Source organism: Oreochromis aureus, linkage group 5 (assembly GCF_013358895.1).
Source record: "Oreochromis aureus strain Israel breed Guangdong linkage group 5, ZZ_aureus, whole genome shotgun sequence".
Taxonomy (NCBI): domain Eukaryota; kingdom Metazoa; phylum Chordata; class Actinopteri; order Cichliformes; family Cichlidae; genus Oreochromis; species Oreochromis aureus.
This window is the reverse complement of record NC_052946.1, coordinates 6,602,724-6,746,902: the sequence shown is the minus strand read 5'-3', so window position 1 is coordinate 6,746,902 and position 144,179 is coordinate 6,602,724. Positions and strand designations below refer to the sequence as shown.

Here is a 144,179-nt window from a genome sequence, read left to right as displayed (position 1 = left end):
TAAGGACAAGCCTGAAATATGTGTCCCAGTCTCTATCAAAAGTTACAGCTGTCTCTATGGACTTGGTGAAAATCGCCTTTTTTCCAAGAGCGAGATTACATGCATTTGAATGAGTTCTTCACTAAACACATTATGGGTTTTACTTTTGTGAATAACTTGAAAATCTTAGCTCAAACAGCTGCAAAACCTATTTCCCAGCATGGAAATGTTGAATTTATATGGCCAAGCCTGAAACAGGTGTGTCCCGGAGTCTCCTATCAAAAGTTACAGCTGTCTTTATGGACTTGGTGAAAATCGCCTTTATTTCGGGTAGAGACAGTGCGTCGCTTGAAACACATTATGGGTTTTCATTTCAGAATAACTTGAAAACCCTTAGCTCAAACAGCTGCAAAACCTATTTCTGGCAGCATGGAAATGCGTTGAATTCTATAAGGCCAAGCCTGAAACATAGTGTCCGAGTCTCCTATCAAAAGTTACAGCTGTCTTTGATGGAAACGTTGGTGAAAATCGCATATTATTTCGGTGAATAACGAAAATCAGTCAAGCGCCGGTAAAATTATCTCCAGCATGAAACACATTATGGGCTTTTCATTTTGTGAATTAACTTGAAAATCTTAGTCAAGGCAGCTTCGCTTAAAACACATATTTCCCCATTTGTGATGGAAAATGTTGAATCATTCCCCCAGCATGAAGGACCCCAAGCTGTTTGAAATATGTGTGTCCGAGTCTCCTATCAAAAGTTAAGTAGCTGTCTTTATGGACTTGGTGAAAATCGCTTTATTTCCCGGAGACAGCGCGCTTCGCCTGAAACACATTTTTATGGGTTTTCATTTTGTGAATAACTTGAAAATCTTAGCTCAAACAGCTGCAAAACCTATTTCTGCAGCATGGAAATGCTGAATTTTATATGCGCCAAGCCTCTGAAATATGTGTGTCCGAGTCTCCTATCAAAAGTTACAGCTGTCTTTATGGACTTGGTGAAAATCGCCTTTATTTCATGAGATATAGCGCTTCGCCTGAAACACATTATGGGTTTTCATTTTGTGAATAACTTGAAAATCTTAGCTCAAAATAGCTGCAAAATTTATTTCCCCAGCATGGAAATGCTGAATCTATAAGGCCAATCTCTGAGTTATGTGTGTCCGAGTCTCCTATCAAAAGTTACAGCTGTCTTTATGGACTCCCAGAAAATCGCTTTATTTCGCGCGAGACAGTGCGCTTTCTTCTGAAACACATTACAGTGGGTTTTCATTTTGTGAATAACTTGAAAATCTTAGCTCAAACAGCCAGTAAAACTCTATTTCCCCAGCATGGAATGTTGAATTCTATAAGGCCAAGCCTGAAATATGTGTCCTGAGTCTCCTATCAAAAGTTACAGCTGTCTTTATGGACTTGGTGAAAATCGCCTTATTTCGGGCGTAGACAGTGCTTTTCGCTATTAGCATGCCTGAAACACACATTATGGTTTTCATTTTTTGTGAATAACTTGAAAATCTTAGCTCAAACAGTTGCAAAACTTATTTCAGCATGGAAAATGTTGAATTTCTATAAGCGCCAAGCTCTGAAATATGTGTCCGAGTCTCCTATCAAAAGTTACAGCTGTCTTCATGGACTTGGTGAAAATCGCCTTTATTTCGGCGAGAGACAGTGCTTCGCTTCTGAAACACATTATGGGTTTTCATTTTGTGAATAACTTGAAAATCTTAGCTCAAACAGCTGTGTAAAATTCCTATTTCAGCATGGAAATGTTGAATTTATAGGCCAAGCCTGAAATATGTGTCCGAAGTCTCCTATCAAAAGTTACAGCTGTCTTTATGGACTTGGTGAAAATCGCCTTTTATTTCGGGCGAGACATGTGCACACATGCTTTCTGGCCTGAAACACATTATGGGTTTTCATTTTGTGAATAACTTGAAAATTAGCTCAAACAGTTGCAAAACCTATTTCCCCCAGCATGGAAATGCTGAATCTACAAGGCCATGCTTGAAATATGTGTCCCGAGTCTCCCATCAAAAGTTACAGCTGTCTTTATGGACTTGTGAAAATCGCTTTATTTCGGCGAGACAGCAGTGCTTTCGCCTGAAACACATTATGGGTTTTCATTTTGTGAATAACTTGAAAATCTTAGCTCAAACAGCTGCAAAACTCTATTTCCCCAGCATGGAAATGTTGAATTCTATAAGGCCAAGCCTGAAATATGTGTCCCGAGTCTCCTATCAAAAGTTACAGCTGTCTTTATGGACTTGGTGAAAATCGCTTTATTTGAGCGAGACAGCTTTCTCGCTATTACGCATTTGAATGGAGTTCGCTTGAAACACATTATGGGTTTTCATTTTGTGAATAACTTGAAAAATCTTAGCTCAAACAGCTGCAAAACCTATTTCAGCATGGAAATGCTGAATTTATAAGGCTGCCTGAAATATGTGTGTCCGGAGTCTCCTATCAAAAAGTTACAGCTGTTTTTATGGACTTGGTGAAAATCGCCTTATTTCGGTGAGACACTGGCAAGTCAGCTTGAAACACATTATGGGTTTTCATTTTGTGAATAACTTGAAAATCTTAGCTCAAACAGCTGTAAAACTTATTTCCCCAGCATGGAAATGTTGAATTTATAAGGCCAAGCCCGAAATATGTGTGTGTCTGAGTCTCCTATCAAAAGTTATAGCTGTCTTATGGACTTGGTGAAATCGCCTTATTTCCAAGTAGAGACAGCAAAGTCACTGAAACACATTATGGGTTTTCATATTTTGTGAATAACTTGAAAATCTTAGCTCAAACAGCTGCAAAACTATTTCAGCATGGAAAATGTTGAATTCCTATAAGGCCAGAAGCCTGAAATAATATGTGTGTCCGAGTCTCCTATCAAAAAGTTACAGCTGTCTTTATGGACTTGGTGAAAATCGCCTTTTATTTCGTATAGACGCGCTTCTCGACACGCGATTTGAATGGGAGAGTTCTCTGAAACACATTATGGGTTTTCATTTGTGAATAACTTGAAAATCTTAGTTCTCAAACAGCTGCAAAACTTATTTCTCAGCATGGAATGCTGAATTTATAAGGCCAAGCCTGAAATATGTGTCCGAGTCTCCTATCAAAAGTTACAGCTGTCTTTATGGACTTGGTGAAAATCGCCTTTATTTCGGCTAGACAGTACAAGCTTCGCTATTACATGCATTGAATGGAGTTCTCGCTGAAACATTATTATATGGCTTTCATTTTGTGAATAACTGAAAATCTTAGCTCAAACAGCTGCAAAACCTATTTCCCCAGCATGGAAATGTTGAATTTATGGATACAAGCCTGAAATATGTGTCCGAGTTCCTATCAAAAGTTAAGTAATGTCTTTTATGGATTCTGGTGAAAATCGCCATTTCATGACAGATAGGCGCTTTCTCGCTTGAAACACATTATGGGTTTTCATTTTGTGAATAATCTTGAAAATCTTAGCTCAAAATAGCTGTAAAATCCTATTTCCCCAGCATGGAAATGTTGAATTTATAAGGCCAAGCCTGAAACATGTGTCCGGTCTCCTATCAAAAGTTACAGCTGTCTTATGGACTTGGTGAAAATCGCCTTTTGCTTCGGCGAGACAGTGCTTTCTCATCCTGAAACACATTATGGGTTTTCATTTTGTGAATAACTTGAAAAATCTTAGCTCAAACAGCTGCAAACCTATTTCCCAGCAGCATGGAAATGCTGAATTTATAAGGCCAAGCCTGAAACACATGTCCGAGTCTCCTATCAAAAGTTACAGCTGTCTTTATGGACTTGGTGAAAATCGCTTTATTTCGATGTAGACAGTGCGCTATTACGCTGCCTGAAACACATTATGGGTTTTCATTTTGTGAATAACTTGAAAAATCTTAGCTCAAACAGCTGCAAAACCTATTTCCCCAGCATGAATGCTGAATTTATAAGGCTGGCTTCAAACATGTGTGTCCGAGTCTCCTATCAAAAAGTTACAGCTGTCTTTTATGGACTTGGTGAAAATCGCTTCTTTATTTCGTGAGACAGTGCCGCTTTACATTTACTTGAATGGGAGTTCGCCTGAAACACATTATGGGTTTTCATTTTGTGAATAACTTGAAAATCTTAGCTCAAACAGCTGCAAAACCTATTTCCCGAGCATGGAATGCTGTTGAATTTATAAGGCCAAGCCTGAAATATGTGTGTCCGTAGTCCTCCTATCAAAAGTTACAGCTGTCTTTATGGACTTGGTGAAAAATCGCCTTTATTTCGCTTAGACAGCGCTTTCGACATGCATTTGAATGCGTTCTCGCCTGAAACACATTATGGGTTTTCATTTGTGAATAACTTGAAAATCTTAGCTCAAACAGCTGCAAAACTCTATTTCCCAGCATGGAAATGTTGAATTTATAAGGCCAAGCCTGAAATATGTGTACGTCCGTAGTCTCCTATCAAAAGTTACAGCTGTCTTTATGGACTTGGTGAAAATCGCTTTACTGCTTTTGAGACAGTGCGCTTTCACTTGAAACACATTATGGGTTTTCATTTTAGAATAACTTGAAAATCTAGCTCAAAACAGCTGCAAAACTTATTTCGCCAGCATGGAATGCGTTGAATTCTATAAGGCCAAGCTCTGAAATATGTGTGTCCGAGTCTCCTATCAAAAGTTACAGCTGTCTTTATGGACTTGGTGAAAATCGCTTTATTTCGGCGTAGACAGTGCGCTTTACTCGCCTGAAACACATTATGGGTTTTCATTTTGTGAATAACTTGAAAATCTTAGCTCAAACAGCTGTAAAATCTCTATTTCAGCATGGAAATGCTGAATTCTATAAGGACAAGCCTGAAAACATGTGTGTCCGAGTCTCCTATCAAAAGTTACAGCTGTCTTTATGGACTTGGTGAAAATCGCCTTTATTTCATGAGACAAAAAGCAAGTCGCTTGAAACACATTATGGGTTTTCATTTTGTGAATAACTTGAAAATCTTAGCTCAAACAGCTGCAAAATCTATTTCCCCAGCATGGAAAATGTTGAATTCTATAAGGCCAAGCCTGAAATATGTGTCCGAGTTCCTATCAAAAGTTACATTGTCTTTATGGACTTGGTGAAAATCGCTTTATTTCGTGGAGATAGCAAGCAAGCCATTTGAAACACATTATGGGTTTTCATTTTGTGAATAACTTGAAAATCTTAGCTCAAACAGCTGCAAAACCTATTTCCCCAGCATGGAAATGTTGAATTTATAAGGCTGCCTGAAATATGTGTGTCCGAAGTCTCCTATCATAAGTTACAGCTGTCTTTGGTGACTTGGTGAAATCGCTTTATTTCGTGTGAGACAGTGCGTCTCATTGAAACATATTATGGGTTTTCATTTTGTGAATAACTTGAAAATCTTAGTCAAACAGCTGTAAAATTTATTTCCCCAGCATGGAAATGCTGAATTTATAAGGCCAAGCCTGAAATATGTGTGTCCGAGTCTCCTATCAAAAAGTTACAGCTGTCTTTATGGACTTGGTGAAAATCGCTTTATTTCGCGAGACAGCAAGCGCTATTACATGCATTTGAATGGAGTTCTCATTTCGAAACACATTATGGGTTTTCATTTTGTGAATAACTTGAAAATCTTAGCTCAAACAGCTGCAAAAACCTATTTCCCCAGCATGGAAATGCTGAATTCTATAAGGCTAAGCTCGAAATATGTGTGTGTCCGAGTCTCCTATCAAAAAGTTACAGCTGTCTTATGGACTTGGCAGAAAATCGCTTTATTTCGCAGTGCGTTTCTCGACATGCATTTGAATGGAGTTCTCGCCTGAAACACATTATGGGTTTTCATTTTAGAATAACTTGAAAATCTTAGCTCAAACAGCTGCAAAACTCTATTTCCCCAGCATGGAAATGTTGAATTTATAAGGCAAGCCTCGAAATATAGTGTGGGGTCCGAGTCTCCTATCAAAAGTTACAGCTGTCTTATGGACTTGGTGAAAATCGCCTTTATTTCGTGAGGTAGACAGTGCGCTTCTCATTTGAAACACATTATGGGTTTTCATTTTGTGAATAACTTGAAAATCTTAGCTCAAACAGCTGTAACCTATTTCCTCAGCATGGAATGTTGAATTTATAAGGCCAAGCCTCGAAATATGTGTGTCCGAGTTCCCATCAAAAGTTACAGCTGTCTTTATGGACTTGGTGAAAATCGCCTTATTTCGGTGTGAGAGACAGTGTTTCTCGCCTGAAACACATTATGGGTTTTCATTTTGTGAATAACTTTGAAAATCTTAGTTCAAACAGCTGCAAAACCTATTTCAGCATGGAAATGCTGAATTTATAAGGCCAAGCCTGAACATGTGTGTGTCCGAGTCTCCCATCAAAAAGTTACAGCTGTCTTTATGGACTTGGTGAAAATCGCTTTATTTCGCTATAGACAGTGCTTTCGCTATTACATGTATCGTGAATGGAGTCACATTACATTATGGGTTTTCATTTAGTAGAATAAATTGAAAATTCTTAGCTCAAACAGCTGCAAAACCTATTTCCCCAGCATGGAAATGTTGAATTTATAAGGCCAAGCCTGAAATATGTGTAACCTAGTCTCCTATCAAAAAGTTACAGCTGTCTTAGTGGACTTGGTGAAAATCACTTTATTTCGCTTTGAGACAGCAAGGCGCTTGAAACACATTATGGGTTTTCATTTTGTGAATAACTTGAAAATCTTAGCTCAAACAGCTGCAAACTTATTTTCCCCAGCATGGAAATGTTGAATTTATAAGGCTGCCTGAAATATGTGTCCGAGTCTCCTATCAAAAGTTACAGCTGTCTTTATGGACTTGGTGAAAATCGCTTTACTTCGGCGAGACAGCATGCTTCTCGCCTGAAACACATTATGGTTTTCATTTGTGAATAACTTGAAAATCTTAGCTCAAACAGCTGCAAAATCCTATTTCCCCAGCATGGAAATGCTGAATTTATAAGGCCAAGCTTCAAATATGTGTGTGTGTCCGGTAGTCTCCTCATCAAAAGTTACAGCTGTCTTATGGACTTGGTGAAATCGCCTTTATTTCGGCAGATGCAGTGCGCTATTACATGCTTTGAAACACATTATGGGTTTTCATTTTGTGAATAACTTGAAAATCTTTAGCTCAAACAGCTGCAAACCTATTTCCCCAGCATGGAAATGTTGAATTTTATACACAAGCCTGAAATATGTGTCCCCGAGTCTCCTATCAAAAGTTACAGCTGTCTTTATGGACTTGGTGAAAATTTCGCGAGAAAAGGCTTTCCGTATTATATGCATTTGAATGAGTTCGCCTGAAACACATTATGGGTTTCATTTTGTGCATAACTTGAAAATCTTAGCTCAAAACAGCTGCAAACTTATTTCAGCATGGAAATGTTAAATTTATACGCCTGTTATTTCGAAACATGTGTCCCGAGTCTCCTATCAAAAGTTACAGCTGTCTTTATGGACTTGGTGAAAATCGCCTTTATTTCAAGCAGTAGACAGTGCGCTTTCGCCTGAAACACATTATGGGTTTTCATTTTGTGAATAACTTGAAAATCTTAGCTCAAACAGCTGCAAATCTTATTTCCTCAGCATGGAAATGTTGAATTCTATAAGGCCAAGCCTGAAATATGTGTGTCCGAGTTCCTATCAAAAGTTACAGCTGTCTTTATGGACTTGGTGAAAATCGCTTTATTTCGGCGTAGACAGTGCGCTTCGCCTGAAACACATTATGGGTTTTCATTTTGTGAATAACTTGAAAATCTTAGCTCAAACAGCTGCAAAATCTATTTCCCCAGCATGGAAATGCTGAATTTATAAGGCCAAGCCTGAAATATGTGTGTCCGAGTCTCCCTATCAAAAGTTACAGCTGTCTTTATGGACTTGGTGAAAATCGCCTTTATTTCTCAAGCGAGACAGTGCGTCACATTACATGCATTTGAATGGAGTTCTCGCCTGGAAACACATTATGGGTTCTCATTTTGTGAATAATTTGAAAATCTTAGCTCAAATAGCTGCAAAAACTTATTTCCCCAGCATGGAAATGTTGAATTTCTATAAGGCCAAGCCTGAAATATGTGTGTCCGGAGTCTCCTATCAAAAGTTACAGCTGTCTTTTTATGGACTTGGTGAAAATCGCTTTATTTCGCTAGACAGTGGCAAGTCACTTGAAACACAATATGGGTTTTCATTTTGTGGAATAACTTGAAAATCTTTAGCTCAAACAGTTGCAAAACCTATTTCCCAGCATGAAAATGTTGAATTTATATAAGGCCAAGCCTGAAATATGTGTGTCCTAGTCTCCTATCAAAAGTTACAGCCGTCTTTATGGACTTGGTGAAAATCGCTTTATTTCGGGCGAGACAGTGCGCTACTCATGGTCATACTGAAACACATTATGTTTTTTCATTTGTGAATAACTTGAAAATCTTAGCTCAAACAGTTGCAAAATCCTATTTCCCCAGCATGGAAATGCTGAATTTACAAGGCCAAGCCTGAAATATGTGTCCTAGTTCCCATCAAAAGTTACAGCTGTCTTTATGGACTTGGTGAAAATCGCCTTTATTTCGGCGAGACAAGTGCTTTCGCCTGAAACACATTATGGGTTTTCATTTTGTGAATAACTCGAAATCTTAGCTCAAAACAGCTGCAAAATCTATTTCCAGCATGGAAATGCTGAATTTATAAGGCCAAGCCTGAAATATGTGTGTCCGAGTTCCTATCAAAAAGTTACAGCTGTCTTTATGGACTTGGTGAAAATCGCTTTATTTCATGTGAGACAGTAAGTGCTTTCGCTATTCATTGGAAACACATTATGGGTTTTATTTTGTGAATAACTTGAAAATCTTTAGCTCAAATAGCTGCAACCTATTTCCAAAGCATGGAAATGTTGAATTTATAAGGCCAAGCCTGAAATATGTGTGTCTGAGTCTCCTATCAACAAGTTACAGCTGGGTCTTTATGGACTTGGTGAACGCTTTTATTTCGAGGAGAGACAGTGCTTTCATTGAAACACATTATGGTTTTCATTTTTGTGAATACTTGAAAATCTTAGCTCAAACAGCTGCAAAACCCATTTCCCCAGCATGAAATGCTGAATTTATAAGGCAAGCCTTGAAATATGTGTGTCCGAGTTCTATCAAAAGTTGTTACAGCTGTCTCTATGGACTTAGTGAAATCGCCTTTATTTCGGCGAGACAGCAAGCTTCTCACTTGAAACACACATGGGTTTTCATTGCAGTGAATAACTTGAAAATCTTAGCTCAAACAGCTGCAAAACCTATTTCCCAAGCATGGAAATGCTGAATTTATAAGGCCAAGCCTGAAATATATGTGTCTGAGTTCCTATCAAAAGTTACAGCTGTCTTTATGGACTCTAGTGAAAACCCCTTATTTTATGCTAGACAGTGCGCTTCTCATTATTACATGAAACATTGAAACACATTATGGGTTTTCATTTTGTGAATAATTTGAAAATCTTAGCTCAAACAGCTGCAAAATCTATTTCCTGTGCATGGAAATGTTGAATTTATAAGGCCAAGCCTGAAAATATGTGTGTCCGAGTCTCCTATCAAAAGTTACAGCTGTCTTTATGGACTTGGTGAAAATCGCCTATTTTCGCCATGAGACAGTGCATTTGAATGGAGTTCTACCTGAAACACATTATGGGTTTTCATTTTGTGAATAACTTGAAAATCTTAGCTCAAACAGCTGCAAAATCCCATTTCCCCAGCATGAAATGCTGAATTTATAAGGCCAAGCCTGAAATATGTGTGTGTCCCAGTCTCCTATCAAAAGTTACAGCTGTCTTTATGGACTTGGTGAAAATCGCTTTATTTCGGGCGAGACAGTGCGTTTCTCGCCTGAAACACATTATGGGTTTTCATTTCAGGAATAATTTGAAAATCTTAGCTCAAAACAGCTGCAAAACTCTATTTCCCCAGCATGGAAAATGTTGAATTCTATAAGGCCAAGCCTGAAATATGTGTGTCCGAGTCTCCTATCAAAAGTTACAGCTGTCTTTATGGACTTGGTGAAAATCGCTTTATTTCGGCGAAGAATAGTGCTTTCTCGCCTGAAACACATTATCGCCTGAAACAGTACAGTGGGTTTTCATTTTGTGAATAACTTGAAAATCTTAGCTCAAACAGCTGCAAAATCTCTATTTCCCAGCATGGAAATGCTGAATTTATAAGTGCCAAGCCTGAAATATGTGTGTCCGAGTCTCCTATCAAAAGCTAGCAGCTGTCTTTTATGGACTTGGTGAAAATTTCTATTTCGGTGGAGAGACAGCAAGCCGCCTGAAACACATTAAGGGTTTTCATTTTAGAATAACTTGAAAATCTTAGCTCAAACAGCTGCAAAACCTATTTCCCAGCATGGAAATGTTGAATTCTATAAGGCCAAGCCTGAAATATGTGTCCGAGTCTCGTATCAAAAGTTACAGCTGTCTTATGGACTTGGTGAAATCGCCTTTATTTCGTGGAGACAGTATGCTTTCTCGCGCTTGAAACACATTATGGGTTTTCATTTTGTGAATAACTTGAAAATCTTAGCTCAAACAGCTGCAAAATCCTATTTCCCCAGCATGGAAATGTTGAATTTATAAGGGCTGCCTCAAGCTATGTGTGTCCGAGTTCCCATCAAAAGTTGGCAGCTGTCTTTATGGACTTGGCAGAAAATCGCTTTATATTTCGCTTTCGCTATTACATGCATGCGAATGGAGTTCTCGCCTGAAACACATTATGGGTTTTCATTTTGTGAATAACTTGAAAATCTTAGCTCAAACAGCTGCAAAAACCTATTTCCCCAGCATGGAAATGTTAATTCTATAAGCGCTGCCTGAAATATGTGTGTCCTAGTCTCCTATCGCGTTGTTACAGCTGTCTTTATGGACTTGGTGAAAATCGCTTTATTTCGCGAGACAAAGCGCTTTCGCCATTACGCATCTGAAACACACCTTATGGGTTTTCATTTTGTGAATAACTTGAAAAATCTTAGCTCAAAACAGCTGCAAATCCCATTTCCCCAGCATGGAAATGCTGAATTTATAAGGCCAAGCCTGAAATATGTGTGTCCGAGTCTCCTATCAAAAGTTACAGCTGTCTTTATGGACTTGGTGAAAATCGCTTTATTTCGCGAGACAGCAAGCGCTTTCTCGCTTGAAACACATTATGGGTTTTCATTTCTTTGTGAATAACTTGAAAATCTTAGCTCAAACAGCTGCAAAATCCTATTTCCCCAGCATGGAATGCTGAATTCTATAAGGCTGCTTCGAAATATGTGTGTGTCCGAGTCTCCTATCAAAAGTTACAGCTGTCTTTATGGACTTGGTGAAAATCGCCTTATTTCGGCGAGACAGTGCTTTCTCGCCTGAAACACATTATGGGTTTTCATTTTGTGAATAACTTGAAAATCTAGCTCTTAAACAGCTGCAAAATCCTATTTCCCCAGCATGGAAATGTTGAATTTATAAGAAGCCAAGCCTGAAATATGTGTGTCCCGAGTCTCCTATCAAAAGTTACAGCTGTCTTCAGCAGAATTGGTGAAAAATCGCCTTTATTTCGCTAGACAGTGACAGTGCGGAGTTTCGCCTGAAACACATTATGGGTTTTCATTTTGTGAATAATTTGAAAATCTTAGCTCAAACAGCTGCAAAACCTATTTCCCCAGCATGGAAATGCTGAATTTATAAGGCCAAGCCTGAAATATGTGTGTCCCAGTCTCCTATCAAAAGTTACAGCTGTCTTATGGACTTGGTGAAAATCGCTTTATTTCGGGAGACAAAGCGCTTTCTCGGGCCTGAAACACATTATGGGTTTTCATTTTTGTGAATAATTTGAAAATCTTAGCTCAAACAGCTGCAAACTCTATTTCAGCATGGAAATGTTGAATCTATAAGGCCAAGCCTGAAATATGTGTGTCCGAGTCTCCTATCAAAAGTTACAGCTGTCTTTTATGGACTTGGTGAAAATCGCTTTATTTCAAGCGTAGACAGTACATTCACATACCTTGCCTGAAACACATTATGGGTTTTCATTTTGTGAATAACTTGAAAATCTTAGCTCAAACAGCTGCAAACCTATTTCCCTAGCATGGAAAATGCTGAATTTATAAGGCCAAGCCTGAAATATGTGTGTCCGAGTCTCCTATCAAAAGTTAGCAGCTGTCTTTATGGACTTGGTGAAAATCAGCTTTATTTCGCGAGACAGTGCTTTCGCTTTCATGCATTTGCCTGAAACACATTATGGTTTTCATTTTGTGAATAACTTGAAAACTCTTAGCTCAAATAGCTGCAAAACCTCATTTCCTGCAGCATGAAAATGTTGAATCTCTATACTGCCTGAAATATGTGTGTCCGAGTTCCTATCAAAAGTTACAGCTGTCTTTATGGACTTGGTGAAACTCGCCTTTATTTCGGGCGTAGACAGTGCTTTCTACTGAAACACATTATGGGTTTTCATTTTGTGAATAACTTGAAAATCTTAGCTCAAACAGCTGCAAAACTATTTCCCCAGCATGGAAATGCTGAATTTATAAGGCCAAGCCTGAAATATATGTATGTCCGAGTCTCCTATCAAAAGTTACAGCTGTCTTCTATGGACTTGGTGAAAATCGCTTTTCATTTCGGCGTAGACAGCTACATTTCGGAATGAGCCTGAAACACATTATGGGTTTTCATTTAGTGAATAACTTGAAAATCTGAGCTCAAACAGCTGCAAAACCTATTTCCCCAGCATGGAAATGCTGAATTCTATAAGGCCAAGCCTGAAATATGTGTGTCCTAGCCTCCTATCAAAAGTTACAGCTGTCTTTATGGACTTGGTGAAAATCACTTATTTCGCGAGACAGTGCGCTTCTCGCTATTACATGCATTTGAATGGAGTTCTCGCCTGAAACATATTATGGGTTTTCATTTTGTGAATAACTTGAAAATCTTAGCTCAAACAGCTGCAAAACTTCATTTCAGCATGGAAATGTTGAATTTATAAGGCCAAGCCTGAAATATGTGTGTCCGAGTCTCCTATCAAAAGTTACAGCTGTCTTATGGACTTGGTGAAAATCAGTTTTATTTCGCTTTTGTATAGTGAGATGACATGTGCTGAGTTCTCGCCTGAAACACATTATGGGTTTTTCATTTTGTGAATAACTTGAAAATCTTAGCTCAAACAGCTGCAAAACCTATTTCCCAGCATGGAAATGCTGAATTTATACGGCCAAGCCTGAAATATGCGTACGTCCTGAGGCTCCCCATCAAAAGTTACAGCTGTCTTTTATGGACTTGGTGAAAATCGCTTATTTCAAGCTTAGACAGTGCGCTTCGCCTGAAACACATTATGGGTTTCTCATTTTGTGAATAACTTGAAAAATCTTAGCTCAAACAGCTGCAAAACTTATTTCCCAGCATGGAAATGTTGAATTTATAAGGCCAAGCTCTGAAATATGTGTGTCCGAGTCTCCTCATCAAAAGTTACAGCTGTTTTATGGACTTGGTGAAAATCGCTTTATTTCGTGCGATAAAGCGCTTCTCGCTATTACATGCATTTGAATGGAGTTCTCGCTTGAAACACATTATGGGTTTTCATTTTGTTAATAACTTGAAATCTTAGTCAAACAGCTGTAAAACCTATTTCCCCAGCATGGAAATGTTGAACTTCTATAAGGCTAAGCCTGAAATATGTGTGTCTGAGTCTCCTATCAAAAAGTTACAGCTGTCTTCTATGGACTCTGGTGAAAATCGCTTTATTTCGGGCGTAGACAGTGCTTTCGCCTGAAACACATTATGGGTTTTCATTTTGTGAATAACTTGAAAATCTTAGCTCAAACAGCTGCAAACCTATTTCCCCAGCATGGAAATGCTGAATTCTATAAGGCCAAGCCTGAAATATGTGTCCCGAGTTTCTCATCAAAAGTTACAGCTGTCTTTATGGACTTGGTGAAAATCGCTTTATTTCGGGAGACAGTGCTTTCTCGCTGAAATACATTATGGGTTTTCATTTGTGAATAACTTGAAAATTCTTAGCTCAAACAGCTGCAAACCTGTTTCCCAGCATGGAAATGCTGAATTTATAAGGCCAAACCTGAAATATGTGTGTCCGAGTCTCCTATCAAAAAGTTACAGCTGTCTTTATGGACTTGGTGAAATCGCCTTATTTCCAGAGACAGCCGCGCTTTATATGCGCTTTGAGTTCTCACGAAACACATTATGGGTTTTCATTTCGGTGAATAACTTGAAAATCTTAGCTCAAACAGCTGTAAACCTATTTCCCCAGCATGGAAATGCTTGAATTTATAAGACCAAGCCTGAAATATGTGTGTCCGGAGTTCTATCAAAAGTTACAGCTGTCTTCATGGATTTGGTGATAATCGCTTTATTTCGGCGAGACAGTGCCGCTATTACATGCATTTGAATGGAGTTCTCATTGAAACACATTATGGGTTTTCATTTTGTGAATAACTTGAAAATCTTAGCTCAAACAGCTGCAAAACCTATTTCCCCAGCATGGAAATGCTGAATTTATAAGGCTGCTTCGAAATGTGTGTCCGAGTCTGCTATCAAAAGTTACAGCTGTCTTTATGGACTTGGTGAAAATCGCTTTATTTCGCGAGACAGTATTTCTCGCCATTACATGCATTTGAATGCTTTCTCGCCTGAAACACATTATGGGTTTTCATTTTGTGAATAACTTGAAAATCTTAGCTCAAACAGCTGCAAAATTCTATTTCCCCAGCATGGAAATGTTGAATTTATAAGGCCAAGTTTGAAATATGTGTCCGAAGCTCCTATCAAAAGTTACAGCTGTCTTGTATGGACTTGGTGAAAATCGCTTTATTTCGGTGAGACAGTGCGTTTCTCGCCTGAAACACACATTATGGGTTTTCATTTTGTGAATAACTTGAAAATCTTAGCTCAAACAGCTGCAAAACTGATTTCCCCAGCATGGAATGCTTGAATTTATAAGGCCAAGCCTGAAATATGTGTGTCCTAGTCTCCTATCAAAAGTTACAGCTGTCTTATGGATTTGGCAGAAAATCGCTTTATTTCAGAGACAGGCGAGACATGCGCTTTGAATGGAGTTCTCTGAAACACATTATGGGTTTTCATTTTTGTGAATAACTTTGAAATCTTAGCTCAAACAGCTGCAAAACCTATTTCCCAGCATGGAAATGCTGAATTTATAAGGCCAAGCCTGAAATATGTGTGTCCAGTCTCCTATCAAAAGTTACAGCTGTCTTTATGGACTTGGTGAAAATCGCTTTATTTCGGCGAGACAGCGCTTTCGCCATTGAACACACATGGAGTTCTCGCCAGTCACATTCATTTTGTGAATAACTTGAAAATCTTCTTAGCTCAAACAGCTGCAAAACCTATTTCCCAGCATGGAAATGTTGAACTTATAAGGCCAAGCCTGAAATATGTGTGTCCGAGTCTCCTATCAAAAGTTACAGCTGTCTTTATGGACTTGGTGAAAATCGCTTTATTTCGCGGCGAGACATGCATTTGCGTTCTCGCCTGAAACACATTATGGGTTTTCATTTTGTGAATAACTTGAAAATCTTAGCTCAAACAGCTGCAAAACCTATTTCCCCAGCATGGAAAATGTTGAATTCTATAAGGCTGGCCTGAAATATGTGTGTGTCCGAGTCTCCTATCAAAAGTTACAGCTGTCTTTATGGACTTGGTGAAAATCGCTTTATTTCGGCGAGACAGTGCTTCTCGCCTCTGAAACACATTATGGGTTTTCATTTTGTGAATAACTTGAAAATCTTAGCTCAAACAGCTGCAAAACCTATTTCCCAGCATGGAAATGCTGAATTGTATATGCCAAGCCTGAAATATGTGTGTCCCAGTCTCCTATCAAAAGTTACAGCTGTCTTTTATGGACTTGGTGAAAATCGCTTTATTTCGCGAGACAGTGCTGCTTTCGCCTGAAACACATTATGGGTTTTCATTTTGTAATAACTTGAAAATCTTAGCTCAAACAGCTGTAAACTCTATTTCCCCCAGCATGGAAATGCTGAATTCTATAAGGCCAAGCCTGAAACATGTGTGTCCGAGTCTCCTATCAAAAGTTACAGCTGTCTTTATGGACTTGGTGAAAATCGCTTTATTTCGTGTGAGACACTGCGTTTCGCCTGAAACACATTATGGGTTTTCATTTTGTGAATAACTTGAAAAATCTTAGCTCAAACAGCTGCAAATCCTATTTCCCCAGCATGGAAATGTTGAATTCTATAAGGCCAAGCCTGAAATATGTGTCTGAGTCTCTATCAAAAGTTACAGCTGTCTTATGGGACTTGGTGAAAATCGCTTTATTTTCAAGCGAGACAGTGCGCTTCGCTATTACGCCTGAAACACATTATGGGTTTTCATTTTGTGAATAACTTGAAAATCTTAGCTCAAACAGCTGCAAAATCCTATTTCCCAGCATGGAAAATGCTGAATTCTATAAGGCCAAGTTTGAAATATGTGTGTCCGAGTCTCCTATCAAAAGTTACAGCTGTCTTTCATGGATTGGTGAAAATCGCTTTTATTTCAAGCGAGAGACAAGCGCCCGCTATTACATGCATTTGAATGGAGTTCTCCTTGAAACACATTATGGGTTTTCATTTTGTGAATAACTTGAAAATCTTAGCTCAAACAGCTGCAAAACCTATTTCCCCAGCATGGAAATGTTGAATTTATAAGGCCAAGCCTGAAATATGTGTGTCCGAGTCTCATATCAAAAGTTACAGCTGTCTTTATGGACTTGTGAAAATCGCTTTATTTCGCGAGTAGACATGCTTCCGCCTGAAACACATTATGGGTTTTCATTTGTGAATAACTTGAAAATCTTAGCTCAAACAGCTGCAAAACCTATTTCCCCAGCATGGAAATGTTGAATTTATAAGGCCAAGCCTGAAATATGTGTGTCCAGTCTCCTATCAAAAGTTACAGCTGTCTTTATGGACTTGGTGAAAATCGGCTTTATTTTGCTTAAACAGTGCGCTTTCGCCTGAAACACATTATGGGTTTTCATTTTGTGAATAACTTGAAAATCTTAGCTCAAACAGCTGCAAAACCTATTTCCCCAGCATGGAAATGTTGAATTCTATAAGGCCAAGCCTGAAATATGTGTGTCCGAGTCTCCCATCAAAAGTTACAGCTGTCTTTATGGACTTATTGAAAATCGCTTCGCTTCAAGCGAGACAGTGCGTTTCTGAAACACATTATGGGTTTTCATTTTGTGAATAACTTGAAAATCTTAGCTCAAACAGCTGCAAAACCTATTTCAGCATGGAAATGCTGAATTCTATAAGTCCAAGCCTGAAATATGTGTGTCCTAGTCTCCTATCAAAAGTTACAGCTGTCTTTATGGACTTGGTGAAATCGCTTTATTTCAAGTAGACAGTGCTTTCGCTATTACATGCATTTGAATGGAGTTCTCGCTGAAACACATTATGGGTTTTCATTTTGTGAATAATTTGAAAATCTTAGCTCAAACAGCTGCAAATCCTATTCCCCCAGCATGGAAATGCTGAATTTATAAGGCCAAGCCTGAAATATGTGTGTCCGAGTCTCCTATCAAAAGTTACAGCTGTCTTTATGGACTTGGTGAAATCGCCTTTTTATTTCGGGCGAGACAGGCAAGCGCTGTCTCAATGCCGAATGAAACACATTATGGGTTTTCATTTTGTGAATAACTTGAAAATCTTAGCTCAAACAGCTGTAAACCTATTTCCCCAGCATGGAAATGTTGAATTTATAAGGCCAAGCCTGAAAATATGTGTGTCCTAGTCTCCTATCAAAAGTTACAGCTGTCTTCATGGACTTGGTGAAAATCGCTTATTTTCGGCGAAGACAGTGCGCTTTCGCTATTACATGCATTTGAATGGAGTTCTCATTGAAACACATTATGGGTTTTCATTTTGTGAATAACTTGAAAATCTTAGCTCAAACAGCTGTAAACCTATTTCAGCATGGAAAATGCTGAATTTATAAGGCCAAGCCTGAAATATGTGTGTCCGAGTCTCCTATCAAAAGTTACAGCTGTCTTTATGGACTTGGTGAAAATCGCCTTTATTTCGGTGAGACAGTGCGCTTCGCCTGAAACACATTATGGGTTTTCATTTTGTGAATAACTTGAAAATCTTAGCTCAAACAGCTGCAAAACCTATTTCCCCCAGCATGGAAATGTTGAATTCTATAAGGCCAAGCCTGAAATATGTGTGTCCGAGTCTCCTATCAAAAGTTACAGCTGTCTTTATGGACTTGGTGAAAATCGCCTTTTTCGGGCGAGATCAGCGCTTCTCGCCTGAAACACATTATGGCTTTCATTTTGTGAATAACTTGAAAAATCTTAGTCAAACAGCTGCAAACTCTATTTCCCAGCATGGAAATGTTGAATTCTATAAGGCCAAGCCTGAAATATGTGTGTCCGAGTCTCCTATCAAAAGTTACAGCTGTCTTTATGGACTTGGTGAAAATCGCCTTTATTTCCGCGAGACAGTGCTTTCTCGCCTGAAACACATTATGGGTTTTCATTTTGTGAATAACTTGAAAATCTTAGCTCAAACAGCTGCAAAACCTATTTCCCCAGCATGGAAATGCTGACCCTATAAGGCCAAGCCTGAAATATGTGTGTCCGAGTCTCCTATCAAAAGTTACAGCTGTCTTTATGGACTTGGTGAAAATCGCCTTATTTCGGGCGAGACAGTGCTGCCGCCTGAAACACATTATGGGTTTTCATTTTGTGAATAACTTGAAAATCTTAGCTCAAACAGCTGCAAAATCCTATTTCCCTAGCATGGAAATGCTGAATTTATAAGGCTGCCTGAAATATGTGTGTCCGGAGTCTCCCATCAAAAGTTACAGCTGTCTTTATGGACTTGGTGAAAATCGCTTTATTTCCGCATGAGACAGCGCGCTTTCGCCTCATTGAAACACATTATGGGTTTTCATTTTGTGAATAACTTGAAAATCTTAGCTCAAACAGCTGCAAAACCTATTTCCCACCATGGAAATGCTGAATTTATAAGGCCAAGCCTGAAATATGTGTGTCCGAGTCTCCTATCAAAAGTTACAGCTGTCTTTATGGACTTGGTGAAAATCGCCTTTATTTCGGCGAGACAGTGCGCTTTCGCTTGAACGACACATTATGGGTTTTCATTTTGTGAATAACTTGAAAATCTTAGCTCAAACAGCTGCAAAACCTATTCCCCAGCATGGAAATGCTGAATTTATAAGGCCAAGCCTGAAATATGTGTGTCCGAGTCTCCTATCAAAAGTTACAGCTGTCTTCATGGACTTGGTGAAAATCGCCTTTTTCCTCAGCTGCAGACAGTGCGTTTTCGCTATTACATGCATTTGAATGGAGTTCTCGCTTGAAACACATTATGGGTTTTCATTTTGTGAATAACTTGAAAATCTTAGCTCAAACAGCTTCAAAACCTATTTCCCCAGCATGGAAATGCTGAATTCTATAAGGCCAAGCCTGAAATATGTGTGTCCGAGTCTCCTATCAAAAGTTAGCAGCTGTCTTTATGGACTTGGTGAAAATCGCTTTATTTCGGTGTAGACAGTGCTTTCTCGCCTGAAACACATTATGGGTTTTCATTTTGTGAATAACTTGAAAATCTTAGCTCAAACAGCTGCAAAACCTATTCCCCAGCATGGAAATGCTGAATTTATAAGGCCAAGCCTGAAATATGTGTGTCCAGTCTCCTATCAAAAGTTACAGCTGTCTTTTATGGACTTGGTGAAAATCGCCTTTATTTCGGGCGAGACAGTGCGCGCCTGAAACACATTATGGGTTTTCATTTTGTGAATAACTTGAAAATCTTAGCTCAAACAGCTGTAAACCTATTTCCCCAGCATGGAAATGTTGAATTCTATAAGGCCAAGCCTGAAATATGTGTCCGAGTCTCCAATCAAAAGTTACAGCTGTCTTTATGGACTTGGTGAAAATCGCCTTATTTCGGCGAGACAGTGCGCCGCCTGAAAACACATTATGGGTTTTCATTTTGTGAATAACTTGAAAATCTTAGCTCAAACAGCTGCAAAACCTATTTCCCCAGCATGGAAATGTTGAATTTATAAGGCCAAGCCTGAAATATGTGTGTCCGAGTCTCCTATCAAAAGTTACAGCTGTCTTTATGGACTTGGTGAAAATCGCTTTATTTCCGCTGAGACAGACATTGCATTTTGTATTTCAGAAAATCTTAGCTCGCCTGAAACATTCCCCCAGCATATGGGTTTCCGTATTATGTGTCCGAAGTCTTTGTGAATAACTTGAAAATCTTAGTCAAACAGCTTGTAAAACCTATTTCCCCAGCATGGAAATGTTGAATTTATAAGGCTGTTTGAAATATGTGTGTCCCAGTCTCCTATCAAAAGTTACAGCTGTCTTTATGGACTTCCAGGAAAATCGCTTTATTTCAAGTAGACAGCGCGCTTTCTCGCCTGAAACACACATTATGGGTTTTCATTTTGTGAATAACCCAGTTGAAAATCTTAGCTCAAACAGCTGCAAAACCTATTTCCCCAGCATGGAAATGTTGAATTTATAAGGCCAAGCCTGAAATATGTGTGTCCGAAGTCTCCTATCAAAAGTTACAGCTGTCTTTTATATGGACTTGTGAAAAAGTCGCCATTCTATTTCTTGGCGAGACAGTGCTTTCGCCTGAAACACATTATGGGTTTTCATTTTGTGAATAACTTGAAAATCTTAGCTCAAAACAGCTGCAAAACCTATTTCCCCAGCATGGAAATGTTGAATTTATAAGGCTGCTCGCTGAAATATGTGTGTCCGAGTCTCCTATCAAAAGTTACAGCTGTCTTTATGGACTTGGTGGAAATCGCCTTTATTTCGGCGAGACAGTGCATTTCACCTGAAACACATTATGGGTTTTCATTTTGTGAATAACTTGAAAATCTTAGCTCAAACAGCTGCAAACCTATTTCCTTAGCATGGAAATGTTGAATTTATATGGCCAAGCTTGAAATATGTGTGTCCCAGTCTCCTATCAAAAGTTACAGCTGTCTTATGGACTTGGTGAAAATCACCTTTTATTTCGCGAGACAGTGCTCGCTTTCACTTGAAACACATTATGGGTTTTCATTTTGTGAATAACTTGAAAAATCTTAGCTCAAACAGCTGCAAACCTATTTCCCCAGCATGGAAATGTTGAATTCTATAAGGCCAAGCCTGAAATATGTGTGTCCGAATTTCCTATCAAAAGTTACAGCTGTCTTTATGGACTTGGTGAAAATCGCTTTATTTCGCTGAGACAGTACATGCCTCGCCTGAAACACATTATGGGTTTTCATTTTGTGAATAACTTGAAAAATCTTAGCTCAAACAGCTGCAAACCCTATTTCCCCAGCATGGAAAATGTTGAATTCCTATAAGGCCAAGCCTGAAATATGTGTGTCCGAGTCTCCTATCAAAAAGTTACAGCTGTCTTTATGGACTTGGTGAAAATCGCTTTATTTCGGGCGAGACAGTGCGTCATTTCTACTCTAAAACACATTATGGGTTTTCATTTTGTGAATAACTTGAAAATCTTAGCTCAAACAGCTTCAAACCTATTTCCCCCAGCATGGAAATGTTGAATTCTATAAGGCCAAGCCTGAAATATATGTGTCCGAGTCTCCTATCAAAAGTTACAGCTGTCTTTATGGACTTGGTGAAAATCGCTTTATTTCGCCATGAGACAGTGCGTTTCTCGCTTGAAACACATTATGGGTTTTCATTTTGTGAATAACTTGAAAATCTTAGCTCAAACAGCTGCAAAACCTATTTCCCCAGCATGGAAATGTTGAATTTATAAGGAATGTTGAATTTATACAAGCCTGAAATATGTGTGTCCCGAGTCTCCTATCAAAAGTTACAGCTGTCTTTATGGACTTGGTGAAATCGCCTTATTTCGGCGAGACAGTGCGTTTCTCGCCTGAAACACATTATGGGTTTTCATTTTGTGAATAACTTGAAAATCTTTAGCTCAAACAGCTGCAAAATCCTATTTCCCAGCATGGAAATGTTGAATTTATAAGGCCAAGCCTGAAATATGTGTGTCCGAGTCTCCTATCAAAAGTTACAGCTGTCTTTATGGACTTGGTGAAAATCGCCTTTATTTCAAGCGAGACAGCGCTTTCTCGCCTGAAACACATTATGGGTTTTCATTTTAGTGAATAACTTGAAAATTCTTAGCTCAAACAGCTGCAACCTATTTCCCAGCATGGAAATGTTGAATTTATAAGGCCAAACCTGAAATATGTGTGTCCCGAGTCTCCTATCAAAAGTTACAGCTGTCTTTATGGACTTGGTGAAAATCGCTTTATTTCTCATGCGAGATAGTGCGTGCTTCTCGCCTGAAACACATTATGGGTTTTCATTTTGTGAATAACTTGAAAATCTTAGCTCAAACAGCTGCAAAACCTATTTCCCCAGCATGGAAATGTTGAATTTATAAGGCCAAGCCTGAAATATGTGTGTCCGAGTCTCCTATCAAAAGTTACAGCTGTCTTTATGGACTTGGTGAAATCGCTTTATTTCGGGCGAGACAGTGCGCTTTCGCCTGAAACACATTATGGGTTTTCATTTTGTGAATAACTTGAAAATCTTAGCTCAAACAGCTGCAAAACCTATTTCCCTGTAGCATGGAAATGTTGAATTTATAAGGCCAAGCCTGAAATATGTGTGTCCGAGTCTCCTATCAAAAGTTACAGCTGTCTTTATGGACTTGGTGAAAATCGCTTTATTTCGGCGGAGGACACCGCTTTCTCGCCTGAAACACATTATGGGTTTTCATTTTGTGAATAACTTGAAAATCTTAGCTCAAACAGCTGCAAAACCTATTTCCCCAGCATGGAAATGTTGAATTTATAAGGCCAAGCCTGAAATATGTGTGTCCGAGTCTCCTATCAAAAGTTACAGCTGTCTTTATGGACTTGGTGAAAATCGCCTTTATTTCCCACGAGACAGTGCGTTTCTGCTGTTACACTGAAACACATTATGGGTTTTCATTTTGTGAATAACTTGAAAATCTTAGCTCAAACAGCTGCAAAACCTATTTCCCAGCATGGAAATGTTGAATTCTATAAGGCCAAGCCTGAAATATGTGTGTCCGAGTCTCCTATCAAAAGTTACAGCTGTCTTTATGGACTTGGTGAAAATCGCTTTTATTTCAAGTGCGAGACAGCAAGCTTCGCCTGAAACACATTATGGGTTTTCATTTTGTGAATAACTTGAAAATCTTAGCTCAAACAGCTGCAAAACCTATTTCCCCAGCATGGAAATGTTGAATTTATAAGGCCAAGCCTGAAATATGTGTGTCCGAGTCTCCTATCAAAAGTTACAGCTGTCTTTATGGACTTGGTGAAATCGCTTTATTTCCACAGAGACAGCAAGTGCTTCTCGCCTGAAACACATTATGGGTTTTCATTTTGTGAATAACTTGAAAATCTTAGCTCAAACAGCTGCAAAATCCTATTTCCCCAGCATGGAAATGTTGAATTCTATAAGGCCAAGCCTGAAATATGTGTGTCCGAGTCTCCTATCAAAAGTTACAGCTGTCTTTATGGACTTGGTGAAAATCGCTTTATTTCAGCTGTCTTTATGGAGACAGTGCTTTCTCGCCTGAAACACATTATGGGTTTTCATTTTGTGAATAACTTGAAAATCTTAGCTCAAACAGCTGCAAACCTATTTCCCCAGCATGGAAATGTTGAATTTATAAGGCCAAGCCTGAAATATGTGTGTCCGAGTCTCCTATCAAAAGTTACAGCTGTCTTTATGGACTTGGTGAAAATCGCCTTTATTTCAAGCGAGACAGTTTCGCGCTTCGCCTGAAACACATTATGGGTTTTCATTTTGTGAATAACTTGAAAATCTTAGCTCAAACAGTTGCAAAACCTATTTCCCAGCATGGAAATGTTGAATTCTATAAGGCCAAGCCTGAAATATGTGTGTGTCCGAGTCTCCCATCAAAAGTTACAGCTGTCTTTATGGACTCTGGTGAAAATCGCCTTATTTCGGCGAGACAGTGCGCTTTCTCGCCTGAAACACATTATGGGTTTTCATTTTGTGAATAACTTGAAAATCTTAGCTCAAACAGCTGCAAAACCTATTTCCCCAGCATGGAAATGCTGAATTTATAAGGCCAAGCCTGAAATATGTGTGTCCTAGTCTCCTATCAAAAGTTACAGCTGTCTTTATGGACTTGGTGAAAATCGCTTTATTTCGCGAGACAGTGCTTTTCTCGCTATTACATGCATTTGAATGGAGTTCTCATTGAAACACATTATGGGTTTTCATTTTGTGAATAACTTGAAAATCTTAGCTCAAACAGCTGCAAACCTATTTCCCAGCATGGAAATGTTGAATTTATAAGGCCAAGCCTGAAATATGTGTGTCCGAGTCTCCTATCAAAAGTTACAGCTGTCTTTATGGACTTGGTGAAAATCGCCTTTATTTCGGCGCGAGACAGTGCTTTCTCGCTCGCCTGAAACACATTATGGGTTTTCATTTTGTGAATAACTTGAAAATCTTAGCTCAAACAGCTGCAAAACCTATTTCAGCATGGAATGTTGAATTTATAAGGCCAAGCCTGAAATATGTGTCCGAGTCTCCTATCAAAAGTTACAGCTGTCTTTATGGACTTGGTGAAAATCGCTTTATTTCGGCGCAGACAGTGAGACAGCATTTGAATGGAGTTCTCGCTGAAACACATTATGGGTTTTCATTTTGTGAATAACTTGAAAATCTTAGCTCAAACAGCTGCAAACCTATTTCCCAGCATGGAAATGCTGAATTTATAAGGCCAAGCCTGAAATATGTGTGTCCGAGTCTCCTATCAAAAGTTACAGCTGTCTTTATGGACTTGGTGAAAATCGCTTTATTTCGGGGTGAGACAGTGCGTTTCTCGCATTTGAATGGAGTTCTGAAACACATTATGGGTTTTCATTTTGTGAATAACTTGAAAATCTTAGCTCAAACAGCTGCAAAACCTATTTCCCCCAGCATGGAATGTTGAATTTATAAGGCCAAGCCTGAAATATGTGTGTCCCGAGTTCCTATCAAAAGTTACAGCTGTCTTATGGACTTGGTGAAAATCGCTTTATTTCGGCAGAGACAGCTGCGCTTTCGCCTGAAACACATTATGGGTTTTCATTTTGTGAATAACTTGAAAATCTTAGCTCAAACAGCTGCAAAACCTATTTCCCCAGCATGGAAATGTTGAATTTATAAGGCCAAGCCTGAAATATGTGTGTCCGAGTCTCCTATCAAAAGTTACAGCTGTCTTTATGGACTTGGTGAAAATCGCTTTATTTCGGGCGAGACAGTGCGCTTCTCGCCTGAAACACATTATGGGTTTTCATTTTGTGAATAACTTGAAAATCTTAGCTCAAACAGCTGCAAAACCTATTTCCCCAGCATGGAAATGTTGAATTTATAAGGCCAAGCCTGAAATATGTGTCCGAGTCTCCTATCAAAAGTTACAGCTGTCTTTATGGACTTGGTGAAAATCGCCTTATTTCGGGCGTAGACAGTGCGCTTTCTCGCCTGAAACACATTATGGGTTTTCATTTTGTGAATAACTTGAAAATCTTAGCTCAAACAGCTGCAAAACCTATTTCCCCAGCATGGAAATGCTGAATTTATAAGGCCAAGCCTGAAATATGTGTGTCCGAGTCTCCTATCAAAAGTTACAGCTGTCTTTATGGACTTGGTGAAAATCGCTTTATTTCGACAGTGCTTTTCGCTACATGCATTTGAAATGGAGTTCTCGCCTGAAACACATTATGGGTTTTCATTTTGTGAATAACTTGAAAATCTTAGCTCAAACAGCTGCAAAACCTATTTCAGCATGGAAATGCTGAATTTATAAGGCCAAGCCTGAAATATGTGTGTCCCGAGTCTCCTATCAAAAGTTACAGCTGTCTTTATGGACTTGGTGAAAATCGCTTTATTTCGGGCGAGACAGTGACTATTACGTGCATTTGGTTGGAGTTCGCCTGAAACACATTATGGGTTTTCATTTTGTGAATAACTTGAAAATCTTAGCTCAAAACAGCTGCAAAACCTATTTCCCCAGCATGGAAATGTTGAATTTATAAGGCCAAGCCTGAAATATGTGTGTCCGAGTCTCCTATCAAAAGTTACAGCTGTCTTTATGGACTCTGGTGAAAATCGCTTTATTTCGGGCGAGACAGTGTATGCTTTCGCTATTACATGCATTTGAATGGAGTTCTCCTGAAACACATTATGGGTTTTCATTTTGTGAATAACTTGAAAATCTTAGCTCAAACAGCTGCAAAACCTATTTCCCCAGCATGGAAATGTTGAATTTATAAGGCCAAGCCTGAAATATGTGTGTCCGAGTCTCCTATCAAAAGTTACAGCTGTCTTTATGGACTTGGTGAAAATCGCTTTATTTCGGCGAGACAGTGCGCTTCGCTATTACATGCATTTGAATGGAGTTTCTCGCCTGAAACACATTATGGGTTTTCATTTTGTGAATAACTTGAAAATCTTAGCTCAAACAGCTGCAAAACCTATTTCCCCAGCATGGAAATGTTGAATTTATAAGGCCAAGCCTGAAATATGTGTGTCCGAGTCTCCTATCAAAAGTTACAGCTGTCTTTATGGACTTGGTGAAATCGCTTTATTTCGGGAGACAGTGCGCCGCCTGAAACACATTATGGGTTTTCATTTTGTGAATAACTTGAAAATCTTAGCTCAAACAGCTGCAAAACCTATTTCCCCAGCATGGAAATGTTGAATTTATAAGGCCAAGCCTGAAATATGTGTGTCCGAGTCTCCTATCAAAAGTTACAGCTGTCTTTATGGACTTGGTGAAAATCACTTTATTTCTCAAGCGAGACAGTGCGCTTTCTCGCCTGAAACACATTATGGGTTTTCATTTTGTGAATAACTTGAAAATCTTAGCTCAAACAGCTGCAAAACCTATTTCAGCATGGAAATGTTGAATTTATAAGGCCAAGCCTGAAATATGTGTGTCCGAGTCTCCTATCAAAAGTTACAGCTGTCTTTATGGACTTGGTGAAAATCGCTTTATTTCGGTGAGACAGTGCGTTTCTCGCCTGAAACACATTATGGGTTTTCATTTTGTGAATAACTTGAAAATCTTAGCTCAAACAGCTGCAAAATCCTATTTCCCCAGCATGGAAATGTTGAATTCTATAAGGCCAAGCCTGAAATATGTGTCCGAGTCTCCTATCAAAAGTTACAGCTGTCTTTATGGACTTGGTGAAAATCGCTTATTTCAGCGAGACAGTGCGCTTTCTCGCTATTACGCCTGAAACACATTATGGGTTTTCATTTTGTGAATAACTTGAAAATCTTAGCTCAAACAGCTGCAAAATCCTATTTCCCCAGCATGGAAATGTTGAATTTATAAGGCCAAGCCTGAAATATGTGTGTCCGAGTCTCCTATCAAAAGTTACAGCTGTCTTTATGGACTTGGTGAAAATCGCTTTATTTCGGGCGAGACAGTGCGCATTTCTCGCCTGAAACACATTATGGGTTTTCATTTTGTGAATAACTTGAAAATCTTAGCTCAAACAGCTGTAAAACCTATTTCCCAGCATGGAAATGTTGAATTCTATAAGGCCAAGCCTGAAATATGTGTGTCCGAGTCTCCTATCAAAAGTTACAGCTGTCTTTATGGACTTGGTGAAAATCGCTTTATTTCTCTGGCGAGACAGTGCGCTCTCGCCTGAAACACATTATGGGTTTTCATTTTGTGAATAACTTGAAAATCTTAGCTCAAACAGCTGCAAAACTGATTTCCCAGCATGGAAATGTTGAATTTATAAGGCCAAGCCTGAAATATGTGTGTCCGAGTCTCCTATCAAAAGTTACAGCTGTCTTTATGGACTTGGTGAAAATCGCTTTATTTCTCGTGCGTTTCTCGAGACAGTGCATTTGAATCGCCTGAAACACATTATGGGTTTTCATTTTGTGAATAACTTGAAAATCTTAGCTCAAACAGCTGCAAAACCTATTTCAGCATGGAAATGTTGAATTCTATAAGGCCAAGCCTGAAATATGTGTGTCCGAGTCTCCTATCAAAAGTTACAGCTGTCTTTATGGACTTGGTGAAAATCGCCTTTCGCTATTTCATGCAGACAATGGAGCTCTCGCCTGAAACACATTATGGGTTTTCATTTTGTGAATAACTTGAAAATCTTAGCTCAAACAGCTGCAAAATCCTATTTCCCCAGCATGGAAATGCTGAATTTATAAGGCCAAGCCTGAAATATGTGTGTCCGAGTCTCCTATCAAAAGTTACAGCTGTCTTTATGGACTTGGTGAAAATCGCTTTCGCTATTTCGCGAGACAGTGCTTTCTCGCCTGAAACACATTATGGGTTTTCATTTTGTGAATAACTTGAAAATCTTAGCTCAAACAGCTGCAAAACCTATTTCCCCAGCATGGAAATGTTGAATTTATAAGGCCAAGCCTGAAATATGTGTGTCCGAGTCTCCTATCAAAAGTTACAGCTGTCTTTATGGACTTGGTGAAAATCGCTTTATTTCACATGGAGATGCGAGGCCACAGTGCTTTCTCGCCTGAAACACATTATGGGTTTTCATTTTGTGAATAACTTGAAAATCTTAGCTCAAACAGCTGCAAAACCTATTTCCCCAGCATGGAAATGCTGAATTTATAAGGCCAAGCCTGAAATATGTGTGTCCGAGTCTCCTATCAAAAGTTACAGCTGTCTTTATGGACTTGGTGAAAATCGCTTTATTTCGCGAGACAGTGCCGCCTGAAACACATTATGGGTTTTCATTTTGTGAATAACTTGAAAATCTTAGCTCAAACAGCTGCAAACCTATTTCCCCAGCATGGAAATGCTGAATTTATAAGGCCAAGCCTGAAATATGTGTGTCCGAGTCTCCTATCAAAAGTTACAGCTGTCTTTATGGACTTGGTGAAAATCGCTTTATTTCTGCGAGACACTGCGCTTTCGCCTGAAACACATTATGGGTTTTCATTTTGTGAATAACTTGAAAATCTTAGCTCAAACAGCTGCAAAACCTATTTCCCCAGCATGGAAATGCTGAATTTATAAGGCCAAGCCTGAAATATGTGTGTCCGAGTCTCCTATCAAAAGTTACAGCTGTCTTTATGGACTTGGTGAAAATCGCCTTTATTTCAAGCGAGACAGTGCGCTTCGCCTGAAACACATTATGGGTTTTCATTTTGTGAATAACTTGAAAATCTTAGCTCAAACAGCTGCAAAATCCTATTTCCCCAGCATGGAAATGTTGAATTTATAAGGCCAAGCCTGAAATATGTGTGTCCGAGTCTCCTATCAAAAGTTACAGCTGTCTTCATGGACTTGGTGAAAATCGCCTTATTTCGGCGCGAGACATTGCATGCATTTGAATGGAGTTCTGAAACACATTATGGGTTTTCATTTTGTGAATAACTTGAAAATCTTAGCTCAAACAGCTGCAAAACCTATTTCCCAGCATGGAAATGCTGAATTTATAAGGCCAAGCCTGAAATATGTGTGTCCGAGTCTCCTATCAAAAGTTACAGCTGTCTTTATGGACTTGGTGAAAATCGCTTTATTTCGGCGAGACAGTGCGCTTTCTCGCCTGAAACACATTATGGGTTTTCATTTTGTGAATAACTTGAAAATCTTAGCTCAAACAGCTGCAAAACCTATTTCCCCAGCATGGAAATGTTGAATTTATAAGGCCAAGCCTGAAATATGTGTGTCCGAGTCTCCTATCAAAAGTTACAGCTGTCTTTTATGGACTTGGTGAAAATCGCCTTTATTTCGGCGAGACAGTGCGTTTCTCGCCTGAAACACATTATGGGTTTTCATTTTGTGAATAACTTGAAAATCTTAGCTCAAACAGCTGCAAAACCTATTTCCCCAGCATGGAATGCTGAATTTATAAGGCCAAGCCTGAAATATGTGTGTCCGAGTCTCCTATCAAAAGTTACAGCTGTCTTTATGGACTTGGTGAAAATCGCCTTTATTTCTGCGAGACAGTGCGTTTCTCGCCTGAAACACATTATGGGTTTTCATTTTGTGAATAACTTGAAAATCTTAGCTCAAACAGCTGCAAAACCTATTTCCCCAGCATGGAAATGTTGAATTTATAAGGCCAAGCTTGAAATATGTGTGTCCGAGTCTCCTATCAAAAGTTACAGCTGTCTTTATGGACTTGGTGAAAATCGCTTTATTTCAAGCGAGACACTAATGCAAGTGCTTCTCGCCTGAAACACATTATGGGTTTTCATTTTGTGAATAACTTGAAAATCTTAGCTCAAACAGCTGCAAAACCTATTTCCCCAGCATGGAAATGCTGAATTTATAAGGCCAAGCCTGAAATATGTGTGTCCGAGTCTCCTATCAAAAGTTACAGCTGTCTTTATGGACTTGGTGAAAATCGCTTTATTTCAAGGCGAGACAGTGCTTTCTCGCCTGAAACACATTATGGGTTTTCATTTTGTGAATAACTTGAAAATCTTAGCTCAAACAGCTGCAAAACCTATTTCCCCAGCATGGAAATGCTGAATTTATAAGGCCAAGCCTGAAATATGTGTGTCCGAGTCTCCTATCAAAAGTTACAGCTGTCTTTATGGACTTGGTGAAAATCGCTTTATTTCGGGCGAGACAGTGCGCGCTTTACATGCATTTGAATGGAGTTCTCGACTGAAACACATTATGGGTTTTCATTTTGTGAATAACTTGAAAATCTTAGCTCAAACAGCTGCAAAACCTATTTCCCCAGCATGGAAATGCTGAATTTATAAGGCCAAGCCTGAAATATGTGTGTCCGAGTCTCCTATCAAAAGTTACAGCTGTCTTTATGGACTTGGTGAAAATCGCTTATTTCGGCGAGACAGTGCTTTCGCTATTACATGCATTTGAATGGAGTTCTCCTGAAACACATTATGGGTTTTCATTTTGTGAATAACTTGAAAATCTTAGCTCAAACAGCTGCAAACCTATTTCCCCAGCATGGAAATGTTGAATTCTATAAGGCCAAGCCTGAAATATGTGTGTCCGAGTCTCCTATCAAAAGTTACAGCTGTCTTTATGGACTTGGTGAAAATCGCTTTATTTCAGCGAGACAGTGCGCTTTCGCTATTACATGCATTTGAATGAGTTCTCTGAAACACATTATGGGTTTTCATTTGTGAATAACTTGAAAATCTTAGCTCAAACAGCTGCAAAACCTATTTCCCCAGCATGGAAATGTTGAATTTATAAGGCCAAGCCTGAAATATGTGTGTCCGAGTCTCCTATCAAAAGTTACAGCTGTCTTTATGGACTTGGTGAAAATCGCTTTATTTCATGCGAGACAGTGCTTTCTCGCTATTACATGCATTTGAATTGAGTTCTCGCCTGAAACACATTATGGGTTTTCATTTTGTGAATAACTTGAAAATCTTAGCTCAAACAGCTGCAAAACCTATTTCCCCAGCATGGAAATGTTGAATTTATAAGGCCAAGCCTGAAATATGTGTGTCCGAGTCTGCTATCAAAAGTTACAGCTGTCTTTATGGACTTGGTGAAAATCGCCTTTATTTCGCGAGACAGTGCTTTCGCTATTACACATTTGAATGGAGTTCTCGCCTGAAACACATTATGGGTTTTCATTTTGTGAATAACTTGAAAATCTTAGCTCAAACAGCTGCAAAACCTATTTCCCCAGCATGGAAATGTTGAATTTATAAGGCCAAGCCTGAAATATGTGTGTCCGAGTCTCCTATCAAAAGTTACAGCTGTCTTTATGGACTTGGTGAAAATCGCTTTATTTCAGCGAGACAGTATTACATGCTTGAATCGCCTGAAACACATTATGGGTTTTCATTTTGTGAATAACTTGAAAATCTTAGCTCAAACAGCTGCAAAACCTATTTCCCCAGCATGGAAATGCTGAATTTATAAGGCCAAGCCTGAAATATGTGTGTCCGAGTCTCCTATCAAAAGTTACAGCTGTCTTTATGGACTTGGTGAAAATCGCCTTTATTTCGCGAGACAGTGCATTTCGCTTTTACATGCATTTGAAAGGAGTTCTCGACTGAAACACATTATGGGTTTTCATTTTGTGAATAACTTGAAAATCTTAGCTCAAACAGCTGCAAAACCTATTTCCCCAGCATGGAAATGCTGAATTCTATAAGGCCAATCCTGAAATATGTGTGTCCGAGTCTCCTATCAAAAGTTACAGCTGTCTTTATGGACTTGGTGAAAATCGCTTTATTTCAGCGTAGACAGTGAGTTTCGCGCTATTACATGCATTTGATTGGAGTTCTCATTGAAACACATTATGGGTTTTCATTTTGTGAATAACTTGAAAATCTTAGCTCAAACAGCTGCAAAACCTATTTCCCCAGCATGGAAATGTTGAATTTATAAGGCCAAGCCTGAAATATGTGTGTCCGAGTCTCCTATCAAAAGTTACAGCTGTCTTTATGGACTTGGTGAAAATCGCTTTATTTCGACAGTGCGTAGACAGTGCGTTCTCGCCTGAAACACATTATGGGTTTTCATTTTGTGAATAACTTGAAAATCTTAGCTCAAACAGCTGCAAAACCTATTTCCCCAGCATGGAAATGTTGAATTTATAAGGCCAAGCCTGAAATATGTGTGTCCGAGTCTCCTATCAAAAGTTACAGCTGTCTTTATGGACTTGGTGAAAATCGCCTTTATTTCGCGAGACAGTGCGTTTCGCTATTACATGCATTTGAATGGAGTTCTCGCTGAAACACATTATGGGTTTTCATTTTGTGAATAACTTGAAAATCTTAGCTCAAACAGCTGCAAAACCTATTTCCCCAGCATGGAAATGTTGAATTTATAAGGCTGCCTGAAATATGTGTGTCCGAGTCTCCTATCAAAAGTTACAGCTGTCTTTATGGACTTGGTGAAAATCGCTTTATTTCGGCGAGACAGTGCATGCATTTGAATTGAGTTCTCGCCTGAAACACATTATGGGTTTTCATTTTGTGAATAACTTGAAAATCTTAGCTCAAACAGCTGCAAAACCTATTTCCCCAGCATGGAAATGCTGAATTCTATAAGGCCAAGCCTGAAATATGTGTGTCCGAGTCTCCTATCAAAAGTTACAGCTGTCTTTATGGACTTGGTGAAAATCGCCTTTATTTCGGCGAGACAGACAGTGCTTTCTCGCCTGAAACACATTATGGGTTTTCATTTTGTGAATAACTTGAAAATCTTAGCTCAAACAGCTGCAAAACCTATTTCCCAGCATGGAAATGTTGAATTCTATAAGGCCAAGCCTGAAATATGTGTGTCCGAGTCTCCTATCAAAAGTTACAGCTGTCTTTATGGACTTGGTGAAAATCGCCTTTATTTCGGCGAGACAGTGCAGTTCGTCATATTACATGCATTTGAAAGGAGTTCTCGCCTGAAACACATTATGGGTTTTCATTTTGTGAATAACTTGAAAATCTTAGCTCAAACAGCTGCAAAACCTATTTCCCAGCATGGAAATGTTGAATTCTATAAGGCCAAGCCTGAAATATGTGTGTCCGAGTCTCCTATCAAAAGTTACAGCTGTCTTTATGGACTTGGTGAAAATCGCCTTTATTTCGCGAGACAGTGCGTTCTCGCCTGAAACACATTATGGGTTTTCATTTTGTGAATAACTTGAAAATCTTAGCTCAAACAGCTGCAAAACCTATTTCCCAGCATGGAAATGTTGAATTTATAAGGCCAAGCCTGAAATATGTGTGTCCGAGTCTCCTATCAAAAGTTACAGCTGTCTTTATGGACTTGGTGAAAATCGCTTTATTTCGGCGAGACAGTGCGCTTTCTCGCCTGAAACACATTATGGGTTTTCATTTTGTGAATAACTTGAAAATCTTAGCTCAAACAGCTGCAAAACCTATTTCCCCAGCATGGAAATGTTGAATTTATAAGGCCAAGCCTGAAATATGTGTGTCCGAGTCTCCTATCAAAAGTTACAGCTGTCTTTATGGACTTGGTGAAAATCGCGCTTTATTTCGCTATTACATGCATTTGAATGGAGTTCTCCTTGAAACACATTATGGGTTTTCATTTTGTGAATAACTTGAAAATCTTAGCTCAAACAGCTGCAAAACCTATTTCCCCAGCATGGAAATGTTGAATTCTATAAGGCCAAGCCTGAAATATGTGTGTCCGAGTCTCCTATCAAAAGTTACAGCTGTCTTTATGGACTTGGTGAAAATCGCCTTATTTCGGCGAGACAGTGCGTTTCTCGCTATTACATGCATTTGAATGGAGTTCTCGCCTGAAACACATTATGGGTTTTCATTTTGTGAATAACTTGAAAATCTTAGCTCAAACAGCTGCAAAACCTATTTCCCCAGCATGGAAATGTTGAATTTATAAGGCCAAGCCTGAAATATGTGTCCGAGTCTCCTATCAAAAGTTACAGCTGTCTTTATGGACTTGGTGAAAATCGCTTTATTTCGGTGAGACAGTGCGTTTCTCGCCTGAAACACATTATGGGTTTTCATTTTGTGAATAACTTGAAAATCTTAGCTCAAACAGCTGCAAAACTGATTTCAGCATGGAAATGCTGAATTTATAAGGCCAAGCCTGAAATATGTGTGTCCGAGTCTCCTATCAAAAGTTACAGCTGTCTTTATGGACTTGGTGAAAATCGCTTTATTTCGCGAGACAGTGCTTTACGCACTCGCCTGAAACACATTATGGGTTTTCATTTTGTGAATAACTTGAAAATCTTAGCTCAAACAGCTGCAAAACCTATTTCCCCAGCATGGAAATGTTGAATTTATAAGGCCAAGCCTGAAATATGTGTGTCCGAGTCTCCTATCAAAAGTTACAGCTGTCTTTATGGACTTGGTGAAAATCGCTTTATTTCGGCGAGACAGTGCGCTTCTTCGCTATTACGCCTTTGAAACACATTATGGGTTTTCATTTTGTGAATAACTTGAAAATCTTAGCTCAAACAGCTGCAAAACCTATTTCCCAGCATGGAAATGTTGAATTTATAAGGCCAAGCCTGAAATATGTGTGTCCGAGTCTCCTATCAAAAGTTACAGCTGTCTTTATGGACTTGGTGAAAATCGCTTTATTTCGGCGAGACAGTGCAGCCGCCTGAAACACATTATGGGTTTTCATTTTGTGAATAACTTGAAAATCTTAGCTCAAACAGCTGCAAAACCTATTTCCCCAGCATGGAAATGCTGAATTCTATAAGGCCAAGCCTGAAATATGTGTGTCCGAGTCTCCTATCAAAAGTTACAGCTGTCTTTATGGACTTGGTGAAAATCGCTTTATTTCGGCGAGACAGTGCGCTTTCTCGCCTGAAACACATTATGGGTTTTCATTTTGTGAATAACTTGAAAATCTTAGCTCAAACAGCTGCAAAACCTATTTCCCAGCATGGAAATGCTGAATTCTATAAGGCCAAACCTGAAATATGTGTGTCCCGAGTCTCCTATCAAAAGTTACAGCTGTCTTTATGGACTTGGTGAAAATCGCCTTTATTTCGCGAGACAGTGCGTTTCTCGCTATTACATGCATTTGATTGGAGTTCTCGCCTGAAACACATTATGGGTTTTCATTTTGTGAATAACTTGAAAATCTTAGCTCAAACAGCTGCAAAACCTATTTCCCCAGCATGGAAATGCTGAATTTATAAGGCCAAGCCTGAAATATGTGTGTCCGAGTCTCCTATCAAAAGTTACAGCTGTCTTTATGGACTTGGTGAAAATCGCTTTATTTCAGTGCGAGACAGTGCGTTCTCGCCTGAAACACATTATGGGTTTTCATTTTGTGAATAACTTGAAAATCTTAGCTCAAACAGCTGCAAAACCTATTTCCCCAGCATGGAAATGTTGAATTCTATAAGGCCAAGCCTGAAATATGTGTGTCCGAGTCTCCTATCAAAAGTTACAGCTGTCTTTATGGACTTGGTGATAATCGCCTTATTTCGGCGAGACAGTGCGCTTCAAAATTACATGCATTTGAATGGAGTTTCGCCTGAAACACATTATGGGTTTTCATTTTGTGAATAACTTGAAAATCTTAGCTCAAACAGCTGCAAACCTATTTCAGCATGGAAATGCTGAATTCTATAAGGCCAAGCCTGAAATATGTGTGTCCGAGTCTCCTATCAAAAGTTACAGCTGTCTTTATGGACTTGGTGAAAATCGCTTTATTTCGGCGAGACAGTGCTTCGCTTTTACATGCATTTGAAAGTTCACATTGAAACACATTATGGGTTTTCATTTTGTGAATAACTTGAAAATCTTAGCTCAAACAGCTGCAAAACCTATTTCCCCAGCATGGAAATGTTGAATTTATAAGGCCAAGCCTGAAATATGTGTGTCCGAGTCTCCTATCAAAAGTTACAGCTGTCTTTATGGACTTGGTGAAAATCGCCTTTATTTCGGCGAGTGCGTTTCTCGGCTAGACAGTGCTTTCTCGCCTGAAACACATTATGGGTTTTCATTTTGTGAATAACTTGAAAATCTTAGCTCAAACAGCTGCAAAACCTATTTCCCCAGCATGGAAATGTTGAATTTATAAGGCCAAGCCTGAAATATGTGTGTCCGAGTCTCCTATCAAAAGTTACAGCTGTCTTTATGGACTTGGTGAAAATCGCTTTATTTCGGCGAGACAGTGCGCCGCTTTCTCGCCTGAAACACATTATGGGTTTTCATTTTGTGAATAACTTGAAAATCTTAGCTCAAACAGCTGTCAAACCTATTTCCCCAGCATGGAAATGTTGAATTTATAAGGCCAAGCCTGAAATATATGTGTGTCCGAGTCTCCTATCAAAAGTTACAGCTGTCTTTATGGACTTGGTGAAAATCGCTTTATTTCGGGCGAGACAGTGCGTTTCGCTATTACATGCATTTGAATGCCTGAAACACATTATGGGTTTTCATTTTGTGAATAACTTGAAAATCTTAGCTCAAACAGCTGCAAAACCTATTTCCCCAGCATGGAAATGTTGAATTCTATAAGGCCAAGCCTGAAATATGTGTGTCCGAGTCTCCTATCAAAAGTTACAGCTGTCTTTATGGACTTGGTGAAAATCGCCTTATTTCGGCGAGACAGTGCGTTTTCGCCTGAAACACATTATGGGTTTTCATTTTGTGAATAACTTGAAAAATCTTAGCTCAAACAGCTGCAAACCTATTTCCCCAGCATGGAAATGTTGAATTGTATAAGGCCAAGCCTGAAATATGTGTGTCCGAGTCTCCTATCAAAAGTTACAGCTGTCTTTATGGACTTGGTGAAATCGCCTTATTTCGGCGAGACAGACATGCGCTTGAATGGAGTTCTCCTGAAACACATTATGGGTTTTCATTTTGTGAATAACTTGAAAATCTTAGCTCAAACAGCTGCAAAACCTATTTCCCCAGCATGGAAATGTTGAATTTATAAGGCCAAGCCTGAAATATGTGTGTCCGAGTCTCCTATCAAAAGTTACAGCTGTCTTTATGGACTTGGTGAAAATCGCTTTATTTCGCGAGACAGTGCGTTTCCTGAAACACATTATGGGTTTTCATTTTGTGAATAACTTGAAAATCTTAGCTCAAACAGCTGCAAAACCTATTTCCCCAGCATGGAAATGCTGAATTTATAAGGCCAAGCCTGAAATATGTGTGTCCGAGTCTCCTATCAAAAGTTACAGCTGTCTTTATGGACTTGGTGAAAATCGCTTTATTTCGGACAGACAGTGCTTTCGCCTGAAACACATTATGGGTTTTCATTTTGTGAATAACTTGAAAATCTTAGCTCAAACAGCTGCAAAACCTATTTCCCCAGCATGGAAATGTTGAATTTATAAGGCCAAGCCTGAAATATGTGTGTCCGAGTCTCCTATCAAAAGTTACAGCTGTCTTTATGGACTTGGTGAAAATCGCCTTATTTCGGCGAGACAGTGCTTTCTCGCTATTACATGCATTTGAATGGAGTTCTCGCTGAAACACATTATGGGTTTTCATTTTGTGAATAACTTGAAAATCTTAGCTCAAACAGCTGCAAAACCTATTTCCCCAGCATGGAAATGCTGAATTCTATAAGGCCAAGCCTGAAATATGTGTGTCCGAGTCTCCTATCAAAAGTTACAGCTGTCTTTATGGACTTGGTGAAAATCGCTTTATTTCGGCGAGACAGACAGCGCTTTCGCCTGAAACACATTATGGGTTTTCATTTTGTGAATAACTTGAAAATCTTAGCTCAAACAGCTGCAAAACCTATTTTCCCAGCATGGAAATGCTGAATTTATAAGGCCAAGCCTGAAATATGTGTGTCCGAGTCTCCTATCAAAAGTTACAGCTGTCTTTATGGACTTGGTGAAAATCGCCTTTATTTCGGCGAGACAGTGCGTTTCTCGCCTGAAACACATTATGGGTTTTCATTTTGTGAATAACTTGAAAATCTTAGCTCAAACAGCTGCAAAACCTATTTCCCCAGCATGGAAATGTTGAATTTATAAGGCCAAGCCTGAAATATGTGTGTCCGAGTCTCCTATCAAAAGTTACAGCTGTCTTTATGGACTTGGTGAAAATCGCTTTATTTCGCGAGACAGTGCGTGCTTTCGCCTGAAACACATTATGGGTTTTCATTTTGTGAATAACTTGAAAATCTTAGCTCAAACAGCTGCAAAACCTATTTCCCCAGCATGGAAATGCTGAATTTATAAGGCCAAGCCTGAAATATGTGTGTCCGAGTCTCCTATCAAAAGTTACAGCTGTCTTTATGGACTTGGTGAAAATCGCTTTATTTCGGCGAGACAGTCGCGAGACACTGCGCTTCTCGCCTGAAACACATTATGGGTTTTCATTTTGTGAATAACTTGAAAATCTTAGCTCAAACAGCTGCAAAACCTATTTCCCCAGCATGGAAATGTTGAATTTATAAGGCCAAGCCTGAAATATGTGTGTCCGAGTCTCCTATCAAAAGTTACAGCTGTCTTTATGGACTTGGTGAAAATCGCTTTATTTCGGCGAGAGACAGTGCTTTCGCCTGAAACACATTATGGGTTTTCATTTTGTGAATAACTTGAAAATCTTAGCTCAAACAGCTGCAAAACCTATTTCCCCAGCATGGAAATGTTGAATTTATAAGGCCAAGCCTGAAATATGTGTGTCCAAGTCTCCTATCAAAAGTTACAGCTGTCTTTATGGACTTGGTGAAAATCGCTTTATTTCGGCGAGACAGTGCTCACATTATGGGTTACAGCTGAAAATCTTAGCTCAAACAGCTGCAAAACCTATTTCCCCAGCATGGAAATGTTGAATTTATAAGCCAAGCCTGAAATTTGTGTCCGAGACCTATCAAAAGTTACAGCTGTCTTTATGGACTTGGTGAAAATCGCTTATTTCTGCGAGACAGGAGTTCTTACGCCTGAAACACATTATGGGTTTTCATTTTGTGAATAACTTGAAAATCTTAGCTCAAACAGCTGCAAAACTATTTCCCAGCATGGAAATGCTGAATTTATAAGGCCAAGCCTGAAATATGTGTGTCCGAGTCTCTATCAAAAGTTACAGCTGTCTTTATGGACTTGGTGAAAATCGCCTTTATTTCGGCGAGACAGTGCGTTTTCGCCTGAAACACATTATGGGTTTTCATTTTGTGAATAACTTGAAAATCTTAGCTCAAACAGCTGCAAAACCTATTTCCCAGCATGGAAATGTTGAATTTAAAGGCCAAGCCTGAAATATGTGTCCGATTCCTATCAAAAGTTACAGCTGTCTTTATGCCTTGAAATATGTGACAGTGCGCTTCCACATAGTCTCCATTTGTGAATAACTTGAAAATCTTAGTTACAGCTGCAAAATCTATTTATGGAAATGGTGAATTCTATCGCCTTATGTGTGTCCGTCCGAGTCTCCTATCAAAAGTTACAGCTGTCTTTATGGACAGGTGAAAATCGCTTTATTTCTCGCCTGAAACACATTATGGGTTTTCATTTTGTGAATAACTTGAAAATCTTAGCTCAAACAGCTGCAAAACCTATTTCCCCAGCATGGAAATGTTGAATTCTATAAGGCCAAGCCTGAAATATGTGTGTCCGAGTCTCCTATCAAAAGTTACAGCTGTCTTTATGGACTTGGTGAAAATCGCTTTATTTCGCGTGCGAGACAGAGACATTTGAATGCGCTTCTCGCCTGAAACACATTATGGGTTTTCATTTTGTGAATAACTTGAAAATCTTAGCTCAAACAGCTGCAAAACCTATTCCCCAGCATGGAAATGTTGAATTTATAAGGCCAAGCCTGAAATATGTGTGTCCGAGTCTCCTATCAAAAGTTACAGCTGTCTTTATGGACTTGGTGAAAATCGCTTTATTTCTCGCGAGACACTGCGCTTCTCGCCTGAAACACATTATGGGTTTTCATTTTGTGAATAAGTTGAAAATCTTAGCTCAAACAGCTGCAAAACCTATTTCCCCAGCATGGAAATGTTGAATTCTATAAGGCCAAGCCTGAAATATGTCCGAGTCTCCTATCCGAGTTCTCCTATCAAAAGTTACAGCTGTCTTGAAACACATTATGGACTTTTGGAATAACTTGAAAATCGCTCAAACAGCTATTTCCCCAGCATGGAAATGTTGAATTTATAAGACAGCCTGAAATATGTGTGTCCGAGTCTCTCGCAGCTGTCTTTAACAAAATCATTATGGGTTTTCATTTTATGTGAATAACTTGAAAATCTTAGCTCAAACAGCTGCAAAACCTATTTCCCCAGCATGGATATGCTGAATTTATAAGGCCAAGCATGAAATATGTGTGTCCGAGTCTCCTATCAAAAGTTACAGCTGTCTTTATGGACTTGGTGAAAATCGCTTATTTCGGCGAGACAGTGCGTTTCGCTTACACATGCATTTGAATGGAGTTCTCGACTGAAACACATTATGGGTTTTCATTTTGTGAATAACTTGAAAATCTTAGCTCAAACAGCTGCAAAACCTATTTCCCCAGCATGGAAATGCTGAATTCTATAAGGCCAAGCCTGAAATATGTGTGTCCGAGTCTCCTATCAAAAGTTACAGCTGTCTTTATGGACTTGGTGAAAATCGCCTTATTTCAGCGAGACAGTGCGTTTCGCTATTACATGCATTTGAATGGAGTTCTCGCTGAAACACATTATGGGTTTTCATTTTGTGAATAACTTGAAAATCTTAGCTCAAACAGCTGCAAAACCTATTTCCCCAGCATGGAAATGCTGAATTCTATAAGGCCAAGCCTGAAATATGTGTGTCCGAGTCTCCTATCAAAAGTTACAGCTGTCTTTATGGACTTGGTGAAAATCGCCTTATTTCGCGAGACAGTGCAGTTTCGCTATTACATGCATTTGAATGGAGTTCTCGCCTGAAACACATTATGGGTTTTCATTTTGTGAATAACTTGAAAATCTTAGCTCAAACAGCTGCAAAACCTATTTCCCCAGCATGGAAATGCTGAATTTATAAGGCCAATCCTGAAATATGTGTGTCCGAGTCTCCTATCAAAAGTTACAGCTGTCTTTATGGACTTGGTGAAAATCGCCTTATTTCGGCGAGACAGTGCATTTCTCGCTTTTACATGCATTTGAAAGGAGTTCTCGACTGAAACACATTATGGGTTTTCATTTTGTGAATAACTTGAAAATCTTAGCTCAAACAGCTGCAAAACCTATTTCCCCAGCATGGAAATGCTGAATTCTATAAGGCCAATCCTGAAATATGTGTGTCCGAGTCTCCTATCAAAAGTTACAGCTGTCTTTATGGACTTGGTGAAAATCGCCTTATTTCAGCGAGACAGTGAGTTTCTCGCTATTACATGCATTTGATTGGAGTTCTCGCCTGAAACACATTATGGGTTTTCATTTTGTGAATAACTTGAAAATCTTAGCTCAAACAGCTGCAAAACCTATTTCCCCAGCATGGAAATGCTGAATTCTATAAGGCCAAGCCTGAAATATGTGTGTCCGAGTCTCCTATCAAAAGTTACAGCTGTCTTTATGGACTTGGTGAAAATCGCCTTATTTCGGCGAGACAGTGCGTTTCTCGCCTGAAACACATTATGGGTTTTCATTTTGTGAATAACTTGAAAATCTTAGCTCAAACAGCTGCAAAACCTATTTCCCCAGCATGGAAATGTTGAATTCTATAAGGCCAAGCCTGAAATATGTGTGTCCGAGTCTCCTATCAAAAGTTACAGCTGTCTTTATGGACTTGGTGAAAATCGCTTTATTTCGCGAGAGACAGTGCGCTTCTCGCTATTACATGCATTTGAATGGAGTTCTCGCTGAAACACATTATGGGTTTTCATTTTGTGAATAACTTGAAAATCTTAGCTCAAACAGCTGCAAAACCTATTTCCCCAGCATGGAAATGTTGAATTTATAAGGCCAAGCCTGAAATATGTGTGTCCGAGTCTCCTATCAAAAGTTACAGCTGTCTTTATGGACTTGGTGAAAATCGCTTTATTTCGCGAGACAGTGCTTTCTCGCCTGAAACACATTATGGGTTTTCATTTTGTGAATAACTTTAAAATCTTAGCTCAAACAGCTGCAAAACCTATTTCCCAGCATGGAAATGTTGAATTTATAAGGCCAAGCCTGAAATATGTGTGTCCGAGTCTCCTATCAAAAGTTACAGCTGTCTTTATGGACTTGGTGAAAATCGCCTTATTTCGCGAGACAGTGCTTTCGCCTGAAACACATTATGGGTTTTCATTTTGTGAATAACTTGAAAATCTTAGCTCAAACAGCTGCAAAACCTATTTCCCCAGCATGGAAATGCTGAATTCTATAAGGCCAAGCCTGAAATATGTGTGTCCGAGTCTCCTATCAAAAGTTACAGCTGTCTTTATGGACTTGGTGAAAATCGCCTTTTCGGGCGAGACAGTGCGTTCTCGCCTGAAACACATTATGGGTTTTCATTTTGTGAATAACTTGAAAATCTTAGCTCAAACAGCTGCAAAACCTATTTCCCCAGCATGGAAATGTTGAATTCTATAAGGCCAAGCCTGAAATATGTGTGTCCGAGTCTCCTATCAAAAGTTACAGCTGTCTTTATGGACTTGGTGAAAATCGCCTTATTTCGCGTAGAGACAGTGCGCTTTCTCGCCTGAAACACATTATGGGTTTTCATTTTGTGAATAACTTGAAAATCTTAGCTCAAACAGCTGCAAAACCTATTTCCCCAGCATGGAAATGCTGAATTCTATAAGGCCAAGCCTGAAATATGTGTGTCCGAGTCTCCTATCAAAAGTTACAGCTGTCTTTATGGACTTGGTGAAAATCGCCTTATTTCGGCGAGACAGTGCATTTCTCGCCTGAAACACATTATGGGTTTTCATTTTGTGAATAACTTGAAAATCTTAGCTCAAACAGCTGCAAAACCTATTTCCCCAGCATGGAAATGTTGAATTTATAAGGCCAAGCCTGAAATATGTGTGTCCGAGTCTCCTATCAAAAGTTACAGCTGTCTTTATGGACTTGGTGAAAATCGCCTTTATTTCGGCAAGACAGTGCGTTTCTTTATGGACGCCTGAAACACATTATGGGTTTTCATTTTGTGAATAACTTGAAAATCTTAGCTCAAACAGCTGCAAAACCTATTTCCCCAGCATGGAAATGCTGAATTCTATAAGGCCAAGCCTGAAATATGTGTGTCCGAGTCTCCTATCAAAAGTTACAGCTGTCTTTATGGACTTGGTGAAAATCGCCTTTATTTCGGGCGAGACAGTGCGTTTCTCGCCTGAAACACATTATGGGTTTTCATTTTGTGAATAACTTGAAAATCTTAGCTCAAACAGCTGCAAAACCTATTTCCCCAGCATGGAAATGCTGAATCTATAAGGCCAAGCCTGAAATATGTGTGTCCGAGTCTCCTATCAAAAGTTACAGCTGTCTTTATGGACTTGGTGAAAATCGCCTTATTTCGGCGAGACAGTGCATTTCTCGCCTGAAACACATTATGGGTTTTCATTTTGTGAATAACTTGAAAATCTTAGCTCAAACAGCTGCAAAACCTATTTCCCCAGCATGGAAATGCTGAATTCTATAAGGCCAATCCTGAAATATGTGTGTCCGAGTTTCCTATCAAAAGTTACAGCTGTCTTTATGGACTTGGTGAAAATCGCCTTTATTTCAAGCGAGACAGTGCGCTTTCTCGCCTGAAACACATTATGGGTTTTCATTTTGTGAATAACTTGAAACTCTTAGCTCAAACAGCTACAAAACCTATTTCCCCAGCATGGAAATGCTGAATTCTATAAGGCCAAGCCTGAAATATGTGTGTCCGAGTCTGCTATCAAAAGTTACAGCTGTCTTTATGGACTTGGTGAAAATCGCCTTATTTCGGCGAGAGACAGTGCGTTTTCGCTATTACATGCATTTGAATGGAGTTCTCGCCTGAAACACATTATGGGTTTTCATTTTGTGAATAACTTGAAAATCTTAGCTCAAACAGCTGCAAAACCTATTTCCCCAGCATGGAAATGCTGAATTCTATAAGGCCAAGCCTGAAATATGTGTGTCCGAGTCTCCTATCAAAAGTTACAGCTGTCTTTATGGACTTGGTGAAAATCGCCTTATTTCGGCGAGACAGTGCGTTTCTCGCCTGAAACACATTATGGGTTTTCATTTTGTGAATAACTTGAAAATCTTAGCTCAAACAGCTGCAAAACCTATTTCCCCAGCATGGAAATGCTGAATTCTATAAGGCCAAGCCTGAAATATGTGTGTCCGAGTCTGCTATCAAAAGTTACAGCTGTCTTTATGGACTTGGTGAAAATCGCCTTATTTCGGCGAGACAGTGCGTTCGCTATTACATGCATTTGAATGGAGTTCTCGCCTGAAACACATTATGGGTTTTCATTTTGTGAATAACTTGAAAATCTTAGCTCAAACAGCTGCAAAACCTATTTCCCCAGCATGGAAATGCTGAATTCTATAAGGCCAAGCCTGAAATATGTGTGTCCGAGTTTCCTATCAAAAGTTACAGCTGTCTTTATGGACTTGGTGAAAATCGCCTTTATTTCGGCGAGACAGTGCGCTTTCTCGCCTGAAACACATTATGGGTTTTCATTTTGTGAATAACTTGAAACTCTTAGCTCAAACAGCTGCAAAACCTATTTCCCCAGCATGGAAATGTTGAATTTATAAGGCCAAGCCTGAAATATGTGTGTCCGAGTCTGCTATCAAAAGTTACAGCTGTCTTTATGGACTTGGTGAAAATCGCCTTTATTTCGGCGAGACAGTGCGTTCTCGCTATTACATGCATTTGAATGGAGTTCTCGCCTGAAACACATTATGGGTTTTCATTTTGTGAATAACTTGAAAATCTTAGCTCAAACAGCTGCAAAACCTATTTCCCCAGCATGGAAATGTTGAATTCTATAAGGCCAAGCCTGAAATATGTGTGTCCGAGTCTCCTATCAAAAGTTACAGCTGTCTTCATGGACTTGGTGAAAATCGCTTTATTTCGCGAGACAGTGCGTTCTCGCTATTACATGCATTTGAATGGAGTTCTCGCCTGAAACACATTATGGGTTTTCATTTTGTGAATAAGTTGAAAATCTTAGCTCAAACAGCTGCAAAACCTATTTCCCCAGCATGGAAATGTTGAATTCTATAAGGCCAAGCCTGAAATATGTGTGTCCGAGTCTCCTATCAAAAGTTACAGCTGTCTTTATGGACTTGGTGAAAATCGCCTAATTTCGGCGAGACAGTGCGTTTCGCTATTACATGCATTTGAATGGAGTTCTCGCTGAAACACATTATGGGTTTTCATTTTGTGAATAACTTGAAAATCTTAGCTCAAACAGCTGCAAAACCTATTTCCCCAGCATGGAAATGTTGAATTTATAAGGCCAAGCCTGAAATATGTGTGTCCGAGTCTGCTATCAAAACTTACAGCTGTCTTTATGGACTTGATGAAAATCGCTTTATTTCGGCGAGACAGTGCGCTTTCGCTATTACATGCATTTGAATGGAGTTCTCGCCTGAAACACATTATGGGTTTTCATTTTGTGAATAACTTGAAAATCTTAGCTCAAACAGCTGCAAAACCTATTTCCCCAGCATGGAAATGTTGAATTCTATAAGGCCAAGCCTGAAATATGTGTGTCCGAGTCTCCTATCAAAAGTTACAGCTGTCTTTATGGACTTGGTGAAAATCGCCTTATTTCGGCGAGACAGTGCGCTTTCTCGCCTGAAACACATTATGGGTTTTCATTTTGTGAATAACTTGAAAATCTTAGCTCAATCAGCTGCAAAACCTATTTCCCCAGCATGGAAATGCTGAATTTATAAGGCCAAGCCTGAAATATGTGTGTCCGAGTCTCCTATCAAAAGTTACAGCTGTCTTTATGGACTTGGTGAAAATCGCTTTATTTCGGCGAGACAGTGCGTTTCTCGCCTGAAACACATTATGGGTTTTCATTTTGTGAATAACTTGAAAATCTTAGCTCAAACAGCTGCAAAACCTATTTCCCCAGCATGGAAATGCTGAATTCTATAAGGCCAAGCCTGAAATATGTGTGTCCGAGTCTCCTATCAAAAGTTACAGCTGTCTTCATGGACTTGGTGAAAATCGCCTTATTTCGGCGAGACAGTGCGTTTCTCGCTATTACATGCATTTGAATGGAGTTCTCGCCCAAAACAAAGTACACGTTTTCATTTTGTGAATAAGTTGAAAATCTTAGCTCAAACAGCTGCAAAACCTATTTCCCCAGCATGGAAATGCTGAATTCTATAAGGCCAAGCCTGAAATATGCGTGTCCGAGTCTCCTATCAAAAGTTACAGCTGTCTTTATGGACTTGGTGAAAATCGCCTTATTTCGGTGAGACAGTGCATTTCTCGCCTGAAACACATTATGGGTTTTCATTTTGTGAATAACTTGAAAATCTTAGCTCAAACAGCTGCAAAACCTATTTCCCCAGCATGGAAATGCTGAATTCTATAAGGCCAAGCATGAAATATGTGTGTCCGAGTCTCCTATCAAAAGTTACAGCTGTCTTTATGGACTTGGTGAAAATCGCCTTATTTCGGCGAGACAGTGCGTTTCTCGCTTTTACATGCATTTGAATGGAGTTCTCGACTGAAACACATTATGGGTTTTCATTTTGTGAATAACTTGAAAATCTTAGCTCAAACAGCTGCAAAACCTATTTCCCCAGCATGGAAATGCTGAATTCTATAAGGCCAAGCCTGAAATATGTGTGTCCGAGTCTCCTATCAAAAGTTACAGCTGTCTTTATGGACTTGGTGAAAATCGCCTTATTTCGGCGAGACAGTGCATTTCTCGCCTGAAACACATTATGGGTTTTCATTTTGTGAATAACTTGAAAATCTTAGCTCAAACAGCTGCAAAACCTATTTCCCCAGCATGGAAATGCTGAATTCTATAAGGCCAAGCCTGAAATATGTGTGTCCGAGTCTCCTATCAAAAGTTACAGCTGTCTTTATGGACTTGGTGAAAATCGCCTTATTTCAGCGAGACAGTGCGTTTCTCGCTATTACATGCATTTGAATGGAGTTCTCGCCTGAAACACATTATGGGTTTTCATTTTGTGAATAACTTTAAAATTTTAGCTCAAACAGCTGCAAAACCTATTTCCCCAGCATGGAAATGCTGAATTCTATAAGGCCAAGCCTGAAATATGTGTGTCCGAGTCTGCTATCAAAAGTTACAGCTGTCTTTATGGACTTGGTGAAAATCGCCTTATTTTGGCGAGACAGTGCGTTTCTCGCCTGAAACACATTATGGGTTTTCATTTTGTGAATAACTTGAAAATCTTAGCTCAAACAGCTGCAAAACCTATTTCCCCAGCATGGAAATGCTGAATTCTATAAGGCCAAGCCTGAAATATGTGTGTCCGAGTCTCCTATCAAAAGTTACAGCTGTCTTTATGGACTTGGTGAAAATCGCCTTATTTCAGCGAGACAGTGCGCTTCGCTATTACATGCATTTGAATGGAGTTCTCGCCTGAAACACATTATGGGTTTTCATTTTGTGAATAACTTTAAAATTTTAGCTCAAACAGCTGCAAAACCTATTTCCCCAGCATGGAAATGCTGAATTCTATAAGGCCAAGCCTGAAATATGTGTGTCCGAGTTTCCTATCAAAAGTTACAGCTGTCTTTATGGACTTGGTGAAAATCGCCTTTATTTCGGCGAGACAGTGCGTTCTCGCCTGAAACACATTATGGGTTTTCATTTTGTGAATAACTTGAAAATCTTAGCTCAAACAGCTGCAAAACCTATTTCCCCAGCATGGAAATGCTGAATTCTATAAGGCCAAGCCTGAAATATGTGCGTCCGAGTCTTCTATCAAAAGTTACAGCTGTCTTTATGGACTTGGTGAAAATCGCTTTATTTCGGCGAGACAGTGCGTTTCTCCATGCATTTGAATGGAGTTCTCGCCTGAAACACATTATGGGTTTTCATTTTGTGAATAACTTGAAAATCTTAGCTCAAAGAGCTGCAAAACCTATTTCCCCAGCATGGAAATGCTGAATTCTATAAGGCCAAGCCTGAAATATGTGTGTCCGAGTCTCCTATCAAAAGTTACAGCTGTCTTTATGGACTTGGTGAAAATCGCCTTATTTCGGCGAGACAGTGCGTTTCTCGCTATTACATGCATTTGAATGGAGTTCTCGCCTGAAACACATTATGGGTTTTCATTTTGTGAATAACTTGAAAATCTTAGCTCAAACAGCTGCAAAACCTATTTCCCCAGCATGGAAATGCTGAATTCTATAAGGCCAAGCCTGAAATATGTGTGTCCGAGTCTCCTATCAAAAAGTTACAGCTGTCTTTATGGACTTGGTGAAAATCGCTTTATTTCGCGAGACAGTGCATTTCTCGCCTGAAACACATTATGGGTTTTCATTTTGTGAATAACTTGAAAATCTTAGCTCAAACAGCTGCAAAACCTATTTCCCCAGCATGGAAATGCTGAATTTATAAGGCCAAGCCTGAAATATGTGCGTCCGAGTCTTCTATCAAAAGTTACAGCTGTCTTTATGGACTTGGTGAAAATCGCTTTATTTCGGCGAGACAGTGCGTTTCTCCATGCATTTGAATGGAGTTCTCGCCTGAAACACATTATGGGTTTTCATTTTGTGAATAACTTGAAAATCTTAGCTCAAACAGCTGCAAAACCTATTTCCCCAGCATGGAAATGCTGAATTCTATAAGGCCAAGCCTGAAATATGTGTGTCCCGAGTTTCCTATCAAAAGTTACAGCTGTCTTTATGGACTTGGTGAAAATCGCCTTATTTCGGCGAGACAGTGCGCGTTCTCGCCTGAAACACATTATGGGTTTTCATTTTGTGAATAACTTGAAAATCTTAGCTCAAACAGCTGCAAAACCTATTTCCCCAGCATGGAAATGTTGAATTTATAAGGCCAAGCCTGAAATATGTGTGTCCGAGTCTGCTATCAAAAGTTACAGCTGTCTTTATGGACTTGGTGAAAATCGCCTTATTTCGGCGAGACAGTGCGTTCTCGCTATTACATGCATTTGAATGGAGTTCTCGCCTGAAACACATTATGGGTTTTCATTTTGTGAATAACTTGAAAATCTTAGCTCAAACAGCTGCAAAACCTATTTCGCCAGCATGGAAATGTTGAATTCTATAAGGCCAAGCCTGAAATATGTGTGTCCGAGTCTCCTATCAAAAGTTACAGCTGTCTTTATGGACTTGGTGAAAATCGCTTTATTTCTGCGAGACAGTGCGTTTCTCGCCTGAAACACATTATGGGTTTTCATTTTGTGAATAACTTGAAAATCTTAGCTCAAACAGCTGCAAAACCTATTTCCCCAGCATGGAAATGCTGAATTCTATAAGGCCAAGCCTGAAATATGTGTGTCCGAGTCTCCTATCAAAAGTTACAGCTGTCTTCATGGACTTGGTGAAAATCGCCTTTATTTCGGCGAGACAGTGCGTTTCTCGCTATTACATGCATTTGAATGGAGTTCTCGCCTGAAACACATTATGGGTTTTCATTTTGTGAATAACTTGAAAATCTTAGCTCAAACAGCTGCAAAACCTATTTCCCCAGCATGGAAATGTTGAATTCTATAAGGCCAAGCCTGAAATATGTGTGTCCGAGTCTCCTATCAAAAGTTACAGCTGTCTTTATGGACTTGGTGAAAATCGCCTTAATTTCGGCGCGAGACAGTGCGTTTCTCGCTATTACATGCATTTGAATGGAGTTCTCGCCTGAAACACATTATGGGTTTTCATTTTGTGAATAACTTGAAAATCTTAGCTCAAACAGCTGCAAAACCTATTTCCCCAGCATGGAAATGTTGAATTTATAAGGCCAAGCCTGAAATATGCGTGTCCCGAGTCTGCTATCAAAACTTACAGCTGTCTTTATGGACTTGATGAAAATCGCCTTATTTCGGCGAGACAGTGCGTTCTCGCTATTACATGCATTTGAATGGAGTTCTCGCCTGAAACACATTATGGGTTTTCATTTTGTGAATAACTTGAAAATCTTAGCTCAAACAGCTGCAAAACCTATTTCCCCAGCATGGAAATGCTGAATTCTATAAGGCCAAGCCTGAAATATGTGTGTCCGAGTCTCCTATCAAAAGTTACAGCTGTCTTTATGGACTTGGTGAAAATCGCCTTATTTCGGCGAGACAGTGCGTTTCGCTATTACATGCATTTGAATGGAGTTCTCGCCTGAAACACATTATGGGTTTTCATTTTGTGAATAACTTGAAAATCTTAGCTCAAACAGCTGCAAAACCTATTTCCCCAGCATGGAAATGCTGAATTCTATAAGGCCAAGCCTGAAATATGCGTGTCCGAGTCTCCTATCAAAAGTTACAGCTGTCTTTATGGACTTGGTGAAAATCGCCTTATTTCGGCGAGACAGTGCGCTTCTCGCCTGAAACACATTATGGGTTTTCATTTTGTGAATAACTTGAAAATCTTAGCTCAAACAGCTGCAAAACCTATTTCCCCAGCATGGAAATGCTGAATTTATATGGCCAAGCCAGAAATATGTGTGTCCGAGTCTCCTATCATAAGTTACAGCTGTCTTTATGGACTTGGTGAAAATCGCCTAATTTCGGTGCGAGACAGTGCGTTTCTCGCCTGAAACACATTATGGGTTTTCATTTTGTGAATAACTTGAAAATCTTAGCTCAAACAGCTGCAAAACCTATTTCCCCAGCATGGAAATGCTGAATTCTATAAGGCCAAGCCTGAAATATGTGTGTCCGAGTCTCCTATCAAAAGTTACAGCTGTCTTCATGGACTTGGTGAAAATCGCCTTTATTTCGGCGAGACAGTGCGTTCTCGCTATTACATGCATTTGAATGGAGTTCTCGCCTGAAACACATTATGGGTTTTCATTTTGTGAATAACTTGAAAATCTTAGCTCAAACAGCTGCAAAACTATTCCCCAGCATGGAAATGCTGAATTCTATAAGGCCAAGCCTGAAATATGTGTGTCCGAGTCTCCTATCAAAAGTTACAGCTGTCTTTATGGACTTGGTGAAAATCGCTTTATTTCGCGAGACAGTGCGTTTCGCTATTACATGCATTTGAATGGAGTTCTCGCTGAAACACATTATGGGTTTTCATTTTGTGAATAACTTGAAAATCTTAGCTCAAACAGCTGCAAAACCTATTTCCCCAGCATGGAAATGCTGAATTCTATAAAGCCAAGCCTGAAATATGTGTGTCCGAGTCTGCTATCAAAAGTTACAGCTGTCTTTATGGACTTGGTGAAAATCGCCTTATTTCGGCGAGACAGTGCGCTTCTCGCCTGAAACACATTATGGGTTTTCATTTTGTGAATAACTTGAAAATCTTAGCTCAAACAGCTGCAAAACCTATTTCCCCAGCATGGAAATGCTGAATTCTATAAGGCCAAGCCTGAAATATGTGTGTCCGAGTCTCCTATCAAAAGTTACAGCTGTCTTTATGGACTTGGTGAAAATCGCCTTATTTCCATGAGACAGTGCGTCGCCTGAAACACATTATGGGTTTTCATTTTGTGAATAACTTGAAAATCTTAGCTCAAACAGCTGCAAAACCTATTTCCCCAGCATGGAAATGTTGAATTCTATAAGGCCAAGCCTGAAATATGTGTGTCCGAGTCTCCTATCAAAAGTTACAGCTGTCTTTATGGACTTGGTGAAAATCGCCTTATTTTGGCGAGACAGTGCGTTTTCTCGCCTGAAACACATTATGGGTTTTCATTTTGTGAATAACTTGAAAATCTTAGCTCAAACAGCTGCAAAACCTATTTCCCCAGCATGGAAATGCTGAATTCTATAAGGCCAAGCCTGAAATATGTGTGTCCGAGTCTCCTATCAAAAGTTACAGCTGTCTTTATGGACTTGGTGAAAATCGCCTTATTTCGCGAGACAGTGCGTTTCGCTATTACATGCATTTGAATGGAGTTCTCGCCTGAAACACATTATGGGTTTTCATTTTGTGAATAACTTGAAAATCTTAGCTCAAACAGCTGCAAAACCTATTTCCCCAGCATGGAAATGCTGAATTCTATAAGGCCAAGCCTGAAATATGTGTGTCCGAGTCTCCTATCAAAAGTTACACCTGTCTTTATGGACTTGGTGAAAATCGCCTTATTTCGGCGAGAAAGTGCGTTTCTCGCCTGAAACACATTATGGGTTTTCATTTTGTGAATAACTTGAAAATCTTAGCTCAAACAGCTGCAAAACCTATTTCCCCAGCATGGAAATGCTGAATTCTATAAGGCCAAGCCTGAAATATGTGTGTCCGAGTCTCCTATCAAAAGTTACAGCTGTCTTCATGGACTTGGTGAAAATCGCCTTATTTCGGCGAGACAGTGCGCTTTCTCTATTACATGCATTTGAATGGAGTTCTCGCCTGAAACACATTATGGGTTTTCATTTTGTGAATAACTTGAAAATCTTAGCTCAAACAGCTGCAAAACCTATTTCCCCAGCATGGAAATGCTGAATTCTATAAGGCCAAGCCTGAAATATGTGTGTCCGAGTCTCCTATCAAAAGTTACAGCTGTCTTTATGGACTTGGTGAAAATCGCCTTATTTCGGCGAGAAAGTGCGTTTCTCGCCTGAAACACATTATGGGTTTTCATTTTGTGAATAACTTGAAAATCTTAGCTCAAACAGCTGCAAAACCTATTTCCCCAGCATGGAAATGTTGAATTTATAAGGCCAAGCCTGAAATATGTGTGTCCGAGTCTCCTATCAAAAGTTACAGCTGTCTTTATGGACTTGGTGAAAATCGCTTTATTTCGGTGAGACAGTGCATTTCTCGCCTGAAACACATTATGGGTTTTTCATTTTGTGAATAACTTGAAAATCTTAGCTCAAACAGCTGCAAAACCTATTTCCCCAGCATGGAAATGCTGAATTCTATAAGGCCAAGCCTGAAATATGTGTGTCCCGAGTCTCCTATCAAAAGTTACAGCTGTCTTTATGGACTTGGTGAAAATCGCTTTATTTCAGCGAGACAGTGCGTTTCGCTATTACATGCATTTGAATGGAGTTCTCGCCTGAAACACATTATGGGTTTTCATTTTGTGAATAACTTTAAAATTTTAGCTCAAACAGCTGCAAAACCTATTTCCCCAGCATGGAAATGTTGAATTTATAAGGCCAAGCCTGAAATATGTGTGTCTGAGTCTCCTATCAAAAGTTACAGCTGTCTTTATGGACTTGGTGAAAATCGCTTTATTTTGGCGAGACAGTGCGTTTCTCGCCTGAAACACATTATGGGTTTTCATTTTGTGAATAACTTGAAAATCTTAGCTCAAACAGCTGCAAAACCTATTTCCCCAGCATGGAAATGCTTGAATTCTATAAGGCCAAGCCTGAAATATGTGTGTCCGAGTCTGCTATCAAAAGTTACAGCTGTCTTTATGGACTTGGTGAAAATCGCCTTATTTCGGCGAGACAGTGCGTTCTCGCTATTACATGCATTTGAATGGAGTTCTCGCCTGAAACACATTATGGGTTTTCATTTTGTGAATAACTTGAAAATCTTAGCTCAAACAGCTGCAAAATCTATTTCCCCAGCATGGAAATGCTGAATTCTATAAGGCCAAGCCTGAAATATGCGTGTCAGAGTTTCCTATCAAAAGTTACAGCTGTCTTTATGGACTTGGTGAAAATCGCCTTATTTCGGCGAGACAGTGCGTTTCTCGCCTGAAACACATTATGGGTTTTCATTTTGTGAATAACTTGAAAATCTTAGCTCAAACAGCTGCAAAACCTGTTTCCCCAGCATGGAAATGCTGAATTCTATAAGGCCAAGCCTGAAATATGCGTGTCCGAGTCTCCTATCAAAAGTTACAGCTGTCTTTATGGACTTGGTGAAAATCGCCTTATTTCGGCGAGACAGTGCGTTCTCGCCTGAAACACATTATGGGTTTTCATTTTGTGAATAACTTGAAAATCTTAGCTCAAACAGCTGCAAAACCTATTTCCCCAGCATGGAAATGTTGAATTCTATGAGGCCAAGCCTGAAATATGTGTGTCCGAGTCTCCTATCATAAGTTACAGCTGTCTTTATGGACTTGGTGAAAATCGCCTTATTTCGGCGAGACAGTGCGTTCTCGCCTGAAACACATTATGGGTTTTCATTTTGTGAATAACTTGAAAATCTTAGCTCAAACAGCTGCAAAACCTATTTCCCCAGCATGGAAATGCTGAATTCTATAAGGCCAAGCCTGAAATATGTGTGTCCGAGTCTCCTATCAAAAGTTACAGCTGTCTTCATGGACTTGGTGAAAATCGCTTTATTTCGGCGAGACAGTGCGTTCTCGCTATTACATGCATTTGAATGGAGTTCTCGCCTGAAACACATTATGGGTTTTCATTTTGTGAATAACTTGAAAATCTTAGCTCAAACAGCTGCAAAACCTATTTCCCCAGCATGGAAATGTTGAATTCTATAAGGCCAAGCCTGAAATATGTGTGTCCGAGTCTGCTATCAAAAGTTACAGCTGTCTTTATGGACTTGGTGAAAATCGCTTTATTTCGGCGAGACAGTGCGCTTTCGCTATTACATGCATTTGAATGGAGTTCTCGCCTGAAACACATTATGGGTTTTCATTTTGTGAATAACTTGAAAATCTTAGCTCAAACAGCTGCAAAACCTATTTCCCCAGCATGGAAATGTTGAATTCTATAAGGCCAAGCCTGAAATATGTGTGTCCGAGTCTGCTATCAAAAGTTACAGCTGTCTTTATGGACTTGGTGAAAATCGCCTTATTTCGGCGAGACAGTGCGCGTTCTCGCCTGAAACACATTATGGGTTTTCATTTTGTGAATAACTTGAAAATCTTAGCTCAAACAGCTGCAAAACCTATTTCCCCAGCATGGAAATGCTGAATTCTATAAGGCCAAGCCTGAAATATGTGTGTCCGAGTCTCCTATCAAAAGTTACAGCTGTCTTTATGGACTTGGTGAAAATCGCCTTTATTTCAGCGAGACAGTGCGTTTCGCCTGAAACACATTATGGGTTTTCATTTTGTGAATAACTTGAAAATCTTAGCTCAAACAGCTGCAAAACCTATTTCCCCAGCATGGAAATGCTGAATTCTATAAGGCCAAGCCTGAAATATGTGTGTCCGAGTCTCCTATCAAAAGTTACAGCTGTCTTTATGGACTTGGTGAAAATCGCCTTATTTCGGCGAGACAGTGCGTTTCGCCTGAAACACATTATGGGTTTTCATTTTGTGAATAACTTGAAAATCTTAGCTCAAACAGCTGCAAAACCTATTTCCCCAGCATGGAAATGCTGAATTCTATAAGGCCAAACCTGAAATATGTGTGTCCGAGTCTCCTATCAAAAGTTACAGCTGTCTTTATGGACTTGGTGAAAATCGCCTTATTTCGGTGAGAGTGTGCTTTCGCTATTACATGCATTTGAATGGAGTTCTCGCCTGAAACACATTATGGGTTTTCATTTTGTGAATAACTTGAAAATCTTAGCTCAAACAGCTGCAAAACCTATTTCCCCAGCATGGAAATGTTGAATTCTATAAGGCCAAGCCTGAAATATGTGTGTCCGAGTCTCCTATCAAAAGTTACAGCTGTCTTTATGGACTTGGTGAAAATCGCTTTATTTCGGCGAGACAGTGCGTTCGCTATTACATGCATTTGAATGGAGTTCTCGCCTGAAACACATTATGGGTTTTCATTTTGTGAATAACTTGAAAATCTTAGCTCAAACAGCTGCAAAACCTATTTCCCCAGCATGGAAATGTTGAATTCTATAAGGCCAAGCCTGAAATATGTGTGTCCGAGTCTGCTATCAAAAGTTACAGCTGTCTTTATTGACTTGGTGAAAATCGCTTTATTTTGGCGAGACAGTGCGTTCTCGCTATTACATGCATTTGAATGGAGTTCTCGCCTGAAACACATTATGGGTTTTCATTTTGTGAATAACTTGAAAATCTTAGCTCAAACAGCTGCAAAACCTATTTCCCCAGCATGGAAATGCTGAATTCTATAAAGGCCAAGCCTGAAATATGTGTGTCCGAGTCTCCTATCAAAAGTTACAGCTGTCTTTATGGACTTGGTGAAAATCGCCTTATTTCCATGAGACAGTGCGTTTCGCCTGAAACACATTATGGGTTTTCATTTTGTGAATAACTTGAAAATCTTAGCTCAAACAGCTGCAAAACCTATTTCCCCAGCATGGAAATGTTGAATTCTATAAGGCCAAGCCTGAAATATGTGTGTCCGAGTCTCCTATCAAAAGTTACAGCTGTCTTTATGGACTTGGTGAAAATCGCCTTATTTTAGACAGTGCGAGACAGTGCGTGCTTCTCGCCTGAAACACATTATGGGTTTTCATTTTGTGAATAACTTGAAAATCTTAGCTCAAACAGCTGCAAAACCTATTTCCCCAGCATGGAAATGCTGAATTCTATAAGGCCAAGCCTGAAATATGTGTGTCCGAGTCTCCTATCAAAAGTTACAGCTGTCTTCATGGACTTGGTGAAAATCGCTTTATTTCGGCGAGACAGTGCGTTTTCGCTATTACATGCATTTGAATGGAGTTCTCGCCTGAAACACATTATGGGTTTTCATTTTGTGAATAACTTGAAAATCTTAGCTCAAACAGCTGCAAAACCTATTTCCCCAGCATGGAAATGTTGAATTTATAAGGCCAAGCCTGAAATATGTGTGTCCGAGTCTCCTATCAAAAGTTACAGCTGTCTTTATGGACTTGGTGAAAATCGCCTTATTTCGGCGAGACAGTGCGCTTTCGCCTGAAACACATTATGGGTTTTCATTTTGTGAATAACTTGAAAATCTTAGCTCAAACAGCTGCAAAACCTATTTCCCCAGCATGGAAATGCTGAATTCTATAAGGCCAAGCCTGAAATATGTGTGTCCGAGTCTCCTATCAAAAGTTACAGCTGTCTTTATGGACTTGGTGAAAATCGCCTTATTTCGGCGAGACAGTGCGTTTCTCGCTATTACATGCATTTGAATGGAGTTCTCGCCTGAAACACATTATGGGTTTTCATTTTGTGAATAACTTGAAAATCTTAGCTCAAACAGCTGCAAAACCTATTTCCCCAGCATGGAAATGCTGAATTCTATAAGGCCAAGCCTGAAATATGTGTGTCCGAGTCTCCTATCAAAAGTTACAGCTGTCTTTATGGACTTGGTGAAAATCACCTTATTTCAGCGAGACAGTGCGTTTCGCTATTACATTCATTTGAATGGAGTTCTCGCATTACACATTATGGGTTTTCATTTTGTGAATAACTTGAAAATCTTAGCTCAAACAGCTGCAAAACCTATTTCCCCAGCATGGAAATGCTGAATTCTATAAGGCCAAACCTGAAATATGTGTGTCCGAGTCTCCTATCAAAAGTTACAGCTGTCTTTATGGACTTGGTGAAAATCGCCTTATTTCGGCGAGACAGTGCGTTTCTCGCCTGAAACACATTATGGGTTTTCATTTTGTGAATAACTTGAAAATCTTAGCTCAAACAGCTGCAAAACCTATTTCCCCAGCATGGAAATGCTGAATTCTATAAGGCCAAGCCTGAAATATGTGTGTCCGAGTCTCCTATCAAAAGTTACAGCTGTCTTTATGGACTTGGTGAAAATCGCCTTATTTCGGCGAGACAGTGCGTTTCTCGTCTGAAACACATTATGGGTTTTCATTTTGTGAATAACTTGAAAATCTTAGCTCAAACAGCTGCAAAACCTATTTCCCCAGCATGGAAATGCTGAATTCTATAAGGCCAAGCCTGAAATGTGTGTGTCCGAGACTTCGATCAAAAGTTACAGCTGTCTTTATGGACTTGGTGAAAATCGCCTTATTTCGGCGAGACAGTGCGTTTCTCGCCTGAAACACATTATGGGTTTTCATTTTGTTAATAACTTGAAAATCTTAGCTCAAACAGCTGCAAAATCTATTTCATCAGCACGGGGATGCTGAATTCTATATGGCAAAGCCATAATTGCGTGTGTTTGTGTTTCTATCAAAAGTTAGAGTTCTCTTTTTGAAGTTGTTGCAAAACGCTTTATTTCACCAAGTTAATGCGGTTCTCGCTGTTACATGCATTTGAATGGAGTTCTCGCCCAAAACAAAGTACACGTTTTCATTTTGTGAATAACTTGAAAATCTTAGCTCAAACAGCTGCAAAACCTATTTCCCCAGCATAGAAATGCTGAATTCTATAAGGCAAATCCATAAGTAGGTGTCTCCGAGTCTTCTATCAGAAGTTAGAGCTCTCTTTATGAAGTTAAAGCAAAACGCTTCATTTCAACAAGTTAATGCGTTTCTCGCTATTACATGCATTTGAATGGAGTTCTCGCCTGAAACAAAGTGTAGGTTTTCATTTTGTGAATAACTTGAAAATCTTAGCTCAAACAGCTGCAAAACCTGTTTCCCCAGCACAGGGATGCTGAATTCTATAAGGCAAAGCCATAATTGCGTGTGTCTGAGTCTTCTATCAAAAGTTACAGCTCTCTTCATGAAGTTGTAGCAAAACGCTGTCTTTCACCAAGTTAATGCGTTTCTCGCTATTACTCGCATTTGAATGGAGTTCTTGCCCAAAACAAAGTATAGGTTTTCATTTTGTGAATAACTTGAAAATCTTTGCTCAAACAGCTGCAAAACCTATTTCCCCAGCACGGGGATGCTGAATTCTATAAGACAAAGCCATAATTGCGTGTGTCTGAGTCTTCTATCAAAAGTTAGAGCTCTCTTCATGAAGTTGTAGCAAAACGCTTTATTTCACCAACTAAATGCGTTTCTCGCTATTACATGAATTTGAATGGAGTTCTCGCCTGAAACAAAGCACAGGTATGCTGTATTGTATAAGGCAAAGCTATAGAAATGTGTCTGCTGGCTTAAGACATCTTACATCAGCAGGGCTGTGGTGCTTGCTGAGACCATTCACATTACACCAAGGCCAGTGCTTCCTGTGAGGCAATCTTCATAGCACCAGGGCCTGTGCTGCTACCTGATACCATCCACATTTCACCAGGACCTTTCCTTCAGCCTGAGGCCATCTGATATTAATCCAGGGCCAGTGCATCCTTGAAGGCCATATTCACCATCTCATGGCATGTGTTCTGGCAGAGGCCATCCACATTACACCAGGGCTTGTGGTGCTGGAAGAGGCCATATTCATTAAGCAAGTGCCTGTGGTGCTGGCTGATGCCATTCACATTTCACCAGGGCCTGTGCTGCTGACTGAAGCCATCCACATTAAACCAAGGCCAGTGCTTCTGGCTTAGGCCGTCCACATTACAACAGGGCCAGTGCTTCCTGTGAAGCCCCCTACACCACACCAGGGCCTTTGCTGCTGGCTGATACCATCCACATTACAGCAGGGCCAATGCTTTCTGTGAGGCCATCTTGACCACATCAGGGCCTGTGCTTCTGGCTGAAGCCATCCACATTACACCTGCGCCTGTGCTTCTGGCTGAGGCTATCTTCACCACACCAGGGCCTGTGCTTCTGGGTGAGGCTATCTTCAGCACACCAGGGCCTGTGTTGCTGGATGAGTCCAACTAACTTTCACCAGGGCCTGTGTTCCTAGCTGATACCGTCCACATTACACCAGGGCCTTTTCTTCTGGCTGAGGCCATCTTCTCCACACCAGGGCTTCTGCTTCTGGCTGAGGCCATCTTCACCACACCAGGAGCTGTGCTGCTGCCTGATGCCATCCACATTTACCCATGGTGTGTGATTCTGGCTTAGGCCAACTACATGTCACCAGGGTCTGTGCTGCTGACTGAGGACAACTAGATTTCGCCAGGGTCCGTGCTGCTGGCTGAAGCCATCCACATTACATGAGCGCCTTTGCTTCTGGCGTAGGAAGTCTTTACCACAACAAGGCCTGTGGTGCTGGCTGAAGCCATCCACATTACACCAGGGCCAGTGCTTCCTGTGAGGCCATCTGCACGATACCAGGGTCAATGCTTCTGGCTGAGTCCAACCACATTTCACCAAGGTCTGTGTTGCTGGCTGAAGCCAACTTCATTTCACCAGGGCCTGTGCTGCTGGATGAAGCCATCCACATTTCACACTGGCATGTGTTGCTTGCTGAGGCCAACTAGATTACACCATGGCATATGTTGCTGGCTGATACCATCCACATTACACCAGGCCTGTGCTGCTGGCTAATGCCATCTTCACCACAGCAGGTCCTGTGCTGCTGGATGAGGCCTTCCACATTACACCAAGGGCAGTGCTTCCTGTGAGGCAATCTTCACAGCACCAGTGCCTGTGCTGCTACCTGTTACCACCCACATTACACCTGGGCCAGTGCTTACTGTGAGGCCGTCTTGACCACACCAGGTCTTGTTGTGCTGGCTGATGCCATCCACATTTCACCAGGACCTCTCCTTCAGGCTGAGGCCATCCGATATGAAGCCACGGCCAGTGCATCCTTTAAGGCCATATTCACCATACCACGGCCTGTGTTCTGGCAGAGGCCGTCCACATTACACCAGGGCTTGTGGTGCTGGAAGAGGCCATATTCATCAAGCAAGGGCCTGTAGTGCTGGCTGATTCCATCCACATTACACCAGGGCCAAAGTTTCCTGTGAGGCCATCTTCACCACACCAGGGCCTGTGGTGCTGGCTGATGACATGCACGTTTCACCATGACCTGTGTTGTAGGCTGATGCCAACCACATTACACCAGGGCCAGTGCTTTCTGTTAAGCCATCTGTACGATAACAGGTTCAGTGCTTTTGGTTGAGTCCAACCACTTTACACCAGGGGTTGTGTTGCTGGCTGAGGCCGTCTTCACCACACAAAGGCCAGTTGTGTTGGCTGAGGCCATCCAAATTATATTAGGGCCAGTGATTCCTCTGAGGCGATCTTCACCAGAACATGGCCTGTGCTTCTGGCTGTGGCCAACTACATTTCATCAGGGCATTTTCTGCTTGCTGAGGTGCACCACATTACACCAGCGCCTGTGTTGCTTGCTGAAGCCATCCACATCACACCAGGGTCTGTGTTGCTGGCTGAGTCCAACTACATTTCACCAAGGCCTGTGTTCCTAGCTGATGCCGTCCACATTACACGAGGGCCTTTGCTTCTGCCTGAGGCCATCTTCACCACACCAGGGCTTCTGTTTCTGGCTTAGGCCGTCTTCACCACACCAGGAGCTGTGCTGCTTCCTGAGGCCAACTAGATTTCACGAGAGCCAGTGTTGCTGGCTGAGGCCAACTACATTTCACCAGGGCCTGTGTTCCTAGCTGATGCTGTCCACATTACACCAGGGCATTTGCATCTGGCTGAGGCCATCTTCACCACACCAGGGCGTCTGCTTCTAGATGAGGCCATCTTCACCACACCAGGGCCTATTCTGCTGCCTGATGCCATCCATATTTACCCATGGCATGTGATTCTGGCTTAGGCCAACTACATGTCACCAGGGCCTGTGCTGCTGACTGAGGCCAACTAGATTTCACCAGGACCTGTGCTGCTGGCTGAAGCCATCCACATTAGACCAGCGCCTGTGTTTTTGGCTTAGGAAATCTTCACCACACCAGGGCCTGTGGTTTTAGCTGATTCCATCAACATTTCACCAAGGCCTGTGTTGCTGGCTGAGTCCAACTACATTTCACCAGGGCCTATGTTCCTCGCTGATGCCGTCCACATTACACGAGGGCCTTTGCTTCTGTCTGAGGCCATCTTCACCCCACCAGGGCTTCTGTTTCTGGCTTAGACCATCTTCACCACACCAGGAGCTGTGCTGCTTCCTGATGCCATCCACATTTACCAATGGCATGTGATGCTTGCTCAGGCCAACTACATGTCACCAGGGCCTGTGCTGCTGGCTGAAGCCATCCACATTACACCAGCGCCTGTGTTTTTGGCGTAAGAAATCTTCACCACAACATGGCTTGTGCTGTTGGCTCAGGCCAACTACATTTCATCAGGGCATTTTCTGCTTGTTGAGGTGCACCACATTACACCAGGGCCTGTGTTCCTTGCTGAAGCCATCCACATCACACCAGGGCCTGTGCTTCCGGGTGTGGCCATCTTCACCACGTCAGGGACTGTGCTGCTGGCTGATGCCTTCCACATTTCACCAGGGCATGAGTTTCTGGCTGATACCATCCACATTACACCAGGGCCTCTGTTGCTGGGTGAGGCCATCAACATTACACCCGGGCCAGTACTTCCTGTGAGGCCATCTTCACCACACCAGAGCCTCTGCTTCTGGCTGAGGCCATCTTCAGCACACAAGGGCCTGTGTTGCTGGCTGAGTCCAACTACATTTCACCAGGCCCTGTTTTCCTAGCTGATGCCGTCCACATTACACGAGGGCATTTGCGTCTTCCTGAAGCCATCTTCACCACAACATGGCTTGTGCTGCTGGCTCAGGCCAACTACATTTCACAAGGGCATTTTCTGCTTGCTGAGGCGCACTTGAGGAAGTATGTAGGCGGCCCAGCTCGTAAAACATTGGAAGGAACTTTCTATAGAAATGACAGCGACGCTTATAAGGATGCGTGGAACAAACTGGATAACAGATATGGCCAAACCTTTATCATACAGAAAGCCTTCAGAGATAAGCTCACAGATTGGCCAAAGATCCAACCTAGAGATGCAGAAGGATTAAGAGACTTCTCAGATTTCTTAAACGCATGCCAAGATGCAATGACACATGTGAAGAGCCTTGAAATACTGAACGACTGTGAAGAGAATAAGAAGCTAATCCTCAAACTACCAGAGTGGATAGCATCTCACTGGAACAGGAAGGTTACTGAAGCCTTAAAGGGCAATAAGGAATTTCCCAGTTTTAAGGACTTCGCCGCATTTATAGCGACAGAGGCAGAGATTGCTTGCAATCCGATCACCTCAGCTTATGCCCTCCGCAGCTCTGAGTCGAGCACTGCAAAACAAGGCAGCAGAGAACCTAAGAGGAACAAGGCAAGCGTTCTAAACACACAGACTGAGGCCGACACCGAGAGGCTCAAGCCAGTTAAAGGAAAGGATAAGCCTCCTTGTGCCTTCTGTCAAAATAATCAGCACAGACTACATGGATGTCCCAAGTTTATTGCTAAAACTCTGGAGGAGCGTCGACATTTTGTCAGAGAACATAAGCTCTGCTATGGCTGCACCAAACCTGGACATAGTGCAAAAGACTGTCGACATCGACACTCATGCAACACGTGCAAAGGTAAACATCCCACTTGTTTACACGATGACAACTATGTAAAGAAGGAAAGGGTCCTGCCACAGGAAACCGCTATCCTGAGCAACGCCGGCCAAACGGAGGCTGCTGCAACTTCAATGTCAGTGATTACTGGACAGCCAACTAACACATCAATGATTGTGCCTGTGTGGGTGTCAAAAAAGGATGCAGGAACTGAGAAACTGGTTTACGCTCTGCTGGACACACAAAGCGACACAACATTTGTTGAGCAGGAACTGAGTGATGCACTAAAGGCAGATTCCTGTCCAGTTAAGCTGAAGTTAACAACTATGATCGGACGTGACGTGATCGTGAAGAGCCAAAGAGTCTCAGGGCTTTGTGTTCGGGGTTATCGCTCTTCCCTCCTCATCAACCTTCCTCCTGCTTATACCAAGGATTGCATACCGGTAAACAGAGCCCATATCCCAACAAGCGAGACAGCTAAAAGGTGGAATCATCTCTCCAAGGTCATAGAAGAGATTCCACCTCTACAGGACTGTGAGGTTGGTTTATTGATAGGCTATAACTGTGCACGAGCAATGGCACCAAGAGACGTCATAACGGGAGGAGACGATGACCCTTACGCAATTCGTACCGACTTAGGATGGAGCATAGTTGGTGGTGCGTCGACATGCCCCGACACTTCAAGTACGGCGGGACAGTGCTTCCGAGTTGCAGTCAGGGAGCTCCCACCAGTCACCCCGGCAGATGCCATTCGCATTCTAGAGTCTGACTTTAAGGATGCTAAGGAAGACGGCAAACCAGTGTCTCAGGAGGACATCCTGTTCCTGGACAAACTCAAGAACCACATCAGAAAGAACAGTCTAGGTCACTACGAGATGCCGCTACCCTTTAAGGAGAGACCTACCTTACCTGACAACAAACAGCTTGCAGTCATGCGCCTGAGCCATCTAAAGAGGAAGCTCTTAAAGGATAAAGGGTACAAAGAACAGTATGTCAAGTTCATGGAGGAGGTCATAGAAAAGGGTGATGCAGAGGAAGTCCACGATGATGGTAAAGAGGGCGAAAAATGGTACATACCTCATCATGGTGTATTCCACGACAAGAAGCCAGGCAAACTGCGCGTGGTGTTTGACTGCTCTGCCAAGTACCAGGGAACCAGTCTGAATGATCATCTGCTCACTGGTCCTGACCTGATGAACAATCTCAACGGCGTACTCCTTCGCTTCCGGTTGCACTCCACTGCATTGATGTGCGACATAGAGAAAAAGTTTCACCAATTTCATGTGAGGAAGTCGGATCAGGATTACCTGCGTTTCCTTTGGTGGAAGAAAGGAGATCTCGGTGCACAACCGCAAGAATACCGTATGAGGGTGCATATCTTTGGCGCAGCCTCATCACCTGGTTGTGCGAACTACGGATTGAAGCATTTGGCTACAGAAAATAAAGACCTATACCCATTAGGCTCTCAGTTCATTCTGAGAAATTTCTATGTCGACGATGGAGTCACAAGCACAGACAGCTCAGAGAAGGCTATCAAGTTAGCAGAAGAAGCCAGAAGACTTTGTGCCCTGGGTGGTCTTAGGCTCCACAAGTTTGTGTCCAACGACAAAGCTGTCCTGGAAAGCATACCAGCAACTGAACGTGCATCAGACATTAAAGACCTCAACCTTGCCTTTGATAACTTACCTTCAGAGAGAGCATTGGGTATCCAATGGCACGTCGAATCAGACTGCCTGAAGATCAGCACCAACCTTAAGGAACAGCCTGCAACGCGCCGAGGCATATTGTCCATTGTTGCATCCCTGTACGATCCCTTGGGTCTCATAGCCCCTTTTTTGCTCATTGGAAAGGAAGTGCTGCAGCAGATGTGCTGCCATGGAACAGGTTGGGACGACCCTTTAACCAACGAACTTCGCCCACGGTGGGAGAAATGGAAAAACGACCTCAACAACTTGGAGAGGATAAATATACCCCGAAGTTACGCCCCGGCAGATTTCGGAAGGGTTATCAAACGTGAGTTACATCACTTCTCCACTACTGGCTATGGACAGTGTTCATATCTGAGGCTTAGCAATGAAGAAGGAGACATCCACTGTGCACTAGTCATGGCCAAGTCTCGTGTTGCCCCAACAAAGGTCACCACGATCCCAAGATTAGAGTTGACGGCTGCAGTCATCTCTGTGAAAACCAGCAATGTTTTGAAGGAAGAACTTGGATATGCGGACATTGAAGAGCATTTTTGGACCGATTCCAAGGTTGTACTAGGGTACATCAATAACGAGGCTCGACGTTTTCACACATTCGTAGCCAACCGTATCCAGAAGATTCATCTCTACACGAATCAAAGGCAGTGGAGATACGTCCCTACCGACCAGAATCCTGCGGATCGTGCTTCTAGAGGTTGTTTCGTCAATGAGCTAATATCATCGAACTGGTTTACCGGCCCTGCATTTCTATGGGAAAAGGGAGTTGACCTCTCAGAAGAGGTGGCTCCGGAACTGTCAGTCGGAGATCCAGAAGTTAAGGAAACACGGACTCTAAACACGGAAACTGTAGAACAAGATTCTCTTACTTATCGGCTGACAAAGTTCTCGTCCTGGACTCGCGCCATCTGTGCAGTGGCTCGCATTCTTCGAAGGATTAACAAGGATAAGTCAATTGGCCTCTCTACAGTGCATGAAAGAGAAGAAGCAGAGCGCCTCATCATCAAAGATCAGCAGAGACAAACATACTCGGAGGAAGTGCGGCTATTGAAGAAAGGTTGTCAGCTGCCACCTCATAACAAGCTGCATCACCTCAACCCCTTCTTGGACAACAATGGTGTGATTAAGGTGGGAGGTCGACTCCGTGATTCAAACCTTCCTCTCTCAGTCAAACACCCTACCATCATTCCAAAGGAACATCATGTTACAAGGATGATCATAGCATACTGTCATGAAGAAGTCAAGCATCAAGGCAAGGGGATGACTCTCAGTGCAATTAGGACAAGAGGTTACTGGATACCAGGAATTGGTAGGACGGTTGCATCCTATCTTCGCCAATGTGTAGTTTGTCGGAAGCTTCGGAGACGGACAGAAGAACAGAAAATGGCCGATCTCCCTCCAGAGCGAGTAAATCCATCTCCACCTTTTACCTACTGTGGAATGGATTGCTTTGGACCCTTCTATAGCAAGCAAGGACGTAGTGTGCGAAAACGATATGGTCTCCTTTTCACCTGCTTCTCCTCTAGAGCCATCCATATTGAAATGCTGGGGGACCTATCTACAGACTCATTCATAATTGGGCTGCGCTGCTTCATTGCTATACGTGGAGCCGTGCGCCAGATCAAATCTGACCAAGGCAGTAACTTCCTAGGAGCCAAGAATGAACTGCAGGTAGCCCTCACGGAATTAGATGGTGATAAACTGACGAACTTCCTTTCTAAGAAGCAGTGTGACTTCATCCTAAATGCTCCTGGTTCAAGTCATGTTGGTGGAGTGTGGGAGCGTCAAATTAGAACAGTCAGGAGTGTTCTCAACGCAACCCTTGGTCTCTCACCTGAAACCTACCTGATGCTTCCTCCGAGCATTCTTCTATGAAGCAATGACGATAGTTAACAGTCGTCCTCTCACTATTGAAAACCTACATGATCCCAACAGTCTTGAGCCACTGACACCAAACCACTTACTTACCCTGAAGTCTACCATGGCCCTTCCTCCCCCCGGCAAGTTCATAAGAGAAGATATGTATGCGAGAAAGAGATGGCGCCACGTACAATATTTGGCCGAGCAGTTCTGGAGCCGTTGGCGGAAAGAGTACTTGGCCAACATTGCCTTTAGACAACGCTGGCACACCCCAAAGAGAAACCTGCAGATCGGGGATATAGTCATAATGAAGGATGAAGACTTGCCCAGAAATGAATGGAGGTTGGGAAGAGTCGTAGAGACTACAATGGACAGAGATGGACTGGTTAGGAGAGTGAAGCTATGTCTAGGTGACAGGAAACTTGGCAAAAATGGTGAACGTCTTACTAAACGGTCAGTGCTCGAACGGCCAGTTCAAAAACTAGTCTTATTGTTGGAAAATGACTAGTTCATTCCTTGCATACTATGCTCCTGTTGTTTGGTCATTATTTGTATTATGAAATCATTTGTGTTCTCTCTTCCTATGGTTATGGAGTTATGATGTTTGGAACACTAATGATTTGGTGGGAGTGTAAATGACCCAGATTATTTATCTTATTGATATTTTTCAAACACTTAAATCCCTGAACAAATTATACCTTATAATATAGATTAGACTCTTATTTTGAAATTCGGAACGGGCAACTTCCGGGAAGGAAGATCGTACTGCTACTGCTTGCTGCAGAAAAGGTTAATGAGAAAGTTATCGTTTCCCATCCATCTTTAAATTAGCATCTAGCTGGAAGGCGAACAGGTATGTTTGTGTATTTTACTTGTTGTTAACATTTCGGACAATTTGTAAATTTATTACTTGATTGTTAACAAGTTTATGAGTGATCTAGCAGGCTGATGCTAGCACCTCTTGTGCCTTTTCTGTGAATTAATTAGCATAAGGGAAACGTGGTTATATCAAGTGAATGTTTATTTTGTTTTATGTTATGATTACAGCTCTTACGATGTTTCTATGGTAACTTGTGAATAAATGGGTTGGAATACCCCACCATGGTCCATCCGTAATGATCATTGAGTGCATCGTCTGAATAAAGTCCGCCTGGAATGCTACAACATCTTCACCACACCAGGGCTTCTGCTTCTGGCTGAAGACATCTTCACCACACCAGGGCTTCTGCTTCTGGCTTAGGCCATCTTCACCACACCAGGAGCTGTGCTGCTTCCTGATGCCATCCACATTTACCCATGGCATGTGATTCTGGCTTAGGCCAAATACATGTCACCAGGGCCTGTGCTGCTGACTGAGGCCAACTAGATTTCACCAGGGCCTGTGCTGCTGGCTGAAGCCATCCACATTACACCAGCGCCTGTGTTTTTGGCGTAGGAAATCTTCACCACACACACGACACAAGAAATATAATCAGAAATCTGATAGTGAAGACGAATAAAAGATCTCGACTTAGCTTTCCTAATAATAACACAGAAAAACAAAAATGTACATGTGTAAGTGGAGATTATTTATACACTTATTCACAAAAAAGATTAAATTTGTTCATTTTTCATTCAACAGTTCACTAAACTCTGTTTGATTTGCTCAGCAGTCTTGGCTACATAAAGAATGCACAATAAAGCAACACTGGAGAAACCAATAGACATTTTCAATTCTTCTCTTATATATGTGCTCATTTTATTTTTACCTATAAACTGAAGCACAAGCGTAAAGAAACATAGACATTTGAATCTGTCTGAATGTAAAGATCATATCTCTCAGTCTCTTTTCTTCTTGAGTTACTAACAAAAAAATGTATTGTTTTGCTGTAATTACACTGTAACATTACTTCTTCATTGTGAATTTCAGCCTCCTTTTTCACATTTCTGCTGTTATTCTTATGCAATCAGACTGTCACAGCTTTCATGTTCCTCATTTGTTACCAGCTAGAGTTGGTATTAATTAATTAGGTTGGTTCTCAGGAAGATATGATGTTAAATCCTTTCCTCCCTGCTTTATATTTTGCTGTATATTTAGTATACAGCACCACCTTCTGAACGAAAAGGGATTGTTACAACAACGAATCCAGAAAAAAAAATCCTAAGACAATAGAGGGAATATCCTTGTTAGAACCGGCCGATTTATTTATGCCCTCTTTAATGGATATTTGTTTTTGTTCTAGGGAGAACACAGGAAAAAAAGATTCTATGGGCTCAAATATTTATGACCACAATCATAAATATATCGGATCAGTATCATCGATACCACTCTGAATTTTACTTGGTATGGAATCGGAAAGGAAATCAGTGGCATGCACATCACTAGAAACAACGGTCTGGAAAGAACTTACGAGTTCTCGTGGTCTCGCGGGATTTCCCAGCGTTGCCTAGCGACATGACTCTCAATCGGTTCCGCGAGGGCTTCTCTGGCTTTCTAAAGTATTAATGTTTTTGGAAGTGTTTGTTATACGCGGAGACACTCTTCAGTTTTCCAGTCTCCTGGCATATTATTATTTTTTTTAAGTGACATCTAAAAATGTCTTTTGTAGTTGCTCAGTCCCATTTCATTTTCGGTGTACGGACTGGTGTGAGGAACAATTTGTGTTTCTTTGACGAGCAAACCGTCGTCTTCCCCAGCGGAAACAGCTGCGTGTGTTTCGACACTGTCCAAAGATGGCAGCGGTTCATTTCAGGTTCGGTCATTTTTAGATGTCTAAGTCATAGCTGACTAACTTAGGAATTTCTACCCTGGTGATGCTCTTGACATATAATACAAGCACGAAAGTTTTTTTTTTTTTTTTTTAGTATTTAACAGCATTTATTTCTGTTGGTGTCGTCTCTCCAGGCTCAGAGAGAAGTCAGGGAATGCGTGCTATGACCATCAGCTCCAACAGACGTTACCTGGCAGTGTCAGATTATGGGGAGAGGGCCACCGTCACTGTGTTTGACCTGCAGCATGAGCAGGGCAGAAAGAGAAAAGTTCTGAGTGCAGGAGACATGTCTGTTCAAGAGTTTATCTGCATTGCTTTCTCTCCTGATTCCAAGTACCTGATAGGCCTGACAGAGGGCCCTGAGTGGATGCTGATCCTCTGGCTTTGGGAGAAACACAAACTCCTGGCAACACTGAAGACAACAAACACAAATAATCCTGTCACCCAGGTGAGTCATCTGTGCTGCATCAGTGAAGCTTGTATAAATGCAGGCATACACATGCTGAACACGTTATTATTATAGTAACTGTTTCTCATCAGGTCAGCTTCAACCCTTACAACAATACACAGCTCTGTGTGAGTGGAACCGGTGTTTTCAAGCTGTTCCGCTACTCAGAGGGGGCCCTGAAACAGAGCAGTGTTGCAAAGGTTGAGTCCATCAATTTCCTGTGCCACACCTGGATGTCAGAGCACAGGGTGATTGCTGGCACAGACACTGGCAGGCTGCTGGTGTTTGAGTCTGGAGACCTGCGAAGAGAGATCAGCATGACTTCTGTGCAGGGCCAGTCTGCCAGGTGAGAAAGCTGGACCACATTAACTGGCGCTATTTTACATGAAGCAGCCTCTGTGGCTCACCTCCACCCCATGCTGTTCCTTCCATTTTTGACCCAATCAGGGTCAAGTCCATAATCATAATGGTAAATAATCTGACCTCAAAACCAACTAATTTTATTGAATTCTGTCAGTTGTACCCAAAAAATATCTAGCATAGAGCTTTTCATGGCTACCAAAAGCACCTGCTAATCTGGGCAGCTGGGCAAATATAAATGCCCCAAACTATTATTATATATTTTTTACTTGCAAATGATGTATTTAAAAATGAAAATTTGTAATATGGAAATATGCCTCTTGAAAATATGTAGGAAAAGTTCAAAGAAGATGTTTCAAAGCCTGATATTGCCTTGATATGATGTTAATGATGAGTCTTTGCAAACTTTCAGCCATGATTGTGTCTGATTCCTTGTGTCTAACTTCATTGTTGTCCAACAAATACACACCAGTGGAATTAAATAAAGACTGGAAATGTCTGAGCAGCTAGTATCACTCATAACATGTGGCAATGATTAAAAAAAGTAGTGGAAAAATTGGCAGATATGTTGAAACATGGAATGGAAATGCGTATACCAAATGATAACCAGTGATGTTCTTACTTATAACCGCTTCCCTCTGCACAGGCAGGTGGAGGTAAAGAAGATCAAAGATGCTAATGTGGATGAAGGTCCCTCTGTCCCTTCCATCACAGCAATCCTGTCCTACTCCAAAGGCTTTGCATGCTCTAGGGGTCCTGGCACCGTTTTTCTGTTTGAGCAGACAGATGAGAGTGGTTACAGAAAGACCAGGGAGATTAAGGTAAATGTTCAAGCTTTATTTCAGAAAAGGTGGAAAGTGTAGTCTTTGTGTGTACATGGATATGTTTGTGTCAGATCCCTCTAGATGCATACTGCAGTGGTGTGACCTTGGCAGAATACCAGCAGATTGACACCATATGCTTCAGTCCAGCAGAGGAGACTTTGGCCATCAGCACAAACCGAGGACAGCTGTACAGTGTCAGCCTGTCCTCTGTGGACATGAACAAGGTGTTTTACAGTTACACCTACCAGCATCACCAGTGATGGGGTTCATCATTTGTATAAGTGAAATTACTGCTTCAACTGTCCTAGCTGGTATTTTATTTTCTTCCACATGCCCCCATCAATTCAGATTATGTGGAGCTATTTACTACATCCATTCTTACACTGACCTCTTCTGTACTTGGAACATTACTATAGTCGCTGGTCGGCAGCCAGAAATACATATGTATTATTTTGCTGTTTTACTTTTTCTTTTATGTATGATCTCACTTCCTCTTCTTTTTTTTGGTGGACCAATTGTGCTCATTTCCAGTTGGATATTTTTAACAGTCTTTGTATGCAGTAGCAAAGAAAACAGTAGCGAAGTCTTGTTGAATGAAAAGAAAAAGGTCAGTCCAAGAAACATGGAAGAGAGTTCAAATAATCCAGCAAAAAAATAATTTTGTCTTTATTTGCAGCTCTGTATTTTTATTCACAGACTTTGTTAGAGTAGTTGTCTTATACTGGGCCTCGGTACACCCCCTCAGTTCATTTTTTATCTGAAACAAGCTGTTTTAGCTTCTCTGTCTTTAAGTTAGTTCTCTAAGGTAACCTTTTTACAGATATTCCCTCTCTTTGACATCATCTAGAGTAGTTGTGGCCCACATGAGGTCAGTGGTAGATTAGGATTTAAATGCAAAGACACTGCACTCTTTGATAAACTCCCCATCAGAATTGAGTTGAGATTATAGGCTGAACTCAATTCTCATGCAGCATGGCTCTCCACAACAGTGCCAGTTTCTCATGTGACCCCTTGGAAAGTTAATTGGCCATCCATTCTCTAGTGAAAAAATGCAAAAAAAAAAAAAATCATTTTTGTGGTTGTTTTCTCTTCTCTTCCTTCATTGTCTTCTTTCTGTTGTCTACTTCCACTGTCTTTTTTCTCCACTTGTTTAAGGCATCAGAGTTCTCTTTAGATGCTTAAAGTTGATGTTGTCTTTGCAACTCCATCAGGAGGATAAACTACACTTTGAGCTCCTGTCCCAGTCCTTCCACTCCAGCTCCATCACTGGGTTGTCCATCTGCATACGCAAGCCCCTTGTAGCCACCTGCTCTGTGGACCGCTCTGTCCGCATCTGGAACTACGAGACAAAGTAAAACACATACAAACAAGTCCTTTTATTTATACATATATATATATGTATATATATATATATATATATATCAGTTTTTGGCAGGTTGATACAATATAAAACTGCCAACAAAATGGCATGTCATGTTTCTGAGCCCTTGCTGTTCTCTCTGTTTTGTTGCTAGAGTGTTGGAGCTGTACAAGGAGTTCCAGGAGGAGGCGTACAGTGTGGCTCTACATCCCACAGGCCTCTTCATCCTTGTGGGGTTTTCAGACAGACTCAGGCTGATGAACCTGCTTATCGATGACATCCGCACCTTCAAGGAGTTCACTGTGCGCAGCTGTAGAGAGGTAGAGTTTGCTTCGCATTTGTGTTTGCAGTAAATCTGAACAGCCGATACTGAAATAATCAGAGTATTACTAAATTTATGGGTGAAATGATTCATCTTTACCCCCTTCTGTTGTGTCTCATCCAGCTGTGTTCTGTAAATCCGTAAATACAGAATCCTGGGTTAACGTGTTCAGTATTTACTGCGATATCTGATAATTCATCTTAAAGTGGAGCATTATAACATTTCCCACTCAAAACTTTTGTGCTTGGACTCTGTCTTTGTCACCTCCTTCCCTTTTCAGTGTGCTTTTAGCAACGGTGGCCACATGTTTGCAGCTGTCAATGGAAACATCATTCAAATCTATTCTGTTACCTCTTTTGACAATATCCTTAATCTGAAGGGCCACAATGGAAAGGTGAGTCAGCTGGAGTATGTGTTACAGAGGAGTCCCAGTGCTTATTTGTTATTCTTATTTACTGGTATTTCAATTAACAGGTGTGTCAAATTGAATGGAGCCTGGACGACAGCCGGGTGGTGTCTTGTGGGGTGGATGGGGCAGTGTACGAGTGGAACACACAGAGTGGCAAGCGGGAGTCAGAAAGCGTCCTAAAGTCCTGCAGTTATACAGGTGTGGCCTTCTCCTCAGACTGTAAGACCATCCTGGCTGTGGGAACAGACCTCACTCTGAAGGAGATCCAAGACTGTCAGGTCAGCAAGCACAGCTGACTCCTGGATTTGTTCTTTTAAGTTGCCGCAAATAAACAAAACATCTCAAGCAGGAACAATGCTGTTTTTTCTTTCTTTTAAAAAAAAAAAAAGGGGTTATTATTGTATTATATCCACAGGTACTGAGGGAGGTTCCAGCTGATGAGACAGCTCACACTGCTCTTGCAGTGTCCCATTCTGGTAGAGTGGTCTTCACCGGGACCTCCAGTGGGACTGTAAGGGCAATTAAATACCCATTACCTATCCAGAAGGAATGGATCACATACCAGGCTCACTCTGGGCCTGTCACCAAGGTGAGCAGAAGCACTGATTTGCTCATTAAACTGATCAGAATACTTTATTGATTCCTAGGGGAAATTGTGTGTATCAATGTGACGTGAGATTGATACACACACAATCTCACATCGTGTATGAAAAAATCGATTGACTATGATGCTGATCATTAAGAAACAAAGAGTCCACCCACTAAAACATGTGTGTCCTCAGATGGTGATCACGTATGATGATCAGTTCCTGCTGACAGTGTCTGAAGACGGCTGTCTGCTGATTTGGAAAATCATTGATAAGGAGGGCAGAGGTCTAAAGAGCAACAAACACATAGTCCACACGGAAGAGATCCTTATCACCAAGTCAGACCTGGAGGAGAAGGTGAGTAAGTGCATAGTGTGACACCCCCCTGTAGTTTTTGATCCTGGACCATCAGTGCAAGTGGTCAGTTATGTGTTTGTAATGTTATAGCTTTGGAACATCACTCAGTGCAACACTCAGTGCATCATTGGAAGTCTCCAGCAGCCTAGGTCTATTTCAGCATAACTAAGGATTCAGGATCACCTGATCCAGCCCTAACTATATGCTTCATCTAAAAGAAAAGTTTTAAGCCTGATCGTAAAAGTAGACAGGGTCTCTGAAAGCTGAAGTCTCTGCCCCCTAGTCTACTTTTAAATATCCTAGAAGGAACAACCCTTAGTGCTGTACTGCATGTGAGGTTTTTAGTTGCCAGATGAAGCCCCCCCATACATGGCTAGCATGCATCCATCCACGCATACTTACAGTATATACATACATAGATACAGAGGTGGCAAAAGTACGGATATTCCGTACTTAAATATAGATACTAGTGTCAAAAAAGCCTGTTTTAAAAATGTGAGGAGTAGAATGTAAAGATTTGATTAAATGTAGGGAGTAAAAGTCAACAGCTGTCAGAAAAATACCTACTCAACTAAAGTATAGATACCTGAAAATTCCTTTCAAGTACAGTAACAAAGTATTTGTACTTTATTGATTCCTAGGGGAAATTGTGTGTTTGTACTTTGTTACTTCCCAGCTCTGTACATACGACCATTTTCGGCTTCTTATGATGCCCCAGCAACCAGGACCAAGCTAAGGTCCTGGTTGCTGGGGCAGCATCTCAGCAGAGACCTCACTCTCACCACTAATCCTGGTCTTTCGGGGACCTTGAGGTGTTCCCAAACCAGATGTAACTTCTCCAGCATCTCTCTTCAGCCTTTCTCTCTTTAGTACATGCCTGAAACACCTCATTTAGGAGGCCTCCTGGTCAGATGCCTGAACCACCTGAGCTCGCTCTTTTTGATGTGATGACGTAGTGGCTCTACTTTGACTTCCTCCTTCATGAACAGGCTCCTCACCCAGCCCAGACACTCTTTGGAGGAAGCTCATTTGCACTGCTTGTATCCATGGTCTTCAACCACTACACACAACTTGTGGTCGTAGGTCGGGGTGGGAATGTAGCTCAGCCAGTAAATCGACAGCCTCGCTTTCACACTAAACAGAGTCTGGGGTTCACATTACTGCAGACGCTACAGCAATCTGTTCGTCCCAAGTAGTATGAGGTACACTTCATGTGTTATGTGTCTGGTTTAACTTATGTATGTACGACACTTTAGAAGAATGCTAAAAGAATTGCAACAAGGTGACAGCTGTCATGTTATGGTTAAAAGAAGAGGTTTGAATGTATGTTCCTGCGTCTGCTTTCAGACCCAGCACATGCTGGAGATGAAGATGCGGCTGGAGGAGCTGCAGATGGAGAATGAGTACCAGCTCCGTCTGAAGGACATGAACTACAACGAGAAGCTCAGAGAGCTGTCTGACAACTTTGTCCAGCAGATAGGAACTCTGAAAACATCCCAACAGGTGTGCCTCTGTTACACTAGAGCTCAGCTTAACATAGATTTACAAACCGGTTCAAACTTGAAGGTCAAAATGTCTTCCCAAGACTAGCAATCATCAGTTGGTTACTTTTGACATTGATCGATTGAGTCAGTAGCTGTTGCCCTTGATGAATCAGGTATCCTACCTTTACTGCAGGCCATGAAGACAGAGATGGAAAAGCAGGAATGTGAGAATCAGCAGAATTCTGCAGAGCTTATTATGAAGCATTCGAAAGAACTGAAGGATTTAGGTAACAGGAGAACAGGATCAGCGCAATCTGTTATCTTTATTTCTGTTAGTGTTTGGTGTTCATAATCTTTTAATCACACACAGAGCTATCATACAGCCAGAAGCTGATTGTGGAGCACGAGAAGTACCAGGATCTTGAGCAAAAACATCAAAGAATGCTGGAAGACTATGAGAAGCAGCTCAAGTCTGCAGAGGACAGAAAAATCCAAGCGGTGGAGGAGCTCACAAAGATGTACGAGGCCAAGCTACAGGAGAAGACCCAGCTCCTCGCTCAGGTCAGTTATAAGGAGCAGGAAGAGGAGGTGGTGGTAAGTTAAATAGTGCAGCACGGAGTTGAATGAAACCAGTAATCTTTCGTTTAGTGTCAGGAGGACGCCGAACAGAAGATTAGTGTTTTTAAAGCAATCATAAAGCAGGCTGAAGAGGATGAGGAGAGGAAGATTCTCGAGATTCAGACCAATTATGAGAAGAAAATGAAAACTGAGAAACAGACCAATGCAAATCTGAAGGGAAAAAATAGCATCATGGCACAAAAGGTGAACAAAGCTTCTGTTATTCACTGAATGTTTGGTTCTGTTGCAGAGCATCGACTCTGTCTCCTGTCTGTCAGCTCACATCAGCTGCTGTTCTCTGTGTGTCTCCTCTTTGGTTGGTTGGGCGCTGGTGTGTTCACAGTTCATCAGTCTACAGAAACGGATTGATGACAGGAGTGCTGATATAAACAAACTGAAGCAAGAGCGGCAGAGGCTGCTTGGGCTGATCCGCTCCCTGGAGAGTGATATTGAAGACCTGAAGAGGCAGATCTCTGGACATGAAAAGACCAGTCAGGACAAGGTGACTGAGATCAGAGCTTTCATTTCCCTGACAACCAAACATCCACTTAGCAGAATTTTAAACAGTTTTACATTTTGAAGCCTCGACATTACACATATGGAGTCAGAAGTGACAACGTTTATTAAGTTATCATTTAACACCAGCTTTAACTCTATAAAGCATAAAGTGACATTTTAATGATAAGTTTTGACTCATAATAAGATTTGGGAACTTCTCTCCCCCTGAGTTCCTGCTCTTTGTTGTGCTCAGTGCTCACTTATTTGTTCCTCAAGTTTTTCTGCTTCTTTGTACATTCCTTCATGACCATCCTAATAGCTTCACAGATCTCCCTCCAGGAATCTGCTGACATTTATGAGTCATTATATTGATGCTGTGATAATTATTCCTTATTTTGAGATGATGATTGCAGTGAAAAATAGCCAGAAATACACAGGACGAACAGGCCAGTCACAACAGCTGTGGGCTGCATGGATGTGTCTTCTTGTTCTACAAAGGAGCACGTCAGGTTATGTTGTAGGTTTATTGAAGGGTGTCAGAGGGGTTGCAGTTGTGATGCAGGTGCAGTGTAGATTTCTCAGCGAAGCTTAAGTTCCGTGTTACTGTGCATACATTTATGGGAATATAACAGCAGGAAAGCATATCTTAAAGTGCTGGGTTACTGAAAGACAGACAAGTTTTCCTATATGCACTTCAGCTCTGAGCTCTTCTCTACATTAGCCGGACAATTGTACTGTTGTAATTCAGTTGGACCACATGACATATGCAGACTGATCTGGACCAGATTCTCCTGACATTGTTCAGAATTCATGTATGAAAACCTTTGAACTCTAAAACCGTTCAACCTGTTCATGTTCTCACAGGATCACATCATCTTGTGCTTGAAGAGAAAGAATCAGGAACTGGAGAAGTTAAAGTTTGTTCTTGAATTCCAGCTGAATGAGTTAAAGCAGAAAACCGAGCCTCTGCAACATGACATCAGTGTGAAGAAGGAGCGGATCAGTCAGGTATGTGAAAGATGAAAAAGCTTAGCACTGTGTTAACACATGGTTAGAAAACATATGTGGAAACTGTTGAATACATAAATATAGATGATTCATAATGGTTCCTGTACATTTTCTTGCCATTTGAATAATGTTGAGTTAAAAAGTTAGACAGAAATAAAGTTTGCTGTGCTCAGTTGAGCTTGTTTTAATTGATCTGATAGGACTGCATTAGCAGTCAAGTACAAACAGTGTCAACACTACCAGTGACAGTGTCATGCTATTTCTCCTGTTCGGCAGCTGGAGGAAGAGCTGATACAAACCGACAAGAGCAATGCTCAGCTGAAGCTCACCGTCTCTGAGCTGAAGCTCAAACTGAAGACCAGAGACAAAGAGATGTGCAAAGAGAGTCAGAAGGTCAGTAAACAAACAACGCTTCTTTTCTAAAGTAAAGAGGCAAAACTACATAATCTGTGTCATTGTGCAAATAATTGTGGACCTAACTCTTTTGAGAAAGAAGTGGCATTCAGAGAATCTCGAATTGAAGTCTTATGGAGAAATCTGCAAAGAAAGCTTTTTAAACCCACTGGGCCAGAATCAGAGTCAGCAAATCTTTTTTTTAATCAGATTTGAGGTATTGCTAACATTACTGCCAAGTGGCAAGAATAGGTCCTAGAAGGACTTTGGCTCCACCCAAAAGCTCTTGCTTACAAGTGGCAGCCAATCAGAGGAAATGTAGGGTGGCAGAAACTAAAACCTATTTCAGACACAAGGTGAACAGCTGCATGAAGGCCAAGTATAAGGTAAATAAGGATTGTTTTTAACTGTGAATCTACTGGGCTACATGCACTGTAGTAAAATCGAGGAATAAAAATATGAAGCTGAAAGTGAGCAGAATAGATCCTCTTTAAGCTTTGAGGATAAAAGTGTAATAAAAATCATTCCCTTTTTAATATAAGAATGGGCTTCTCTTGTTTTTTGTTGTCAGGTCAAAGATTTAGAGACGCATCTTCAGCGATTGAAATCAGACCTGCACAACTGTGTCAGCTTCATCCAGGAGCCTAAAACCCTGAAGGACAACATACAGATGATATACACTCGATATGTCCAGCAGACTGAAAGGGTAAGTGTGCTAAGAAAGACCCCAAGAGCTGGCTGGATGCTGGGAGGGCTTGAAATCAAACTGAAGTGTATGTCCCATTTGGAAGGTGGAGAGAACCAATGCAGATGATACTGTTCAGAAGGCGGTGCGTCACCAGTGTGATCGACAGGAGAGGACAGTAAATGGCCTCAAAATGAGGCTGGTCAAATCTGCTGAGGAGCACGAAAAGGTCTACGCCAAAATCATGAAGGTTAGTCATTACCCAGATCACAACAGTACATTGGCATTAGTCATTAACAATGCAACTCTGAAGTCCTAACATATCCTGTATGACAGAGTGTGAAAGTGTAATGTGGAGTAAAGACCTGCTGAATTGATAATTATCTAGCCACGACTTTGGACTTTGCAGGAAAACATGACTCTGATAGCTGAAATCAACGAGCTGCGGAAGGAGCTGCATTTGGCCAGGACTCAGGCTAAAGACGTCAAAGCTCAGCTGGCTCTCTTAAAGAAGCCCAAGAAGTCACAGCCCATCTTAGAAGAAGCAGCCTACCAGGACCCCAAACAGCTAGGAGTCAGCTGATCGTCTTCTACCTCAGCAGGAGCTCTGCAGCAGCAGATACACATGAAAATCATATAAGAACAAGTTGTTAGTAAGATTGTTGTGTTCATTCTTAATGTAAATTGATAATGAAAGTGTGGATTTGTATGTTACTATAGTAATTTACTGCAGAAAACAATCATATTGATAGAGGTTTGATCACTGACAGTGAACCTGTTCTCATTTCCAGCAAGTCAAATACTGCTGTTTAGCCAAAGACGCTGGTGTCTCCAATGTATACAAAAGATGTCCTTTAGCAGTGGCCCTGTGTAGTGAGGCGAATCTTATTCCTCATGTCACAACTGCAATATATATATCATTTTCATTTTTAGCCTAAACATGTAGTTCTAGTGTCTAAACCAGAGAAAAGGGAAAATAAAAACAAAATTGAATGTTGAGTGAAAGGACACAAACCAATATCTCCAGGTTCTTGTCATTCCTACCATCCCACGTACCTGTGTGCTCTTTAAAACAGGTTTCATAAACATCAGCTTTATAGCAGCCATGCAGATATTGTTTCTAAAAGAATTTCTTAACCATCTATAGATCTGCTGCAGCCTCACAGTAACCATCCACATGATGGTTTACAAATCTTCATTTCTTTGCACTTTGCAACTTCTCCCTTCCTATTAGTGAGCACTTAAGAAATTATTTGTGTATTCATTAATATTCCTCGACCACAGAAATTCCCAACAGTCACACAGTATTTGCATTCTGGAATTAACACTTCAATGGATAAGGCTACATTTCTAAACAGATCCACTGTTAAAGCTAGTCCCTCCATGGTGTCCCAGCACCACACATGTAAGTGTTATTTTAGTTAAAACATACACGTGCTGTTGGTCGTGCTTATGCAGCATCTACATCAGATCTGCGTATTTTGCACATATGAAATCAATGGTAAGATGATGTGATTTCTAAACATTTTACATCAGATGACCACTTTAGTTGTAAGATTGAGATAATTATTTTTTAAAAGCTAGACATTTTAAATGAGAATAAGAAAGAAAAGTATTTCTTTGTGCCCATCTTTCCCTGTTAATACCCTACCTGGCCCCCTGGCAAAACTTTGCTAGACCCACCCCTGCATTTACCAGCTGTCAGCTACAAAGGATCCTGGTGTTGTCTCTCAGAAACAATTCACAACTTCCCTCCCACTTATTCATGTCACCTAAAAGGTAAACCTGTTTCTCCATCACCTGTTCAGCTCTGATGATTCATTAAGGAAATCTTCTGGTTTCATCTTCATGTTTCCCTCTCATCACATATCCAAACCGATATCATGACCAGCAGCTTTTACGGCTGTGTCTCCAGCAAACATCAGCTGATACTAGAAAGTAATATTAAATGCATTCTAACAACAGCTTATCAAGCTTAAACGAGCTGCTGTTGTTTAGCAAGACATCCACTGGTTTCCTCTTTCTTGCGCAAAGTGGGCAATAAACAAACAAGAGAGACTGTGTTCTGGGAATCCATCCTACCCGACAAAACATCCTACCCAATGTTTCTGCGCATGCGCACAAAAACAACGCCGAATTAACTTATTTTTCTCTCACCCATCCGGAATACTTCTTAAGGTTATGGTTATGGGTTGGGTTAGGTTTAGTCGCAAGTCACCGTCAAATTATAATACGGGTAGGACGTTTTGTCGGAGTAGGATGGTTTCTCAGAACAGGTGTTCTGGGATCAGTTTAATGATTGAAGTAGCAACAGGAGAGGGAGAGAATGAGAGGAGAAGAGGCAGCTGTGCAGCGTAAAGACACATTCTAGCTGAAGTATGGGACAAATTGCATTCCTTTTCACCTCAGTACCATTTTCTTCTGTTTGTCTGTGATGAGATTGCTTTCAGAGCCGTTGCCCAAGCAAGGGAGAGGGTGCATCCGACCTCCTTGGCTGTAATTGGTCCAGTCCAGAGTTGATTGACCAGTTGTCCAGTCCACCACCTTTAATTGTTCATACCGTTCCAAACAACATCGGTCCACAAAAATGAAAAATCACCATCGGGCATTTGCCCGGTATGCCCGATAGCCAGTCCAGCTGTGTGAGGTTGTACTGTACTGGTCGGTTGATGTTTTTAAGATTTGTAAGCTGCTAGAAAGATTCATGAACAGTAGTGGGAAGTCATAGAGGACTGTAATATTATGGCAAGTAACAGTCAGTTCTAAACATTAGACAGTCGTCTTCCTGGACTGATTTTATTTATATGTGTCAAAACGTAACAAAATTCAAGTTCATTAATGTACAAACTTTATTTATAGAATTTAAATACTCAGAAAGACAAAGACAAGAGTTAAAAAAACAAAAACAACAGATTAGTAAATACAAGTTTACAAAAAAAAAAAAAAAATTAGAAGTTTGCAGACATCTTGGTTAGATTGAGTTTCAGGTCCATGGTGTGCATCTCAATCCTCTTGTGGAGCTCATCCATGGATGTGGACAGTGTGTCATAGAGAGCCTGGACACAGAAGGGGATCATGTTACTCTCAAACTATGAATGAACAGCGAGCAGACGGGAGCTACCTGTACCTGAGCCTTCTCTGTCTCTTTGCTGCACACGTCTCTCAGGCTCTTAATGCTGGTCTTCAGCTTCTGTGTCTCAGCGGAGATCTCTTGGATTTTGTCAGCCATCTCCTCACGCTTCTGGTGGATTTGGTCACACTGCCTGCAGAAAAGTTAAGTTTGGTTTTTAATATGTCAGTTTATCACATTTACGTCTTACGTAAATACAACGCTCTTGTGAAACTACTGCATCATGAATCCTGCCGTTTATTAACTCCACTAAAGTTAATACCCCAACACTTCCTGAACATGCTGCTCCTTCATCTCTCTCTTCTTCTGCCTGCGGATGTTCTGTTTGCACTCCTTATCCTGCTTCATGCCCAAAGCTCGCTTCAGCTGGCCTTCCTCCATGCACAGGTTCTTCAGCTCCTTCTGCTTCTTCTCATACTGAGCCATCAGCTCCTGGTGCTACTCATTCACACAAACCACATGGATACACAAATCAATGACCAACTGCACTGTTGAGTTTGGAACTTTAAACACAATTTTTTTTAAAAAAAAAAAAAGCTAAAAGACTTTAGCTCCTATAATATAATATAATATATAATAATATAGTGGTATATATAGTCCTTTGGCTGTGTCACATCAGCTCAGGACCCAGGACAGGGAAGATTGAAAAGAGTCAAAAGCAAGTACAAATATGATTTTGGGCCTCAGTGCAGCTCATCCATTCATCCTCTCTTTAAAAAAAGAAAAAAAAAAAAGAAAAAAAAAGAAAAAAAAGCTGTATTAGTTCCTCTCCGTTTTCTTCCCTCACAAACATTCTCATTGGCAGAAAATGCACAACTACAGGGCACTTCAGTAAGTACCAAAGTAAGCAAAGTGTCTTCATATTACTTTGACCTTCAATTTGTTTAAAGCAAAAACAATTTACTCAAGCATTGCAGCTCGGCAGCTTGTTACTGGATTAACAGGCTGATTGTTTCCGTTTTTGTGCTGCCGTGTTTTAATGAACTTCTGACAAGAAGAGAACTTCCCGTCAGTCACAGCTGGGCTGACAAGTGCTTGAAATCTCAATACCCAAACGTTTAAATGTGTATACAACTACTTCCCGTCTCCATGCTGATAATAAATATGTCTGATGTTAAATTAAATAGAACAATATACTGCAACAGTGCAGTGTATAAAAGAGCTCATAGGCAGTGAGCAAAAGCTTCAGGAATAGAAAAGAAAATATCAAACAGACATTACATAATTTTTCTTCCAGGTGTCCCGCTCTGTACATCCGGTGTATGCGTGTATAGATAAAGAAGAGAGCAGCTGCTCTGACACTGTACCTCTTCCAGCCGCTGCTTGGTGTTGTTCATGCTGCTCTCCAGGTCCTGCAAAAGGCTGTACATCTGCTGGATCTCAGCCTCGGTGTGAGTCACACCCTGCACCATGTTCTGCAGCTCCACCACACGCTCGTCCGTTTCTTCCTGAAAACAGCCATCATACACGTGGATCACAAACACATCAACTCAACGCAGCAGTTTTTGGAGTCAAAAACTTTTCCCACTCACGATGGAGTTCTTGATGTTCTTCACGTTCTCCCTCATCTTCTCCATCTGGCTCTTCAGCTCCTCTGGAGACTCCACAATTTGAGACTTCAGTTTGCTGATGTCTTCCTTCAGGTTGCTGACATCTAGCTTCACCTGGGCCTGATGCACACAAACTCGCACTTATATTTGCCATTCAAAGCTCCGAGTGCACACAGACAACAGTGTAAAGTGCTCGGACAGTTTACCAGTTTCTGGGTCTTCTCTGCTATCGTAGCTTTCCACTCTGTGATGCTCTCGTTTTTGGCATTCTGAAAATAAAACAGTGTTTTGTTTTGTTTTTTTATTTACTGATGGCACACACAACACCTTTTACTACACTGAACATGCTTCATCACCCCCTACCACTTCCTGGTATTCATGCATGGTGGTGGCCTGTAGCTCAGAGAGAGTGGCTGCCAGCTCATCAGCCTCAGCCTGCTGCTCTGGTGGGATGGTCCTGAGTAAGGACGAGACAAAGTGCAGTGCTTAGCCTGCATAACTGTTCATTTACTCATAATAAAGAGACAATTGACAGATTATTAGTCAATCATTCTGTTGCTTTAAATAATGATAATAATAATATTATTATTATTATTATTATTATTATTATTATTATTATTATTATTATTATTATTATTATTATCATCATTATCATTATTAATAATAATGATAATGATAATAATAATAATAATAATAATAATAATAATAAAAAAAAAAAAAATAAATAAAAGGTCATACATTGTACATTCCCAGACAGTGAGATCAGGAAATACAACATATGTCATTACTTTTCCATGTAGAACCTCAGCCACATAAACTGTGTGGGAGATTCCTGTTGGACAGGGGCCCATTTTAACACAGGGATCACCTGGTGCTCTCTCTCCCTTACCTTAAATATCTACCTATAGTGGCACACGGGGATCAGAGTTATCTTTTCTTGTGAGTGAGACAAACAAAAACTCAGTCTGTAGTTTATCATTTTGGGCCTAAGCAAAAGGAAAGAGTTCTGAAAGAGCAGACAGCATTGAATTAGCTCTTCTTTCTGGAAAAATTAGCAGCTGTCTCCACTAATGAGCATAAAAATGTTATTAAATGGTTGCGGCCTGGATTCTTGTTTCAGGGATGGCATGTTTTTCCAGCCATACACCAAACAACACCAACAAAAGTCACAGAATCTTTCCTCCACTTACGTCAGCATCTCAATCTTCTTCTCTGCCTCCCTGATGCCTTTAGTATAAGCCTGCAGTCTGTCCATGTCTGCCCGCTGAAAACACACAGAGCAACAGTATTACTGTGAGGCTAACAAACACATTGGAATGGTATATAAAATAATAATCCAACGTACTGAACCTTCTTGCAATATATTCTACTCTCATGATTAAAAGTGATTTGCAACATGTTGTCTAAAGTCTTAGTAAACGGGTACAGTTATGGATATCGGAGTCATTTATGAGAACAAAATGTTGAGTTTAAAAGATCGTCTTGAAAATTGTCCCTCAGCAAAATTATCCAAGCTAGTTCAGCATTATAAAAGAGAGGTTCATCCTTTATTTTGCTCCCCATTCCACACAATTCTCCATGTGCCCCAAGAAAACATACAAATTTCGTCTGCTTCTCCAAGACGACCTCCATCCTCTGCTTTCTGAAGTGGAGAAAGTTCATGATGGCGCTCAGAATGGTTAGAGTCCTCTGTTTTTCTGGAGAAATCAGGCCAATATCATCATCGAAGAAAATTGTACATTAAACAAAATCTTTACATTTGAATATTTAGGAGATCTGGACTGCTGATAAAAAAATAAAAAAACAAAAAGACATTTGAATATATGAGGGGTATTTTATGCAAGATACAAACCACAAAATATTGAATGAAATCAGTGAGACTTACTTGGAGCCAGTAGATCATTGAGTGAAAAATCCAACACCAAACACATAGGCAGAAACTGCTGCCTAGAAAGAAACGATAAACACAAAAAACCCCATTTCACAGTTGTAAACTAAGATTAGACAAAACCAGCACTGTACTCTACACTTTGTTCCCTCATATATGCAAAAATATCTACAGTTCTGAAGCTCTATGCTTTATTTCAGGGTGCAGGCTGCAGCACAATCATTTATTTCTCCATTTTACTTCACTATGTGTTGATGTGCATTTATTATTATTCAATTACAGTTATGCATCAGTTAAGTTCCCCAAAAAGTTCCATGTGAACAAAATATGAGTTTATTAGATTTGCAGATTCATTCATTCTGTTTTTATCTACATTTTATACAGCTTCCCACCTTCTACTGAGTTGGACTTGTAATAGAAATATTGATATTTGGTCCCAGTGAACTAATAATAATGTAACAAGAGGAAGTCATATGATATACCATAGCCTAGCCAGGGCCTAACTCCCTACAGGATCACACTGTGTCATCAGTCTCAATAACTGTGTTGAGTAATCAAGGTTACGGTCACTCATCACAGTCATCGTGATTGGAGTTTCTGCTGTAACCAAATGGCCTGATATCCCGGACAGGAAATGGATAAACTCACATGCGTGTGTAGACACTCATGATAGCAGTTGCCCCTTCGTGATAGGCTGGATACTGAATGTTCTCCAGAAGCGGAACCTGTGGAAAACAAATTACAAATCCAGGCCACAGACAAGAGAAACATCAGCTGCTAGCTGAACATGTTGCATTTGCTCTCACATCAGAAATTGACATTCATACACTCAAAAGGTTCTATAATGTTTCTGTCAGTGATTTCACTGCTATGAAGACAGATCACACATATCCATTCAACTACAGGCACTGCAGACATAAAGGCTTGGATGCTGTGTGTCATATTCGAACATGTTCCTTCTCTGTGAACTAAAATACAAACTTGCAAAGAGCTCACAGATTTGCAGAAAAGACATCATCATCATCAAGCCAACTAAAAGAACCAACATTCACTGTCTGAGCATTTTAGAGCAGAAGCAGAATTTGATATTTAACACTCACCATGGAGTGACACTCAGGCCTGAAACGATACAGGAGATGCAGCACTCTCATGTATAAGGTCTGAACTGCTTCTGGCTGTAAGAGAGGAAAGTGCTCTGTTAATGATCTTTTTCTCATCCTTTATCTTATTCGACACTATAATGTTTCCACCTGAATCTCAGGGTACAAAAAGACCGAGGCTTACGTTCACTCTTCAGTGTCCAAGAGTGCAAGAAGAGGTCCTCCTGCTACCCCTGAAATCTTGTCTGTCTTTGAGACAAGATTTCAGTTTAAGAAACAAAGGGCAAAGTTTGTTCTGTGCAGAAGTAATGACCTGGGGTCAGGGCTCTGAATAAAGAGTATTTTCATTATTTGACTTCTTTGTAAATGTTACTGTGACCAAATTTGTAAAACAAGAATAGTTTCTTGTGTAAAATTGTAACCCCCCCGTCTCAAAAAATCCGTTTGAAAAGACGAACTCTAATTAATTAACAATTAACTCTAATTAATAACAGTTGTACATTATATTATCTCTATATACAGGTGAAGCCTTCTTACATAATGGAACATACATATTAATTTGTCCCGTAATACCGACTCTAAAATCATTGTCATTTGACAATGAGCCTTTCCAGGCTTCAGCTTTTTTTTTTTTAAACCGTGGAACATTTTGTAGGTAGAATCTGTAACACCAAGCGGACCTTACCTTCGGATGAGGAGTCAAGTCGCTCTTTGTAAAGTGTTTTGCTTCTTGACCAGTGAGAACTTCAGTTCGATAAAAGTTCACTATCGCATCCGCTGTGTATACAGGAAAAGTGTTTTCAGTCATTGTCGCAAATAAATTAGAAAAACAAAGAGAAAGCAAAGAACTGAAAACGTCAACTCCAGCCAACGGGTGAAATTGGCGCCTTCCTTGTTGATTTGCAGTCGGTGAATCTGATTGCTCAACTTCACTTCTTCTGTTGTCTTCTTCTTCTTCTGTATAGGGTTTATTGGCGGTTGGCAAACAGCAAAATGGTGCATTACCGCCACCAACTGGTGTGGAGTGTGGACCAAAATGACAAAATAAATAAATAAATAAATAAATGAATAAATAATTAAACAAATAAATTAATTAATTAAAAGAAAAGAAAATATTCAAATTCTCCCGAACAAATGGGTCTGTCTTAAAAACCAAAATACAGCTTGATAACTTTTACTCATAGAGTTCACGCGAAATAAATCAAACAAGTCCAACTTCACTTTCATATCGTCCAGCTTTTTGACCAGCTGTCTCCTCTCCACATCATACTTCTGACAATGCAATAAAACATGTTATATTGTTTCCTGTTCCCTACTGCAGTCACACTCCCCTGTACTGTGTTTACCTATTAAAAATAATGTGCTATTTAAGCCAGTGTGTCCAAATCTCAGTCGAGATATAATCGTCTCCTCTCTCCTGTTTCATCCTGTACTTCTCATTTCCCCCACTTTCCTTTGGATGTTGTACAACCATCGCCCTTTCCTCTCCTCCTCCCATTGCTTTTGCCACCTTTCCTTCATTTTGTGTCGTATTCTGCTCTTGAGCTCCGTCCTACTCACACTAATAACCACATCTATCAGTAGTCTCCCTGTTGCGACTTTTGCTGTCCTATCTGCCATTTCATTTCCTTTAACACCATGATGCGCCGGTACCCATAAGAATGTGACAACAAGCCCCATCATAACGGCCGTTTATCAATGCCCAAGTACGCGAGTACGTACTCGCGTTCTCGGTGAGTACGTACTCGCCGAGAACGCACGGGAGTACGTACCCGCCGAGAACGCGAGCACGGACTCGTGGGCCGTTTCTCAATTCTCAAGTACGCGAGCACGGACTCGTGATTTGTACAGTCGGAACACCAGCGTACGTGATGATGTCACAGGTCCGGAGTTTTTACTGCCGTCCCCTCTTAATGTAACTGTGAGTAACATGTTATAAAGCTTAACTTTAATCACAGCCAAACCGGTTTACTCAGGAACAAATAAAACACTGAAATAAACCAAACATTAACATTTAGAAGTGATCTAAGTGACTTATATATCATTTTTAACCGCACTAGTGAAACCTCTAATAATAAAATAGTGTACATGTACATACGTGTACATACCTTAATAAAACAAGCAGGTGAGATGTTAGAACGCTTTTATTTCTATTCTAGTGGACACTCAATACTATAGACAGCTGCTGGAGTTTCTTTAACCTGAGTAGTGAGAAGTCCGCGAGGGGGGTGAAAACATGTGCCGGGAGTCCGCTGTTGAGTTTTGGACGAAATGCATTCTGGGATATATAGCTGTCCCAAGTCCACACCGATGCATGCTCGATAAAACGGGCGGATCGGGGGCGTGCCAAGATGGCGGAGTGAGTAGACGCTTTCTACCGAGTTCTGCACAGAAAGTTCGTGAACAACAGTAAAAACTCAACTTTATGCTGCCAACACTAACATTTAACACTAACAATTAACTAAACAAGAGAAGATACAGCAATCATAGGGCAAGAAGCAGCAGAATGCCGAATCAGAAAGGAGCGAAAAGGGGACTGGAAAGTTCCAAGTCTAAGCTAGCCCCTGAGAATGCTAACGAGGAGAGGGCTACACCCAGCAACGTGATAATGGATAGCTGCCATAACTACGCAGCTACTGCGGTGGCACTCACGTTAGCCGAAGAAGAAATGGATGAGTTCCCACCTCTCCCTGTTACACCTCTTAAATCGCCAGCTCCGAAGAAGGTGATGTATGAACGCAGCAGCTCTGACCCAGATGATGTAAATCAGATTAATAAATTAATAAACACCAGGTCTGATAACATTGAGAGCATGGTGAGAGAGAACTCGAACATGGTGAAAGAGAATACGCTCCAGATTGAGGGTCTCAAAAAGACGATTGATTTTGTGTGCGCAGAAATGAAAGATGTGAAGGGAAAAGTTTGCGACCTGGAAAAAAAAGTAACTAAAGAGGAAGGTAGAGTGGACAACTGCCAACAGAGAATATCTGAGTTGGAAAGATATTCCAGGAGGTGGAATCTCAGACTACATGGAGTCAAGGAGGCTGAGAAAGAAGACGTAAGGGGAAAGGTGATTGAGATATGCCAGTCTGTTCTGCCGGAGCAAAATCATAGGCTGCCTGACGTCATCGACACCGTACACCGACTCGGAGCCAAGCGACAAGGTAGCACCAGACCTAGAGGCATCATCGTGCAGTTCACCTCCCGAATCTACAGAGATGCTGTATGGAAAACCGCCAAAACATCCTCCTACCTGCAGGACAATCATTTGAGGTTCGCTGAAGATCTGTCCAGGGAGGACAGAGAACGTTGTGACAAACTGTGGCCGATGATTGACAAAGCCCGTAAGGAGGGTAAGCCGGCTTATTTCGTGGGAGGCCGAGGATTCATCAGTGGATCAGAAGTTTTCCCTCCTTCATAGAGATTCAGTCTCCGACATGACATTTCTGTAAGCTTGTTTACATGGTGAACTTTATATTTTCACCCTCAGGTTAAAGTTTTATTTTGTGTTGAAGAGTGTGTTTATCTATAAAAAGCTATATTTAAAACATAGCAGGAAGTTAAATATTATATTTTTATAAGCTTAGTTACTCAGGGTTTTTACTGTTCTATTACCTAAATTGTGCAGCACCCGGTCCCCTTATTTTATAGATTTATTCTTAGCTGTAGAAGTTTAGAACTTACTTTTTCTCTTTCTTTTTTCTAATAACTTTGTCTTTTTCATTTGTTTCTCTTAATACCAGGGGGTTAAGACAAACATGTAAACGCAAAGCTTTGTTTTTGTTTGCCAAACAATTTAAAACAGATTTTTGCTTTTTCCAAGAGAGTCATTCCACACCTGCTGATACTAATTTTTGGAAATCACAATGGGGTAATGAAGTCTGGTTGTCCCATGGCTCTGAGCGTTCTGCGGGAGTTGCCACGCTTAAAAATTCTTTTTCTGGGGATGTGTTGTAGAGGTCTGCGCGGGAATGTTTTTTTAGTCCCGCTCCCGCCCGCTCCCGCAAGGTTTTGTACCGCACCCGACCGCTCCCGCTGTATATTCAGTCTTTGTTCACCCGCTGCCCGCTTAGAATAATTTTCTACCCGACCCGACCGTTCCCGCTAAATTTAGATCTGGTTTCCAAAATCTCACATTTAAATGGGGTACCACCAAAAAATAGAGATAACAGATAAAACTGCAGGTTGTGCAATGATTGTATTTATTTTTCTTAAACAAGATGCATTTATCTGTCAAGATGCAACATTTATCTTTTAACATGGAAAACGTGTTGCAAAAATAAAATAAATAAAAACGAATACAGCATTGTGGCCTATTTGTTATTTTTATGTAAAATACAAACGTAACATTTTCTGTCAACACAGTAGGGAAAGTGTCGCGAAAAAAAAAAAGTCACTTAAAATTGTAAACAAAAGAACAAAATAGTTGGCCACATGAAATTAAATGATTGTTTAAACTATCAGTTTAACGAAAAAATGTCCCAATGTCGAATTCAAGGTCTCTCCTACAAAAGAAAATATGCATATATAAATACAACAATAAACGACATCTCAAAATTATAAACTATTAATCAAATGAACGAAACTTACTTAAAAATCCAAATTATTTTAAATTTCCATGCAGGAAAAGAATGTCACTGACTGATGAGGGTTTCAGTACTGAACGTCTCTCCTCCAAAATCCGACCACAAAGGCTGAATGCTCTCTCGGAAGGTGCACTCGTTGCCGGGATGCAGAGGACAAATCTTGCAAGGTTGCTCAGGGCAGGGAACTGGGAACTGTTGGAATTCCACCACTGCAAAATGTTTTGTTGACTTGATAATTCAAGTTTCATGGTCCTGTACTCCTGAATCTGAACATCTAGTGATTTTGATCCACATGATTCTTCCTCTTCCTCCCAATCTGAAAATTTATGAAGAACAGTAGGCCTTTTGGCAGGTGTTGGTTCAACATCCTCATCATGTGCATGATCAAACTTTAAATCTTCGATCATCTCCTTGACTCCCTGTATCACATTCTGTCGCCTCTTTCATCTAACATTCTCAGACCTCGCAGATTTGGTGTCAGAAAGGTTGCTATTTTATAAAGCATGTGAACAGAATGGGATGAAGTGCTGTCTGCTGACAGTAATTCTTTCAGCCGTGTTACACAGACGGTTGCAATTTCAGAGAGCAGAGGGTCTTTTGTGGCTGATGTACAGTGCTCAATTAATCGCACAGACCACGGAAGAACAAGTGAGGCACTGGGAGCTGTGTTATCAGTTTCCAAGTCGTCAGTTGCCTCTTTGAAGGGTTTTAGGAATGATACTAGTAACTTAAGAGTACTGATGCTAATGCGTCCGATCTTGTCATAATTATTGCTCTCAGTCAGCACAGATGCAATGTCTTCGTACTGTTCCAAGACAGAATTTAACATGTCAAAGTTAGAGTTCCATCGTGTCTCTATGGATTGTTTCAGTGACTTTTTAAGCTTGCCCTGCTGTCCTGAGTGTTTGAAATATGTAACCAACTTTTTAACATCAGTCAGAAGGCTAGCGATCTGGAGACTTTTCGATTATGGCAGGACCAAACGCACTGGAGAGAGTCACGTTTAGTATGTGCGCTGTGCAGTTTAGCCTCGTGTATTCTCGTAAGGCACTGATCATGTTGGCTCCACGATCTGTGACAAAAATAATCTTTTTGCCCATGTCTGTCGCATCAATGCCAAACACTCTGAGATTCTGCAGCAGGTGCCTTCGAATGTTTTCACCTGTCTTTGAGGTGCTTGGGTCAAAAGGGGCAGCAAAAAGCACTCTTGAATGTAGCTCAGATTGCTCATTAACGTAATGGATGGTTGCAGACAAAAAGGACGTTTTTCGATATGTTTCTGTCCATATGTCTGCTGTAACAGCGCATCCAAACTTCGATATTGTTGCAGTGATTTCCTCCACAACATGTTTACGTAGACTCTGAGCCCTCATTTCAACATTTCTTGACACCGTTGTGGGGTGTGGTAGTATCTCACAGACATCGAATTTTCCTATTCTTGCTGCTGTGTCGACCAAATGTTGGGCCAGCTGTGTGAAGCCTTTTCCAGAGATGGTATCATACGGTCGAATGTCTTGGCAAACAAACTGAACACATTTGTCTCTGGTTTCTTTTTTAAACTTCTCTGGCACCAGCAAAGATTTAGTAAATGCCAGTTTTGTTTGCCCCTTTGTGATGGGACATGAGTGCCGCTTAAACCCTGAGGTTCCAGTCTTGTGACTGCAAAAGGGTAAAACTTTGAGGCATTTATCGCATTGTACAAAGGGTAATTTTTTCCATTTGCGTCTCACGACGCATGAAAAGACTCCCATACATCAGACTTGCCTGATGTGGGTTTCCTTAAAGTAAACTGACCGTTGTCTAATCCCAGCTGAACGTCCTTCAAGGAAATTGCATCTTCAGTTTGCTCTGCCATGTTGGTAAAGCGCGCTCTGATGCAGGTGATGCGCGCACAGAGTCACAGACTGTGCAAGTAAAATGCACGTGCAAAAAGCACTGATCCATGCGCTCAGTGCGTGTAACAGGCGTGAGCACTGGCTGTACCAGTGCTCAATTAGAATGAGGAAATCACAGATATGCTGTTCCGAAAAAATGTCGGGCACGCTATATTTTCAGACCGCCCGCTCCCGTTCAAATTACACCAGAGTTACCGACCGCTACCGCATTTTATTTGGAAATTTATTCCCGCGCCGCAAGAAATCTGGTCGGGTCCCGCGGCTCCCGCGGGACAGCCGCGGGAATGCAGACCTCTAATGTGTTGCATTCTGACTGTGACAGCTTAGGACACTACCTCTGCTCAATAATCAGACACAATAACAGTACTCTCATTGCAGTAAATATATATGGTTACAATAATAAAACTGAAAATGATAAATTACTTGACTCCTTAGAAGAAAGAATTACTTTCTAGCTCTCCAAATACCCAAATTCAGTCCTCTTAATTGGTGGAGACTTTAACGTGGCTTTAGACAATACGGTTGACAGGTGGCCTCCAGGGCAGCAGTCTTCATACAGTGCAAACTTAAAAAATTTTATGGGAAAATTTAATGTTGTGGATATTTGGAGAGAGAAATTTCCAGATGATAGACTCTTTACTTGGAGCAATAAGACAGGATCCAGGCAATCACGTATTGACTTTTGGCTTGTTTCTGACTGCATTGATAAAGAGAATATTACCGTTAATATACTTGCCACCCCCCTCACTGATCATAGAGCAATTCACATTGACGTCCAGATGTTTACACTGGACAATATACCTCATAAATTCTGTTATTGGAAGTTAAATAATTCTTTACTAAAAGATAAAATGGTTAACATGCAGATTAATAAATTAATTGGTTATTATTGGAATAAAGCTAACAGAGAGAAGTCCTTTTGTACCAATTGGGAACTTTTTAAATTTGAAGCATGCAAATTCTTGAGAAGATATGGGAGTCAAATTACTAAATTAAGGAAAGCTGAAGAACAAGAGGTGATAAGCAAAATTGCCTCTTATTACCAGAAGTGCCCAGAAGAAATCTCAGAGGAAGATAAATTAAGTTTACTAGAACTTCAAAATAAACTGGACGGTTTATATCGACGCAAGGCTGAAGGTGCTTTTATAAGATCCAGGAAGAGGTGGCTGGAGGAGGCGAACAAAATTCTGCTTATTTTTTTTCAGGCTTGAAAATACAGATCAAAAATGAACTCTATTCATCAACTAAATATTAATGGCATTGTCTCTGACAATCCTAGAGAAATTTCGCATTTCTGTGCCGAATTCTATGCTAAACTATACAATTCACAATATAATGATGTTGTCTCAACGCAATTTTTCAATAATGTTAAAAACCTTAAATCTATTGTTGTGGAAGATAGAAGTTATTGTGACAGCCCTCTGACTGTGGAGGAAGTCTGTACTTCCATTTCTGCACTTAAGGCCAATAAATCTCCCGGCACAGATGGTTTGACTGCAGAGTTTTATAAATCATTTTCTGATCTCCTGGCTCCGTTTTTACTGCAGGTTTTTACAGAAAGTATAGACAATAACACCCTCCCTCCTACTCTTACTCAAGGTCTCATAACCCTTATTCCAAAACCAAACAAAGACTTACTTTTTATTGATAATTGGAGACCCATCTGTCTGCTCAATAATGACTATAAGATTATGGCTTTAATACTTGCTAACAGAATTAAAGAGGTCTTGGACACAATTATCGATGAGACACAATCAGGCTTTATGAGAAACAGACACATTTCTAATAACATTAGACTGGTTTTGGATTTACTTGATTACTCTGATTTGGTACCTGACAATAGCTTCATTCTCTTCCTGGATTTTTATAAGGCTTTTGATACAATTGAACATCAATTTATTTTCCGCTCTTTGGAAAAATTTGGCTTTGGAGAATTTTTCTGTAAAGCTATCAAAACCTTATACACAAATGGCAATAGTTCTATTAAAATGATTAATGGCTCCACCCCGAGATTTGACTTGAAACGTGGTATTCGCCGAGGATGTCCTATTTCACCATATTTATTTTTACTCTGTACACAAATTCTTGCAACTAATATTTCAAACAGTGTTGTACAAGGAATCACCATAGCTGATAAGGAGGTCGTCATCAGCCAGTTAGCCGATGATACCACACTCTTCTTGAAGAATGCAAACCAAATCCCTCCTGCCCTTAGTGTGATTAGTGATTTCTCTGAGGCCTCTGGTTTATGCCTAAATCTAAAAAAGTGTGATTTACTACCAATTAAAGACTGCCCTGCAAATACTATCTGTAATATTTCTGTTAAACAGGAAGTCACATACTTGGGACTGTTAATATCCAAAGATCAAAAATCAAGATGCTCTTCAAACTTCACTCCAATTATACAGAAAACCCTAAAGAAGTTCAACCAGTGGCTGCAAAGGGACTTGTCGTTGAAAGGTAGAGTGTTGATTACTAAAGCTGAAGGGATATCCCGTTTAACATATGCTGCTCTGTCTTTACATCTGGATAAGAAAATTAGTAAAGACACTGACCGTATGCTCTTTAATTTTATATGGAAGAACCGTACGCATTATATTAGAAAAACTGTTGTGATGAATAAGTACGAATCAGGTGGGCTTAACGTCTTAGACTTTTCTACTTTGAATAACACTTTCAAAATTAATTGGGCTAAACATTTTCTTAAAAATCCTACCTCTATCTGGAACTTTATACCATATCATGTTTTCTCTCGTTTTGGTGGCTTTAATTTTATTTTAAATTGTAATTACAGTGTTGAGAAACTCCCTGTAAAACTTTCATCCTTCCATAAGCAAGTCCTCTTAGCGTGGACCCTCATTTATAAACACAACTTTTCACCTCACAAATACCTTATCTGGAACAACAGAGACATTTTATTTAAAAATAAATCACTTTTCCTGGAAACTTGGGTCCAAAATGGGATCCTATTGGTGGCTCAGCTGGTTAATAAAGAGGACAACTACTTACTTACAACGATTTTATTGCACTCTATAATTTTCCTATCAGTGTTCAGGAATTCTCAGTGGTGCTTGGTGCCATACCCTCAGGGACTTTAATGTTATATAAAAACACTGATAGCTCAATATCTACCTCAGTCACTCTCCCTGATCCAGCTGAGTCACCAATAGGAAAAATCTGCTTTTCACAAGAACTTGGTAATAGCAATAAGAGAATACGTAGTTTATTCCAAGAAGATATCGTCTCTCTCCCGTATATAATATCTTACTGGAACCGATATGTTCCAGATATCAAGTGGAAGACAGTCTGGATGATCCCTCATAAATACTTGATTGTAAATAAGGTGAAGGAAGTCTCATTTAAAATTCTACATAAATGTTATCCAGCCAGCCACTACATAGTAAAATTTAAAAGAGACATAAATACTAATTGCACTTTCTGTGGGGGTCATCCAGAAACTGTGACACATCTTTTTTGGTACTGTTCTTTTACACAGAGATTCTGGAAGGAATTCAGCAGGTTTGTTATTGTCCATATTTTAAGGGAGTTTTCTTTACAATGGGAAAATGCTTTATTCTGTTTCTTTAAGTTCCCCAAGAAGAATGATAAATGCTTTTTTATAATTAATTTGTTAGTACTTTTAGCTAAATTTTTTATCCATAAATGTAAGTTTACTAACAAAACACCATATTTCTGTCATTTTGTTAAGGATGTGGAAATGTACATAAAATCAATATCAGACTCCACCAACAAAAAGGCTCTCAAAACAACATATACAGTTAAGCCCATAATTATTCATACCCCTGGCAAATTTTGACTTAAAGTTACTTTTATTCAACTAGCAAGTTATTTTTTGACTGGAAATGACACAGGCGTCTCACAAAAGATAATAAGATGATGTACAAGACGCATCATTGTGGAAAAAAAATATTTCTCAGCTTTTATTTACATTTGAGCAAAAAGTATCATGTCCAGAATTATTCATACCCTTTACAAACTGTCACAGTCGCTGGGAAAATCCAAAGTTCCATACCATTCCAAATAGTCAAAGCTGTTCTAAAGCATCCTAATTACCCTGATTAATTGGAAATAGCTGTTTTGATCAACTCAACAGGTGAAAAACAGCAGCTCTCTGCAGGTGGTTTGTGGACATTCATGGCTAAGACAAAGGAACTCAGTGAGGACCTGCGGCTGCGCATTGTGGCTGCTCACAAGTGAGGAATGGGCTACAAGGCCATATCCAAATGTTTTCAAGTTCCAGTGGCTACAGTGCAAAGTATTATTAAAAATACAAGATGTTCCGCACTGTGGAAAATCTCAGAGGACGTTGTCGGAGGCCAAAAGTGAAACCTGTGCTGGCCAGGAGAATAGTGAGAGGGTGAAAAAGAATCCAAGGATCACCACCAAGGCCATTCTGGTGAATCTGGGCTCTGCTGGTGGCAATGTCTCAAGGCAGACAGTCCAACGGACACTGTTGGGTTCCACGGATGCAGACCAAGGAAAACGCCACTTCTCCAGGCACTTCTAAGGCATGCAAAAGCTCATTTGGCCTTTGCAAATGCTCATCTGGACAAAGAAGAAGGTTTCTGGTCTTCAGTGTTATGGTCAGATGAAACAAAACTTGAATTATTTGGTCACAATGATGTTGCCTTCATTTGGCATAAAATGGAGAAGCCTTCAACCCAAAGAACACCGTCCCCACTGTCAAACATGGTGGTGGGAACCTAATGCTTTGGGGTGTTTTTTAGCCAATGGACCAGGAAACCTAATCACAGTAAACAGCACCATGAAAAAGAGCAATACATGAAGATTCTCAACAACAACATCAGGCAGTCTGCAGAAAAACTTGGCCTTGGGAACCAGTGGACATTTTAGCACGACAATGACCCAAAACATACAGCAAACATGGTGAAGAAATGGTTAGCAGACAACAACATTAACGTTTTGCAGTGGCCTAGCCAGAGTCCTGACTTGAATCCAATTGAGAATCTATGGAGGGAGCTAAAGATGAGGGTGATGGCAAGAAGACCCTCCAACCTGAAAGATTTGGAGCTCATTGCTAAAGATGAATGGGCAAAAATGCCTGTGGAGACATGCAAAAAGCTGGTCTGCAATTATAGGAAGCGTTTGATTGCTGTAATAGCCAATAAAGGCTTTTTTTTCTATTGATTATTGAGAAGGGTATGAATAATTCTGGACATGATACTTTTGCTAAAATATAAATAAAACCTGAGAAATATTTTTTTTCACAATGATGCCTCTTGTACATCGTCTTATTATCTTTGGGGAGACACCTGTGTCATTTCTGCTCAAAAAAGAACTTGCTTGTTGAACAAAAGTAACTTTAAGTCAAAATTCGGCAGGGGTATGAATAATTATGGGCTTAACTGTATCTGTGAATTTTTGCGTGTATTCATATAATTATTACCTTTTTCTTTTTACCCCTGGTTTTGTATGTTCATGTTCTGTTCTTTTGTATACTTCATCTGTTTGTATGTTGTATACTCTTTGTGTGTTAAATAAAGTTCTGTTAAAAAAAAAAAAAAGAAAAAAAGAATTGGAACAGTAAAAAAAAAAACAAAAAAAAAAACGGGCGGATCGAGAACACATCCGGGACTTTTTCGCGTTCTCGGCTTGACGCGTACTTCGAATTGGAACAGTACTTGGGCCGTTTATCAATGCCCAAGTACGCGAGTACGTACTCGCGTGCTCGGTGAGTACGTACTCGCCGAGAACGCACGGGAGTACGTACCCGCCGAGAACGCGAGCACGGACTCGTGGGCCGTTTCTCAATTCTCAAGTACGCGAGCACGGACTCGTGATTTGTACAGTCGGAACACCAGCGTACGTGATGATGTCACAGGTCCGGAGTTTTTACTGCCGTCCCCTCCTAATTTAACTGTGAGTAACATGTTATGAAGCTTAACTTTAATCACAGCCAAACCGGTTTACTCAGGAACAAATAACACACTGAAATGAACCAAACATTAACATTTAGAAGTGATCTAAGTGACTTATATATCATTTTAACCTCAGTAGTGAAACCTCTATTAATAAAAATAGTGTACATGTACATACGTGTACATACCTTAATAAAAACAAGCAGGTGAGATGTTAGAACGCTTTTATTTCTATTCTAGTGGACACTCAATACTATAGACAGCTGCTGGGAGTTTATTTAACCTGAGTAGTGAGAAGACCGCGAGCGGGGGGGCGCGATGTGCCGGGAGTCCATGTGCCGGGAGTCCGCTGTTGAGTTTTGGACGAAATGCATTCTGGGATATATAGCTGTCCCAAGTCTACACCGATGCATGCTCGATAAAATGGGCGGATCGAGAACACATCCGGGACTTTTTCGCATTCTCGGCGTGATGCGTACTTCGAATTGGAACAGTACTTGGTCTCCGACTGATGACGTATCACGAGTACACGGGAACGCAAGTACGCACAAGTACGCATATTGATAAACGCCCTTGGTCTCCGACTGATGACGTATCTGGCGCCATCTAGCGCTTAAACCACGTGACTGTTTTGATTCGGATGACAATTAATATCCTCCAAAGCAGCAGGGGGCGGCAAATATAACCCTGCAAGTATTAAATGTGCGCGTGACACAATACGCAAACGGCAACTGTATCAGCAGTGGATGCTGGATGTTTGCAAAGCCTGGTTTCTTTAATTCTCAAAGACAACTTTGCTAGCAGCGGATTTCAGTAACAGTTCCTAAAATGACAACTTGCAAGCCGATAGAATTTTGGATTTGAGAGACAATGGCGGCAAACTGGGCCGAGAGGATTTCTGCTTTCTCCCGCAGACCGTCCGGCTTCCTCTCCGGGACCACCGCGGAGGCTTTCCTGGCGGAGTTGCTCCGAGAGCTCCGCGATGACAGAGCCACTTACAGCGTTAAGGTAAATATAGTGAACGTCGGCATTGTGTCAGCTGGCAAACATGTAGAGTGCAGTCAGTGTGTCATGTTCATTGTTTGTTCCCTTATTTCACTCTGGGGCGTGTGTACCATAGCCACTGACACTAAATTAGCTGTGTTTGACTCTCTGCATTCACAAGACAGCAACCAGCAAACTGTTGTTTGGTAGCTTTGGGATACAGAGAAGTTTGAATAATGTAAAGCAGTAACATATATGTGACTGTACTTACAGACTTGCTGTTTTTTTTGTTTTTTTTAAGGATTTGTGGCAGTAACCTGGCGGAAGGCCAGGCAAGCTGATGTTTTTGTGTGCAGTGTTCTTATCTTCTATGTGTTTCCCACTCGCAGATCCTCCTGCTATCGCCGCTGTGTGAGCACTCGACTCTGCTGTGTTGTTCGGACTCTGTGGGTGAGGAGACAGCCCTGGAGCTCATGTCAGTATTCGTCCAGTGTCCTCCTAAGTCTGTCCAGTTTCGTTGTCACCTCCTCCTGGCTCTCACCTCGGTCCTCATCTGCACTTCCTGTGTGAAGAGCCACTCCCGTGCATCTCTAGACTTTCTGGATGTGCTCCTTCAAATAGCCCAGGACACCAGCGACATCCATACGGATGGCAGGCAGCGTCCTCTTCGGGCAACAGCCTGCGAGTGCCTGCGGGAACTGGAGGCCTGCTGCCCTGGCCTCCTCTCCCAGCGCCTTGAGCTCTTGGGTGGGCTCCGGCAGCAGGAAACATCAAGGCTCCACCAGGCTTACGCAGAGCTTTACACTCTGGTGTTAAGAAATGCCATCTATCAGCTCACCCAGGAAACAGGAGCTGGTGCTGAGCACCTTAAAGCCCTTCTGGGAGGGAACACATCAGCTGCATGGGAAGCAGACCAGGAGTCAGACCTGACAAGCAGCAAGGACTCAGCCATACTGTCTTCTCTCATCCTGGGACCCATGGGTACAGTACCGACTCTGCACACCGGCCCTGACTGTAAGGAGCTGCGATCAGTCCTCTCCACCCTCCTGGATGAGTCCTACCTGCTCACTCCTCTGTGTCAGGCTACACTATTACATAGACTGACAGAGGTGGTTGCCATGGTGCCTGGAGTCCCTCCAGCTATATTCAGGACTCACCTGCTGCGGCTCCTGGGCACCAGTGAGGTTTGTGTTACATGGAATGAATTAAAGGGGGAGGGGAATCAGTAAAGGATGGAGTGCAGTGATCCCTTAAAGCAGGAAATGAGTTGGCTTTTTTGCACTTCTAGTTCCTTGTTTATAATCTGACTGGGTTTTTAGTTAGACGGCTGAAAGTGTGTGGTTAAAAGTCTTTCAGTATTTGCATGTCTTGTTCTACAAGATAAAATATGTTGGTGTCTGTCCTGAACTTTGAAGGTACAGTCAATCATTTCTTAAAGTTATTTAATAGGGAGGAAAAAGAATATTATACTCATCAATATATATTGATTAGTGTGTAATTACATCTTCCAATATTTTGATGAGGAAACCACCCTGATCCCACACCATATTTTTAATAAATCAAGTTTTGCCTGTTTGCCCAGAGACCAGTCACATACGCAAGACGTCAAAGGCGGAGGAGAAGAGAAGTAGTAGTTGTTTGCATGTTGTGGAGGGACATTTCAATTTATTCCTGCACCTTCAGACTCATTATATGAAGCGACATACATGTTTTATCGTCAGAGAAGGGGTACCCTCCAGCAAAGAAACAGAAAGCGACAAAACCACCACTATCATAATAAAACGACACCCTCTTCCTCCTCGCCTCGAGCCTCATGTTCTGAACTGAAGTTATTTCCATTTTATAACCTGATTTATTGCCAAGTGTTACTATTCAAATATGTTAACATATAGTGTATACAAAAATGTGCTTTTTACACAAACACCACATAATGCCAGCCTGCTGCGGCCGTTATGGGACACAGCTTATATTTCATGGTTTTAATCTCTTTTGACTAAAACGTGTTCTACAGCAGCCACTGTAGTAAGATTACATACTTGAATTAAGGGATAAGAAACAGAACTGAGGTGCGTGGAATATCCACAGGCCTCATTGTGTGGAGTATAGGGCTAGTGTTTAAAGAAGACCTTTTTCTGTTTCAGCCTGATCATTTCAATTCAAAACATGATTTATTCTAAAAACTTGTTATTGATTACTGCCAAATATGTGTTTTCTGTTTTTCTTTTTAATAAAACAAATTGCCTTTCCCTTTGGTAAGTTTTGGGATGTGATCAGTCTGATTGTTTTGGTGTTTTTCATGCCATCAGGTGAGCCTCCTTCATGCCACTCTGCTGCTGAAGTGTGCCTTCACAGACAGCCTGTTCAGCTCTGAAGACGAAGCCTTCATCCTCAAACGGCTGGTGGTGCTCTCCCAGCACCCGCTCCTGAGCACGCCTGAGAAACTCTTCTACATGGACTGCATCCTGCACTTCCCGGAGAACCGGCCCATCAGCTGCAGCGACGGTGACGAGACCCTCCCCGTGCTCCTCACGCCGCAGCTCGCTTCAGCTCTGGTGCCCACCGTGTTTAATGACAGCACCACCCTGCTTGCCCGGTTCAACATGCTATCCCTAGTGTACCTGGAGGAGGGGGAGGAAGGCCAGGGAGGCCAGGGGCTGGCCTACCTCTACAAGCACCTGAGCTCGCTGCTGAGCATGGTGGAGAACGGATGCAGCAGAGAGCTCATTGTCACCTTCTTCAGAGCGGCCTTCCTTTTCCTGTATTATTTCTGCCACGTGGAGCGCTACTCCAACGACCTGACCAAGCAGCTGTGTCAGCTCTACTTCCACCACACCAAGCTGGCTCCACATCTCATCAACCTGGCTGACCAGACCCAGGACAGACTGTCTGAGTCCAGCTGGTCTGTGGGGCTCCTCAAAGCTCTGCAGAGGGTCATTACTGAGGCTCCACTCACCCAGCTCACCTCACACGACCTCAGCCGGCACCTCAAGATGCTGGTCCGAGTGGCGGACGAAGGAGAGATCATCCAGCAAAGCACCCTCACCTTCCTCTCCAGCATCATCACACCCTCGTCATCCTCATTGTGCACAGGTGGCGATTGGCGTCTGGGAAACGACATTCTCAGGGTCTGCCGCCGTCTGCTCGTCCACCCAAGTCTGGATTCGCTGCTGACTCCTCTGGCTGATGTCCTGCACCTCATCTGCCACTACGCAGACATGGAGATCCAGGACCACGCCCGTCTCTACTACACCCTCCTGACCACGCTGTCAAGGGAGAAGCTGGCTGGGGTGTTGGCACAGGGCATGGAAGAGGGAGGGCGTCAGGTCAAGAAGCAGTCACTGTCCTGCCTCATGGGTGAGGGGCTGACAAGCACACTGACCATCCAGCAGACAGAGAGAGCTGTATTCAGGCTGATCGAGGCTCCTCCTGAGCCACGAGCAGGAGACATAAATTCAAATGAAGTGGAGACAGGCCCGGGGGAGGCAAGCGCATTGGTGGAGGCCTACAGAGATCAATTCAGTGACTCCAGCTTTGCTTCAGAGATCACATTACAGTACCAGCTGGTCCACATCAACTCTCACGACTGCCACTTTGATCAACTCTTCAGCATCCACCTTCACTTCAGCCTCACAGACCATCACTACGAGGAGCTGGGCGACATCAGCGTCCCGTGTCTTCTGAGAGAGAGGCCGTCGACCATAGTTCAGCTCACACTGAAGCCCAGGAAGCCTTACCCCACCAGCCTCCACGCCAGCGCCATCTTCACCTCCCCAGATGGCCATACGTGGCACACCACCCTACCTGACATCCACGTGGCTTTCCAGCAAACTTTCCTGCCTCTGCCTGTCCCCTCAAGCTGGGGACGAGGTGGCACACTGAGCGTGTTCGAGGGTTTGTGGGACGAAATCTGCTCAGAGAGCGGAGACAGTGCTACGAGCCTATTCTGCTGCCAGCTGAAGGAAGCAGCTCTGAATACACTGGTGGAAAAGCACTTCCTCCCCTTCCTCATATCAGACCTGTCGCATAAAGAAGAATTCAAAGTGCTCTTCTTCCTCCCACCACGCTCTCACATCCTGTTGAAGGTAAGCTCAGAGGAGGACGCCGTGCACTTCAACATTGCCACGGATAACTGGGAGCTTCTGTCACATATTAACTCTTACCTTCTAAAAGTCACATCATTACAGGAAGACACGCTCAGCTGACTGTGATGGGCAATAGTGGGCTGATTTTTTTAAAATGGAAATGCACTTTTAACATCCATATTTTTCAAAGTAAGATGTAAACGGGACTGACTGGGGACAGTTGATTTAAAATGAAGAAATTGCACTTTGATTTTGTTGATATGCAATTAAACAAACATGAAATGACAATTTTTGCAATTTATTTTCCGGAGACAAAGAAATCTCATCTTTACACTTTTATTGTATTTTTAAGAAAAGGCAATTTGTAACTTATAAGTGTGCAAACTCGTCAACCAGATAAATTAACCATTGTTGCCCTCACTTCTGTAGAAGTAATGCAATTGTTTATATTAACAGTGGCCATATTTGATTACTGTACAGTGATGTTAAACAGTAAACTAATCATTAGGAACATCCCTATCCCTGCCATGTATTAGACATTTGTCTAAATATTGGTAGTGGTGTTCTCTTTTTTGGCTGAAAAGTTAGAAAAAAATAAAGACACAGGAGAAACATGCTTCAACCACAAGTGTTGACATTGTAGTTTGTCCACTAGAGGGCACTGATAGCAGCGCATGTTTGAAATGCCACAGGGATGACAACCAGCTGACTCAGGCAGTCAGACCATATAAGTTGTCACATTATCCTAGTCCTCACTCATAAATAACTACACATAGCACATGTTTGGCAAATCTCTTTTGTGTTCATGAAAGAAAAATACTGGATTTTTTTAATCACCATATGTCAATGTTGTCATACAGTTGGGCTTTAATCAAGAGCCCAGGCTTCAAGAATATAGCTGGATAAGGTGCCTTGTTTCACCACTAATGGTGCTAAAAAGCTAAACCTTTAGGAGTGGTTCAGTTTTTTTCTTAAACTCTATGCTAACTTGGAATTCTGCTGATAAATTGCAGACTGATGTTGTACTAACATGAGACACATAAGTACAATTCCTTTTGGTGAGAAAAGCTGGATGTCAGCTTCTTGTGTTTTTGGATAAGCTCTGTGATGCAGCTTTATATCTGATCCTCGAGCTGAATGTTGGTGGAATATTCTGCTACATCAGGTCTAATAAACGTTCTTATACAGTAAAAGTGTCCAGACACAGTCGATCAGAGATTTGTATGTGTGTACAAACATAAACTAAACAAGTTGTGTCCTTAAGGCAACATAAAAAAGTCGGTGAGGCTTTTGTGACTGACACGAGCAGTTCTGAAATCGTTTAAGACTAGCGTTAGCATCTGGCTCATGTCCTTAAAAAGCCCAGTGTGTACTAGTTGGAGCAGTCGGTTCTTTATTCAGTGAGGCCTTTGAAGTTGGGTCCTGTGTACGTAGGTAAGGCTGTCTGCTGGCTGACGAGTTTGTCCATGATGGCAAGCTCCGCGTCTCTCTTCTCCACCTCGTCGAAGGGGGTCCACGACATGTCGTGTTGAAGTTTGAATGTACCAAGAAATGGGTGAGGGGAGCTTGGACCCCATTCCTGTGGAGGAGAAGAGAGGACTGTCATAACAAACAGAATGTGTTTGAGATCAAAAATCCACCATTAAGGAAACTCTCTTCATTTTCCTTTAGTTTGCTAATGTTCAGCACATGTTCAGCCTGCAATACCGACTACTTTTCTTTATGTTTGTAAAACAATTTCACGTAAATACAAACTGCAGTCCAGTGAGGTGATGTAACAGAAAAGCTCTGATCTCGATTCTGTCAGATTCATTTTTTTTAGTCCTTTTGTCATTTATTAGCCACATGCTGCTTTACACATAATGATTTCTAGACTCGGGTTACAGTTTATTGGTGTAACGCTGGTATCAGATCAGTACTTGGTACGGGCAGAAACCAGGAGCTAAGGAGTCTGTGTCGAATAAGAAAGAAAAGAAAGAATAGCATTGGCGGATCTCTAATTTACAAACAAACAAAAAACTTAGGAGTTTTATCCAAATTGGATAAAATTCTAAAAAGCTTATCCTGCTCCATTTTTCAACAAATGTTTTACATTTACAATTGAAAAAGTTAATCTTGTTAAAACCAGTTTGTGCTTCCAAAACCATCCACAGCTGCAGCGTAACCAGCCATATCCAACCTGAGAAACCTGATCATCTGATTTATCAGCTCCCTTCTGGCTGCATGACCTTTGAACACTAACACACAGACGTCACGTTGAGTATTCACGTGTGTGATGTAACGGCTGCTGTACTGGAGTTTTCTAACTGCTGTCAGTCTGGGCTGACATAACATGAACAAGGCTGGTGCCTACCTTAGGAGATATGATGGAGAAGTATTTCTGTCCCGATGGTCTCTGATAGAGGTAGTAGATGTTGCCTGGCTTTTTCACAATGTTACAGGCAGCGTGGTGCAGCTCAGAGTCTCTTTTGGCTTCTTCCAAAGCCTGGCAGTGAAGCAAAGATGTTGCCTTTAGATCAGAGCAACGTTACCATGCAGCTCATCCAGCGTGCACGGCTCTTACCTTCCTGGCCTGCTCCTGAAGGTATCTGATCTGGTCTGCAATGACTGTCAGTTTGTTGCAGGCGTTGGCTTTTACAAACTCATCTCCCTGGAGGGAAAAACAAAACACATATTCAGATATAACACATTTTCATTATGAGAATAACCTGAAAGTAAAAAATAACAAAGACTGAGTCCAATCCACACCTTCTGGACTTGCTCTGCAAGGGCAACCAGATTCATGGGGTCTCCAACTCTGTTGGTCTGGTAAGAACTAACCAGTTCCAGTCCACTGGGAGCACTACTGCTCTCAACCAGAGTTACTGCAAAAAAAAAAAAAAAAAAAAAGTTTTGAAAAACTATATAGTAAATTGTCTTTTATTAAATGCACACGGGCCCCTCGCCCCGCTGCTGGGCTCACGCAGCACTTCAGTAACCACGCAGACTGCACTGGTTACGCATGTAACTCTAGAAAATGCTAACCCACACGCTCAGCATGAAATTGAGTGTCTAGTTGCGAGTACAGTTCAGTTTTTACTTAAACAGAGGGTTAGCTCATGTGACAGTGCGTATAGTCAGGTAATCGAGAAAAAGGTTCTGCGACAATAAAAAAAAAAAGGGTTCACACGAGATTTGTGATCCAGTGTGTAAATATGTTACCTGTTGTGGTTTTCTCGGGCTGGTTAGGCAGGCTGACCGTCCTGTCCATGTTGTCTTCCTTGAAGTTTTACTACAAACTCCTCTCTCGAGTAATATCAATAATTATAACCTATCTGTAGTCTGTCCACTTGGCTGTTTTGTAACCAACTTGTATTTACTAAAGATACCGTAGGGATCACTGGGTCCTAATCTCCGCCCCGTTCTGCTCAAAATAGTTGTCCGTATTTATGCCTTTTTAAAATACATTTAATTATACAGTTCATTTTAGCTTACTAGTGATTATGAATTTGTTTTATTTTAATATAATTATGTATTAGGATTAATAATGATATAAACTTTTATATTCTGTATTTCGTACTTCACTACATTTGCGGTTGTCCTTTCAGGCTCTCAAATAGCAGGTCGACACGAGACAGCATTTAAACGTGAAGATATGTCGCTGTTAAGAAATATACGAAGTTGTATAATAGTACACATAATAAAAATACATCTTTTAGTGAAAGTCTCAGCTTTAATGTGAGCTTTAGCTAGGAGATTTTAAGTGTAGTCTGACTCCACGACAGTGAAAAGTGGAGCACAGCTTCCGTTTTGTTTTCGCTCTATCTTCCTCGCGCATACTACGTTCCCCATAATCCATTGCGTGCTTAGGTTAATTTTTTTGGTAAGTCAACACGGAGCAATGAGCACGCAAACGTGATTTTTTTTCTATTGTGACAAAATTAAAATCCTCTGTTTCTCTTTGTTATTTTACTATTTGCGCAACGTTATAAATAAATACAACAAAAATAAAATTACACATCGTCTGCACGTGTTAAATTAACACTGGAGAGTGTTATATGAGTCCACACCTCTGAGTGTTAAATATAACACTGTTGAGTGTTAAATGAACACTTTTGACAGTGTTATATTTTTAAGTAACCTCGTCAGTTTTGAAGATTAACAATGACTAACACTGAGCAGTGCTGATTTTCTAACACTGGAATATTTCTAACATTTTGAGTTATTTTCCAGTGTTGAAAATCAGCACTGCTCAATGTTAGTCATTGTTAATCTTCAAAACTGACGAGGTTACTTTTAAAAATATAACACTGTCAAAAGTGTTCATTTAACACTCAACAGTGTTATATTTAACACTCAGAGGTGTGGACTCTATAAACACTCTCAGTGTTAATTTAACACTGGAGTTTTTGCTGTGTGCACGATTCGATGATATTCTTTGACCAGCTTAAAACGGTGGAACAGCGATCTTGATTAAATAGAAGAATGTTAAGCTTTACAATATACTGTAACACATTTCAGATGTACTGCCTATCATGCTGTTTGCGAATTCTCTCCCAACATCCAGCATCACAGCAGTACGACTTCATTAACGGCTTCAGTCAGACACGTTGAAAACTTTTAAAAAGTACATTTTTAGGCCATTGATGGGCTCTATCAGTGGCCTATAATACATTTTTAGAGTTTTTCCACAGACTTCAGGTTTCTTTGGGTGCCGTGTCTTCTCCTTGCCTCGCCAGAACCTCACTGCTGTGTTCCTACACACTGTATTTGGGAGCCTGTGAAAGTGTGAATGAGGACAATTCCAAACAGATCCATCAGGGAAAAAAAGCAAACAGTTAAAAGTGCAGTTTTCATTGGTTAGTTGCCTTTTCTCGGACTTTTGTCAATAAACTTTAATACATTTTAACCAGACCTTTTCGGAAATCTGTGTCATTTTGTGTTTATCCAATTAGTGAAAATATTTTGCTCTGAAGCACTAAATCAAGCTCGCACTATATGGAATCATGTATAGCGGCCGATGCGTACGCATATGCATAAGGAGGACGAAGGGTGGGGGGTGTTGCCGAGGGGCTCAGCCGCTCAAATCCCACCTCCAGTCAAGCTCCTGGTGGAGAAAGGCGTAGTAACACCTCTCTCTGCGTACCGGCTCGTCGTCGGCCACAGGTCCAGGCTCAGGTCCCGCTGCAGAGCCCTGACACTTTGCCACCATGGAGCTCCGTTATGCGCTCACATTCCTCTGTCTTGTCGTGGTGCCTGCGTGCACATCGGACACTGAAGTGAGCAGCCACTTTGTTTTGGAGCCTTATGATTTCCTCTTCGACACGGCGGTGGAAGCTTACTATAAGGGGGACTGGTTATCGGTGATTCTGAACATGGAGAAAGCTCTCAAAAACAAAGCCACTTTGCGCAAAGTTAAAGCTCAGTGCCGCCAGAGCTGCGCCAACCAGACCGCTTTCGGCGAGCCTGTGGCCGGGTTGGGAGTTCCCATACCGGGGACCGGCTCTGTGGAGGACCTGGGCTTCTTCCAGAAAATCCTGAAGCGGGCCGACTGTGTGAACTCCTGCGAAACTGAGAAAGTCGGCGCACCAAGTTTGCATCTCGTCAGCGAAGAAATAGAGCTGGAGTTCAAGAAGAGGAGCCCATATAATTACCTACAAGTGGCGTATTTTAAGGTAGAAGACGATGCTGGCAGCTACAGTGTGGCCTGTCTCTCACTGCACACACACCCTCGCTTTGCTCTAGGCGAGCTAGAACAGTAAAAACTTTAGCACTGATTCTTTTTTAGCCTGTAAGTTAGAGCTGATGTGGAGCACATTACTGTTTTGCCCCAACCCCCCAAAACCAAGACAACCATGCCACGTCTTAAGGTGGAGTCAGCTTCTGCAGAGTGTGGCGTTAGGACGTGAAATTGAGCGCTTTAAAGGCCTAAAATGTTATTTTCATAAGCTCCTGCTGGCAAACCACAGACGCTGTGAAATAAGTAGGGGTTAACAAATATTTATTTTATTAAATTTTTTGTAGACTTAAATTCGTTTTTTAAACAAGATATTTTTGCAACTTGGAAAAATATCGTAAAGATGAACAGGTTAGTGTGAAAATAAGGATTTATTTTCTGCTCTGATGAAAATACTTTCTATGAAACTGTGTGTGACATGGCAGAGGTGTGCGGCACAAACGTCAAACAGGAAGTTGGCCCCTAAAAGCACAGGCTGAAGAAAATGTTAAAGTTAGTTTTTATCAAAATGTCATAGAGCTGTCATAACTATACAGTACTGTGCAAAAGTCTCGAGCCACGACTCATTTCTTCATATTCTGCAAGGAAGAAGTAGGTGCAGTGATTCACTGAGCTGTGCAAACATATAAGGAAAAGCGGTATATAATGTAAAAACAGAGTTTGTGTATATTTTTAAAAATCATTATTTAGAATGACCATCTTTATTCTACCACAGAGCCTGAACTCTCTTGGGGAGTTAAAAAAAAAAAATCAAAATCATATCTTTAAGTAGTTTTCAGGAATAGTTCTCCGGGTCTCTTGAGGAACATTCATCAGTTTTTTGAGGGTACCCTAAAAACGGTACCTACTAGGTTTTCATCTTTTTGGGAATAACCTTGTTGGTGCAAAATCCTATTTGTATATCTGTCAAAGTGTGTTATTGTTGCCATTTTTTGGTAGGAATAAATGTTGTGTTTATGAGAGTGAAAATGTGTGAAAAAGCAGCCAATGTCTAAAGAAAACCTTGGAAAGACCCTCAGAACGTCTGGAGAACTATTGCTCAAAACCACTTCAAAAAAGCCTCATAAAGAAATGAGGGATAGCTCAGGACTATTGCACAGTGCTGTATTTTGCTTACCTATGAGTATGATGTACCACTGCAGGAAAACCAGAAAAAATGGCTTACTGTTTTCAAGTTAGGTTGTTTTTAGGATGTTGTTAGGTTGTTAGACTATTTTGTGACCCACTAAATCCACGCAACTGCAACTTGGACGGTTCAGTGTGGCCTTACATTACTACGAGTCACTTACTTGTGATTTCATTGTAATATGTATTCTGAACTTTTGAAATATTTTAAAATCTGAGAAATAGACTGGTACTATAGTCCTTTACTACTCTCAGCAATCAAAGCCCTTTCCTACTAAAAGTCTCAGTCTCTGTTCATACAAGGATATTTTTCCTATGCCTAAATACTTTTAACCTACCATGATCAAAGTTACACTGTGATGGATGCATCAGGGGAAACTTGGGCTTCAGTCTTGCCAAAGGATGTTTTAAGTCGTTCTACCTACTGAGCTGCCTAAACGTTAGCGTTTCAGATAGTAAAGAGTAAACTGAAATCCACCCCAGAAAATGTAAAGATAACAGTTTGGCCCTTATGGGTTACCATGCCAAAAAAATGTGTACATTTAAAATGATATTGCATCAAAATCATTTATATCAGATTAATTACCCCCAAAATAAAAGTGAGTGAAAGTTGACAGACGCAGTCTGATGTACCTGTACAAAAACATACAATAAGAACAATTAAACATAAATATGTAACATGTAACATAATTAGTTAAAATAATAGCCTGTGTACATTACTGACGTCTCAATATGAGTATGTCAGTAACAATATTGGCTGGTGTATATAGTTAGCTAACTAGCTAACATTTGGAAAGTAAAGAGCAACTACTGGGCTTAGTGCACCAAAACAAAGGGGAAATCAGAGTAGATTAAATGTATTCCACTAATACATTAACTAACTGTTAATGTATCTGTGCCTACATGAGATATTTTGCTACCAAGTTAGCTTGCATGAGTTTTCTAGTTGAATTAAATAGGATAGAAAATAAGCTTGTGTATGTGTGTTTTTCTTCCTTTCAGATCAATAAGCTGCCAAAAGCAGTGGCAGCCGCAAACACGTTTTTCCTGACCAACCCAGATCACATGGAGATGAGACAGAATCTGGACTACTATAGGATGATGGCAGGAGTACAGGAGGACGACTTCAAAGATCTGGAGGCCAGGCCACATATGGTGAAAGCAAACTCCATCTTTGATACTAATGCTGTTATGTTCTTGTAGCCTCATCCTCTGGAGGCATGCTGATTGTCTACAATTTATCTACAGTTTATTTTTATTGACATTTCATTAGTTTGGTCAGTTAAGTCAAATTAAGCAACAATCAGATGATCCCCTGTGAACTAGCACTTGGTGACAGCGAGAAGGAAGAACTCTCTTTTAACAGGAAGTGACTTCCAGCAGGACCAGGCTCAGGGAGAGAAGGCAATCTATCATGATAAGATGGAGGGGAAGGGAAAACAGAAGAGAAGAAAGGAGGGCATTTTTCTTTACATGTTTGCTACATGATGCAGTCTCTAATGATGATTCAAGCAGAAAGATTAAACTCCTTTGTCTGCCCGACTGACCTTGAACAGATGAACTTGACTGTTGCAGTAGCTGTGATGTGCCCTCTCTCTTCAGGCCCAGTTTCTGCTGGGAAAGAGCTACTACAGCGACGACTCCTTCATCCTAGCGGCTGAACACTTTGAATCGGCCGTAGATGAGTACTTCATAGCTGATAAGGAGTGCAGAGTTCTATGTGAGGGAGCCTACAACTATGATGGATACAACTACATGGAGTACAGTGCAGACCTGTTCCAGAGTATGAGTGGTGAGGCAGCATATCCTTTGCTTGTGAGCACTAAAGATTCTAATAGAGCTGAGAATTTGATGTGAAGCTGCATGCAAGGGAGACATTTGCATGGCAAATATGAAAAATAGGCTGCATGTTCAATAAATACTCGTATAAATGTGTCTGTGTCCCTCAGACCACTACCTGCAGGTGCTGAGCTGTAAGCAGCACTGTGCTGTGGAGCTGGCCCTAACTGCTGGCAGAGACAAGCCCTTTGAGGACTTCCTGCCTTCGCACTTCAACTACCTGCAGTTCTCCTACTACAACAGTGAGTTTCACAGTGCTTTCTATAAGTCAGGTGTGCCTGTATCCATTGTCCTTAGCAACAATGTGGAAAAGAAGTCTAAACACAGAAATGAACAGCTATGGCCTCATATACATGGATCACCTACCTGACGACTTTAATAGCAAAAACACAGACGTGCACCTAACATGAACGAGATTACCTCTTAAATAAGCCAAATATTATATGATAATAGATCAGCATTCATTGCTGGACTCTGAATGGAAGTAATTCATGTGAATTTCTTTGTATTTAGTTGTCAGTTGATTTGCAGTTTTTGCCCATTTGTCACAGTTGATCACAGATTAAAAAATTATCGTACATAATTGTCAACATTTGCAAATTGACAGTAGACTGATTGCTGTTTTATCATTGTCTTTATGCACCAAACTTGCTTTGAAGAGCCCAACTCACTGCAATTAATTGCAATAATTTTGGTCATGCCACATTTTTTAAAACTGTTATTAATTAATTAACCAAAAGAATTGCAGTGTTTTATGTAGGGCTGCTCGATTATGGCAAAAATGATAATCACGATTATTTTCACTGAAATTGAGATCTCGATTATTTGACGATATTTATTTAACAATAACAATGTATTGAATAATGGCTTTAAAGATTGTAAAAAAATAATATAAAATAGTGTGCAAATACTGATTACAGTACAAATGTTTGCAATATAAAAAATAAATGAAAAATGTAAACATCTATGTTTAGTGAACTTCAAAATACTGCACAATATTTGATCCACGTCTGACTCCGCGAACCCATAATGTTTCCACCAATGTTCCCTCAAATATTTCATGTGTCTGAGCGAACACACAAACTCCCTGAGCGATCCCTTGGACCAGCAGTCCCCAACCCCCAGGCCTCGGACCGGTACCAGTCCGTGAGTCGTTTGGTACCGGGCCGTGAGAGTTGAGGCTCAGGTGTGAAATGTATGGTTTTCAGGGTTTTTATCGGTTTTCAGCATTATTTTGTTATCGTTTTTATCGTTAACTCGGTTTTCCTGGGTCTTTTCACGTGTGTTATGAATAAATCTTCTTTTTTTCGGTACCGGCACTGGTTTTATTTTGTTGTATTTATCCGCAACACCTTATTGCCGGTCCGTGAAAATATTGTCGGGCATAAACCGGTCCGTGGCACAAAAAGGGTTGGGGACCGCTGCCTTGGACCACTGTGAGCGACATCAGACGTGTGTACTGTGGTCACGCCAGCATCTAATCCATCCAAGTTACGTGGTTTATTAAAATAATCAAATTACAGCATTTACATTTATGTTAGACTACTTTTAATTAACTGCTTTAGCTCACTTCCAATGAAAATTTAAAAAATCTTGTTCATGACCTGTGTAGTATGTTAACACTATTGGAAGTAAAAATAACTTGAACTCCAATTTTGAAAACACAACTTTCTTTCTTTTCTTTTTTTTCATAAAGCTCTGACTTGTATTATGAGTCTGAGTCTGTGGTCTGGGAGAATCCTATAACTCTCTGTCTGCAAAATACAGTATATAATGACCAATGTTGGGCAATTAATTATATAGTTATTTCTTCAAAAAAGTAACTGAGTTATGCAAACAACAAAGTGTTTTGCAGCTGTTTACCTAAAAATGCACCTAAGGCGTTTTTTTAAATAAACATTTCAAACTATTTACAGAACAATCAGCTGTTCTGCATCAAATCTGATGCCACACAAATTATTTGTGCCACTCCAAAAAATAATTTCTGTCCACTATGAGATAAAGGAGAACAACAGCCTGATACCTGCAGGCCTGACAACAGGAGATGTATCACCAGGGCTGGACTGGGACAAAAAATCGGCCTGGGCATTTTGACTAGGTATTATAGGAAAAACCATAAAGCTTTTGAATGAAAACAAACTCTGTTGTCACAGTGATGTACACTGTCCTGTTGGTATATATGTATCAATCTAATAAACTACACCATCCTCCCTATTCTGGTATTCTAAACAGTACTTAGCCGAAACCCAAAGACTGCTTGGTCAAGTTAACCTCCTGAACTATATACAACACATGGTGGAAACCTGAAATTAAGACAGAGAGGACTAGAGGTGAGACATGATCATTACTGAATATTAAAAATAATAAATGACAGATTTAGATATATTTTCATCAACTATTCATTTACCACATCAATAAACAGCATGGCAGGGTAAAATATTTTTTCTAACATGGCAACCTTTAAAAAGTGAAAGGAAAGACAGGTGAGAAAGAATAAAACTTAATTGACTTTTTGATGGCATTTTACACACAGTACTGGTACAGAATCTGGGAAAATACTGGCATCATATACAGTATTTATTTCTGAAGAAATTATGATGGGACCCTGAAAAAATATTACTATGTACAATAATGGATTTCTATACATTTTAGATCAGATGAAAAAGTTTGTTGTAAGATTCAGATAATTATTTATTAAAAAATAGACATTTTAAATGAGAATAAGAAAGAAAAGTATTTCTTTGTGCCCCCCTTTCCCTGTTAATGCCCTGCCTGGCCCCCTGGCAAAACTTTGCTAGACCCGCCCCTGCACAGTTACCAGCTGTCAGCAACATAAAAAAGGATCCTGGTGTTATTTGTCTCTCAGAAACAGTTCATAACTTCCCTTCAACTCATTCATGTCACCTAAAAGGTAAACCTGTTTCTCCATCACCTGTTCAGCTCTGATGATTCATTAAGGACATCTCCTGGTTTCATCTTCATGTTTCCCTCTCACCAGATATACAAACCGATATCATGACCAGCAGCTTTTACAGCTGTGGCTCCAGCAAACATCAGCTGATACTAGAAATTAATATTAAATAAATTCTAACAGCAGCTGATCAAGCTTAAACGTGCTGCTGTTGTTTAGCGCGACATCCACTGGTTTCTTCTTTCTGGCACAAAGTGGGCGATAAACAAACAAGAGAGACGATCAGCTGATCATTGATCAGTTTCATGATTGAAATAACAACAGGGGAGAGAGGAAGAGAGAATGAGAGAAGAAGAAACAGCTGCAGCATAAAGACACAGAATAAATCCAGCTTTGTGTCTTTTTCATTCTAGCTGAAGTACGGGACAAATCGCGTTCCTTTTCAGCTCAACACAAATATTGACTCTGAATATCAGACGATTCCGTTTTTTCCTGGACGGTTGGAAACTAACTAACCTTATGAATAAAATAAATTTCAACATCGGTAACATCATAGCACCCGCCCAGCAGTATATAAACTTCGTCATGCTAGCTAGTACACGTACGAGTTATTGTAACTGACTGTAAAAAGTCAGCATAACGAAAATAAACTACACCTAAACTTGGTTTATATCTGACCCAGATAGACTGCAGGTCATAAGTTCTCACCTGAAGTTCAGTTCACCTGATACTCGGACCGACACCAGCGGCCACCTCGGGTCTCTCCTCCTCCTGCCTCACCTTTCCGTCATCCACCTGCCAGCGTGTTGCACCTGCTGGCCTCCACCACTTGCTAATGTTGCTCAATCTGTGGAAGCTCCGCAAGAGCCACCACCAAGCAACTGAGTTATTTTTACACATCTCCCAGCATCTGGCCAATCCACCACCTTTCAGTGTTTATACCGTTACGAACCCCCCCCCCCCAAAAAAACCCCATAGGCCCATAAAAACGAAAAAGTCCAGCTATGTGTATCACTCCTGTAACACCTGTAACATTCAGCAGTTGCCTCATTGTTCTGACACACACAACAAAACTATTGACTACACTACACACTAACTTCCCCCCGTTTCTTAACAACTAGATGCCACGTTGCCATATCATTTTTTGATTGGTCGACACGGTACTTTTTTCGACCAATAGGAAAGGGTGGGGGTTTTTTGGTTTTGTTTTTGCTCACAGGCGGAGAGTGCTTTCGAGCGGTTTCCTTATAAAACGCCGTTTTTACCGTTTCTTCCCGCAGTAAATATAAACAACGATAGTATTCAGGAAGAAAACCAAACACTGCATATATTTTTATCATAACTCTGGTTTTACGTGGCCTATCAACACAATTTAAAAACTGGTATAAAGTCCACACTTTTTCCGTCAATTGTTCCGTCTGTCCTGCTCACATCTCCAATGGTTGTACACGTTGTCATTAATGTGGCTTCACTGCACATCAGCCACGCCGCTTTGCTAGCTAAAACACCGGTGTCGGCACATAAGGACGCTGTTATAGCCTGTCAACAACGTTGATTGGCTGCGTATATACCAATGTGAATCGCATTATTGGCTGGACTATAGGATAAGGTGGCATCGTTCTAATCCCATACAGGAGCAGCCAGTCACTTACTGACTAACACTTCAAAACAGAATTGTTAAAGTTTTAATTTTAATTTCAATTCAGGTTAGATTTTTTTTGTGCGCAACACAGATTTTCTGCGCTCAAAGACCGTGCCAGCAGTGCGCAATTGCGCACGTGCGCAGCTTAGAGGGAACATTGGTTTCCACACCACTGAAGTCGTTTTACCTCTCTTTTCAACCAACGGCATTCTTTCTTCAGCAGCCATTATCCTCTCCTCTCCAAATAACTTCTGCTTAGCTTTCCGAGCTTTCCGAGCTTCCCTCGGGTCTTAATTGTTGTGACGCGTGTTCGAAACGCAGAGAGGTGCGCTCGATTTGCCACACGGAACAGCGCGAGAGTAAAGCACGAGGGAGGTGCTAATAATCGGCTCAGTCATTTTTAATGATCGTTGAAAACCCAGATCGTAATCGAGATTAAAATTCGATTAATTGAGCATTTTGTATTATTATATTTTAGTTCTCCCTAGTGGCAGCCTTTAAAAGAGCAATATGAAAAAATAACCCTGTCCTGTAAGAGTTTAGGATTTTAACCTCTGAACTGCTGCAGGTTTCTTCCTGTTAAAGGAGAGTTTTTCCTTTCTCATAGGGGGTCATATGATTGTTGGGTTTTTCTCTCTATGTATTATTGTAGGGTCTACCTTATAATACAAAGCACCTTGAGGTGACTGTTGTTGTATAAATAAAACTTAATTGAACTCAACATCCACCAGGTGACCACTGAGCAGTCTAAGCATAAGACTAGGTTTTGTTTTAGCCACCTGCCAAAGAGGCAAATATTTTCATATTTTTTTTTATTTTTCACACTTTCTTCATAATTTTATTTCTTTTTTTTTAATTTCATTTTTAGCTTAAACAACAAGTTTAAGCTAAAATTCTTCCATGCTGTAACTTTACGGTCCCCTGTAGGTATGGGATGTTTGTTATGAAATAGTCACTGGTGTTTAAGAACGAGGATATATGCTGTAAAATCCAATAACATCCTTTTTTTTCACATCCATGATTCCATCATTCCATGTCAGGAAAAATGCACCTTGCACCTTGAATAGAAATCAGATTCTTAGTGTGCTCACAGCCCCCCCCCCCCCTTTAACAAATAATAATGTTTTTTTGTCTTTTCTTTCTAGCTGAGAAGTACGAGAAGGCCATAGAGTGTGCTAAGACCTACCTGTTGTTCCACCCTGAGGATGAGGTGATGAACCAGAACCTGAACTATTACTCTGCCGTGCTGGGCGAGGACAAAGCAGCAGCCATATCAGCCCGACAGGTACAGTTACACTGTGTTTAACAGAGGCTTTGAACCTTTACTTCAACCTCACCGTGAGTGCAGTTATTCTTAGCAGCGTGTTATCTTAATCCTTAGCGATCAGCAGTAAATGAACCTGAACAATGTCTGGTGGCAGAAAAATGGTCTTCATCAGCACTCACGTGTACTCAGGGGCACATTAGAAAAGGCTCTGGTGGTGATCTAAGAACATAACTGTTTGCTGATTCTTAAAAAAGATTTTAGCTGCCCTGGGCCATAAATGTCCACATAACACACTATTTAAAATGGGTTATTAGGTTTATCCATCACTACTAATGACTAAGTGATTATTTCCCAGGTGGAGGTTTCTGGCCTGTGGTCTGTGTTTACTTTAGGTAGATGCAGGTGTATTATTACACCTGCATCTGTTGTCCAGACATCTGTATCCACAGCCTGATGGTGTGTATGCACCATGTGAGCAGAGCTGCATGAGGTCAAACACACTGCAACCTAAGAAAACACCCTCAAATCAAAAAATGCCACAAAAGCACAGGAAATAAAATAGAAGCTGAATAAGCGCAGCACAGATTTGCTCTCTGAATGCATACATCACCACTAACATGTGTCCGTCAGAATCACTGTAAAAGAAGCCCCCAGACCAATTTGTTCCTGCTGAAATAAAGGAGAAAACAACTGGAGCTAAGGAACCAGATATATAACGATTGTCTTTATAGCGCAGGCTTTGTGATAGTTGAATATGATTTTAGGGGCTATGTTACAGGCTGCTGCTGACTTGTAATCCCTAGGTGGTGAAACGGTACATTCAGCAGTCGCTCCTGGAGAAAGAGCTCCTCTACTTTGGTTATGAAGCCTTTGGAATCACTTTTGTAGATCCGGTAAGCGAATAACTCATTTTACATCTCACCACATTCTGCACTACTTATGAAGTGCTGGAATATAAATAAATGTGATCTTTGAATTCTCTGTTATTTTTGTTTAAAGGACTCGTGGACCCCTGAAGATGTCATGCCTAAGAAACTGAGAGAGAAACAGAAGTAAGACTAAGAGCACCGCCACACGTGTGCAGGTTGAGTATAAAGGTGCACTTAAAGTCAGTGTTGTTATCTGCGTGTGTGTTGCTGTGTCTCAGGGCTGAGAGGGAGACTGCAGCGAGGATCACAGAGGAGATAGGAAACCTGATGAAGGAGATTGAGAATCTGGTTGAGGAAAAGAAGAAGGATTCTTCAGAAATGGCCAAGATGATAGTGCCACAGGAAGGTGAATGTTTCAGAGAACCGGGGTATAAAATGTCAGTCTTGTACAACCAGACTTTATCCTCATGTCTTTAACTGTGACCTTATCTTGTAGATGGGGCTCTGCTATACAGTGACATCAAGGTGACCATGACATCCAAGCAGCTGAATGGCTCCCAGCGGGTTTTGCTGGATGGTGTGATCACAGATGAGGAGTGCAGGGAGCTGCACCGTCTCTCCAATGTGAGTAACCCCAAGGAATAAAGTTCACTCTGTGTCAGCAAAGATTTCCTCACATCACCTGCATTCTGATCGTGTCCCGTATGTATGTTTTTCAGCTCGGCTGTTATAAGAGTTGCTTAATGTTGCATTTATTTCACAGACAGCTGCTCTAAAAGGCGATGGCTATAGAGGACGACCATCCCCGCATTCCCCCAGCGAGATGTTCCAGGGAGTCACCGTCCTGAAGGCTGTCAAGGTCTATAAAGCAGACTAACAGAAAAATTAAAAATAAGAGATGCCAACACAAGCACAGTCTTTTACCTTTAATCATAGCCAGGGGAAACATAAAAGCTAGTTCTTTATGTGAAAACAGAAAATACGTTTTTTAGTCTAACAGCAGACTTTTTCCACATTTCAGCATCAAAACAACAGAACATGCAGCATATAGGTTATGTGCTCGAGTTTTACATAAAACGCGGATGTTTGCAGCAGGTTAATCTAGAGGCTCACCAGTAAATGTAACCTGATGCTTATTGCTTCCAGCTGTTTGAGTTTGTTCAATAGTTGCAGCCTCATAGGATCCAAAACGACACGTGTGACGCAACACGTCAGTTATTGTCTACACAGAGAGGAATGATCACTTAGAGCCTGACAGTATATCAGTTTTCCAAGACATAATGCAGTCCTGTGAAAAACTGTGTTGATTCAGTCGCTTGTAGAATTATATTTAGCAACAATAACTTGAAGTAATTGTTTGATGTATTACTTTATCAGCATCTCACATGATTGTGGAGGAATTTTGACCAACTCTTCTTTATAGTATTGCTTCAGTTGATTGAGGTTTGCAGGCATTCGTTTATGCACAGCATGGACCAATCATCACCCCTCCACCACCGTGCTTGACACTTTGTACGATGTGCTTGTGCTGATATCCAGTGTTTGGTTTTCTTCCAACATGTCGCTGGGAATTCTTGCCAAACATCTCCAGTTTGGTCTTGTCTGTCCAAAGAACCTGAAGCTTTGCAAACCTAAGCCATATTCTCTTTAGAGAGAAGATGCTCTTTCCTGGAACATTTTTCACATTCTGATAGTCTTCAGTGCGAACACGTTTGTATTTATAGTTCTATATAAAAACAGACTCAACATTGTTTTCCTCCTTGTCCCAGCTTTTACATGGTTTTTCTGCCTCTCACAGCTTGGCCAGGACGGGAAGGTCCCTTTGAAGAGCGCTCGTCTGTTCTTTGACCTCAGTGAGAAAGTGAGGAAGGTCTTAGAGTCCTACTTCCGTCTGGACACTCCACTCTATTTCACATACTCCCACCTGGTCTGTCGCTCTGCCATAGATGGTAAGCTAACCACTCACAATGATTTTGTGTCTAGGAGTAGTCATGACTCCCAGATCTAACGTTTATCTGTTAGATCTGCTAGTACATGCCCATCCTGCCCTGCGCTATTATATAAATGTCATTGTAGACCATTGTTAGGTGGTTGCCAAGTAACATGATGCCATTGTAACATATCGTATATCTCATAATATTTGATTTTTGTCAATATAAACTAGATCTTGCTGTTGTGAAATAAAAATCATACGATGGTTAGGCAGGTAAATGGCAGTTGGTTGGTGGTTGCTAGGCAGCATGGTAACATCATAATGTGTTACATAGATAACAACCTTCAGGGGTCTAAGATGTACCTGTGCCATGTGTTTGGTTGCTCAACTCCTCATCGTAGAGCTGGCAGACAGACAAACAGAGATTTAGTGTTTTACTTCAAAGTCTCGGACTGAAGAAGTCACTTGGATGAGTGATGAAATGTTTCTCCCACTGAAAATGCTGCATCCAGATGAACAGAAACTTTTTGGGATTTTCCTTACTTAGGTGATTGTGCATGCATGAAGACATAAAGTCAGCAGACTGTAGCACGAGTGGCAGGAAGAAAAAAGCATGTTTGTTTGATTTTTATTTTTTCTTGCTATCAACCCGGCGTGCAGATAACTTTGCAGAGAAGAACCGTAGAACACAAGTAAAATTCAGTTTTATTTATGTAACACCAAATCACAATAACAGTTGCCTCACGGTGCTTGCAACAAAATTGTAACTGTGTTGTAATAACTGAAGTTAGTACAGTAAAATATACAATATTCAGTACCATTTTGGTCTCCACCACCTCCTGAAAATAAATACACAAATAAACATATTTAGCTGTTGAATTCTCAGCTAGCTGCTAATTGTCTTTACAAAGTTTTTGGGCCTAAAATGTCCAAATGTTCTCTCTGTGCTGCTGTTTGTTCAGAGAAGCAGGAGGACCGTAAGGACATGAGTCACCCTGTCCATGTCGACAACTGTGTGCTGGTTTCTGAGGTCAACGAGTGTGTAAAGGAACCTCCTGCATACACTTACAGAGACTACAGGTTTGGTTGCACACACACACACACACACACACACACACACACACACACACACACACACACACACACACACACACACACACACACTTAAAATTCTGTCTGCACACCCCACCCTGATGACAAGGACCTGGCTAACCTCCTGGTGTCTGACTCCTGCAGTGCCATCCTTTATTTGAATGAGGACTTTGAAGGAGGAGAGTTCATTTTCACTGAGCTTGATGCCAAAACAGTGACGGTAAATATATATCTGACTTTTTATCTTTTCTTTTTTAAAAGTGTAAAGTTTTCTTTCAGACTGCTTTATTTTAGCTGCCTCCAAATGTTTTTATTTATTTGTTTTTTTGATTTATTAATGCTAAGTTAAGTTAATGGTTAGCAAGCAGCATCCATAAACTGTATGTATATCTGCAATTTAGTGCTGAATAAAACACTAGTAAAGCAAACCCTGACTGGAGTTTAATAACTGGCTATGGATGGAAGAGTTATGAAAAAAATCACCCCACTCAGAGTTGTTTCATTCATTCTCTACTACTTATCCTTATCCTATCTAACCCTATCCTAGATGGGGAAACTATCCATAGGGATCAAACATGTGTTTGTCCCAGGCTGTAAATGTGCTTTAACTGTAAGCTTGTGCTGTGTTTCCATAAGGAGTAAAAGTCCCACAAATAACTCTTTATGCCCGGAGCAAAGCCAAGCCATGAAGTCCAAGGAACTCTCTGTAGACCTTTGGAAAGGGTAAAGCTTTGGGTGGTCTCAGTTATTGTGAAATTTAAAAGTTTGGGACCACTTGGACTCTTTATAGAGTTGGCAGTCCGGCTGTATTTTGCCAACGGCATTTAAATCTTAAAGCTATCACAATTCCTTGTGATGGGATTGTCTCTCCCTGTTACGGAAAATGACAGTGGGCTGAAGTGAGGAGGAATGCTGTAAAACAAAAAGATGTCCTTTAAGAAAACCTCACTGTGGCCATGAGTCACAATGAAAAGTCTCGCACATTTAGTAAAAGTATGAAATTGTCTAAAATTCAGTCTGGATGGGTCACCACGGGAATTTCAGCACATAATCTTGCTATTTTCCCCCCTCTACACTATTTTAGATTTGCCTGGTTGTTTTGGCTTCTCTATAGTTTGTGTAAACATGGTAATAGGATTCTAATTAGATTCATTAGCTTTATTAACAGTTGTACTTAAAAATACAAAAATCCCTAATGCATAGGACAGGCAAGGGTTAATTTAGACCTATAATTACCTGTGAAAATGGCATATACGAGACAATTACAAGGCCTTTCACATTAATAAACACATCTGGACCATGTAGGGTGCACATTTTGAACTCAAGTTAATCTGCTTACTTTTAAGGAGCATTTGATGTGCACCTCCTTTGCAAATTTAGTCTTAACTTTGATGTAAAGTGGTTTAAATGTGCACTTAAAAACACTGACATTAACTATTGCTCTAACTATAGACACCCTCAAGTTGCTCTAGAGGGCAGAGATCAGAGAATGGGGTCAGAGTTAACTTTTCAGCACTTTAATGACCCTATTCAAATAGTCATGACAGCACTGGAGTTGCTTCAAGGCAGATGTCTGACTTTCCTTAAGGGGCCCAACTAAAAGGCAGGAATTAAACCCTGTGGAACACCTGCACAGAGATCTAAACTGTTAGAGTTTAGTTTTTGAATTTTAATGAGGTTCCTGTTATAGATTATGTGAAGTGTACATGTGGACAAACTGCTAATTTTATCCACAGGGTTTGACTGACAGAGTCTGAATACTTTTTAAAGCTGCTGTGCATTTAACAAAAATGCATTTTTAACCACATCTCTGTTGATTGTGTTGCGTGGTGTGTCTTCTCAAGGCTGAGGTGCATCCAAAGTGTGGTCGCATGGTTGGTTTTGGAGCAGGGAAAGAAAACCCCCACGGTGTCAAAGCTGTCACTCGGGGTCAGAGGTGTGCTGTTGCTCTGTGGTTCACCTTGGATCCTGCTCACGAGGAAAAGGTAAGGAAAACTGATGTAACCAGACGTGAGCATGCATAGGCTTTAGGTTTGGGTCTGTGTGCAATCCTTTTAAACAATAACTTCTTCCAAATTGGAGAAAGATGGGTCAGGATTTAGCATGAATTGTTCAAATTATCTCGAAGCAGAGAAACATTTCTTTGTATGTCCAGGGGCAGTGACTCCACACATTCCAGATAATCCTCCACATAGTTGACCAGTTGTTGCGACTTGTCGGCATTTGGGAAATGGTGGCCTAACATCGTCTCTAAGATGCATAGAGGCAAAAAGTGCTGTGAAAAAAACAGGGAAATATATTGCTAAAACCAAATGCTTGGCGACTTTACAGCTTCTAAGGCAGTTCCAAGCAGCAGTTCACTTCAAACAACGCTAAAGCCACTGGCAGCACGGTGGCACGGTGGTTAGCACTGTTGCCGCACAGCAAGAAGGTCCTGAGTTCAATTCCACCATCAGGCCGGGGTCTTTCTGTGTGGAGTTTGCATGTTCTCCCCGTGTTTGCGTGGGTTCTCTCCGGGTACTCCGGCTTCCTCCCACCGTCCAAAGACATGCAGTTTGAGGGAATAGGTTAATTGGATAATCCAAATTGTCACTAGGTGTGAATGTGAGTGTGAATGGTTGTCTGTCCCTGTGTGTTGGCCCTGCGACAGACTGGCGACCTGTCCAGGGTGTACCCCGCCTCTCGCTCTATGACAGCTGGGATAGGCTCCAGCGCGCCCCGCGACCCTGGAAAGGATAAGCGGAAGTGAATGGATGGATGTTCAAATTATCCTTTTTTCTAACACCTTGAATTCAGTTCAGTTCCATTTTATTTATATAGTGCCATCTGCCTTGACTGGTTGTGGTAGGGGGAGGAAGACAGGACAAAGACATGCTGTGGAAGAGAGCCAGAGATTAATAATAACTAATGATTAAATGTAGACTGATGTATGAACACATAGGGAGTTAAAAGAAAAGGTGAGTGAAGAAGAACTACTCAGTGCATCAGACGATTTCCACAAAGTTATAAAGACAGCCTAAGTTGAAAACAGTGCACACAGTCAGTTATTGCTGTGCAGAAATATGAAACTCAGCTCTAGATAATGATGTTATGTTTTCTGACTGCCAGTGCAACTTCAAAGAAAATTTGTGATTCATACCTGTTCCTTGTTTCATTCTGCAGTCTCCCAAACATTTTCTTTTTTTGTCCCGTAGGAAAGAATCCAGGCTCAGGATTTGCTGAAGATGTTTTCTACACCAGTGGATGCAGAGTTCAGTAAAAATGAGGCCATGGAAACCGAGTCTCAACCACTCCCACCAGAAGCTCCCGCACAGGCTGACCAGGAGGCAGCCAGAAAAAAAGAAGTAGGAGAGCAGAAGCTCAAGCTGAACACGTCGGGCGATGCACAGACTGACCTGCTGAAGGATGTGGGGGAGGCGAAAACAGCCAGTAAAGGAACCACTAAAACCAAAGCTGCACCTAAAGCAAAGCCTAAAGCTGGAGATCAAACAAAGGCAAAGACGACAGGCAAAGTTAAACCTGCTGCTGCAAAAGATGGAAAACAGACAGCAAAAACAAAAGCAAAGCAGGGTGATAAACAGAAAACAAAACCAGCCGCACAAAAAACAGTAAAAGCAGTTAAGAAGGACTCCACCTCAGCACCAGACTCTCAGAGCAACAAGGATGAATTGTGATCAAACGTGCCACTGTTTTCATGTGGGGCCAGCTACTGTCTACACGATCTTCTCTGTGGGTGGTTAAATAAAAAGCTGTGTTACAAAATGTTATTTTTCTTTAAATACATTCATTATTTTGGATGTCACTTAAATTGTTCGCTTTTTTTTTCTAAGTATGTGGTTGCTGACAATCTGCCCTCTGTGATTCCTTTTGCCCTGTGACAGCTGCGATAGGCTCCAGCACCCTGTGACCCTGAATTGGATAAGCAGAAGAAAAGGAATACATTGATGGACAATCTTCACAAGTGCCCACAATTACTCTCTAAACATGTGTATTTGGCCCTAGCTCTGAATCGTCTCACTTTAAACACCCGTGTCTCTCTGTTTTACTTCAATGGTGATGTCATGATATGAAACCTGGCATAGGTGTGAAAAATCTTCAAATCAACTGCTCAAATAAAAAGTGATGTTTCCTATATATCCTTGTTGCAGTACTCCAGGCAGACACTGGAGGGCAGCACAGACGCATTCTTGAGTAATTTAACGCTCACTCAGTGTGCATTGATTGAGCTGCAGCAGTTTCACTTTGAATAAGAGAGTTCCACAGAATCACTGCTGTGATTTGTTTTGCACCTCTTGAAGTAGCAGATTTCTCTGCTGCGTCTTTATAAACCAGCAGGGAAAACTGTGCAACCTGAAAGAACTCCTCCAATCATGCTGAATATTATTGCTTTTCCAAGTTCAGGTGTGTTCAAAGAAACATTCTGTGTTTAGCAAAAACACATTAAAACTATATTGCAGTGTATGAACGATGCATTGTCCTGGATAGTGAAGCTTAAACGTCCAAGAGAGGGAACAGAGAGAAGGGATCGGGACATCTTCAGTCAAGAAAACTCCATGTAGGATCCTTATCAAATGGATCAAGGCAATATAGTTAAACCTTATTGTGGTTCACTTTTGTGCTAAATGAAAGCAATGTTATTATCGGCCATTAGCCAATCAGCTCCAATATCCATGTCAAGTACTGAATTATCCTACATGCAACTTCAGTTCAGTCATTTAAGACAGTTATTAAAGCATAATTCAAACTGAGGTAAACCACCTCACGAAGCTGCATCTCTACACACACCATGCAACTCAGTGCTGCCTAAGTTACTGCTGTTTCTTGGTTTATGGTTTGAAAGACTAGCAACTGCTGTGGTGGAACCTAAAGGAGATCCCAATACACAAATAAACGACAACAAATGATCAAATACTTAGTAGAAACAGATAACACACAAAGCAGTTACTTAGCTAAGACAGTGTGTTGCACAGAATATTATTTCAAGGACTTTTTGCTAGAAATGCTCTACCGGATTTATACCCTACTCCGATTTTGTATACCCTTGAATAATTAAGAACACATGAATTAGAATGAAGCATGTTTGAACTGGTGGGTCCACAACTGTTCTGTTAACGGTGTACAGAGCCAGGAGCCAGAGTCTGCTTTATCTGCTGAAAGCCTGAAGCCCTAAACCCAGATTGAGATAAGCATAGAAGATGAGAATAGAAGAGACACTCTTTAATGTAGGCAGTGTAGGAACAATCACAACAATCTTTTTTTTGTGACTTTTGTTTGTCGTAATTGTGTTTTACAACACGTTTTTCAGAACTCATTTTTCTCTCAATTTAATTACAGACAGAAAACTGTAAAAATTTTCCTGCGCAGCAAATTATTGCAGCTTTAATACAGCAAGATAAATATCAATCACAACAATCTTGAATTGAACATGGACATGAAGTGGAGTCAGTTTGACCAGAGATTCTACGTCACGTTAGAGATTGTAGAAGCTCCACAGCAGACTTTTCAGTCATGTACAGATGAATTCTGAAAACACTTTTGGGGAAACATGCTTGTTCTAGTTTCTGCTAATTATGATGATACCACTCTAGTGTCTATTTGTTAGATTATAAAGTCATATAGCCAAGAGATGGCTAGCTTAGATTACCTCTGTTCGAATATGTTCCAGCTAACTTCTTCCATTCTCCATTTTAGAAATATTACATGACACATCCTGAGCTTTATAAATGCTGGTAAGTGAACTGTGTTACTTGCTTTGGACAGGGTTGGTTTGCTTTCTTATGCTAGGCTGCCATCAGCAGCGTCATATTCAGAAATTCTTTTGTGTAAACCTCCTCATTAAGAAGCTTTAGTGTAAACCTCCTCATTAAATTGTCTTGAATACAGTGAATAAGTGTCCAATCTAAAATACCGATCCAGTTTTTCCGAGGCAGGTGAGTTCATCACTGGCAAATCAGGCGTTCCTATCTTGTTTTTTGTTAGTTTCAATCTTCCTTATCCTATTTGAGGCAGCAGAACCGATTGTGGATTTGGTAATAATTCCAGCAAACACTTTCTGTGCATTTACAGTGTAAACACTTTGATATCACCTGTATGAAATTATGTTATCTGTCAGGTCAGGTAATAGTTAATAGGAAAATTTACCCAGTGTTGGGGAGTAACGGAATACATGTACCGCCGTTACGTATTCAGAATACAAAATATGAGTAACTGTATTCCGTTACAGTTACCGTTTAAAAAGGTGGTATTCAGAATACAGTTACTTTGTTGAAATAAATGGAATACACGGCGGTACTTCCCTGTTTCATATTGTCGCGGGTCAGGATTATTTGGGTTTGTTTGACAGCTACGTAATGTTGTTCCAGGCGGCAGCGTTACGGTTGCCATGGTTACAGGGTGACGCGCTCTCTCTGCGTGTTTCCTGGGTGAGAGAGCGCTTTTTGTTGTTGTTGTTGTGCTAAGCTAAAAGGCAGAATGCTACAGGCATGGCCCTAAAGAATGTAGCCTGATGGGCAGTGTAGTCCGTGCTGCAGGGAGAATGGACTACCATACCCGTTATGTGTCTGTGAGCGAGGGAGGGAGAGAAAGGAAAAGTCCGAGCTGTCACGGAGCAAAAACGGGAGCTGGAAGCATGTAAATATAATAATAACCACAGCAACCAAGAAGAGTGCCTGACGAGCCCAGCTGTAAGTAAGCTATTAAGACTCAACTGTACACTGTGTTCGTGTTTTCCTCCGAAAAAATAAGTTCCGTTGGAGCAGCCTTTCAACGCCTCTCTGTCTCCCCGCAAGCAAAGTTGACCCAGACAACAAAGTAAAGCTAGTTTTCGGCTACCAGCCCGACAGGGAACCGGACGTATTAGCCAGAGGTCCCTTTACTACGTTTGGTACTACGTACCTTCAGTAACAGTAATAAATCACAGCAATAGGACATTCATGTAGTTGTAAACAGCATGATAATATATTAAGTATTCCAAAGTATTCAGAATACGTTACTCTCATTGAGTAACGTAATGGAATACGTTACAGAATACATTTTGGGGCATGTATTCAGTATTCTGTAGTGGAATACATTTTAAAAGTAACCTTCCCAACACTGAATTTACCTGCTAAATGTTCTTTATTGTTAATCACTGAGCTTCTCCTTAGAGATTTTACTCTGAAAACAGTGAGTGAAAGTGGACCAAAATGTAATAAACAAAGTTGTAAACACTGAGGCCAGCTCAAACTGCTCCAAACACACCACTGCACACAGTTTTTTCTATTCTTGACTCTGTATGATATCATAGAGTGTGGGTATCCCTAATATGGTCAGGCATACAGCTTTGGCTTTGAGCACAGAAGCCCCACCCACCTGCTGTTTTCTGTATACAAAGGCAGCCAATCAGAAGAAAGCTAGCTTAAAGGGAAGGTAAAAGGGGTGGGAATTTGTTTCAGACAATGTATGAACTGAGTGCAAGCATGAAGGATAAATAAAGATTATTTTAAACTGTAAAGTATACTAAACTACAATAGTAGTGTTCAAAAACACTAAGAAAGAGCTTTAAATAAGCACAGTAGGGCCTCCTTAGATTACCTAATCAGCATATGGTTAAGCTTTTGACCTTCTGTGTGTTTCTAGCTTCCATGTTGGGAAGTAATGCTCACACACGATAAGACAAAGGGCTGAATTATCAACAGCATATTAAAAATCTAATTCAATGCAATGTAGTGACACGCAATCAAGCTCACATTATTTCTTGAATAACCACATTTGGTTCTTTTATTTATCTGTAGAACACAGGTCCTTTTAGAAATGTCTCTGTTATCCGATGTGTTCTGTGTTGAGCGTAGGCAGCTATGACTCTGGAATATGTGATGTGATGTCTGTGTAGGTTTAGCATGTGGATGATGTCATACCAACACAGAAAGGCCATCTGTATACACACACACACACACACACACACACACACACACACAAAGATGGTGAAAGTATGGTAGTCCCGATAATAAGTTAATAAATATTGTAGCATCATTCACAGAATGCTAATAGGTTTTTGACACACGCACACACACACACACACACACACCTACTAACACACACTCTTTCTAACCCACATACTGTATTTTTTTCAGACATACAGATATGTGGGCATGTAAGGATCTTGCTAAAGATATAGCAAGAAAACGTTTATTGAAAATGCTTGAATGTAGTTAGACTGAGTTTGCAGTGTGATTAATGTGAAGGGCGGATGCATTCGGCTGCCATGCATAAACCAGCTCCCAAACTCCTACAACATAGAACAGATGAACAGGAGCCCTCTGCTCCACTGCAGTGTGTGCATGTGTGTGTGTGTGTGTGTGTGTGTGTGTGTGTGTGTGTGTGTGTGTGTGTGTGTGTGTGTGGTGTCAGACCCTTCTTTGTGTTTTCTTACTCTTGTTTGTTTGAAAGCATGAGGGATGTAACACAGGCCACTTTGTTTTTCTGTGTGTATTTGTGGCCTATGGATTTGACCATTGTCTCTCCAAAAGTGAGTGGGAGAGAAAAGGAGGGGTCTGCAGTACAGTAGACTACAGAGGTCTAGTCCGTGTTTGGTACAGCCATCTCTGACTGTTCAGAGAGGTTCAGTATATTTTCATGTGTATTGCAACTCAGAACATCTTTAATTTTTACTCTTTAAGTGTGTGTGTGTGTGTGTGTGTGCATGCGTGCATGTGCTTGCCGCACAGCCTGTCCCTGTTGCCATGGTGATGTGGCGAGCACGGAGACGGTGGTGGCAGGTTGGGGTCGGGCACAGCGGGGCGCTGAGCTGAGATTAACTGTGACTGTGACTCTGGAGAGAGGAGAATAAAACAGCAGGCTATCAAGGGCGGACCTGACCTCCGTCTCTGTGCTCCTCGGGGCGACGGGCGCCACATCCAAAGGAAACTTTCTATAGTCCAGTGCTTTGGCTGCAACTTTCAAGATCAGCCTCTTGCTTATCTCTATAAAGCCTTGCTCAGCGCTCTGGGAGATGTGTGTGTGTGTGGTATTGTCCCTTAACCGAGAATTCGTGTACAGCCACGGTACATTCCTGTGGCTGTTCTTTTTCTGGAGATTTTTCATTTTGGCCCAGAATATTACAGTTTTCAGTGGGAATGTTTAGCTAATTGACCTGCAGAGATACCAGTAATCATCAAACAGCGATGAGAGTACAGAACAAACAAGGTCAAACTGTATCTGTTAGTTCCATTGCTGCTGCCAGTCCGGCCTCTTGTTTAAAATCAATCTTGTGTTAGAGGGACACAGGGATGCTTTGTTTTGGTGGTTGTTCTGGCGGATGCCTTGCCGATGACTTCAGCTCAACCATGAACTGTCTCCTTATTCCTCTATAGGACTGCAATCACAACTGTGCCGGTCTGGGCATGGTACCACAGCTGAGAGGGATCTATAGATTGGGACTGCCACAGGGTGACAGGGAAATTAGCTTTTTTCTCTTTTCAATTTGTAGTCTATTAATTTTACAATTTATTTGCACCATTTCACTTGATTTCCTCCAATCTAGGCCACTACTAATTTACTAATCTACAAATATATTATTATTGTGTTGTCTTTTGGATAAATTAGAATGTAAATATAAGAAATCTAAACAAAAAAAAGGATAAAAGAATCCAGCTGTCAGCTTAAAACCCTAATTCCAAAAAATGCTGGGACGCTGTGTAAAGTATGTAAAAAAAAACCAAACCTATAATGCAAACATCTGCAAATCACACAACATCCCAGCAGTACTAGCTGAACAGTCCTGGGTCTTCTTTCTCATATTTAACATTTCAGGATCTACCAAATATTTTCAGCTGGTGAAAGGTATGGACTACAGGCAGACCAGTTCAGCATTCTAACTCCCATATTACGTAGCCATGTTGTTTGGAGCATCATCTTGCTGCAATATGGAAGACCTTCCCTGAATGTTGCTCTAAAACCTGTATATACCTTTCAGCATCGATGGGGCATTCCCAGATGTGCAAGCTGCCAGTCCCATAGGTAATAATGCACCACCATACGATCAGAGATACAGGTTTTTTGAAGCTGGATGGTTCCTTGCTTCTTTAGCCAAGAGGACACGGCAGCCATGATTCTAATTTTGATTAATCTACAAGTGGATTTCTCTGGATTCTGTGAACCTGTTGATGATACTGTCATCAAATATTCAAAGTCTTTGAAATTTTATGTTAAGGAGCATTATTCTGAAATTTTCCCACAGTTTCTCATAGTACTTTTATGCTGATTGGTCAACCTCTGCCTAGATGTACTTCTGAGAAACTCTGACTCTCTAAGATGCTCTTTTTTATACCCAGTCATGTTACTGCCCTGTAACCAGTTAAGCTAACCAGTTGCATAATGTTCCTACGCCTGTTTTTTTAAATATCCTTTTTCCAGCTTTTTGTTGTCCCCCTCCCAACTTTTTTAAGATGCTTTGATGAAACTCAGCTAATATTTTCATGAAACAATTAAATGTCTCAGCTTGCAATTTACACAGTATCCCAGCCTATTTGGAATTGGTCATGTGATTACATTACAGAAGTATAGTTTATATTTGCATGCACTGGTTCATATAATTTTCTATATTTTTTTATAACACAGAAACAAGAGAAACAATACACACAGTCAACACAAATACATGACAGTAGATCCACTGTTTATTTTGGTAAGTCTGTACAGTGTGTGCAAAAAGATCAAGTTTGATTTCACTCATTGTCTAGCATAATGCCCCCAAAAGCTTTGGTTTCCACACTGTATTTCTTAGCAAAATCTGCTTTAAGTAGTACTACTAAATCTCACGTTGCCCTGTTTTTTACAAGGTCACAGAGCAAAGTCTTTTTATGTTTTTTTATGTTCAGTTTTACTTTTTTTTAATTTGTCGACAAGTTATTTATCGACTGTCTTGGTGTAGTAATGTTATTAATGCTTGCATGCTTGAGTCTCATGTTTGGCAGGATCTGGCAGACTTAATGTTTCTGGTTCAGGATTAGCCTGACTGTTTGTTTAGCACAGTGTGGAGGAGTTAATGGGCCTGAATAAACTGCAGCACTATTCGGCTAATGACATTTTTATCGGAGCTCTTGAAATAGGAAATAATGTGGAAATAATGACTTTTTATGAATTCCACACACTGTGTGATAAACACAAACGCACCATTTCACTGCATCTAAAAGCAGAGTGGCAGCAGCTTGCTTGTGTGTATGTGTGTGTGTGTATGTGCAAAGTACAGGGATCTATTACATTTTGCCCTGTGAGATAGGATGAGCTACTCTTTAGGGAGTTCCATGTAGTATTTCTGGGAGGTTAAACACCACAATGATGTATAACTGCTATTTCCTACCTGTGCGTCCTTCCTAAATTACTCATTCCTGAAGGCTGGGTGTAGGACCCCCAGCCTTCAGGAATGGCAGTGATTCTTGGATAAACTTCAGTCCCATCAAATCAAGATGTTGTAGCTCGTTGTTATGGTGAAAGCAAGTTGGTCAGTACTTGGCTCACTGCCACCCGCTTACAAGAAGACAGATGGGAGAATAAAGTTGGTGGGAGTGAGTAAAGGAGACATGAAAGTGTGGTGGAAGAAGGTGTTATGGGGTCAGACAACAGGACACAGCAGATGAGGAGCAAATGTTTTCACATGTAAATGTGACTGAAAATACATAAATAAGTGGGAAAGAGAGCAAAAAGGGGAAATGAAAGAGACAGAGGAACGAGTGATTCTCCTTCATGAGACAGCAGGTACATAGCAAATTTTTGGAATAGCAGCCAATAAAAAGGTGCCAAAGACAGTAAAAACGGTTTTGTAGACACTAGTTTTATAGCCTGTGCTAACTTTCTTTAACTGGTGCTTCTGACATCCTTGCGGTTATTTAAAATTTTCTCTTTTTATTTTGATGGTTTTACCACAGCAGCTCTGTCACCTGATGATGAAAGCTGCTGTTTCAATCCAAAAACAGGCCATTTTTCATTTTTCCTTAAAAAAGGTACACAGTTACTGGGGGATGGTGTTGCATGAGAATATTAAGATCAGGCCTTCACATATTCCTGAAAGTAAGAATCTGTTACAATATCAAGCATCAAGCTTGGAACAGTCATTTAGTCTGTTAAGCAGGAATGTTCCTGGAAACAAATGTACTAATTGTTTAAACGAATAAACAAAAAACAGAGTAGTTGATTACTCTAAAAGACAAGAACCACTCTAACGAGATGAGCTCACTTTACTGGAGTTATGCACTGACCACACAAATGTGTATTTCAGGAGCTACATGAAACAAATAATCACGTCCCTCAGTGATGGTAAAATTGTGTTTACGTGTGACTGAAATGTGCTGAATGGCCAATCCATGATTGAGAGTGTTCCATAGAGTCTTCCATTTTTCTGCACTGACTGGGATCATCAACATGCTGGAAAATGAAGCTATTGCCAGTCAGACACATTGCAGATGGCACTGCATGGTGAATCAAACTGACATTATTTTTCTGAGTTCATAATTCCATCAATTTTGACAAGATCCCCAACCCCACTGGTTAAAATGCAGACCCAAATCATGACAGAGCCTTGGCCATGTTTTACACATAGCTGTAGACAACAGGGGGTAGGAGAGAGGTAAACTCAGGAAAACTCAAAACTTGGAATTTCTTGTGTAAATTTCACATACCTCAGTCTTTTTCTCCCGGTTTCTCTTCCTTGATTCTAGACAGCCCCGCTTCCTCTGAGACCATTTCCAATGAGGCTTTGGTGAGCAACAGATGGATTAACTGAAGGGCAGGTCAGATATTCACTGCATCTTTCCCCCCCAATTTCTTAAGGATATGACTTTCAGATACTTTTCATCTGCTGTATATTGTCTCGTACTTGTCCAGTTTCCTCAGAATTTTTAAGGGCACAATGTACACCATGTCTCTGGTGTGCAGTTTACTTTGTGGTGTGCTCTTTGGAAATCACCTTGTTGCTGCAAAATACCATCAAACTTTGCTGCCTGTGGCCTTTTTGCAGATTCAACTAAAGACACGGGAACAAATTATGTTTCTGTGACAAAGTGCCTAAAGATAAAAGTTGAAATGGGGTTTTTGCAAAGTTTTCTGTTATGTGTAGAAACAACACCGGTTCATCACTTCAGTTAGGTGCCTTTTTTATGTTTGAAGCATTCATAAGTCAGTGTTAAGTGGCTTAACAAAGAAAAAAGCATTCGTTTATTTTTGATTATTTGATTATTTTGGGTTATTTGTGCTCTTATATGTTGTTTAAAAAAAAAAAAAAAATTAAAAAAAAAAAAAAAAAAAAAACAAAGAAAAAAGCATTCATCTGAAATTTTCAGTCTGAATGAGTAGACTGAAAAGGCAGCCATAGAAAATCTTTGAAAATCCTTCAGAGAGCCTGAAGAACTAGACGGCTTCAGATCACTTCCAAAGAATTACAAGTCTGGCTCCTTGGAAACAAAATACAAAGAAACGAGTGGCTCAAGACTTTTGCACAGTACTGTACCTTTTGCAGGAAGGGAACAAAAGGCAATAATGTTGTGTAACACATTACTTTTTAATGTCAATAATCTTTTAATTTTACAAGGTACTTTGCACTGATTTAGTGACACTTCAAACATTTTGTACCTTTTCAATTTTTGGCCTTAAAAGTGGAAGATTTCTGTCAAATGTGGAGATCCTAAGGCTTATCTTTGCTCAATCCATGTTTGCCACAGTGCAATGTGATTCTGCAGACAAAAAATGGAATCTGTCACAGTTTTTCTTTCCATTACATTTTTCACCCCGCAGCAATGCCAATCACTGTCATTCCTTCATGATGTTTTAATTTAGTCTCATTTCACCTCTTGAAATATAACCCTGTCCTGTGTTTTTCAAACTAACAAATACAAAACTATGTTCTCTTTTTTGTCTAAATAAAATTCTTCTTTATTAGTTGCTAAAATACAGAATATTCCCATTAGATCAAAACCACATGCTGGCTGCTCAAATATATTGAAACCCAGCACTGAGTTTGCTTCACACTTTCAGGCAGGAGGTAGATGTTTGAATATGAGCAGCGAGGAATTTGACTTACTTCTCTTACGATGGGAAAGAAAAGAAAGTGGGCATCTGGAAGGAAGCGATTTAGTGATATGGCATGGTGATGATGCCCTAATCATTTATCTCGAGCTGCTTGTGCTATATTTGTATGATACTTCAGATATTTTACTTCAGTATTCATGCTGAGGATGGCATTGTGATGCATTGCTTAGCAAAAGCTGTGATACATGAAAAAGGCACTGAATGACTCATTAACTTGATGTCAAGTGTGATGATTATATGTAAAAATCAGACATAATTTCTCCTCCATTACTGAAGAGATCATGTATAAAAAATCGTTTTGAACAATATTTATCGATTAATCAAAGACATATCTTTAATTTGTGTATTTTTATTGTACCAAGATAAATTTGCACCTGCATTAAATATGGTAAAAGAAACATGTCTTTTGTCCTGTCCCTCCCTGAGCCTGGTTCTGCCAGATATTTCTTCTTGTCAAAAGGGAGTTTTTCCTTCCCACTGTTGCCAAGTGGTTGCTCCAGGGGGTCGTTAGATTGTTGAAGTTTTCTCTGTATTATTGTAGGCTCCTTGAGTTAACTATTGTTGCAATTTGGCAGCATATAAATAAAATTGAAGTGGAAAAAAAAGAAAAATAAAGCTGTGCACCTCCACTTTGTTCAATATGGCTAGTGTAGTAACAACCTGCTTGTGACATGTAACTGGGGGTGAGAGGGTGAAGGAGATGGATTGCGTGTGGAGGTAGGGGAGGAGGGCCGGAGCGGACCAGGATCGAGGGGCTGTTCAGTGTTTGGTTAAGGCCAGATGGCTAGAGAATGGCGTCTGTAGCCCCTGGTCTGTGTGCTGTGTAGTGAGGACTGGGAGGAATGCTGGCCTTTTCTTTGCCCCTCTCAGCGAGTGGAGGCTCAGAGGACTGCGGTACAATAGTGGATTAAGACCCACATTCCCTTTTTAATCTCTCTATAGTCACCCTCAGCTGTTCACCCTCAGGCCTTTGCTCCTCTACCTCCCTCTGCCTGTCTGTTGATGTTGGATTGGCATACAATGTACACACTCACACACATCATAACTACAGATCACTCACAGGTCATCTTAACGACCCCACTGTACTTATATACTCACCCGTTTGATCGTGTAGTGTGATACATGCACATTTAATTTCTCACATTGGGTCTAGAGCTTAAATCTCAGATCAGAAAGATCTGTAACAGCTGCTGATAGTTGTTGAGGAAAGATAACGTTGAACTCCAGTGAGAAACAAAAAACTGAACTTCTCTCAAGAATAATTCAGAATTATCACAAGTCTCATCTATGTCAGGAGCTCATGCGTTGATATCAAGGAATATGGGGCAATGAGAAACATGTGATTAGTTTTTCATAAAAACCTGAGAACCTAAAATTTAAGATCACAGGTATCCAAACTCTAACCCGTCCGCTCTAACTAAGGGGTTAGACTGATTCTAACCTGATAACTGATAACTGATTCTCAACATGTGTATTTTGGCTTTTGAAAGTACTTCCCCCAGATAATATAAATCAGGTTCTGGCTTTTCAGAATTGGCAGAGTTCAGTTAAATTGGTTTCCATGGTTTGCCCTGGCCAAATGGTGGATTCAAACCCAGGACCTTCTTGCTCTGAGGCAGCAGTCCTGCAGCTCCAATGAGCTGATGAGACAAAGACTGAGTTATGTGGCTACAATTACAAGAGACATGTTTGGAGAAGTAAAGGTGAGGCCTTCAAACCAAAGAACATTGTATTGTCATGTATGTTGGTAGCAGCATCATGCTGTGGGGCTCTATTTGCTGACAGTGGTACTGGTACTCTGCGCTAATTGTATGGAATAATGAAGAACTCCTTCTTCATTATTCCATACAATTAGCGCAGAGTACCAGAGTACCTCCAAATTCTTCAACTTCACCTCAAATCAACAGCCAGGTGGTTGAAACTGGGACACAAATAGGTGTTCCAACATGACAATGATCTCCATCATAGCTGGTTTTGGAATGGATAAAGCAAGCTTCTGGAATAGCCTTCCCAAAGCCCCAAACTCAATCCAGTCAAAGGTTTGTGGACTATGTTTAAAAGCTTTGAATTGCAAAAGGACATTGAATCAAATACTAGTGGTGGCATATGCATATACTGGAGCCTCTATGCATACTTTTGACCCTGTGTGAATTGGAGAAAATCCAAAATAAATTAAAACTTGTGCACCTGATTCTTGTTATTTAAAATCATTAAATATATATATTGTGCAGTCATCCCACCCTGGCCACAGAACAGCTTAAAGAAATCCTTAAGAGCCCAAGATTATGTCACAAGAAGAACTTTTCCAATTTTACTGACCAAATCACTTGAATTGTACATGCATCCTCCGGCTGCTGCTATAGGTCGCCCAATCCCCTCCCCCAAATGTAAATAAAAACAAGGGTAATAAACTGCAAATGTCATACACCCACATTTTATTCACAGCAGAATATAGCATCTCAAGTGTTTGAAGTGAGAAAAACTACTATTTTAAGAAAAATCATAGTACCACATTTTGAATTTGATGGCAATAAAGTTGTTTCAAAAGTGTTGGGAGAGGGCCTCTAAACAAAAACAGCTGGAGAAACATTGCTGCTGGATCCTCTGCACTTGAAAGAAGAGGGACCCTCTAGGCTGTTTGACCACTCAGTTCAAAAGCCTACATATTTGATGGTAACGGCTTTTATTGGTGCATATGAAATTGGCAGCTTGCACATCTGTACATCCCTTTCAGACGAGACGGCCTCTTTGTCACTGGCTATGGGCCAGCTTGTGACAAAAGTATATCCAAGTTTTAGACCAACATGTGCATACTTCAGGAAGACAATGCTAAATCGTATACTGGAGGAGGTGAAAAAAGTTATCTACTAATTGGAGGGCTGTTGGTTCCAACATCTGGTTCATACCACTGGTTAGTGCTATGTATAAAATGATGAAAAAGTGATGGGGAGATGGCTATTCAACATCTACTCTTAAGAAGAGTAAATTTGCTTCTGTGTTCCTAGTTACAAACTTGAAAAGAGTAAACGCAAACCTTAATTTACCGTCACTCCAGAGCCACGTGCTGAGGAACACTGAGGAAGCAAATGCACTAAAGACTAAAGATATATTCCCACTAATTTTGTTGACAGTAATTATACACAGTTAAAAAGGCAGCCTCCATAATAGGCATAACCCAGTACCTCTGCAATAACTCTTTCATTAAGTAATCATGACATTCAGCATTTCAACAGCAACAGTTAACACTAGTGTGTGTCCGAATACAGAATCATTTCAGAGGGTGCATTTAAAGCTGTATGTCTACACTGCATTACATCCATTAAAATAATGAACTAAAAAGTGCATGTTTGTGTTCTGGGCCTGCACACGGTCAGCACAATGGGACAACAAACTAGCATTGTTAGTTTGTTGTTGTTAGTAATTAGACTCCGTGTACCTGTGTTTCAGTGCCAGCCACACCAGAATCAAATAAAATGCTGAAACTCTTTCTCTTGGGTCCATGCTCTGTCTTGAGGTCTGTTTTCTTTCTTTCTTTCTTTTTTAGAGGCTAACATATTAAGCCTCTCAAGTTTACTTTTGTACATTATCGCTATGTTGACATAACAGTTACAGAGCCCAGAGCTGCAGGGAGGTACACATTTCCAGGTTATAGTTTAGGATTTTTTAGGATGGCGTGGTTGCAGGGTGGTTAGCATTGTTGCCTCACAGCAAGAAGGTCCTGAGTTTGACTCTGCCATCAGGGCACTCCAGGTAAAGGAATTACCTTTGCAAAAAAAGTAATTAGATTACTGTTACTTTCCCATAAGCACGCTGCTTTACTGCGTTAGTAAACTGTTGTGATTTTGTTTGTGATAGCGTCTCATGACAATGACGTGTGACGTCCGTGGCAGCAAGAGATATGTGCAGATCAACAATGGAAAATATGGAGCGTGGGAAAAATTAAACTTCAGATCTGAGCAAGCACCGAGCACGCTGCCACGGGAATGTGAAATCCACAGAGAAACCCCCCGGATCCCCCCACTGACACGACCGCTGTGGCACCGGGCAAACCTCCACCCGCCCCACTTCTGCTAAACAGGTGACAATAGATTTAAGAGCGACAGGACTCAGTGCTGCTAAATCTTTGATTTTATTTATTTTTTGCTGTGTTTTACTTGCATCTATTTGAAAGAGAGAGTGTAAAAAAAAATGTATATGCTGGAATATGCAGAAAATAGGTTTAAATGTTAAACACATTTCTTCCAGTCAGACACTGTTGCATATAATTTAATTTTGCTTGATGCAATGTGCATAAAGTTAAAAGATTAAAACTAATAAAGCATTTTTTTAAAGAGAGGCTTTCCATTTGATTCAGTTTTATATGATGGATTATGCAGAAAAAAATAGAATTGGACTGAAAAGTCTGTTGCTTTATTACTTATTCGGGTTGTGTATCAAGTTTTTAAAAAGTAACTCAGAAATAAGTAACTAATTACTTTTGAAAATAAGTAATCAGTAAAGTAACAGGATTACTTTTTTGGAGAAGTAATCAGTAATTAGTAACTAATTACTTTTTTCAAGTAACTTGAACAACACTGGACACCCATAAATGTGAATGTGCGTGCGAATGGTCGTCTGTCTCTATGTTAGCCCTGTGACAGATCTGTCTAGGGTATACCCTAATTTAGTTTAGCTTAGTTTGCATGTGAATAGCTAGCACAACTCTTTCAGGTCTTAGAGATTCAGTGAAACTGTGTTATGACTGAACAACAGGGTTTCATATCAACATATAGGGTGAGTTGAAAAAAACAGACACAGACTTGAAACATGAAATTTAACAGTTTTATTTTTAAGATTTGGTTTAAATCAAGTAAACTGAACTTTAAGAAATGTTTCTCAGTCTGTCTTTAAATTTTAGTGCAAGATCCTCATATTCATCTTTAATTTTCTAAGGGTAATTTATTACTTTTCATGGTATCTCTGTACCATATTCCTTCATGAAAGAATTAGTCTTTTGCAAATTTTGCATTTACAGTCACTTAAAAAACCTTTGATTTGTAATATTTTACAAGACACACAAAACATTAAAGATTCTTAGACTCAAACCTGTATTAGACGTTCCTAAATTTCAGACTTTATATACCTGTAAAGAGCCTACTCCATGATGAGAGGGAGCTGAAGTGCTACTGAAGAACAGGAAGAAGAACTTAGAGGCTCCACTCCAGACTAGAAAGCCTTTTTTTCAGAGGGGCCTGTTAAAAGCAGGCAGTTTTCAGCGTCCTGGTTACAATAAAGCTCCTTCCGGCTGCAGATAAATGCATACTCCTAAGAGGAACCCTCCCCAGCACCACCACCACTTCTAAAAGGTTTACTGCTCTCCTTTCTGCTTCCCCCCTTTTTTCTTTTGCCCTCTCCTTCACAACCCTGTTTTTCTTCAAGGGCCAGATCAGCACAGTGGTTGCAGGAATTTAAGGAAGCGGATAGAGTCTGAACATGCAGGTGCAAGAGATTTGTTTCCAGCAATGGTATGGTACAGAAGGGGGAGGGTAATAAGGTGGCAAGAGGTGGAGGACAGGAAGGGAGTGACGGAAGAAGCCGAAGACGTGAGGAAGTGTAGGCAGCTTAATTTATATTTGTTGTGTGAATAAAGAGCAGGGTAAAGAGAGCAGAGAAGCATTGTTACTAAAAAGAGAACCCTTTCTATTCACACCATGTTTGTTCATGCTTAAAATCTTGAATCTTAGTCTTTCTGATGATTTTGCTAAAGTGCAGGTCCATTTAATCAGCTTTTAACAGCAGCTTCATCAGCAAGGTGGAGTTTTTCCTCAGAGCATCAGTGTAACTCCAGCTTATTAGCCTCCACTGTCATCAGCTACCACACTACACTACATGGCTCCTGTCTTTTTATTCAGTGTGGGAGCTGCTTTCAGCTGCTCCCTTATTCACAAAGGGTTAACACAGCAGGAAGCTCCACATGTTTAATTTTGTGTTTTTAAGGTCGGTGCTCTTCTTGATGAAACTGCAAAGGGATTTATGTCTCCTTCCCCAACTATGAGATATGACTAAAAGACCTGGAAAGGCAAGACACGATGCACACATGCATCACGCATACATGATGCTCACTTATTAGTGGTGAATGCACTAGACAGTTAGCTAGTGCTAGAAGAAACAGGGGGAAAGGGGGAGTAGGAAGTGGAGAGAAAGCCTGCTAGGGCTAATTAGATTGATAATAGTGGGCCTGAGCATGTAGAGGCAACTGTAAGGGGCCAACGTGACAAGAAGAGTGGTAAATGGAGAAGAAGGAGGGGCTGAGGAAGAAGCAAGTGGTGGGAACATGACCAGGGCCTTGCCCACACTAGGGGCATGACAGGCGATGGAAGGTGGCTCTTGTTGCAGACATAAAATTACTAGAGTGGACCAGCACAACATCAAATAGACTTGAAATCAGTTTCTGCATGAATAGTTTCCTTTTTTCCACTGAAAACAGACAGACATTTGTGTTTGTGTACATGGCTACTCATGCACGCCACACAGGAAGAGTGTAAGATCAGCGCAGGTCCCTCTACTTTGATTCTACTGACAGTAGGTCTATGTCATTGGAAACCCCTGGGAGGTCCTGTGTCGTTGGGAACTCTCGCCTCTTGTTAGCCACTACATGGCTACGGTCTTTGATCAGCTCAGCTGACTCTTAAGCTCAGCTTAGAGCTCTAGATGTTTGTGGAGAGGGAGAGAGGTGGAGAGGACAGAGAGACTGATGGCACCCACTGAACCATGTATCTGCTGTTGAGGATGGAGGCAGGAAGGAGGGGGTAAAGATGGAGAGACATTAAGGTGATGTGGGATAAGCAGAATGGAAGGTAAATGGAAGAAGAGCATGGCCAAATGAATAGTGTCTTCCATTCCTCCCAATCCAGTCAGATACTCCACAACTACCATAAGCAGAAGGCGTGAACCTAACAGAGTGAGACGAAGGTTAACCACAGTGAGTTTAGGAAACAGCGGGACGAAAAGAATTCAACTTTTCATCCCACAACTAATGACACATAAACAGCTGTTGATGTGTCATCAGATGTTTAAGACTGTGGAACATTCATTCAAAATGCTCCCATAAACCTCTCACAGGGTGTAAAGGGGGTGTATTTTTAGGGTGTAGACACCCAAAATGACATAATCAATGTAATTAGGCCATCAGTCATCAGGCATTTCTCTACTGCATTGTCACTGTTGATTCTTTGTGTATCACAGCACTTGAAACTGCTGTCTGCTTTGGGGAGAAGACGCCCTGTTCAACCCCTAATGAGGAGAGCCAACAGTCTCTTCAGGGATACTTGAGTTTGACCAGAGGAGCTCTCCTTGGGGCATAAGCATGCATTATTCATTTGT

The 144,179-nt window shown here is 40.8% G+C and overlaps 5 protein-coding genes across 7 annotated transcripts; 3 read left to right on the top strand and 2 right to left on the bottom strand.

Moving 5' to 3' along the window:
* The first annotated feature begins 67,872 nt into the window (after positions 1–67,872).
* Positions 67,873–80,261, top strand: cfap57 (cilia and flagella associated protein 57). 2 transcript variants are annotated; one of them, XM_039612436.1, is made up of 22 exons: positions 67,873–68,003; positions 68,198–69,882; positions 70,035–70,348; positions 70,441–70,694; positions 71,355–71,529; positions 71,604–71,756; positions 72,744–72,883; positions 73,047–73,212; positions 73,495–73,608; positions 73,689–73,901; positions 74,039–74,212; positions 74,406–74,567; positions 75,915–76,070; positions 76,245–76,338; positions 76,422–76,612; positions 76,700–76,873; positions 77,013–77,171; positions 78,032–78,175; positions 78,452–78,568; positions 79,140–79,274; positions 79,360–79,503; positions 79,663–80,261. In XM_039612436.1, exons 2-22 carry the CDS (start codon positions 69,726–69,728, stop codon positions 79,834–79,836), a joined length of 3,510 nt encoding a protein of 1,169 aa, XP_039468370.1. In that variant the 5' UTR covers positions 67,873–68,003; positions 68,198–69,725; the 3' UTR covers positions 79,837–80,261. The 2 variants fall into 2 exon arrangements, with proteins under 2 accessions (XP_039468370.1, XP_039468371.1); XM_039612437.1 differs by having other exon boundaries at positions 67,874–68,003; positions 68,198–68,581.
* Positions 80,262–82,170: 1,909 nt separating this feature from the next.
* Positions 82,171–87,866, bottom strand: nuf2 (UF2 component of NDC80 kinetochore complex). The gene is made up of 13 exons (XM_031754920.2): positions 87,607–87,866; positions 86,922–86,996; positions 86,470–86,546; positions 85,819–85,880; positions 85,533–85,630; positions 85,124–85,197; positions 84,297–84,390; positions 84,140–84,202; positions 83,916–84,053; positions 83,691–83,831; positions 82,646–82,821; positions 82,381–82,516; positions 82,171–82,309 (listed from the first exon to the last, which is right to left on the bottom strand). The coding sequence occupies exons 1-13, from the start codon at positions 87,727–87,729 to the stop codon at positions 82,202–82,204; spliced, it is 1,365 nt and encodes a 454-aa protein (XP_031610780.1). The 5' UTR covers positions 87,730–87,866; the 3' UTR covers positions 82,171–82,201.
* Positions 87,867–99,806: 11,940 nt separating this feature from the next.
* On the top strand, positions 99,807–104,656 carry ap5b1 (adaptor related protein complex 5 subunit beta 1). Its single transcript, XM_031754916.2, has 3 exons — positions 99,807–100,310; positions 100,676–101,470; positions 102,593–104,656. Exons 1-3 carry the CDS (start codon positions 100,173–100,175, stop codon positions 104,486–104,488), a joined length of 2,829 nt encoding a protein of 942 aa, XP_031610776.1. The 5' UTR covers positions 99,807–100,172; the 3' UTR covers positions 104,489–104,656.
* On the bottom strand, positions 104,651–107,810 carry c5h1orf50 (chromosome 5 C1orf50 homolog). The gene is made up of 5 exons (XM_031754918.2): positions 107,570–107,810; positions 107,117–107,232; positions 106,932–107,018; positions 106,722–106,853; positions 104,651–105,947 (listed from the first exon to the last, which is right to left on the bottom strand). The coding sequence occupies exons 1-5, from the start codon at positions 107,616–107,618 to the stop codon at positions 105,762–105,764; spliced, it is 570 nt and encodes a 189-aa protein (XP_031610778.1). The 5' UTR covers positions 107,619–107,810; the 3' UTR covers positions 104,651–105,761.
* A 1,613-nt stretch (positions 107,811–109,423) lies between these two features.
* Positions 109,424–126,898, top strand: p3h1 (prolyl 3-hydroxylase 1). 2 transcript variants are annotated; one of them, XR_004200357.2, is made up of 16 exons: positions 109,424–110,022; positions 112,212–112,364; positions 112,812–113,001; positions 113,159–113,290; positions 118,747–118,886; positions 119,672–119,761; positions 119,868–119,920; positions 120,016–120,143; positions 120,234–120,361; positions 120,501–120,596; positions 121,536–121,686; positions 122,633–122,750; positions 122,907–122,982; positions 124,607–124,747; positions 125,957–126,491; positions 126,644–126,898. XR_004200357.2 is itself a non-coding variant. In XM_031754923.2 (15 exons), exons 1-15 carry the CDS (start codon positions 109,558–109,560, stop codon positions 126,434–126,436), a joined length of 2,541 nt encoding a protein of 846 aa, XP_031610783.1. In that variant the 5' UTR covers positions 109,425–109,557; the 3' UTR covers positions 126,437–126,898. The 2 variants fall into 2 exon arrangements, 1 of the variants encoding a protein (XP_031610783.1); XM_031754923.2 differs by having other exon boundaries at positions 109,425–110,022; positions 125,957–126,898.
* The last annotated feature ends 17,281 nt before the right edge of the window (positions 126,899–144,179 follow it).

Bases quoted from the DNA above. Each gene is read 5' to 3' on its own strand.
- cfap57 (XM_039612436.1), top strand. From the start codon at position 69,726: ATGTCTTTTGTAGTTGCTCAGTCCCATTTCATTTTCGGTGTACGGACT. The intron at 71,530-71,603 runs GTAAATGTTCAA...TGTTTGTGTCAG, and splicing joins GAAAGACCAGGGAGATTAAG to ATCCCTCTAGATGCATACTG. The intron at 77,172-78,031 runs GTGACTGAGATC...ATGTTCTCACAG, and splicing joins AAAAGACCAGTCAGGACAAG to GATCACATCATCTTGTGCTT.
- nuf2 (XM_031754920.2), bottom strand. From the start codon at position 87,729: ATGACTGAAAACACTTTTCCTGTATACACAGCGGATGCGATAGTGAAC. The intron at 84,391-85,123 runs GTAAGTGGAGGA...GTCCTTACTCAG, and splicing joins AAGAAGATTGAGATGCTGAC to GACCATCCCACCAGAGCAGC. The intron at 82,822-83,690 runs GTACAGTGTCAG...GTGAATGAGTAG, and splicing joins CCAAGCAGCGGCTGGAAGAG to CACCAGGAGCTGATGGCTCA.
- ap5b1 (XM_031754916.2), top strand. From the start codon at position 100,173: ATGGCGGCAAACTGGGCCGAGAGGATTTCTGCTTTCTCCCGCAGACCG. The intron at 100,311-100,675 runs GTAAATATAGTG...TCCCACTCGCAG, and splicing joins GAGCCACTTACAGCGTTAAG to ATCCTCCTGCTATCGCCGCT. The intron at 101,471-102,592 runs GTTTGTGTTACA...TCATGCCATCAG, and splicing joins GGCTCCTGGGCACCAGTGAG to GTGAGCCTCCTTCATGCCAC.
- c5h1orf50 (XM_031754918.2), bottom strand. From the start codon at position 107,618: ATGGACAGGACGGTCAGCCTGCCTAACCAGCCCGAGAAAACCACAACA. The intron at 107,233-107,569 runs GTAACATATTTA...TTTTTTTTGCAG, and splicing joins GCCCGAGAAAACCACAACAG to TAACTCTGGTTGAGAGCAGT. The intron at 106,854-106,931 runs GTAAGAGCCGTG...CTTCACTGCCAG, and splicing joins TTCAGGAGCAGGCCAGGAAG to GCTTTGGAAGAAGCCAAAAG.
- p3h1 (XM_031754923.2), top strand. From the start codon at position 109,558: ATGGAGCTCCGTTATGCGCTCACATTCCTCTGTCTTGTCGTGGTGCCT. The intron at 113,002-113,158 runs GTGAGGCAGCAT...TGTGTCCCTCAG, and splicing joins CCTGTTCCAGAGTATGAGTG to ACCACTACCTGCAGGTGCTG. The intron at 120,144-120,233 runs GTGAATGTTTCA...CTTATCTTGTAG, and splicing joins GATGATAGTGCCACAGGAAG to ATGGGGCTCTGCTATACAGT.